Source organism: Nomascus leucogenys, chromosome 5, assembly GCF_006542625.1.
Source record: "Nomascus leucogenys isolate Asia chromosome 5, Asia_NLE_v1, whole genome shotgun sequence".
NCBI lineage: Eukaryota > Metazoa > Chordata > Mammalia > Primates > Hylobatidae > Nomascus > Nomascus leucogenys.
Window position 1 is genome coordinate 67,398,347 of NC_044385.1, and position 121,896 is coordinate 67,520,242.

A 121,896-nucleotide genomic window follows, 5' to 3' on the forward strand; every position below is an offset into this window, starting at 1 on the left:
TATGTGTCTGTTCCTTTGCCAGTACTACACTGGGTTGACTACCATAGCAATGAAATAAACCTTAAAATCAAACAGAGTAATTTTTCCCACTTTATTCTTCACTGTCAAGATTGTTTTAGCTATTAACTTAGGGAGAATTGAAATCTTTAATACATTGTCTTCCAATCTATGAGCACAGCATGTCCTTCCATTTAATTTTGGTTTTCTTTAATTCCTTTCATTACCATTTTGTACTTTTCAGCATAGTTAAAATATTTTGTTAAGCTTATACTTAAGTATTTTATTTTGTTTGGAGCGATTGTAAATGGCTTTGAAGCCATCCTCACAGGATTACCAAGAATTCTTTTTTTTTTTTTTTTTTTTTTGAGATGGAGTCTTATACTGTCACCCAGGCTGGAGTGCAGTGGTGCTATCTCGGATCACTGCAACCTCTGCCTCCTGGGTTCAAGCTATTCTCCTGCCTCAGCCTCCTGAGTAGCTGGGATTACAGGCGTGCATCACCACGCCCGGCTAATTTTTGTATTTTTAGTAGAGACGGGGTTTCACCATGTTGCCCAGGCTGGTCTCAAACTTCTGACCTCGTGATCCACCCACCTCGGCCTCCAAAAGTGTTGGGATTACAGGCGTGAGCCACTGCGCCTGGCCGGGATTACCAAGAATTCTGGATAGAAATATAGTTATAATTAAGCATTAATCACTCTGCACTTTGACCCACTTCCTTGTAACTGAAAGTCGCTAGACACTGACCATTTGCATCCCCATTGTTCCTATAGATAGGATTTCTGACCCTAGAATCATAAAGCTTTTAAGGGTTGTTTAAGATGTTTTTCACATTCTAAACTCCAGCAAAACAGCTGGTGCCAACCAGTTTGAAGACCCTCACAGAGGAAACTAATCAGCATGAAAACACAGTTTCTTCATCTCTCTGTCCCATGACCTCACCGTGCACTCTTCAATCTCCACACTTTGTCCCACTCTAAAACCCTTAGGAACCCTATCCCCATATGCCCCAGGGAGACGGATTTGAGATTTCCTCTCATCTTCTCATTTGGCAGCCCTAGGATTAAACCTCTTTCTCAGAAGCCACCTGGTGTCTTTGTGTATTGACTTGCTGTGTGCATCTTGCAATATACCTATTATTATTATTATTTTTTTTTGAGATGGAGTCTCGCTCTGTCACCCAGGCTGGTGTGCAGTGGTGCGATCTCGGCTCACTGCAAGCTCCACCTCCTGGGCTCACGCCATTCTCCTGCCTCAGCCTCTCTGAGTAGCTGGGACTACAGGCGCCTGCCACCACGCCCGGCTAATTTTTTGTATTTTTAGTAGAGACGGGGTTTCACCATGTTAGCCAGGATGGTCTCGATCTCCTGACTTCGTGATCTGCCTGCCTCGGTCTCCCAAAGTGCTAGGATTACAAGTGTGAGCCACCGCGCCTGGCCAATATACCTATTATGATAACAGTTTTGTGTTTTTTATTTTGTCCATTGTCAGTAGATAGAAATGTGGTTGATTTTTGTGTGTGACTTTGCTAAATTCATTTATTACTTCTAGGAAATTTTTAAAGATTCCTAGAGATTTTCTATGTAGATAATTATGTCATCTGGAAATAGTTTTATTTTCTGCACTTCAAACTTTATGCCTTATTTATTTTTCTTGATTTGTCACAGTAGTTAGAATTTCCAGTACTATGTTGAGGCAAGACCCCATCTCTACAAAAAATAAAAATTAAAAAAACTAGCCAGGTGTTTTGATGCACCCCTGTGGTCCCAGCTACTTGGGAGGCTGAGACAGAAGGATTGCTTGAGCCCAGGAGGTCATGAGGCAGGAAATTAAAGAAAGAAAAATAAGATTAAAAAGAGAAAAACAAGCTTTCTATATTAGGCTGACTCATCCTAAAGGCAGTAACAGGCAAAGCCTGGACCCAGGTGAAGTCTCAATAACATTATCTAATAACAGAGCTCCAAAGAATGTGATCTGGAGACTCTCTCAGCACTCTCTCAACATAAGGATAAGGAAAATACATTTTCCTCTCTCATTTAGTATAAGGAAACTTCCCCCTTGAATCCTACCCCCCTTCATGTGATTGTATCTTGCTCTGCAAGTTTTATAATGTTATTGATTCCTGTTTTCTGTAACTAATAACTTCAAGTGTTCTGTTTTTATCTGAGCAGCACATTGAAGGTTATAAGACATGCCTCAGCAGGCCTGGGCTGCAGCCATCTAGGCACCATAGTGAGAGTTATGAGATAAGCCTGTGCAAGGCACTAGAGCAAGTCTAGATAATAGCCATCTGGGCTGCATAGCAAGAGTCACATGTAATCCTGAGTTATGCACCTGTCACAATTTTATTAACTGCCTTTGTTCTGCCTCTGTATCCTTGCTTTCATGCCACTATGCTTCATGCCACTGTAAGCTTGTTTCAAGCTAGCCCACCCTCTTTTAGAAGTGTGTGTAAAAGTCAAGTGCTGTCTTTGTTCTGGGCCCCAATTTTGGATGTAAATCCACTGGGTCTGAGTGCACTAAAAAAAAAAAAAAATCCTCCTGTTCCACCTATCAGTCTCTTCAGTCTCCTGATTCCCACAATGGTCAAGGCTACAGTGTGTGGTGTTTTCACCACTGCACTCCAGCCTGGGCAATAGAGTGACACCCCATCTCAAAAAGAAAAAAGATGAAAGATAGTAAAGAGAACATCCCTTCCTTGTTCAGGATCATAGAGGAAAAGCATTCGGTCTTTTGTCATTGAGTCTAATGTTAGCTGTAGGATTTTGTTGTAGATGCTCTCTCTTTATCAAATTCATCTAGTTGAGATAATTCCCTTCTAGTCCTAGTTTGCTAAACATTTTCTTCTTTTTCTTTTGCGTTAAAAAAATTGAGTGTGGAGGGAAAAGCAGCTTCATCTTGGATGCTTTATCTGCCTTGTTGACTTCTAATTAAACCCACTCCCTGGCATGCTGCCATGATTTCTATTTTGTCTACTACTCCTTGTGTAACAGCATGTATTTACCATAAATCCTGCCATTAGATCAAAAGAATCTTGATATTATTGTACTTACTATAAGTCCTGCCCTTAAGCAATTGTCCTACACATCCCTTTTGAATCACATATACCCTTTGTGTATGATATATAACCTAGCAGTATGGGGGGTAATGGTTCAGGGGCCCACCATCTTGTCTTGCTGCTGCCTGAGGCACAGACATGACTTCTTTTCCTAAGTTCCTATTAAATGTTTCTGAGAAAATTGATATGTTAGCCTTTTTCTTCAGCCTCTCAGTATCCTTATACTATTGGGGGCAGGTTTATACAGACCTGCCCACCATGGAACATGTGGTGAACCAGGCCAGAGGCTGAGAGATCAATAAATGGGAAAAGGTATGTAGTATCCATGGGGGAAATCCCAGCATGGCCATCCACTCCATGTGGAGTGGTGTGGATCACCTTTGAGACATTTGTGGACCATTGCATGAGAATGAGGATGCCCTGAAAACGCTGGTGGGTTTAGAGCCATTGTTAACTGATAACCATCTATCATACTGCTGTAAGGAGGGGTGGTGAGTAGCCACTGCAGTAAGATGTCTGCTTCTACAGGCTGCCTGTTTGGTGATGGGAGCCCACCTAGCAGTGTTGCAGTCTTTTCATCTGAGGTATTACCCAGAGTTCCTTGTCTCATGATCAATAAAATTAAGGAGCGTGGACACCAATGGTGAGGTTGGAGTGAAAGTTTAAAAAGCCAAAGAAGAAAGCTCTCCACAGTGGAGAACAGGACCTGAGAGGGTTGCCAGCTATGAGACTGAGTCCCAGGTTTTTATGGACTGGAAGGGGAGGAATGTGCTGACTGATCTGTAGGCTGTCTTGGAGAACCAGTTGGAGGTAGAGGTGAAGGCTTGGCCCAGGACCAATCAGGGGCTGAAGTGATGATTCACTGTATGTAAATGAAGACTTGGCCTGTGGCCAATCACAGAAAGGTAGGCATACGTAAAGTAGATGAAAAGTCAGAGCAAAAAAACGAGTGGAATTTGTTCATCTTGTTTCACAGAGTAGACATTTCCATTCAAGGATGTGGGGCATGCATGATTTTCAGGCTGTTCTTTGAAGGGGTTTTACCAAGGAGCCACCCTAACTGTCTGCCTGACCAGTTTCTTCCTTCCTCCTCTCTCAGCAGCAGAAGCAAAATAAAACAGCTCGAGGAGGAATTACCATTAGGAGAGATATATTTTTTAAAAGACCTCTATAGTCAAAAGTCAAAGACTCTGTAGTCAAATTGGTTAAACCTGATATTTGGGCAATGTGTGTATGCATGTGTATTGTTTTAAGGCTTCTGCTCTCGCTTTGTAAAACAACTCAGTTGACTGATTTCTCAGTGTTTGTCCATTTACTTTGGTCTGTCCCTCCTTCTTGCCATCCTTGATGCCACATGAGTAGATCTTAAAAGGATTTCTAACAATCTGGGATCACTTAAGGAAAACAGAAAAGGTATCAAATACTTCTTTTTGGGGTTGAACCTCTGTTTTTTCTTATGGAACCCCAAGAATTGTAAGCAGACAGATTCCTCTCAGGTATAAAACCCTGTTCTCTTTTGTATTGCATTACTTGATCTCTTTGGATTTTGAGGATACAAGAAATTACTTTGTAAGTTTGAGGACTTGATCTTGCCACGTGTAATGACTGGTGAGTCACGGGTGAGAGTTACAGCATTAGAGGTAGCTAAGAGATAGTTCCTTACAGTAACTGGTTATTACTACAGGGGCCTACTCATTTCTTTGGGCATTTGAGAAAAGCAAGGTTTAGGCCCTAAAAACTGCATGCTTTCTTTGCCCTATTCATTAAAGGGCTCCAACCTCAAGTCAGTAATCTAGTTAAGAAACAAGCTAAGTTGAAAAGACACTTTCCCTCAAAATCTTGTCTTCAGATAATGGTGTTTAAGTCTAAGTTCTGGGTCTTTGATATGTAAATTTTCTACCTTGTTTCACCTGAGTCATGTCTTTAAGAATGATTGATAGTCTAAAAGTGGGAAAGAAACTATTTGAAAATTGATGAGTGAAGAATCTTACAAATCTGTAAGATCTGCCTCTGTGTGTCTTTATGTCTATATGTATATATCACTTGTATGAGATATTACACTACCAAAATATATGAAAGTGCTTTAATCAATTGGCTTATAGAAAAGTAAGTGCTTAAATAAAATACGTTGTCAGAAAAATAAAAGCTAGCTCATGTTGGGGCTCAGAAACAAATACCCAAAATATGGTGCATTGCTATGCTGAACTGAAGAAGCCTTGATCAAGGCCTCTCTGACCTCTCCACAACCCACAGTCTCTCTTAAAGAAGCTGAAGTTCCTTTATCTGCCTAAAGTCCAGACCCAGCAGAGAAAAAAATTGTTTTTACTTTACATTGACGTAAAGCATGATGGTAAAAAAAAAATTTTTTTCTTCCCTCCCTGTAAGACCAAGAATGCAACCACACCTGAACAGATCTTTTCACTGTCAAAAAGAACTATTTACAAGTAAATCATTCTCCCTAGTAATCCTCTCAACAGCATTTCTTTTCTCTCCCCTTCCATAACTTGTTTTTGCCGGGATGGTATATAAGCTTGTAAAACTCACTGGGGAGTTGGGCCTTCATTCTGAAGGATCCTGTGTATACATGTCAAATAAATGTATATGCCTTTTCTCCCATTCATCTACCTCATGTCAGTGATTTTTCAATGAACCTCCAAGGGGCCAAATGGCATTGGCCACTAGACTTAAATGACTTTTAGTTCACACGACTTTAGTAATCATTGATAAATAAAACTAGTTTTGTTACCATTTAACCAGGTTCTTGTCCACTGCCCAGATAGAGCCAAACACTGAGACAGCAGGGTGGTAGTAAAGAAAGACTTTAATTATCACAAGGGAACTGAGGAAGGAGAATGGGAGATTTCTCAGAGCTGCCTCCCTGAGAATTCAGAGGCTAGGGTTTTAAGGATAATTTGGTGGGAAGGGGGTTAAGGGATGGGTGTTGCTAATTGGTCTGGGAGGAAACTACAGGGGTGTCAGAGCTGTCTTCATGTGCTAAATCAGTTATTGGGCCATGGAGAAGTCACAATACAAGTCAAGTCAGTTCCTTAGTTACCCTCATGGGCCACAGGTACAGTTGGCATCAGTTGGTCCAGGCTGTTAGAGACAAAGTCTGAAAAATATCTCAAAGACCAGTCTTAGGTTTCACAATAATGTTTGTGACTGATGGTTACTGTGGAAAAGCAAGCAGGGAAACAATGGTGGGTTATTATTTAACCATGACTATAGCTTAGTAGAAAAGTTTGCATGAGGTGAAATCCCAGGTGGTCAAAGCTGCTCAGCCTTCTCTCTGGTCAGTCCAACTTCTGGAAGCCATAGGGAGGATCTGCATAATCTAAGGATCATTAGTCTTTGAAGAAAAAACTTTATTAATCTTGTGGGCAGCCTGCCTGGGGTAAGACAAGGAGGTAATAAATTATTAGTGTCTATTGAAATGACTATGTGCAAGCACTCATGCATGGAGGAGGAAGAGATCTGAGAGAAAGATAAATATCTTAACAAAATTCAGCCCCCTACCATAATTTTAATCTTGTGGCCTTTTAAAATTTCATAAAAGTGGTTTCAATTTCAAAATTCTCTTCAATAATTTAAAATCTTAAAGTCGTATTATGTTAAATTAAGTAATCCTAGGTTTTTCACTGAAATTAGTTACTAAGAGTTAGAATAGTGTTAATATATGTAATTAGAAACTACTATTAGCTGGGTATGGTGACTCATGCCTGTAGTTCCAGCTACTCAAGAGGCTGAGGTGGAAGGATTGCTTAAGTCTGGGAGATTGAGGTTGCAGTGAGCCATGGTTGCACCACTGCACTCCAGTCTAGGTGACAGAGTGAGACCCTGTTTTAAAAATGTAAATAAAAATAAAAAAATAAAACTACTAGATATAAGAAAAATAATTCTATATACAGAGTGTATAAAAAATATGTGGTTTTGGTCAGGAAGTTTATTTTAAAAAGACGTGAAGATACGGTTTTGGTAAAGGAGAACTAATTTTGTCTAATTTAGAGGTTAAATGTTTCAAAATGAAGGAAATAAATGATGTAGATAAAAGTTAATGCATAAAAAGGAAAAGGATAAACAGGTGAGGAATGAGGAACCTTTGATTCCCGGTTGCCCATGTGGTTACCCCACAGCATAGAGCTGCTGCACTGCATTCAGTTACCAGTGGAATTTAGAGATGAATTCAACTCCTAGAGAGTTGGGCCAATGGATACATAAGGAGGTGCAAACTAATAACCAAAATGTGAAATATTAAATCCTTTGGTTATTGTAAACCAAAAAGTGTCTGAGAAAAACCTCAATCAATTTAGAACTTTATTTTGCAAATGTTGAGGACACACAAGGGGAAAAAAAAGACACAAGTCACAGTAGGATCTGTGGCCTCTGCTTTTTCCAAAGAGAGTCTTGAGCACTTCAATATTTAAAGGAAAAAGAGCAAGCAGCAGAGGAAGGAGGGGAAAGGCGGGGAAGGGTGAACAAGGAGGTGAGTGGTTTGTGTCCTGTTACAAGAGAAAACAGATTCTCATTGAATTTATGCAAATAACTGCATTGCCACAAATTAAGAATATTCACAGATAGCTTCTAAATTTTTTTTAGAAATCAGGGAGAGAGAAAGAAATATGCTTCAAATTTTGCTTATAAGACTGTACTCAATTGTTAAAAGCTGTAAATAGCTCAAAAGAAAAAAAGTGTTCTTGATTCTGATAAAAAAAAAAGAATCAGCACGTTTCAAACAAAAAAATCATTGAAAAATTATTTCAGCCTTCCATTAGTTCAGTCCATGCAGTTAACCCTGATACTGAGTCAGCAATCCTCAGGAACACATTAGCTCTTTTTAATGAGAATCCTGGAAGTTTTTTATTCTTTAGTACAATGACACAGTTTCCAAGGTTATCTGAAACCTCCATTTAAGAGCACCCATCAGAGTCCTTTCCATGAATTCCCTTATAGAAGCAAGTTTTATGACTTTTTTTTTTTCTAAAACAGAGTCTTACTGTGTCACCCAGGCTGGAGTGCAGTGGCACAATCTTGACTCATGGCAACTTGTGCCACCTGAGTTCAAATGATTCTGGTGCCTCAGCCTCCCAAGTGTCTGGGACTACAGGTGCACGCCACTGTGCCTAATTTTTGTATTTTCAGTAGAGACAGGGTTTTGCCATGTTTGCCAGGCTGGTCACTAACTCCTGGCCTCAAGTGATCCACCTGCCTTGGCCTCCCAAAGTGCTAGGATTATAGGCATGAGTCACTACCCCAGGCCAAGAAGCAAATCTTAGATTGTTGCTTTGTAGAAACCACTTTCTGAGAAGAATCAAGGTAAAACAAATAATTGTGGATGACAGAAGTCTTAGAACAGCCATGGTTGAAGACACAACTGACCAAGATATTTGGTTAGTTCTGTGGCATAAAACAATTTCACATAATGATCATTATTATTATTGATAATATGTACTAAAACATATCAGAATTATAGGAATCTCATACACTTTGGGAACATATACTAATAACACATTTATATAAACATAACCCAAAGAAAATTAAACACTACTTTATATTTGACAATGGTTCTTCTATGATTGAACATATCAAATAAGCCAGATATGTCTCTTTTGGAATGCAGGAGACCTAATATCTAAAAAGATAATGAGGTTTAATGACTGAATTTGAAACTTGATTTTGGAAAGTTTGTCAAATATCAAAGGTTTAAAACACATGCTGTCAGGGCCGGGTGTGGTGGCTCACGCCTGTAATCCCAGCACTTTGGGAGGTCGAGGCAGGTGGATCACAAGGTCAGGAGTTCGAGACCAGCCTGGCCAATATGGTGAAACCCCACCTCTACTAAAAATACAAAAAAATTAGCCAGGCGTGGTGACACATGCCTGTAATCCCAGCTACTCGGGAGGCTGAGGCAGGAGAATTGCTTGAATCTGGGAGGTGGAGGTTGTAGTAAGCCGAGATCGCGCCACTGCACTCCAGCCTGGGTGACAGAGCAAGACTCCATCTCAAAAAACAAAACAAAAAAAACACATGATGTCACAAATCCGGATGTCAGGTTACTGTAAAATAAGTCATTCATTTAGCCAAAATGATAATTCAAAGATTTTTAAAAAGCAAAAACCTTTACTCTTTGATAGAGAGGAGACTCAGTTTCTCAAACAATAAGACCTAGTAAAGTCAGCATGAGGCCAACTGAATCTAGCTCTCCTCTCCCTCTCTTTTTTTTTCTTTTGCAGTTTATTCAAAAGGCAGACAAAAATATTTTACTGTATCTTTTTTTTTTTGTTTTTTATTTTTTGAGACAGAGTTTTGCTCTTGTTGCCCAGGCTGGAGTGCAATGGCACGATCTCGACTAACCACAACCTCCACCTCCCAGGTTCAAACTATTCTCCTGCCTCAGCTTCCCGAGTAGCTGGGATTACAGGCATGTGCCACCACATTCGGCTAATTTTGTATTTTTAGTAGAGAAGGGGTTTCTTCACGTTGGTCAGGCTGGTCTCGAACTCCTGACCTCAGGTGATCCGCCCTCGCCAGCCTTCCAAAGTGCTGGGATTACAGGTGTAAGCCACTGCACCCAGCCCATTATACCTTAATATTACATGAAAATCTTATTCAAAAGAGAAAACCAAATTTTACCTTTGCATACGATATTATTAATGCAAAAGCTACTTTTAATAAAATCTTATAAACAAATTCATCCTTAGAACTTCTAGACAAAAATTATGTTCCCTTAAAAAATCCACATTCCCATGCCTTCTTATAAACCATATTTTTAACTGAAACACATTCTACTTTTAAAATACACTTTGTATGTATCTAGTAGTTTTAATTAAATACATTAATTATAATGTTACCTCTTAGTAACTCTTATTTTTGGTGAAAAACCTAGGAGGTTCATACGTTTATAGACAAGTAGAAGCAAAGTTTTATGTCTTTAAGCATTTAGCACAGTATTTAACCTGCCTAACTAGTTTAGATCAAAAGTCTAAATTAAATTCTGGAGATGTTTTTATTTTATCAATAATTTAAAAACTAGTTTTATTTACCAAATATTGCTAAAGTTACATGAACTAAAAGGCATTTGAGTTAAAGTTTATTTTTCTGATGAAAAATTTTATTTAAGCACTTACTTTTTTCTTTAGGCCAATTAACTAGAGCTCTTTTATATATTTTGATAGTGAAACATCACATACACATGACTTCTGTAAACACATAGACATGCAGACATAGACAGAAGCAGATCTTATAGATTTATATGATTGTTCATTTGTCAGTTTTCAAAATATCTCTCCCCCACTTTAGACTATCAATTCTCTTGATAACCTGTTTCATTGCCCTGGGCAATTGTCAGCTAGACAGCTCAAAATTTGCATTTCTAAACAGACAACTCTTAGATGAAGCAAAATAGACAATTTGCATTTTAAATTAAGCACAGAGCTAACACAGTAGGCCTAAATATTGTAACATGATTTGCTCAAGCCAAGGGAAAAACAACGGTGTAAGTAAATTTTAGTTAAGATGGCCAGGAAAAGTACTTTAAACAAAGGTATGCTTGTGAATTTAAAGCAATGGGAAGAGTTTCTAACGTACATAGGGAGATACCATTACAAATACAAATTTCCTTGAAGATGTAAATTTATTTTATGAAAGAGTTTTCAGATAGCCAGCTACATGCCTGAAAGTTGTATTTTGGCTTTTTAAACTTAACTTGTTCTTAATTAGATTATTGGCTTTAGGGTGGAGCCCTTTAATGACTGTGAGAAGGAAAATAAGCAGTTTTTATGGCCTGATATTTAAATACGTGTGAAGCAAGCATAGCTGGAAGGCAGAACAGATCCTCCAAAACCAAGGATACCATTTTTACACTCCATCTGTGGTTGCCAAAGAGAGGGGAACACCATGGGACAAGATAGTTCAAAGCTTTTACAGTGCTCCTCGCTACAAGGATATTCTGTTCTCCCAAGGATGGTGGGCGACCCAATGCCAATCGGCCGACTCTGTGATCATCTCATCCCCCACAGGAGACCTATCTCTCAGTCAGGAGTGGGGATGTTTCCATAGCTTCTACATGCCCCAAAGCTCACTTTTCTCATATACATGCACAAGGAAATGAGTAAAACAAAGTGGTCATAACTACTCACTGTAAGCCTCTGCCATCAGCCATTTCTAAAAGTGTATTTCTTATCTACCTATTGTATACACCAAAGTTATTTTCTCATGATGCAAAGTAATTTTAGGTACCCCCAAAAGTAAAACAAAATCAGGTAACACAATGCAAAAGAGAATAGAGTTTTATTAGATATGAGTGAACTGGTCTGCTTACAACTCCTGGGATGACATGAAGAAAAACAGATTTCTTTCAAACAGAAGTCTTTGGTGCCTTTTCTGTTTCCTCAGTGGATCCCAGGCTGTCAGAAATTCCTCTTTTTCTTCTGTTTTTTTTTTTTTTTTTAGGTGCTTCATGTGGCATTGAGGGTGGCAAGAGAAAGGAGGGACAGGCAGAAGTAAACGGAGAAACGATTTAGCTGACGAAAAGTTTTTACAAAGAGAGAACAGAGGCTTAAAACTAGTGTGTGTGTGTGTGTGTGTGTGTGTGTGTGTACATATATACCCTAGATATCAGTTTTAGTTAAGTCTACTTTTGACTATTGAGCTCTTTTTAAAAAAACAACAACAACAAAAAAACAACTTTTAAACTCTCTTATCACCAGATTTTTGCCATAACAAACAGCTGGTATTTGAAAAGTCATACAAATATCAAACCAGAAAGGACTCATTCTCTGGCTGGAAAACAAACCCAGGTCACCAAGGTGAAAAGGGAAGAACCTTAGCTACTGAACTACAGCATGGGGTGGTGTCTATTCCTTTTCCTAGAGGGAATCTAGAGCAATTTTGAGCTTTTAAAGATTTTAAACTTTTTTTTATGTTAGATTTTGCTCAAGCGAATTCTCAAGACTAGCCATGACACTATTATGTGTCCTTTTTAAAATTTGGTTTTCCCATCAATTATTTAGAGTAAGAGATCTGTAAAACCTTTTTTATTTTTCTTTTGGCATTGACAATTAGGATTTTCAGTGGTGTACTTTATTCTGATAGCAACTCAATCCAAAAATCTCTCTGTGTAAAGCCCAGGTCATAATTTTCTAGGTTTAGAATAAATTTTTACATTCCTGGAGAGGGCAGAAAGGAGGCAGTCCCCATGATCCCTAAAAATTCACTCTTAGAAATAGATTTAAGAGAGCAAAAGATGGCAAAAACCCCATAGGGATGAGATCTTTTAAGAAAAAGATCCCTAAGAAATTGACACATTTGGAACAAAAAGTGTACTGCTTAAAATATTAGATGTCTTGGATTCCCAATCTTTGCAGACTGGCTTCCTGATGTGAACCTGAAAATTCCTGCCCTCCAGATAGTGGAGACTAAGAGAGTACCCCCACTTGGTGAGAAAGTCAAGCTTTCAAGGACATAAAACAAAATGAGAAGGAAGCCTCATCCAGTTTTTATTTCAGGGGCCCACAGCAAAGTTTGTCTTAACAGATACTTGGTATAGTCCGAACTGCAGAACTGACCAGTCTGCAGGGCCAGCTTGAACAGTGAGCATACAGGGGTTCTAGGCCCATGTTCTATCCTATGATACTTGATACTTTTTTTTTTTAGGTGCTTCGTGTGGCATTGAGGGTTTTAGGGTTAATTTATTGTTTTAGGGTTAATTTATTGAAGGGATATTTATTCTGAGAGATTTGGGGGCCCACAAGGAATTTCCTTGTGAGAAATTTGTGAGGGAGGCCACCTGGAGAGAGATGTGGCCTTCTATCATTGCAGCTTTCTGTTCAGGAACAAAAGGAAGGCCATTTTTGCATGAATCTGTTCCCAAGCTTTATGTCTACCTTTGGCATCGTGATTTGGGGGACTTAAGATTTTATTTTCCTTTTAGTTATTGTTATCTATAAAAGCTAAAATGAAAGTAAAAGAGAGTGCCCGGTTGGGCCTTGAGCCTGGACGAACCTCAGATATGGGTGTGTCTGAGCTCAGGTTCTTAGCCTCAAATCTACCCACAAGGGAGAAGAAGTATGCCAGCACAACAGAAAGTACCTTTGATACTTGTGGGTAGTCAGTGTGGCAGAAGGGCAAAAGCAAGCAGCAGTTGAAACCATAGGGTATAGTATGAAAGAATCATTCCATTTCGTACAACAGTATCAGCAGCTCCCTGAGGAACTTTTACCAAAATGGATTGTGAGAGTAACTAATTTGGAAGCAGTGGCTTTGATTTGAAATGCTGCACAGTGGAAAAACATGTTTGGGTGATGCAGGACCCACAGGTCACTATAGAACAATTGCAGATTCATATATATGATCCAGACACATAGGAGGTTATTCCTGAGAGAAGAACTGGGCTGGTGGACTGGATAAAAGCCACTGTAAGATCTTTTTACCCTGAAAAGGGGGTCTGTTCAACTCCCCCTATAAATGCCAAGTTGGGTAATTCAGATGAAGCATGTGCAAGCCATGTGGGATTGGCTTTATGAGGACCAGGAATTCACCCACTGAATATGCCTGTTACCCAGGTTATGGTAAATGCTGTGATTAAGGGGACCCCTTCTACATGGGTACCACATGTAATGACATCACTCCTGAAAAATGGAACAAGAGTCCTAGAAGCCTTATCAAACTTGTTGTCTCAGCTTTCCTTGATGGGTCTTACAGATATTAATTTTAAAAGTTAGGTTAATTAACAAGAACATGGTGAAGGTTAGAGGAGAGAGTCAAAGGACTCATCCCAGAAGGGTGTAAATTTTTAAATGTTTATTAAGAAATAAGATGAATAGCCCGGGCACAGTGGCTCACGCCTGTAATCTCAGCACTTTGGGAGGCTGAGGCAGGTGGATCACGAGGTCAGGAGTTAGAGACCAGCCTGGCCGACATGGCGAAACCGCGTCTCTACAAAAGTACAAAAATTAGCCGGGTGTGGTGACGGGCGCCTGTAATCCCAGCTACTCAGGAGGCTGAGGCAGGAGAATCGCTTGAACCCGGGCAGTGGAGGTTGCAGTGAGCCAAGATCATGTCATTGCACTCCAGCCTGGGCGACAAGAGCAAGACTCCATGTCAGAAAAAAAAAAAAAAAAGAATAAAGAGAGCATTGATAAGGGTGAAACTAAAAGGAAAAAGAAAGGGGAGAGTCATGGGACTCATCCCAGCAGGGTAAACATGTTTAAATAGTTATTAAAATGGGATAAATAAAACAGAAATTGATGGGATTAAAACAAAGGTCTTAATACAACACCATCAAAGATTGGGCAGACCAGAGGGAGCCCTGCCTGTCTACAAACATTATAGAGCCCAAATCAGTTTTCTGTATTTGCCCCAGATTTGTGAAATTTAAGAAAAAAATCAGAAGGTAAAGATTACAATGAGAAAGCTGACCAAAAATTGTCTGGGGCAATGTTGAGGCAGTTAATCAAGATAAGGATTGACCAATGAGCCCAAGTTCCTTGGCTCAACTCCCATAGCTACTGCTATGATTTCACAAGAAAGGGTAAAATGGTCTAGGGGTGGAGAAAAAGTTTCCCGGGACTACAACATAAAATGTAAGGGTCGATAGGATTTTAAGAGTTAAAATGTTTGAACAGGCTTTATGTAAGGTAGCTGTGTCTCCTTTACCTAAATGTTTTCTGGGAATGGACATTGTGTATTACTGGAGGATGATTCCGCTTCCTAGTACTGTGAAGCAGAAAGCATATAAATCTTCCCTTTGAGTAATATTAATTGGACATGCTCAGTGGGAACCAGTAAGACTGACCAAGCCCACAAAGTGTAGAGTAGAAGCTGAAGTGCTGGTAGGGAACAAATTATCCACTGGATAGCTCCTTGTAGAATTTTTACTGGGGCTTATGGCAAAAGTCTATGAGCACCTTCACTAGAGAATTTTCATTTGGGGGTATTTGCTGACTTGTAATTGGATGTTAGCTGAAGCTACTGCTATGATTGAAGGGCATAAAATGGCCTTGACACCCAAAATAATAATGTCTGAATATCAGAGAAACACTCTAATGAGGATAGCAGCACCCAAAAGGGTCCCACTAATAAAATGGGAATGGTTTGTGTAGGATCATGCTATTTGAAGAATGCAAGGAGGAGATACGAGCAGGGAGTCTCTTTTTCCCTAGGACTGACTCTGAAACTGTGTGAGGGGTTGCTTGATCTACAGTGCCCAATAAACAGCTCTCACCTGACTGACAAAGAGCTGCTTGGTTTGTGGATGGCAGTTCCAAGGTGAAAGGACAATATCCTGTTTGGAAGGCTGCTACTCTAATTGTAAAGTATACTATTGTGAACAAAATTTACCTGTCTCTCTACCTGATATCTCCAAAATTGGAAACTATTCATATATTCGTATGATATGGGAATACAGTTATTTGCATAAGTTCAGTAAGAATCTGTTTTCTTTTGTAACAGGACACAATTGGAGACACAGGTTCTTTTCAAGGCCTTGACTGGAATGGCATATTTTCAGATATGACCACATTGCTTTGAGGAAATGAGGTTGATGTTGTAGAGCTGATAAAACCCCCACGGAAAGGCCAGCCTACCTCTGGTAAGTAAAAAATGTCACTTTCTGGCAGGCCCAGGAACCTCGAGTTACTTTTGGGCCTCAAGAAGAGAGGAATACACCCATTCATACAGGTATGACAGGCACAATCGGATAGTGAATCCTTGACTTGGTTAGCCTCAGGGCTTATAGAAGTCTAATCTGAGATTCCTTATGAAAAGTGTACCAGTGAAGCCATCTTAAAAGGAGCCAATATGGCCAATCCCTTCACTTGATGCAAATAGTCAGGTCAAGTTAATGAGACTAAATTTATTTCACAAGTAAATTGGTCCTACCTTTGATTTATCCTTAGTAGAAATGGGAAAACTGTTGAGAAAAACTGTGTTTCAGAAGAAAACTATAGTATGCTAGTTATTAGACTGTAGCCTTAATCATTGTTTCTGAGTTTTATTATTTGCCTATAATTCAAACTGAATCCTGAATTATTTCCTGGCTACAAATTTCTAAAGAAAAACTGAGATTTAATTGTCTTCATGCCCTTTTTCATTATAATCCTTGTGTGCATTATATTTCTACTATTCAAATTATTAATGTTATCTATCTCTCCTTTTACTTCTTCCAAGAAAACCAAAGTCACGGTATTCCAATGACTAGAGATGACAAAACAAAGCCTGTGAATCTCCCTAATTTGGAATGCTACTGGGTCTGATCTGTTTTCCCTGCCAACCCACTGCTGCTAAAGTTGCACAATATCAAGCACTTTCCCTAAAGGCCCAGAAGAGGAGGTTGTGTGAGATTAAGAGGGATGGAGTGTAGGGGCTAAAGCAGCTCCACCTTGGATGTTGATCTGCCGTATTGAGTTCTGATTAACCCCATTTCCAAAAAGGCCTCTAAGGTTTTTTTTTTTTTTATTGTTTTGCTTACTGTTCCTTGTGTAAGATCATGTACTTACCTTAAGTCCTGCCCTTGAATAATTGTCCTACACATCACTTCTGTATCACATATACCCTTTCCCCATGGTATATAAGCCTTGGTTCTGGGTGTAATGGCGTGGGGATCCACCAACCTGTCTCCACACTACCTGAGACACAGACATGGTTTCTATTCATAAGTCACTATTAAATGTTTCTGTCAGGTGCAGTGGCTCACGCCTGTAATCCCAGCACTTTGGGAGGCAAAGCAGGAGGAACACTTGAGGCCAGGAGTTCAAGACCAGCCTGAGCAACATAGTGAGACCCCCCTCCTCCCTTTACAAAACACAAAAAAGTTAGCTGGGCATGGATACACATGTCTCTAGTCCTAGCTACAGAGGCTGAGGCATGAGGATTGCTTGAGCCAGGAGTTCAAGGGTACAGTGAGCTGTGATCATGCCACTGCACTCCAGCCTAGGTGACAGAGTGAGACCCTGTCTGTAAGGAAAGAGAGAAAGAAAGGAAAGAGAGAAAGAAAAAAAGAGAGAGGAAGGAAGGAGGGAAGGAAGGGAGGGAGGGAGGGAGGGAAAGAGAGAGAGAGAGAGAGAGAAGAGAAGAGAAGACAAGAGAAGAGGCTGAGCATGGTGGCTCACGCCTTTAATCCCAGCATTTTGGGAGGCCGAGGCGGGTGGATCATGAGGTCAGGAGATCGAGACCATTCTGGCCAACATGGTGCAACCCTGTCGCTACAAAAAATACAAAAATTAGCTGGGCGTGATGGCTCATGCCTGTAATCCCAGCTACTCAGGAGGCTGAGGCAGGAGAATTGCTTGAACTAGGGAATTGGAGGTTGCAGTGAGCTGAGATCATGCCACTGCACTCCAGCCTGGTGACCGAGTGAGACTCTGTCTCAAAAAACAAGAAAGAGAGAGAGAAGGAGAAGGAGAAGAAGGAGAAGGAGAAGGAGAAAAAGAAAAGGAAGGAAGGAAGGAAGGAAGGAAGGAAGGAAGGAAGGAAGGAAGGAAGGAAAGTTTCTTTCTGAGAAACTGGATATGTAAGCCTCTTTCTTTGAATTCTCAGCTTCCTTGGAATTTTAGTGGTTGGTTTGCATAGGCTTGCTCACTGTGAAATTCCACTGTGTGGAACTGGTGATTGAGGTGAATTTCACATAATGTAAAATTAACAATTTTGAAGTGAACATTTTATTTGCCTTTGAGGTTAATCCTTGTTATAGAGTGTATCAGTACTTCATTCCTTTTTATGGCTGAATAATATTCTATTGAATAAATATGCCACATTTTGTTTTTTTTCACTCATCAATTGATGGACACTTAGGATGTTTCCACCTCCTTTTGGCTATTGCAAATAGGACTGCTATGAACATTCATTTGTGTACAAGTATTTGTTAAAATACCTGTTGCCAATTCTTTGGGATTTATACTTAGAAGTGAAATTGCTGGGTTATGTGGTAATTCTATATGTAATTTACTGAGGAACTAACAAATTGTTTTCCTTAGAGGCTGAACCATTTTACATTCCCACCAGGAATGTACAAAGGTTTGAATTTCTCGACATCTTCACCAACACTTGCTATTTCCCCATCTCATCCTTTTTAATAGCCATAGTTGTATAATTATACCCATTTCTAGTGGGTATGAAGCTGTATTTCACTGTGGTTTTGATTTGCATTTCCCCAATGACTAATGATCTTGAGCATCTTTTTATGTACTTGTTGTCCATTTGTTTATCATCTTTGGAAAAATGTCTAAGTCCTTTGCCCATTTTTAAATTGGGTTGTCTTTTTGTTGTTGAGTTGTAAGAATTCTTTACATATTCTGGATGTTAGACCCTTATGAGATATATAATTTGCAAATATGTTCTTCCATTCCGTTGTTGTCTTTTCACTTTCTTGAGAATATCCTTTGACAAACGAAAGTTTTTAATTTTGAGAAAGTCCAATTTATTTTTATTTTGTTGCTTGTATTTTCAGTGTCACATCTAAGACTCCATGGCCAAATTCAAAGTTGTGAAGATTTACCCCTAACTATTCTGAGAGTTTATAGTTTTAGTTGTTATATTTAGGTCATTGGCCAATTATTGCAACTTAATTTTTGTATATGGTATGAGATGGGGGTCTAATTCCATTCTTTTGCATGTGCATATCCAGTTGTCCTGTACCTTTTATTGAAGAGACTGTTCTTTCTATCAGTTTTGTCCTTAGTTTACTCTTCTTTTTCCCCTGTTCTTTAAGGAATAGGGTTAGGTTATTGATTTGTGATCTTTCTTCTTTTTTAATGTAGGCAGTTACAACTATGATTTCCCTATGAGCACTGCTTTTGCTGTGTCCTGTAAGTTTTGGTAGGTTGTGTTTTGCATTTAATTTATATAGTACTTTCATATTTCCCTTGTTGATTTTTTTCTTTGATCCATTGGTTGTTTAAGAGTGTGTTGTTTAATTTCCATACATTTGTGAATTTTCCATTTTCCATTGGTTGTTGATTTCTAGCTTCACTTCATCGTGGTCAGAGAAGATACTTTCTATGATTTAAGTATTTTAAATGTATTTATAGTTATTTTGTGGCCTAAAGTATGATCTGTTCTGTAGAATGTTCCATGTGTGAGAACAGTGAGGACTCTGCTCTGCTGGTAGAGTGTTCTATATGTGTCTAGTAGGTCTAATTGATTTACAGTGTTCAAGTCCTCTATTTACTTATTCATGTGCTATTTTGATGTTCTTTTTATTTTTCTCTTTTTTTTTGTTTTGTTCTATCTATTATTGAAAGTGGGTTATTAAAATCTCCAATGATTATTGTAGAACTAATTCTCCTTTATTTCTATTAATGTTTTCTTCACATATTATGGGGCTCTGCTGTTTGGTGAATATATATTTATAATTGTTACATCTTGGTAGTGAATTGACCCTTTTATGAATATATAATAATATCCCTCATTTTAAAGTCTATTTGGACTGATATTAGCATAGCCACCCCAGTTCTCCTTTTGTTACCATTTGCATGGAATATCTTTTTCCATTATTTTACTTTCAATATATTTTATTTCAATATATTTTACTTTCAATATATTTGTCTCTTTGAACTCAAAATGTATTTTTTGAATCCATTCTGCCAATCTCTGCCTTTTAATGGTGAGTTTAATTTTTTAACATTTAAAGTGATGACTGATAAGAAAGCAGTTACTTCTATCATTTGATATTGTTTTCTACAAGTTTCATATACTTTTTGTTCCCCAAATACTGTCTTTTGTGTTTGTGTCTTTCGTGTTTTTTAAAGTGTACCATTCTCATTCCTTCCTCAGTGTCTTTTCTGTATATATTTTAATTTTTTTTTGTGAGTACTCTGGTGATTACAAAAAACACCCTAAGTATATAAAAATACAGTTTGAATTGGTATCAACTAAGTTTTAGTAGCATACACAAAATCTATTCCTATACAGCTTTGTTATTGTCACAAATTGCATCTTTTATACATTGTATGCCCATTAGCATACTTTATAATTACTGTTTTCTACATTTGTCTCTCAAATAACATAGGAAACAATAGGGTACAGACTGGGCTCACAACTGCAATCCCAGTAATTTGGAAGGCCAAAGCAGGAGGATCACTTGAGGCCAGGAGTTCAAGTCCAACCTGGGCAACATAGCAAGACCCCCATTTCTACAAAAAAAAAAACTAGCAGAACATGGTGGTGTGTACCTGTAGTCCCAGCTACTTGGGAGGCTGAGGTCAGAGGATCACTTGAGCCCAGGGGTTTGAGGCTGCAGTGAGCTGTGATTGTGCTACTGCACTCCAGCCTGGCTGACAGATTGAGAACCTGTCTTAAAAAAAAAAGAAGAAATTAGAAAATAAAGACATAGGAGGCCGGACTCAGTGGCTCACACCTGTAATCCCAGCATTTTGAGAGGCCGAGGCGGGTGGATCATGAGGTCAGGAGTTTGAGACCAGCCTGGCCAACATGGTGAAACCCCATCTCTACTAAAAATAAAAAAATTAGCTGGGTGTGGTGGCACATGCCTGTAATCCCAGCTACTCGGGAGGCTGAGGCAGGAGAATTGCTGAAACCCGGCAGTCAGAGGCTGCAGAGAGCCGAGATTGGGCCACTGCAGGCATGAGCCACCATTCCCACCCCCCACCACCCCCTTTTCTTTCTTTCTTTCTTTTTTTTTTTTTTTTTGACAAAGTCTCGCCCTGTTTCCCAGGCTGTAGTGCAGTGGTGTGATCTTGGCTCACTGCAACCTCTGCCTCCTGGGTTCAAGTGATTCTTCTGCCTCAACCTCCTGAGTAGCTGGGACTACAGGCATACACCACCATGCCCGGCTAATTTTTGTATTTTTAGTAGAGATGGGGTTTCGCCATGTTGGCCAGGCTGGTCTCAAACTCTTGACCTCAAGTGATCCACCTGCCTCGGCCTCCCAAAGTTCTGGGATTACAGGCGTGAGCCACTGTACCTGGCCAGCACCCTGCCCTTTTTTAAAAACCATGAATGTGTGTTGGAATTTGTCACATGCTTTATCTGTGTCAATTGATATGATCATATGCCTTTTTAACTTGTTGATCTGATGATTACATTGATTTCTCAACTGTTGAACTAGCCTTGGATGCCTGGAATAAATCCCTATTGGTCAAGGCTATGAACTGCATGTTTGTGTCCCCTCAAAATTTATATGCTGAAAATCTAACTCCCCAGTGTCAGGAGGTAGGACCTTTGGGAGGTCATGAGGGTGGAGCCCTCATGAATGGAAATAGTGCCCTTATAAGACAAAACATGAGAGAGTTTATATCTCTTTTAGCCATGAAAGGATACAGTGAGAAGAGGGTGATCTGTAAACCCAGAAGAGTGCTCTCCCCAGACACTGGAACTTCTAACACTTTGATCTTGAATTTCCCGACCTCCAGAACTATGAGAAATAAATGTTTGTTCTTTATGCCACCCAGCATTTGATATTCTTGTACAGCAGCCTGAATTAAGATAGTCACAGTGCATAATGTTTTGTTATTTTATTCAGTTTGCTAATATTTTGTGGAGGACCTTTGAATCTATGTTCATGAAAGCGATTGGTATGTAGTTTTTTGTTTTTTTGTTGTTGTTTTTATTTTTTTGTACTGGTTTTGATATTCGGGTGATACTAGCCTCACAATGAGTTGGGGACTGTTCTATCTTTCTGGAAAAGATTGTGAAAATGCATTGTTATCTCTTTAAATGTTTTGTAGAATTCTCCAGTGAAACCATCTGGGCCTGGGATTTTTTAGGAGATTTTTAAAAATAAATTCAGTTTCTTTAATGGTTAATATATGGCTACCTAAATTATCTGTTTCATCTTGGTTGTGTTTGGTAGTTTGTGGTTCCTCAAAAGGCTTCATTACTTCTAAGTTTTCAGTAAAAAACTATTTTAGAGTATAAAACTTTGTGTAATATTTTCTTATTATCTTAGTGGCTATAGGATATGAAGTGACATCCCCTGTTTTATTCCTCATATTGGTGATACCTGTTTTCTCTTAATTTTTGTGAGTCTTGAAAGAAGTTTATACATTTTATTGATTTAAAAAAGAAACAGGCCAGGTGTGGTGGCTCACGCCTGTAATCCCAGCACTTTGGGAGGCCGAGGCGGGCTGATCACGAAGTCAGGAGATCAAGACTATCCTGGCTAACACGGTGAAACCCCATCTCTACTAAAAATACAAAAAATTAGCCAGGCATGGTGGCGGGCGCCTGTAGTCCCAGCTACTCAGGAGGCTGAGGCAGGAGAATGGCGTGAACCTGGGAGGCGGAGCTTGCAGTGAGCCAAGATCATGCCACTCCATTCCAGTCTGGGCGACAGAGCGAGACTCTATCTCAAAAAAAAAAAAAGAAGAAAGAAAGAGTCTTATTTCATTAATTTTTTCTCCTCTGCTATTTCTTATTTCTAATTTTATTAATTATTGTTCTGATCTCTATATTATTTCCTTCCTTTTTTTTAAGAAAGAGAGGCTCTCACTGTGTCACCCAGGCTGGAGTGCAGTGGTGTGATCATAGCTCACTGCAGTCTTTAACTCCTGGGCTCAAGCAGTTCTCCTATCTCAGAGTAGCTGGGACTACAGGACACATCACCATGCCTAATTTTTAAAATGTTTTGTAGAAATGAGGTTTTGCTATGCTGCCCAAGCTGGTCTTGAAATCCTGGCTCAAGTGATCCTCCCTGCCTTGGCTTTCCTAAGTGCTGGGATAATAGGTGTGAGCCACCAAGCCTGACCTCCTTCTTCTTGATTGCTTTGGGTTTATTTTCCTCTGCTTTCTCTAGTGCCTTGTGGTAGGAGCTTAGATTGATTTGAGTCCTTTTCTCATGTTTGATGTAAACATTTAGTGCTACAGTTTTGCTCTCAAAAATCCTTTAGCTGTATCCAACATGTTTTGGTATGTTGTATTTTCATATTCCTTAAGGTTCATTTTTAACTTGAGATTTTCCTCTTTATCCCAGCAATGATTTAAAATTTATGTTGTTCAATTTCTGTGTGTTTAGAGAGTTTCCTGTTGTCTTTGTTATTGATTACCTGTTTGATTCCAATATTGTCAGAAAACATGCTACGTATACTTTCATTTATTTTGCACGTGTTGAAGTTGTTTTATGGCTCAGGACATGGTCTATCTTGGTGAATCTTCCATGAACAATTGAAAAAAAAAAGTGTACTCTGCTTATTGGGTGGAGTGATGTGTCACTCCGTGATTGGTTGATTATATTAGTCAGATCTTCTATATTCTCGCGAATTTACTGTCTAGTAGCTTTGTCACTTGCTGAGAGATTATGTTGCATTTTCCAATAATAATTGTGGAGTTGTCTGTTTTTCCATTTAAGTCTATCAGTTTTGCTTCATGTATTTTAAGGCTCTGTTTTTTGGTTTATACACATTTGAGATCATTATGTTTTCCTTGTCAATTGAACTTTTCATTAACATGTGTTATCTCTCTCTTTCATCTCTACTCTAGTAGGTTTTTTTTTTTGCTTTTATTTATTTATTTATTTATTTATCTATCTATTTAAAAAAAATTTTTTTTTTGAGATGGAGTCTTGCTCTGCTTCCTAGGCTGGAGTGCAGTGGCACAATCTCGGCTCACTGCAACCTCCGCCTCCTGGGTTCAAGCGATTCTCCTGTCTCAGCCTCCTGAGTACCTGGGACTACAGGTGCCCACTACCATGCCTGGCTAGTTTTTGTATTTTTAGTAGAGATGGGCTTTCACCATATTGGCCAGGCTGGTCTCGAATTCCTGACCTCGTGATCCGCCCACCTCGGCCTCCCAAAGTGCTGGGATTACAGGCATGAGCCACCGAGCCCCACCACATGCATATTTTTTAACAGTAGGGAGAAACCTTTTACAGATAAGTTACAAACAAAGAAAAGGAAAATAAACAATTTTGTACAAGAAATTTAACACATTCTGTATAAGTTGTTCACTTTGCTGTTATCATTTGTACAAACTCTTCATAGATCACTTGACCATCACCATCAATATCTGGTTACCTGATCATTTCATCAACCTCATCATCTGTTAAATTGTCTCCAAGGTTTTTCATCACATGGTGAAGTTCTATTGCACTAATATAGCCATTGCCATCCTTACCAAACACACAGAATGCATCTCTAATTTCTTCTTCACTGTCTGTGTCTTTCATTTTTCTTGCCATCATTGTCAGAAATTCAGGGAAGTCAACTGTGCCATTACCATCAGCATCTACTTCATTAATCATGTCCTGTAACTCTGCTTCTGTGGGATTCTGCCTAAGAGACCTCATTACAGTTCCTGATTCCTTGTTGTTATAGTTCCATCACCATCTTTGTCAAATAGTGAACAAGCTTCTTTGAATTCTGCAATCTGCCTTTCAGTCAGTTGGTCAGCCATGCTGCAAGTGCTACCGGTTTCTGAGATGTGACCATGCAGCCACTCAGCTCTCTCGCTTGCTCCACTCGGACTAATTCCTATAAATTTTTTTTTTTTTTTTGAGTCGGAGTTTTGCTCTTGTTGCACAGGCTGGAGTGCAGTGGTGCAATCACAGCTCACTGCAATCTGTGCTTCTCAGGTTCAAGCAATTCTCCTGCTTCAGCCTCCTCAAGTAGCTGGGATTACAGGCATGTGCCATCATGCCAGGCTAATTTTGTATTTTTTTAGTAGAGATGGGGTTTCACCAGGTTGGTCAGGTTGGTCTCGAACCCTGATCTCAGGTAATCCACCTGCCTCAGCCTCCCGAAGTGCTGGGATTATAGGCGTGAGCCACCGTGCCTGGCCTATAATTTTTGTTTCAATAATCAAATATGATTTATAAAATTCATGGTTTATGAAACATACCATTGTATGATTTATAAAACATGCTTTTGTATATGTTTGTATTTCTGCTCTTTCTGTTGTTCCTTTTTCCTTCCTAATCCTCTGAGATATTTGATCATTTATTTTCTATTTAAAGAACTTTCTGTAGCCAATCTTTAAGGATAAGTCTGCAAGCAACAAATTATTTTATTTTTCATTCATCTGAGAATTCATTCCAGAGAATAATTTTGGTAAATGTGAACTTTTCAGTAGAAAGTTATTTTCTTTTAGCAATTAAAAAATGCTGTACCAGCTGGGTGAGGTGGCTCAGGCCTGTAATCCCAGTGACTCCACAGTCCAAGGTGGGAAAATCATTTAAGGCCAGGAGTTTGAGGCCAGCCTGTGCAACATAGCAAGATCCCATCTCAGGGAGGGGGAGAAGGAAACTTAGTTGGGCATGGGTGCTCACCTGTAGTCCCAGCTACTCAGGAAGCTGAGGTGGGAGGATCACTTGAGCCCAGAAGTTGAAGGCTGCAGTGAGGCATGATTGAGCCACTTCACTCCAGCCTGAGTGACAGAGTGAGACCCACTTTGTTTAAAAAAAAAAAATAGCTGTGCTACTTCCTTCTGGTCTCCATGGTTTCAGATGAGAAATTGTCATTCAAATAGATATTACCCTACAGATAATGTGTCATTTTTCTTTGGTTTTTAAGATCTTTTCTTTAAAAAGTAATTTTTTTTTTTTTTTTTGAGGCGGAGTCTCGCTCTGTCGCCAAGGCTGGAGTGCGGTGGCGGGATCTCGGCTCACTGCAAGCTCCGCCTCCTGGGTTCACGCCATTCTCCTGCCTCAGCCTCCCGAGGAGCTGGGACTACAGGCACCCGCCACCATGCCTGACTAATTTTTTGTATTTTTAGTAGAGACGGGGTTTCACCGTGTTAGCCAGGATGGTCTTGATCTCCTGAACTCGTGATCTGCCCGCCTTGGCCTCCCAAAGTGCTGGGATTACAGGTGTGAGCCACTGCGCCCGGCCAAGAAGTTAATTTTGATGTGTCTTGGAGTGGATTTCTTTGGGTTTAACCTGTTGGGATTTGCTCAGATTCTTGAATCTGTAGTTTTCTGTTTTTCAACAAATTTGGGAAGTTTCAGCAAATATTTTTTCAAGTACTCCTTCAGTTTCACTCTCTTCCACCACCACTCTCATGGAACTTTGGTGATGCAAATGTTGGCCATTTTGTTATTATCCTACAAGTCTCTGAGCCTCTGTTCATTTTTTCCTCTATTTTTCCCTCTGTTGTTCAATTTAAGTGAATTCCACTGATTGTCCTGAAAGACTGATGCTATCCTCTGTTTTGTCCATTCTACTATTGCTGTTTTATTTCTGTTAGTTTATCTTTTGGTTTTGGTTTTGTTTTAGAGATGAGGTCTCACTATGTTGCCCAGGCTGGAGTGCGGTGGCTATTCACAGGCATGATTATAGTACACTACAGTTTCAAACTCCTGGGTTAAAATGATCCTCCTGCATCAGCCCCCTGAATAGCTAGGACACAGGGGCATGCCACCACACCTAGTTCTGTTTTTCAGCGTTATAGGTTGCACTTAGTTCTTTTTTATTACTTCAATTTATTTGCTGAGATTTTTCACTTTTTTTTCCCATCGTTTTTAGAGAATTTTTAATAGGCTATTAAAGCATTTTTATGAAGGCTGTTTTGAAGTGCTTGTCAAATAATTCCAATACCTGATTCATCTGTATTGGTATCAGTTGATTGTCTTTTTCTCATTCAAGTTGTGACTTTCTTGGTTCTTGGTATGACTGATGCTTTTTATTATATGTTGGACATTTTCTTTGTAATATTAGGAGACAGTAATATTTTTTGATCATCTAGTTTATGCTAAACATTGTATTATGTGCTATCTTACATTATTTTAATGAAACTAAGATCTCTGAAAATATATTTTGCTGAGATTTGCACAATTACTGCATTTCTACAAAAATAATAATTTTTGGTTTACACTTTTCTACCAACAGTGTGTTTTAGGATTTCCATTTAATATAGAGCTGAGCATATTAGTTAATCATTCAATAATTACATGTTCCAAGCATGAGAAGTATAGGACAGAATCCATTACTGAATTGTTCGACTTGGTGCAATGCCTCACATATCTGTTTTCCTTGAGTTCTTTTTTTAAATAAAATATCCTCATCTGAAACTTAAGAGTCTTTGAGAAATACTGAGCAAAATGAAATCTGGAAAGTAATATATGATATTATAGTAGAAATTATGTTCAATATTTCATTACATTTATAATAAAAATAACATAGTTGATCATCCGCAAATCTATGAAATTCATCATAAACACATCATAAATGTCTTTTCCTGTGCTCTCTGCACATTGTCATTTCATAAAAATGAACAATACTTAGACGTCCACACCAGTGATACATAGTTAATGATACGCTGACAGTTTAAAGACACAGTAAGGCTGGGCGTGGTGGCTCACGCCTATAATCCCAGCACTTTGGAAGGCTGAGGTGAGAGGATCACCTGAGGTCGGGAGTTCGAGATCAGCCTGACCAACATGGAGAAAACCTGTTTCTACTAAAAATACAAAATTAGCCGGGCATGGTGGTGCATGCCTATAATCCCAGCTACTCGGGAGGCTCAGGCAGGAGAATTGCTTGAACCCAGGAGGCAGACGTTGCGGTGAGCTGAGATCACCCCATTGCACACCAGCCTGGGCAACAAGAGTGAAACTCTGTCTCAAAATAAATAAATAAATAAATAAATAAAGACACAGTAGTACATGGAGGCCAGAGGCACATGCAGATCCCCACCAAATACACACAAAATTAAACATTGGAATATGTATGACAGCCTTTAAAAAATTCATTTCCAAAGAAAATAAATACAAATCAGAGCAGATATGTAATCTTTTTTTTCTTCTAGAGACAGGGTCTTGCTCTGTTGCCCAAACTGGAGAGCAGTGATGGAATCATAGCTCAGTGTAATCTGTACTTCCTGGGATCAAGAGATTCTTCCACCTCAGCCTCCAGACTAGTTGGGACTACAGGCATGCATCACCATGCCCGGCTAATTTTAAGTTTTGTTATAGACATGTAGTCTTGCTGTATTGCCCAGGCTGGTCTTGCACTCCTACCCTCATGTGATCCTCCTGCCTTAGACTCCTAAAATGCTGGGATTGCAAGCATGAGCCACTGTGCCTAGCTGAGATATGTAATCTTGAAAAGGAAAAATGGGTTCCACTTTATATTAATCTGATTGAAGAAATGATATAACCACAGAAATAATGCAAAGAAAAAAAAAGGGTACAAGAAAGTATGTAGCAACGAGAGGAGGATAGGAGGAGCTCCAGCACAGAAGCCTAGGAAAGACTTGGCCATGCAATTATGGACCTTTAGATCTGGCTCTGTCCAGAAAAACTGTCCATTTGGGTCTCCCCCTACAGTGAAGACAAATGAACCTGCTTCTCACACCACCTTGACAATGGTCATTAAGATCATCCAAATTGCTCTGTGAATTCTATGTCCATGTCCACCAAGCAAGCTTCTGACAGTAATTCATCTCTCATGAAAATTAGGCCACAGGAATATGTGCTAATCAAGGATCACCAGTATCTAGCTAATTGATGTGAAAGTTATATTTTATAATTATAAATTAATATATCAGTATCATATTTTTTGTATATTTGATTCTTATTGATTCAGTTAATATTGGGGGAACCAACCCCTGGTAATTCAACGTAGGCTCTTTTCTATTTTCCCTAAGTGTCAGCCAGTCTGAGAAATAAAGGGAAAGAGTACAACAGAGAGAAATTTTAAAGCAGGGTGTCCGGGGGAGACATCACATGTTGGCAGGTTCCGTGATGCCCCTCAAGCCACAAAACCAGCAAGTTTTTATTAGTGATTTTCAAAGAGGAGGGAGTGTATGAATAGGGTATGGGTCACAGAGATCACATGCTTCACAAGGCAATAAAATATCACAAGGCAAATGGGGGCAGAGCGAGATCACAGGACCGGGGCAAAATTAAAATGGCTAATGAAGTTTCGAGCATGCATTGTCATTGATAACATCTTACCAGGAAACAGGGTTTGAGAGCAGACAACCAGTCTGACTAAAATTTACTAGGCACGAATTTCCTTGTCCTAATAGGCCTGGGAGGGCTACGGGAGACCGGGGCTTATTTCATCCCTTATCTTCAACTGTATAAGACAGACACTCCCAGAGTGGCCATTTTAGAGACCTATCCCTGGGAATGCATTCTCTTTCTCAGGGCTGTTCCTTGCTGAGACAAATAATTCAGCGATATTTCTCCTATTCGCTTTTGTAAGAAGAGAAATATGGCTCTGTTCCATCCAGCTCTCAGGTAGTCAGACCTAATGGATTCTGAACATCGCTGTTATCCTGTTCTTTTTTCAAGGTGCCCACATTTCATATTGTTTAAACACACATGCCTTACGAACAATTTGTGCAGTTAACGCAGTCATCACAGGGTCCTAAGGAGACATACATCCTCAGCTTATGAAGATGATGGGATTAAGAGATTAAAGTAAAGACAGGCGTAGGAAATCATAAGAGTATTGATTAGGGAAGTGATAAATGTCCATGAAATTTTCACAATTTATGTTCAGATATTGCAGTAAAGACAGGCGTTAAGAAATTATAAAAGTATTAATTTGGGGAACTAAAAAATGTCCATGAAATCTTCACAATTTATATTCTTCTGCCATGGCTTCAGCCTGTCCCTCCATTCGGAGTCCCTGACTTCCTACAACAGGTTAACCTGATTCAGTACCCAAACCCCATCACATCAAGGGTAGCAATACCTGAATATCTAAACTTCTAAAGCAGAGAAATAAACCTGGAACATGGTCACTCTACCAAGAAATTGTTACCAGACCTGTGTGGCTGGACATCTGATTCTCCCCTGGCAAATCTTCTATTTCATTGAGTCATCATCAATATTTTTTTTCATTTTCAATTTTTAACAGTAGGCAGATATCTAGGTTTAACTGTCTGAAAGGTTTGATATATGACTTAGGGTTGTATATTATTCAGTGTTTATTTGAAAGAATAGAAAAGTCCAAAGACAGGTTCACAATAAGCAAAAGTACATACATACATAAATAAGCTTGGAGACTTTTATATGATTAAAATGAAGTTCTTACAAATACATAAATCAAAATACAGCAGGAGTTATGACACCAAAATCTTCAATCTTATTTTTAGAAACAGGATCTCGCTATGTTGCCCAGACTGGACTTGAACTTCTGGGCTCATGTGATCCTCCCACCTCAGCCTCTTGAGTAGCTGGAATTATGGATGCACACCACCATGCCCATCTGAAAATCTGCAGTATTGACACTGCACTCTATAATGCCCTTCCTTATTGTTCTCTTGACAGTGTCCCCACTGTATATTTGTGAAGATGGCTGAATGTATTGAAGTAGATACTGCTTTTATAATGTCAAAGCCATTATAATGTCAAAGCCATAACCATAAGGTCATGGGACTGTTAACTGGTGGGTATCACAACCCTGTTTATGAGAAAAGCATTCAGAACTGCATAGGGGAAGGTGTAGTGAAATATTTATTATAGGATATATCTTGGAGCTGGCATATTCCAGGATAGGCCGTGGAACATGACTTTTTTTTTTTTTGAGACGGAGTCTCACTCTGTCACCCAGGCTGGAATGGAGTGGCGTGATGTCGGCTCACTGCAACTTCCACCTCCCACGTTCAAGCACTTTTCTGCCTCAGCCTACCGAGTAGCTGGGATTACAGGCACCTGCCACCACGCCTGGCTAATTTTTGTATTTTTAGTAGAGACGGGGTTTCACCATCTTGGCCAGGCTGGTCTTGAACTCCTGACCTCGTGATCCACCCTCCTCAGCCTCCCAAAGTGTTGGAATTACAGGTGTGAGCCACCACGCCTGGCCAGGAACGTGACTCTTAGTAGTGCTTGTGACCAAAACCTACAGAAGAGAAAATGCAGTGTAATATACAAGTAACCCTTAGAATGACTAATCCAGTTGGATAAAACTCTTCTCAGTTTCTGTACCTACAATGTGAGGGGATAGGAGGTGGGAAAAGTTGGGAAAGTACCTTATACTGGACCTTTTCTGTAGAAATCTTAATTTTTATACTATTATCATTTGCTAATTTGACATGAAATTTAAGCAACCAGCAATGAGGAAAAATAGAGGAAATACTTAGACTGTAACAGAGCTCTTCAGAGTTCTTTGTTTTGTAACAATCACCTTTCAAAACTTCCCTAACAACTTGGACAGACAAACCCAGTCGAATTTACAGATGCTTGTGGAAAGGTTAGAGAATTTGAAAGAAATAAAACAGAGTTGGGAGTGAATATGTGTGTCCTACTGTTTTGGTTTTGTTTCCTAGCATTTATGGGTTCAAATAGATTTGTTGCTTTGCTGATTCTCTGCCATCTTCATAAAAGATAAGAAAACCTCTCAGCGTCCCTCAATAGTGTGAGAAACATGATTTATAATAACATTATTTCATAATTGAAAATACTGTTTTGTTGTCTGGGAAAATGAGCGCATCAGAATTAACTTGTAGTTTTAGAGGCCAGTGGGTTGCTATAACAACCAGAAAAACAATGGTGTAATAACAGCTCTCCCTGAAAGCTGGAGAACTCACTAAATGACGAGAGCTACAGATGCAAGTGTTTGTCATATGAATTCAAACAAGAACCAAATACATTCATTTATTTCTTTCATGAGCACTGACTCCATGCCTGGCACCATGCTAGGAACTGGTGAAATAGACGTGGTCCCTCCTGTGATGGAGTGAACAATCTAATGGAGAAGACCGATAATAAACAGTTTTAAAAAAAAAAGATAAACGGAATAATTTCAGCATGTTTAAGGCCCTTCGGTAGAGAAAGCATTGTTCTCTGATACTGAACAAGCAGAGAAGGGTTGCTCCAGTATGGGACATGGAGAAGCACCTGGTCATATCATAAATCTTGCCTTTAAGGCTATATGAGCTCTAGTAAAGTGAAGGAAAAAAAGAATGGAGTCTTACAGTCTTTATTAGTAAAAATAATTTAAGGGAAGAAACTGCTAACTGAAGCATGATCATTTTTTACTAGAAGGGTTTAACACGTAAATTCCCAGAATTCTTGAATTAGGAGGATTCAACATTAAAATAAGAGTTATTTGTGTGTTTTAAAACAGTATTGTTTTGGGCTGGGTGTGGTGGCTCACACCTGTAATCCCAACACTTTGGGAGGCCGGGAGGCCAAGGCAAGCGGATCACCTGAGGTCAGGAGTTCGAGACCAGCCTGGCCAACATGGTGAAACCCTGTCTCTACTAAAAATACAAAAATTAGTCGAGCGTGGTGGCACATGACTGTAGTCCCAGCTACTCGGGGGGCTGAGGCAGGGCAATCGCTGTAACCCAGGAGGCAGAGGTTGCAGTGAGCCGAGATTGCGTCACTGCACTCCAGCCTGGGCGACAGAAAAAAAAAAAAAGTATTGTTTTATTTCAGCTTTATTCATAATAGCCAAAAACTGGAAACAAGCAAATAAAACCAAATGTCCTTCAGTGGATGAATGATTAAACAAACTGTGTTATATACATACCATGGAATACTCTGGCAATAAAAAGGAAATGAACTTTTTTTTAAGAATAAAAGCTTTATTGAGATATAATTCACATACCATAAAGTTCATCTTTTTAAAGCTTACAGTTCAGTTGTTTTTAGAACACTGACAATACAAACACTCCTTAGATAATTGTGCAAAAATCACCAGTAATTCCAAAACACTGTCATTACTCCCAAAAGAATCTCCATATCTATTAGCAGTTACTCCCCATTTCCACCTTATTGTCCATATGTTCACACCCCAGACCTAAGCAACCCTTAATCTATTCTCTGTCTCTATGGATTTGCTGATTCTGGATCTCTCATATAAATGGAATCATACAATATATTTCCTTCTGTTTCTGGCTTCTTTAGCTTAATATGCTCAAGAGTCATCTCTGTTATAGCATGCATCAGAACTCTATTTTTTTATGGATAAATAAGATTCCATTGCGCTGATATTGACCTTTTGCTCATCGATTTGTCAGTTGATGAGCATTCGGGTTTTTTCTCCTTTTTGTTGGTTATGAATAATGCTGCTATGAACATTAGTGTACCAGTTTTTTCTGTACATATGTTTCCAGTTCTCCTGGTTATGTACCTAGGAGTGGAATTGCTGGGTCATATGGTATCTCTGTTAACTTTCTGAGGAACAGAAAACTGTTTTCCAAAGCCATTGTACCATTTTACACTCCTACCAGTAGGTATGAGGATTTCAGTTTTTCCACATCCTTGCCATACTTGCTTTTGTCTTTTTTTGAATTTTCATGTCAAAGGGGTAATGTTCCAATGAGGTCATAACAAGGCTTGGGGAAGGCACATTTCACACATGCACGTGAAACCCCGGTCATCACGCTTATAAACTACAAAAGGATCCGCTTTTGTTTTTTATTATAGCCATCCAAGTAGTTGTAAAGTGGTATTTCGTTGTGGTTTCATTCGCATTTCCCTAATGTGTTGAGTATCTTTTCATGTGCTTGTTGGTCATTTGTCTATCTTGTTTGAAGCAATGTCTGTTCAAATCTTTTCTCAATTTTTCAGTTGGGTCATTTGTCTTTTTATTATTGAATTGTATCAGTTCTTTACATATTCTAGACACATGTCACTTCTCAGATATATGATTTGCAAATATTTTCTCCCAGTGTGAGTTGTTTTTTTACTTTTTTTCACTCACATTATGTATGTTGATGTTATAATTTGAAGCACAAAAGTTTAATTTTGGTTAAGTCTAATTTCTTTTGTTGAACTACTGATTGTTTTTCAAAAAATAAATGCCCTGTACATCAAGCTGTATGCAGAGTGTACTCTGAAATAGGTCAAATTAAAAGAAGTCCTGATTATGGAGATTTTCAGTGAGCTGTTAGGTCAACTCGTGGTAATTCTCTGGGAATGAGCCTTTTTGGGCTTCAAATCTGTGCTTTTCTCTCCAGTGGCTGCTAAGCTGTACTTTCCACAACTACTATAAATGTGAAGCTGTCGAGTTTCAAGGCTTCCATGGAGCTGGGGAGAGGTATATAGGATTAGAGCAAGTTAAAACACCATAGGCTTTCTGTTCTTACTGAGATTCAGCTGTTTTTCTTAGGTAAACATTCCTTGGAATGTGGCAAGCCTTTAGTTAATTTCCACAATTCTAATAAGTTTATGTCAACAGCTTTTGCTAATGTCCTCATTGCTTTTATGGAGGAGCAGATTTTCGGTGCGACATTACTGTACCATTCGGAATGTCTACTGATATACACGATAACTTGGATAAATCTCAAGAGAATTATGCTGAGTGAAAACATGATCTCGAAAGGTTAAATACAGTATGATTCCATTTATATAACTTTTTTTTCTTTGAGACAGGGTCTTGCTCTGTCGCCCAGGCTGGAGTGCAGCAGCACAATCATAGCTCACTGTAACCTCAAACTCCTGGGCTCAAGTGATCCTTCTGTCTCAACCTGCCGAGTAGCTAGAACTACAGCCACCACACCTGGCTAATTTTAAAATTTTTTTGTAGAGATGGGGTCTTGCTATGTTACCCAGGCTGGTTTGAAACTCCTGACCACACATGATCCTCCTGCCTCAACCTTCCAAAGCACTGGGATTACAGGCATAAGTCACCATGCCCACCCTATATAACAAATTTAAAATGACAAAATTACAGAGATGAATTACAGATGAGGGGTTGACTAGGGAGATGAGGAGGGAAAGCCTGTGGCTATAAAAGCAAGGCACTGGCTGGTCACAGTGGCTCACGCCTATAATCTCAGCACTTTGGGAGGCCAAGGCGGGCGGATCACCTGAGGTCGGAAGTTTGAGACCAGCCTGACCAACACGGAGAAACTCTGTCTCTACTGAAAATACAAAATTAGCCGGGTGTGGTGGAGCATGCCTGTAATCCCAGCTACTCGGGAGGCTGAGGCAGGAGAATTACTTGAACCCAGGAGGTGGAGGTTGCGGTGAGCCGAGATCGCCCCATTGCACTCCAGCCTGGGCAACAAGAGTGAAACTCCGTCTAAAAAAAAAAAAAAAAAAAACATGGCACAAGGGATATTTGTAATAGAACTATTTTATATCTTGACTGTGTCGAAGTTCTCATGAATCTACATGTTAATAAACTTCATAGATTTAAATATACACACACCAAATGCATGCATGTAAAAGTGGTAGAATGTGAATTTTAATGATTTGTATCAATGTCATTTTCTTGGTTGTGATATTTTACTATAGTTGTGCAAAGTGTTACCATTGGGAAAAACAAGTGAAGGATATACAGGATCTCTCTGTATTATTTCTTACAACTGCATGTGAATTTACAATAATCTCAAATTTTTGTTTATAAAACAGAAAAAGGAGTATCATAGCTCATAATAGAAATTATATAAGGAAAATTATATTACATAGTTGAGAGAAGCAATTCAAAATATTCTCTGGCAGCTGTTTTGAGGTTTTTATAAACACATAAAATGATACTGTAAATATATCTTGAATATATTAATACTAGGATACGCTGATTAAGACAGCACAAGAGGCTGGGCGCGGTGGCTCACGCCTGTAATCCCAGCACTTTGGGAGGCTGAGGCGCGTGGATCACGAGGTCAAGAGATCGAGACCATCCTGGCCAACATGGTGAAACCCCATCTCTACTAAAAATGCAAAAAATTAGCTGGGCGTGGTAGTGGGCGCCTGTAGTCCCAGCTACTCGGGAGGCTGAGGCAGGAGAATGGCGTGAACCCGGGAGGCAGAGCTTGCAGTGAGCCAAGATCACGCCACTGCACTCCAGCCTGGGCGACAGAGCGAGACTCTGTCTCAAAAAAAAAGGACAGCACAAGAACTGAGTGAGCAACTAAGTTCTGAATAGATTATTATGGCTAATGAGGTGGGCTTTAATAGAAGGGCAGATAAGTAGATTACTCCATATACCACTGCAAAAATGATTCAGGCACAGAAAATGCTCTGTAGCCTAACTTTTGTGAGGTACCCCTTCCTAAAACATTCATATATGTGATTCATTTAAAATAGAATTGCAGAATCATAGGTGTTTCAACAAGTATAGGCATGAATGATTCTGTAATAAGCTAAACAAGACAAAGCTCCACCAAGATGGTTGGAACATGCTAGAACTGAGTTAAAACTGAATATGGTATATTTCTTATCCCTCATATAACTAAAAAAAATTCATAAATATATATATATAGATATAGATATTTTAGAGACAGGGTCTCACTCTGTCACTCAGGTGGGAATGCAATGGCATGATCGTAGCTCATTGCAACCTCAAACTCATGGGCTCAAGTGATCATCTCTCCTTAGCCTCCCAAGTAGCTAGGACAACAGGCATGCACAACCACACCTAATTTTTTTTAATTTTTATTTTGTAGAGGCAGGGTCTCACTATTTTGCCGAGGCTTATCGTGAATGCCTGGCCTCAAGCAATCCTGCCTAGGCCTCCCAAAGTTGCTGGGATTACAGGCATAAGCCACCGTGCTCAGCCTAAAAGTGGCATATTCTGGTGTCTAATATCTAATCTGAAGAAATTTCAAGGTACTGCTCATAAAATGTGTCCCCAGCATGCTATTCCAAAGACTTCAACTTAATTTTGTCATATTTACTTTCAAGGCAAAATGGAACCCTTCTATGTTGATAAAATGTTTTATCTATGGTAAGATTTCAGGACTTTACATATTTAGAGGAATTCTTGTTTTAGATATATTATTAGTATGTCTTCATCAAAAAGACATGAAATCCATTAAAGCCTCACCTCCACAGATCTCATTTTAAACACTAGGGTATGCCTCCCCTTTCTCCAAATCTTCTGGGTTTCCTGACAAGTTGTACAGTTGGCTGATTCTAGTTTTCTGTCATTTCTCCCTTCTTTTTTTTTGGAGATGGAGTCTCACTGTCACCCAGGCTGGAGTGCAGTGGCGTGATCTTGGCACACTGCAACGTCCTCCTCCTGGGTTCAAGCAATTCTCCTGTCTCAGCCTCCCGAGTAGCAAGGACTACAGGCGCACGCCACCACACCCGGCTAATTTTTTGTATTTTAGTAGAGACGGGGTTTCATCATGTTGCCCAGGCTAGTCTCGAACTCCTGACCTCAGGCAATCCACCCACCTTGGCCTCCCAACATTTCTCCCTTCTTTAACATTAACAAACAGAGCTGACGTGAGAAAAAGAGAGGACTTAAGTTCTTAGAAAATTGTGAACTGGCTACACAGGTATTAAGAGTCCTTGTTATTTCAGAGATCTCAAGCGTTATTATTAGCATGGTAACTTTAAGGTTGATTCCAGCTATAAGTAAATATCTCATGATACTAAATGCACAAAGGCTTTTGAAAAATTTAGATTGCATTTTGAAATAAATATGATGTGATATCTTTAAATTTTTACTGTCATACTGTGCAAATTGTTTAGATTTAGAAATGATTTTATTGCTCCTTAAGCATTCATTCAATTCTTATTCAGTGAATACACAGAACATAGGTAGTATTTGGGAAGGTACATCTTATTATTACCTTGATATAATTATATCATAATTGTGAATTTAAATATAAAAATAATTTAATATTTATTAAATTAGCTATATGCTGTCATTGAGATTATCTGAACTGACATGGTCAAAATAAAATATTAAAAAAATACTAAATAGAATACCAAAATATAAGCATAATATAATACTAAAAATAATACTGTGTTTTAATACTTTAAAACTTATCATCACTAAAGGGTTTGGTTGGGTTTTGTTTTCAATTAAAGCCAATTTTTCACACTCTTTCTCCATTGTTCAAACATGACTTTTAGTTGGGCCCTCTCTTGATTCAGAGTTCTGAGTAAGGAGTCAGAAATTCCAGACCACGTGCCCTAAGGTGCATCAGGACTAGACTGGAGGACCAAATAAATCTCAAGCAGGACAACAGTCCAGGCGTGGTGGCTCACGCCCACAATCCCAGCACTTTGGAAGGCCAAGGCAGGCTGATCCCTTGAGCTTAGGAGTTCAAGACTAGCCTGAGCAACATGGTAAAATCCTGTCTCTACAAAAAATACAAAAAAAAAAAAAAAGAAGAACAATAGTGATTTTACTTTCTGAGTCCTGTTTGAGGTAGTGCTACTCAGCAGGCAAGAGTGTGTACTAGAAAGTGCTTTAAGAGATAGGAAACACAGTTCTAATTCCAGTTTTATGAATAGCTAGCAGTACAAGCCTTGGTAAATTATTTAAAGTTCCTTGGGTTTATATAAGAAAACTGGGCTCTACCAGGGAGGTTGAGGCTTCAGTGAGCTGTGATCGCACCACTAGACACCAGCCTGGGCAACAGAGTGAGACTCTGTCTCAATTAAAAAAAAAAAAAAAAAGAAAATTGGGCTGTAATATTCATGATTCTAACTGACAAAAAATTAAGAATCAATTTATGATGAAGAACAATATGCAGAAATTCAAGCCACTAAAGGATTATGTAAAAACATAAATTTATATTATATGTATCTTATATTGTTAAGATCTAGAATATGAGCAGTTCTATTTTACAGTAACACTTCCAATATTAAATGTTTTTTCAACTCTGTTCAAGGCTCTTTGATTAGTGTTATGAGGGCTATAAAGAAGAAATAAACCTTATCCCCTGATCTCAGGAAGCTTACCAGTTAGTAGGTTCACCCTCTCTTCAAGCATCCTTGCCCATGCGGCTCCCCTTTCAGCAGAAATTCTTGCATTCTAATTCAAAGAAAGAAAACATTAGAGGTATAAGCTACCTGAAGTCCAAAGCCATACCCAGAAATTCATCTCCATCTATATCAACCTTTCCCTGCTGCCATAGCTGCAGCTTAAATCAGAGGTGGGCCAAAGGCCTGTGATATGGGACACCAAATACATCTACTAATGTCTCCAAATCAAGACTCCCGTGTTCCCAAATCCATTAAACAGCAGCACCATCCATTTAGTCAACTGTGACGGAGATTGCTAATTGTGCCCTCATCCATTCTCCTTCCTTTTAGTAATAGAGCTTTTGGGATATAGGATAAGTGAGAAGGCTAAGCCAGTAAATTCCCAGAGGAGAAGGCAAGGGGATTGGAAAAAGTTTAGGGATTAAGGGAGAGAACTCTGGGCACCTTGGAGGCTTAATTTCTGCCACTCCTAGGAATACTAGACCTAATAGCAAAAATATGAGGCATGTTTGTGTCTCTCCGTGTTAAAGGTATGCAGGGGCCCATTTGTTTATTAAAAAATCATTATTCGGCATGATATGAAATTTAACTTTTGGCTGTGAATTTATTGTGGAAGGATAATTGTAGGGATCTCTGAAATGACCAGGATAATAATAACGCCTGCATGACATTGTGAACCACCTGCATTTGAATACAGAAAACTGAACATGTTTATATTAAAATATATTCATTTATTAACACTATTTATTAATAGAGATCTGTGAGTTTTAGCGAGGCACATCCATTTAGTGACAATATTTCCCAGTTCATCTTGCAACTGGGCATGGCGATATGATTAAGTTCTCCCCAATAAAAAAAATAGCAAAAGTGATGTAAAAGTCCTTTAAAATGAAAAGATTTTTTGCCTTCCATTTCCTCTTTCCCCTTTTTCATAGGCTGAAAACACAGATACAATTCTGGTGAATGTGCTTTGCTCACGAGGACAGACAACTCACTGGGGGTTGGGAGGATAAACCATAAAAGAACTTGGGCCTGTGAACAACCCCATGGGGCAGAACTAGTCTGCAACACTTGGCTGTTCACTTCTGGACTGAATGTGTACAAAAAGGTTTCTACCTTACATTCCAGGGCCTCTTTGATATGGAAGTTTGGCCTGTACTCTAACACAACATCCAAGCAAGAAACGGGAAATCGCTTTAGTCATACTCCCTACAGCTCCCTCATCTCCAAACATACAATTATAGGTCCAGATCAATTTAACTGACTTATCTGTTTCTTCCTCATCAATTCCATAACTACTCCCCCTGTTGAGAACCACATTCTATCACTGTCTGGACTACAACAACACATCCCTTTAAATGTTCTTGCTGCCACAATCTTGCACTGTCAGTACATCCAGAAGGGTCTCAATAAAACAAATCCAATTTTGTCAAATCCCTATTTTAAAATTCTCAATGAATTCACATTGTATGTAAAAAAAAAAAATCAAAAAGTCCAAACTCCTTGACGGCATATAAGACCTTCAAGAGCTGATGCCTACCAACTTTTCCAGCTTGTTCTTATGCCAAGCTTCCCCTTCCATCCTAGGATCAGGTTACATCAAAATACATGCTGTACTCTGCACATTCCCACCTTTGCAACTCTGCAGTCTCTGTAGAATCTGCCACAATAGGAACTATAACCTTTATTGAGGTTATTTGCTTACCTATTGGTTTTCCTCAACATTTCCCAACTTTATCTCTTACAAGTGATCAGAGTCCTAGAACCCACAGGGAATTTACTGCCAGAGAATACATAAAATATTGCCACTTTCCACTGGGTTTTTAAAAAAATTATTACTATCTAAATTACTAATATAAAGAGAGAAGCATACCAATGGGGTTTCTAAGTTGGTGCACTGCAGTTCTTGGGACTCCTGGCAGTCATTTTAGCTGTCAGGTGATAAAATCTAGCCTGACAGATGATGTAGCAGAGATTGCTGTTCGTATCCCAGTGTTCTTTTGCAGCATTCTTCAAGAAGGAACCACTGAATTTTAACTGGATACATGTTGACAGAATAAAGACTACCTTTTCCTTGCAGCTAGGTGTGGCCATGTAGTTAAGATCTGGCCAATGTCATGTGACCAGAAGTGATATGTACAATTTCCCTTACAGAACAGGGTCATGCCCTTCAAACACTCCCATCCTGATGGCTGGAATATGGACATGCAGGTGAACCATCTTGGACCATGTGAAACAGGGTAACACCCCAAGGGCAGTAGAACAGGAAGACAACAAGCCTGGGTCTCAGATAATTGTAGATCAGGATCCACATAAAAGATTGGACTTTTATATGAGAAATCCTTTTAAAGATCTGTAAGGTCTCTCTTGCATACAACCAACTTATGTGCTAACTAATGTATAAAGTGAGAGAAAATCTCGTCCTATGACATATTCTCTGTACTAATAAAGCCTTGAAGACATTGACACTCTGGATTAGGCTGTGCCTTGAGGTGAGAACCATTGCTATTTGCTAGGTTCCCCAAAATTAACAAATAATTTGTCCCTAAAAGAATATTCTTGATTAAGATATGGTGGGTCTGGCCGGGTGCGGTGGTTCACGCCTGTAATCCCAGCACTTTGGGAGGCCGATGTGGGTGGATCACGAGGTGAGGAGTTCGAGACCAGCCTGGCCAATATGGTGAAACCCCATCTCTACTTAAAAAATTAGCCAGGCATGGTGGCACACGCCTGTAGTCCCAGCTACTCGGGAGGCTGAGGCAGGAGAATTGCTTGAACCTGGGAGGCAGAGGTTGCAGTGAGCCGAGATTATGCCACTGCACTCCAGCCTGGGCGACAGAGTAAGGCTCCGTCTCAAAAAAAAAAAAAAATATGGTGGGTCCAAGTAGCCAAAATTGCTTTGGCAGTGACAGTGTGAAAGATCTCCATTGAAGAGACTCCCCACAGAGTAAGAGAAAATGTCTCAGATATGGAGAGAATAATATGCAACAATATCTGTTCCCTGCCTGCCCTGTGCCTTGGACCATGTTGAGTCCACAAGGGTAAAGTGAGAAACAGAAGCTGTTGGCAAAGGTCTAGGTGACAAAATAGCCCAGAGTTAAGAAAAGGACATAAAACCTATTGCCTATAAGGTACTCCTCTAAAATTTGGCAACTTCTCTGAACGGTACCTTTTTGTTGTTGTTTTTCATTTAAAAACTGTCTTGTATATACTTAATCAACTCTATGGTTCTCAAATAGATTATCAATTAATTCTCTTGGGATTGCTAGTCACCTTTTCTATAATTTTGCCTTCTAATACTTTCTGCTTTATTATATTTGCTATAACAAATATTCTTTTAAAATTAGTTGTAAAGATGAAACAGTGTTGAAGTTTCAAATAGATATGGGAAGTAGAGATTTGATGAAAGGATATTTACATTCTGGTTATCAAATTTTTGGATTTCAAAGACCAGTCAATTTTCTTTTAGTGTTTAGGGGACTGATATAAGGCTGAAAAATTTTTACATTTCCAATTTATGAACAATAAAACAAATATAATAGAATAATTTTTATCTTACAACTCATTCATTGTTTTTTATAGTTTTTCACTTCAACACAAATTGGTAAAAATAACATCAGGCAAAGCACTGGTTCCTGGTTTAATGAGCAGAGTTTAACAAATTGATTATATTTTTTGACTACATTTACTATAGATCCCTTTCAGGTAGATGCACTTTTCCAACCACTTGTTTTCCTATTTATGAAGAGACAATGAACTTTTGCTACTAAAATATATTTCTAGTAATGAGCCATGGTGCCAGTAGTTTGAAACATCTGAACCATGTATTTTGCTTTAAATCCTTATACATAGCCTTCTTGAACAATAATCGTATCACTTACATTTGTATAACACTTGTTTCAAAGCTTTCATATACACTAGTGCACTTTATCCTTCGAATAGTTTACATTTTGTTACTCATTCTTGCATTGCTTATCATGAGGAAATTAGAATTTCAGAAATGTCAACTTTGCCTTCATTCTGAGGTACTAATTTTCACATTTCTTTCAGATGGTGAATGTATATTATTTCTTTTTTTATTTGTTTTTTTTTTTTTTTTGGAGATGGAGTCTCACTCTATCGCCAGGCTGGAGTGCAGTGGCGTGATCTCAGCTCACTGCAACCTCTGCCTCCTGGGTTCAAGCAATTCTCCTGCCTCAGCCTCCCGAGTAGCTGGGACTACGGGCGCACGCCACCACGCCCTCCTAATTTTTGTATTTTTAGTAGAGACGGGGTTTCACCATGTTGGCCAGGATGGTCTCGATCTCTTGATCTCGTGATCTGCCCACCTTGGCCTCCCAAAGTGCTGGGATTACAGGCGTGAGCCACCACACCTGGACGTATATTATTTCTTTCGCCCTATTTTGGGAATTACTCTTTCACACTACAAACATTTGAGCTATGTGTCTTGTGAAAAATGCAAATTTCTTTTTGTAGATATGTTCTTGAGACCTTGTCACAAGAGTTTTTACCCTGGGTGTGTGGATGAACTTCAGAAATGTCATTATACCCTTAAAATTATGAAATTATGAACATATGCATTTTCCTGAAGAATGGGTCAAAAGTTTTCATCATATTCTCTATTAAGATCCAGGCACCAAAACAGAACAACACTGCTCAACTAGAGGAGATATGAGGGGCTATTATAACTTAATCCTAAAACTAAATTTAAACAAGTTATTTGCTAAATTAGTCTTCTATTTTACCTTTTTGAAAACACCAGTACTACTCAATGTTTGAATTTAAAAACATATGAAATAAAACTAAATCTTACCAATGGCAGTCCTACAAGTGACATTATAGGAAGCATTTGTTAAATGATGTGCTGATTAATTGGAAAACTTAGAAAAGGGTTCTTGTCATGAAGATATTTCAACACTGCTAGTTCACTGCACAGCAAGAATTTTGTACATTTAGCAGAACCATTGAATTAGAAAGTCAGGAAACCTGGGTTCTAGTACCAGTTTTATTTATAACTAACCATGTACAAATCACTTATCTATAAAATAATGGTTAACATCTACTCCTTAATTCACAAATAGATCACAAAACCAAGATTCCCAAGAAAACCTTACTGTAAACCAAGACATTCCCACGATTTAGACTAGGTTTTAACTCAAAGGTTAAGAACTCAAAGGTTGAGAAAGACAAACTGGAGCATTTGTCTTTTATTTACCAGTTGCATACCTTAATTCTGCAGATGGATAATCTGGTTGAGATAAGCATTGCCATCTCTCAATTTTTACAAAACAAAAAGCTACCAACAAGAAGTTAATGGTGAAGAAGAATTTGGCTCAAAAATAACACAATTGAGAAACAGCTTTGTATTAAGTGCAGTACTTATAACATCGCTGATGTCAAATGAACAAAATTTAGCTTTAGGTCACTAAAGCATGTTTACCCTTTTGAAGAAACATGTATTGCTGGGGCAGGCATCTTCATTAGAAATAACGTTAAACTTGTAGACTGTTCAAATGGCCAATCAAAATGACTAAGAAACATTATCGTGCATTTTTTTTTGTTTGTTTCTTTATCCTTTCTCTTTCCTTTTCGTTCAAAAATTCAGTTCCCCATCCTAGACCAGACTCCTCTGTCCTCTGCCAGGGTATAAGAAAAGTTAGCATTCTGTCAGAACATAGAAGAGGAATTAGCATGTTATTGAATAAAGAATCAGGAAGATAATTCTAATTGGGTATAGAAAAATTTATACACCATAAACATCTGTATATGTACATCATTTATCATATATACGTATTGTGACAACCATATGTATTAATAAACCTTCAAAAGGTAAGCACCTATATTTTCTTGTAATTAACAATTTTAGTTTTGTGCAATTTAGTCTATATTTATGGACTTTCCCTTACATATGGTGACAGAGAGACTGAAACATGGTTCACAGAGAAACACAGAACATATACAAATCTCATAATAAAATAACCACGTATACCACTGTTTAGGGAAATATTTTAGAGGAAACATACTTTCACTAGTGGCCCCAAATCCCATCATCCACTTAGGTTCTTCAATGTCAACTTTTAATACAAAAATACCTTCAAGCTGATAATTAAGAACATTCACAGTGACTTACAAAATGGACAATATTCCAATGCTACACAAAACGGTTCTATAATACACAGCTTAAAGTTTTAAAGTTCTTGGCTGGCACTTGATTTTTTTTTTTTTTATAGCGGATAGACACGATAACTACTGATCTGAGTAAAATACTGTTTTTAGCTTATACATATGTTCTAAACCATATTACCTCACAAAACAGTAAAGAATAAATCACTTTCTGTTGAAGAATCCTCTAGGACAAACACCAAACCTATACAGCCAAAATATTTTAGGGAGGCAAGTAAACATTTTAAGACAAGTCATGACCAGTGGATAAAAATTTGCATTACCCAATTGTATGTCCAGGAATTGTTCCTCTGAGTCAATAAAGCATGTATTGGGCATAAATTAAAAACACAAACGTAAAAACCAAGTTACTTTTTTTTTTTGGCTTAGAAGGGTGTTTAATTCATGACATTACTAAGAATGGGTGTTTTTTGGGATAGAAAATTGGTCACATATACCAAATACACATTTTATATTCCAGAATAAAAACTGAGATTTCTTTTAAAACAGTGGAATCCTGATTTTTTTTTTTTTTTACTTTCTGTGAGCTTCTGAGGCCATTCTGCACATTATCAAAATGAAATCATTATTCAGTAACCTTATATATATAAATCCAATTTTTTCCTTTGTAGAAGAAAACCAAAATAATTTTACAAACTATGTTTAACTTAGAATATAAAGAACTGACTAGTGTAAAATTTTGAAAATCTACCACTTTATTTTGAAGGAAGTACACATCCTTCAAAACCCCGCCAACAATTCCTAGTTCAGTTTTCTATTATACAAATTAAAAAGTTAAATTCCTTGTGGCACTAACCAAAACTTAAAAATTAATAGAAGACTGAATTAATAAAAAAAAGCATACTAACTAATCAAAACAATGCACTGTGCAATGAATATTTGAACAATGAAAAAAACCTACCAAGCATCCCAATCAATTATATAGTTCTTGCTTCCATATTTTAATTCTGGACTTTCAGCATGGTAAATTATTAAACAGGTCGATTTCATGGACTGTTTAAACCTTGTAGTATTTCAAAATATTACCCTTTCTAAACCAAATCTGTGGTCCTAATCAACTTTTTTTTTTCCAAGAAAAAGAAAGGATATGTGTTTAAAATACATTCCATAGCAGTAGAAACATCTTAAAGTGTCTCAAAATACTATTTACAAAGAACCCTGCTGATCCTGTGCATTTCGCTGAGGTGCTACTTGCACCCAGACTTCATCATCTGAAAAAGAACTTGAACTTCCTGACTCAGAGTCCAGCTCACTGAATCCATCTAAGTCCCATTCAGTACTAGACTCACTCCGTGCATCATCTTCCTCAGTAATAAAACTCTGACCAGGTTCAAGGCAGGAAGGATAAACACGAGCACAAAGGCAAATAAAGCCAGAGTCAAACTGCAAAAGGCCTAACATGGTACCTATATTAATCCACTGATCTTCCCTAGTATCATATTCATACACTGTCACTCGGTTCTTTTTCCATTGTGGGGTTGTAGAAGTGATGAGAAGCAACTTTTGGTCATGATTGACAATCTGGTAGTTGTGGGTCTCTGAATCCAAAGGAATATTACTAATCCGCCTCCATTCTCCCCTAGCTGGGTTGTAGACCTTCATGACTGGGATGTCACAGATACAATAGATTTCATCATTGAAGACACATGCTTCCTGAAAGTCACTACGTTTAAGAGAAGCACAGTTCAGCCACATATTGTGGCTAGGATCATAGCAAAGCATGCGCTTACTGTTGACAGCATAAAGATAGTTCTGAACCACTATTAGTTCAAAGGAATAGAAGGAATGAGGGACAGGAGCCACCAATGCCCACTGGTTTCTCTGAACACTGTAGCATTCCACTTCCTTCAACTTAACTCCAGTAATAGGGTCTCGCCCCCCCAAAATGTAGATGTAGCCATTGAGATATGCCACATCCATGCCTTCACGACACAGCAAGCGATCTGCAAGTTGCTGCCAACTATTCTGAGCTGGTTTATACACCCAGAGGTCTTTCCTGGGCTGAGCAGCTAGATAGATGTCATGGTCTGGGGAGACACAGACAGCTGAGGAAGTGACAGTCTTAGTGTGAGCAAAGCTGGTCAAAGGTGATGGCATTGTGTAAATGTCCCCTGAGTAAGGGTCATAGCAGAGAAAGGGATCTCTAGGGTGTCCAAAGAAGATCACCATCTCCTTGGCGCACATACCCAGTCTCTGGGGTGGATTTTCTGCTGCAGATACAAGAGAGTTGCTGCTGCTACTGCTGCTGCTGCTGTTTGGCACTGGCACCAGAGACTTGTACAACAGGTCACCATAGCGCATCTGCAGGGCCCCTTCAATAACGTCCAGGCAGTACTTCTTGACGATGGGCTTGGTCAGCAGCCCTTCTAAGTAGTCCTGATCTTCTTCAGTGAAGTGCATCCAGCGCACGCACTTGAAGACTTCTGCAGCACTGGGACCCCGCTCTTTGGGAGCAGCCTCCAGCCACTGCACAGCTACATGGCATACAGTCCGCTCACTCTCTATGTCCAGACTATCCAGGCGCAGGACAGCCAGCAGCTGGGCCAGGGTTAGATCTGCTAGTGTCTCCTCCCGAATTGAACCCATTCGGCTGAGCTGCTTGAAGTTGTGAGCTATATAGGACTGGGCCTGAGATCGAAGCTTGTGATGGTCGAAGGCGTCTGCAAACTTGAGGATGGCGGTGCAGTTGGTCAGGTCAAGACGTCGGGCTAAGAAGGAGGCACAGGCTTCCCGCACATATTCCAGCTGTAGCATGTCGGAGGCCGCGTACAGGCGCTGCACATTGGTCTCACTGAGAGACACACGACCCGTGTAGCAGTAGTCGACCAACACCTCGAAGGACTCAGCGTCCACATCGTGCATGGTCACGCTGGCCTGCTGGCTCTCGTACATGCCACCTGTGAACATGCTCTTGAAGTAGGGACACGCAGCTGCTAGCACGTTGCGATTGCAGGAAAAGAGGCGACCCGTGCCAGGCCCGCTGCCAGGCGTCACCACCTCGATGGTCACATCACACAGCAGCCGCGCGTCGTAGAAGGACTTGAGCTGTGCCAGCAGGGCTGCAGAATGGGCCGTGTCCTTTAACTCCTCTGGACCCGTGAAAAAGGCCGAAACCGAGGGCTTGGAAATCCTCTTGGGCCGCCTCCCTCCGCGGGGACTGGTGAGGCGGCGAGAGCGCGGGGCGTCTTCCCGGGACTGCATGGTGGAGATGGCGACGGGCGCTGACGGCGAGAAAGGCTGCAGGACCAGGCTCTGGCTCCTCCTCAACCTTCCCTCGCTGACGCTAAGACAAGCCGCGTCCTGGAACAGACTGCAGCACGGGCCGCACTTCTGAATTCAGCCCTATCCCCCGGTGAGGCCTCCCTTTATTGCGTAGACAGTGGCTGACTCACCCTCTCTCACTCCCGCGCCCTTTCTCCGCCTCCGCTCGCCCTCACAGGACCCGCTGGCTTGGAGCCGCGGAAGCCCCCACTGCCGCGCTGGCGATCCCGCTAGGCGCCCAGGAGAACTACTGCTCCCAGGTTGCCTTTCGCACCCCGAGGCCTGCTGGGGCTCTCGGACGGCCAGGCAAGGACAGAGGGAAAGAAGCCGCTTTGCATGTTGGGAGTAGTAGTTTGTGTAATATCGCGAGCTGTCCTTTCGTTGACTGCTCTAACCGTAGAAATTAATTCTGGATTTGATGGTGAAGAGACGAGGTCTCACTATTGTTGCCCAGGCTGGTCTTGAACTCCTGAGGGCTCAAATTATCCTCCTGCCTCGGCCTCTCAATGTGCTGGGATTACAGGCGTGAGCCACCGCGCCCTGCCAGTATTTCATAGGATTTTGTGCGGTTGAATGATGCCTTACATAGGATACTTAGATACATGTATGTTTTTGGTTAGAAGAATAATAAAGCGTTACCCCGTGCCTGGAATGTAGCCAGTAATTATTAGATTCTCTTTTATAATTTATGATAAATGAGGCACCCACTAATTTGAAACCAAGTATTATTTTAAACCGCAAAATTTTACAAAGAACTTCTAGTTTTTAATGTTTATTCCTTCGAAAGATTTTGAAGGGCATTAACAATATTTTCAATATTAAATGATATCTATTGGTCTCGTTTAATAAGGATGTCTTAGACGACTAGGTTGAGGTCCTAAGGAACAGTATTAATAGATGGCCTCAAATATGCAAATCGGGCATATAAAAATAGATTATTTGCTGCTCTTCCTAACATTTCATCTCTGGGGAGCAGGAGTATTTTCATTAAGCTCCAAATATGAGTGTTTTCAAGTCGTCTAATACAGCCTTTTTCACTGCCGTTCCACAAATCAATTAACAGATTATGTAATTCCCTTTATTAAGGAGTTTTAGGGAGTATTTTAACTCAAAATATTTCAACAGACTTTGTTCTGTACAAAAGCACATGATTCTCAGAATTCAGCATCAGTACATGCCCTGACATTCCTTGAATTAATATATAGTATAGTCTATGCTTTACAAAGTCTTTTATGTTTGCATTGGGATCAACAGTTAAATCATCAAAATCAAGTATTAGAGATTTGAGGCAGGAAAATAGGGTCTGGAGGCAGAGAACATAAGGCTGATTCACACTTTAGCTATAACAGGAAATATCCTCTCCATAGGGTGTATGCTGAGTAAATGAGTTTGTAACTTTACTTCATTCTCTTCATTTACATAGGGTGTGCACCAAGTAACCAGTGGAATCCTCTAGAGGGTATTTAAACCTCCAGAAATTCTGTAACAGGGCCCTTGAGCCCCTATGCTCAGGCCCGCTCCCACACTGTGGAGTGTACTTTCATTTTCAATAAATCTCTGCTTTTGTTATTTCATTGTTTCCTTGCTTTATGTGTTTTGTCCAATTTTTTGTCCAAAACGCCAAGAACCTGGACACCCTCCACCAGTAACAGACTTTTTCAGATAACTTTTATTACAAACCAGTGACTGCTCCTGCTGCTAGTTTGTTATGTCACCATAACCTAATAAAGAAAATCATCAGTATTACATGCATATATGGATAACACATTACAAGAGAATAACTTTCAAATTGTTTTTCTTTTATCAGCTGAAGATAACTTCAACTTATCAGCTGAAGTCCACTGGAAATACTCTAGGGTAGACACATTAAATTAAGTCAGCCTCTGGGCTCCAATAACTCCTCTGAAAATAAAAAGAGATGTTAGATATCCCTCAGATACACGAGAGAGAATTAAGTCAGTCATTATCAGTAACAATGATTGTTTCCTGACTTGCAGTGAATACCAGCTGGGGAAAAAAGCCTTTTTTTTTTTCTTTTTTTTTTTTTTTTTTTTGAGATGGGGTCTTGCCCTGTCACCCAGGTTGGAGTGCAGTGGCACCATAATAGCTCACTGCAGCCTCAAACTCCAGTGCTCAAGCAATACTTCGGCCTCAGCCTCCCAAATAACTAGGGCTATAGATGCATGCCACCACACCCAGTTAATTAAAAAAAAAAATTATAGACAGGGTCTCACTGTGTTGCCAGCCTGGTCTGGAAATCTTGGTGTCAAGCACTCTTCCTGCCTGAGCCTCTGAGTTGCTGTAATTACAGGCATGAGCCACATGCCCAGCGCAGGAATGGCCATTTTAAAAAACTTCTTAAACTATTGGTAAAATACACATAACACTAAATTTACCATTTAAACATTTTCAGTGTATAGTTCTTTAGCATTAAATATATCCACATGGTTTTGCCACTATCACAAAACTGAAGCTCTGTACCCGTTAAACAATAACTCTCTAGTCCCCCACTTCTTGCAACTGCCATTCTACTCTTTGTCTCTATGACTTTTGACTACTCTAGGTACCTCATATAGGCAATGACTGATTTTTACTTCTCTTATATCTGCTCTTACTGTGTTATTTGGTTTAGGTTACCTGTCACACAATTGAAGATATCTATTAGGCACTATTCCCTAAGGTCTAGAGCTATGTGCTGTCCCATAAAACTTGGGAATATTTTATATTTGTGCTGGCTGATACAGTAACCAGAAGCCACATGTAGCTCTTGGGTACGTGAAATGTGGCTAGTGCAACTGAGGAATTAAATTTAAAATTTTAGAAATACAGCATGATACCAGTGCAATTCAATGAAGAAAGAAAATTCTTTTCAACAAATGTTATTGGAACAACTGGATCAAGAATGTAAGACAGAAAGTTGCCCTTGCCCCTACCTTACACCATAAGCAAAAAATTAATTCAAAATTTCTCTTAATACTAAATGGAAAAGTGGAAACTATAAAGCTTCAAAAAGAAAACATAGGGCTGGGCACGGTGGCTCACACCTGTAATCCCAGCACTTTGGGAGGCTGAGGCGAGTGAATCATGAGGTCAGGAGATTGAGACCATCCTGGCTAACATGGTGAAACCTGTCTCTACTAAAAATACAAAAAATTAGCTGGGCGTGGTGGTGGATGCCTGTAGTCCCAGCTACTTGGGAGGCTGAGGCAGGAGAATGGCATGAGTCCAGGAGGCGGAGCTTGCAGTGAGCCAAGATTGCACCACTGCACTCCAGCCTGGGCGACAGAGCGAGACTCCATCTCAAAAAAAAAAAAAAAAAAGAAAAAAGAAAAGAAAACATGGAAGACTATAGCTTTGTGGTTGGCAAAGTTTTCTTGGGACACCAAAAACACAGATCATAAAAAAAAGACAAAGTGAATTTTAACAAAATTACAAGCTGCTGCCTATGGAAAGGCAGTGAAAACAACAAAAGATAAACCATAGACTGGGAAAAAATATTGGTAACATGTATACCCGGTGGCCAACGCACATTAAATTCACAATAAGAAAACACTGAATACCCACTAGAATGGCTAAACTTAAAAACATCAATGATACTATATATTGGTGGAGATACTGAGCCATCGGAACTCTCATATGCTAATAATAGGAATATAAATTGGTATAACCACATTAGAAAACTCTTTTGTAGTTTCTTTTAATGTTAAATGCCCTGTAATTTCACTCCCAGGCAGTTGCCTCAGGGAAATGAAAACATATATCCACAAAAACACTTGTATAAGTATGTTCATAATAGTGTTAATGACAAAGCTGGTCCTGTGAACATGAAATTTTTCCCTGTTCTATGTCATGAAGCCAAGACGCGAAACTGAAAGTGAGCATCAAGCAGTGCAGGTTTTATTCCATGGCCATGGATATAAGAAGCAGGAGCATGGCTCACAAATCAATTTCTCAGCTTCTGAGAGCCGGGAAGTCACAGATATAGGGCATCTTTAATGAAGGGGATGGGTATTAAAAGCGAGGGGTGGGGCTGGGCACAGTGGCTCACACCTGTAATACTAGCACTTTGGGAGGCCGAGGCAGGCAGATCACTTGTGCCCAGGAGTTCCAGATCAGCCTAGGGAACATGGTGAAACCCCATCTCTACTAAAATACAAAAATTAGCAGGATGTGGTGACGGACACCTGTAATCCCAGCTACTCAGGAGGCTGAGGCAGGAGAATCACTTGAATCTGGGAGGTGGAGATTGCAGTGAGCCCAGATCACACCACTGGACTCCAGCCTGGGCAACAGAGCGAGACTCCGTCTCAAAAAAGAAAAAGCAAGGGGAGGAATATTCGTGTTTTTTTCTCGGCATGTGTGAAGAACTCAGAAACCAGAGTGCCACATTACTTTCTGTCCTTTTATGGTTTCTTCTGATCATTGTCACGCTGATTGTCAACTGTCATGCAGCTGGCAGGAGTGTCATTTAACATAGAGATTAGATCATAATGAAGTTAGAAGTTCTTCAGAGGTCAAGTGAGCTGACATCTTGGATCCCACCAGTCTTTGCCAGTTAGGTCACAATGGGGAACTTCTGATCTCAGGCATAAGCAGAGTTAAGGTAGAGTAGAAATTCACTTCGTTCACTAAGCATTATGCTGGGTAACAGTAGCTTTACCCATAGTATCCAAAAGTAGAAACAATCCAAATATACATCAACAGGAGAATGAAAAAAATTGTAGTATATGTATTAGTTTGTTTTCATGCAGCTGATAAAGACATACCCAAGACTGGGTAATTTATAGAGAAAAAGAGGTTTAATGGACTCACAGTTCCACGTGGCTAGGGAGGTCTCACAATCATGGCAGAAGTTGAAAGGCATATCTTACATGGCAGCCGGCAAGAGAGAATGAGAAAAAATATTGGGCCAAGCAAAAAGGGAAAACCCCTTATAAAACCATCAGATCTCATGAAACTTATTCACTACCCCAAGAACAGTATGGAGGAAACTGCCCCATGATTCAATTATCTCCCACCGGGTACCTCCTATAACACATGGGAATTATGGGAGCTACAATTCAAGATGAGATTTGGGTGAGGACACAGCCAAACCATATCAGCATATTCCTACAGTGTAAAAGTACTCAGAAATAAGAAAGACACAACCTCTGATATATAATAATGTGAATGGTTCTCAAAAATTTTATGTTGAGCAAAAGAAGCCAGATACACAAGAGTACACACTGTATGACCATTTGTGTGAAGTTCCAGAATACTGAAAATAAGCTTTGATGAATAAAAATCATAATAGAGGCTTCCTCTCTTGGGTAAGGGGTAGTGGGGAGGTGGCAAATTGCTAGACTGACTAGAAAGGAACATGAGGAAATGTCTAGGGCTGATGCAAATGTTTTCTTCTAGACTGGGCTGGTGGTTACATGGGTGAATGCAATTGCTTAACTCAATAAACTATACTCTTCAGATCTGTGCATTTTGTGTACTGTAATTATCCTCTCAGGAACAGCCACTTCATAATTGTTGGCATTAAATGAAATTGCAGAATTCTTTACCAGGAAGTTATTATGAAGATAGTTCAGTCATAAAGCAAGGTTCTTCTCCTCTAGAGGTGTTTGGGCCAACATTGGTCCAATTCATACAAATTATATCAACAGATGTGGTCTTCCATACACCTGGAACTTGAGTACCTCTGGGTAATCTTCAAGGATTTCAGCATGCTGCAGTCTTTCAAATTTGTAACATTATGTTCAAGCATTTTCCATTGTTGCCACAACTGTATTAATAACATACTCCTTATTATCTGTGGTCCCTCAAGTTTTCTTTAATTTACATAATCCTCTACAATAGAATCCACATTTTTCCTGGCAGGAAGATAAAGCTGTTTTTGTTTGGTCATTATGTCTCACTCTTCAACAAAACATGGTTTTAATTCTTCAGACATCTTTAACTTCAACTCTCTTCATGAATGTTTTCAACAGCGGCATCTACCGGGGCTCTTCTGAGGAGGCTGAGGTATCTCGTTGGTACTGCTCCATTTCCATTTCCACATGATTTCAACATTTTTCCCTTGCAGACCAGATGTCTTCTTTGCTGGGGCAGGCCATCTCCTCTTCCCCTGTGAATTTTGTTCCGATTTGCTTCTCGAAGTTCTCCCTGTTTCTACAATTGGTGTTCATGTACCTGAGTACTCTACTTTTTGGAGCCCATTCATTCCAATTTTCATCCCAACCACCATAATGTATAGAGTATTTCACTTGTTTGTCCTCGATAGCAACTTTTACATACTTTGCTTCATAAAGAGGCCCATGAAAGCACAGCACCTACTCACTTCAGAGTTTAGGCTTCAGTGCCATTTGTAAGTTATAACCCTGACTCCCTTCCCCTACCTCACCCAGCTACTGCTCCCTATGCTGTACGCCACCCAACTCAGCGTCAGGTAGGTTGTCAGGCACTGCCAGCTGTACAGCCTGGGCCCATCAGTATTGTTTTTACTTTGATTTTTAAGTAGAGTCTACAAACTGTTCACGCCTTTATTTCTGTATTCAAAATGATTTCTGCTGTGGTTTGACTGTCCCCTCCAAAACTGATGTTGAAACATAATCCCCAATGTGGCAGTATTGAGAGGTGGGTCCTTTAGTAGGTGATTGAATCACAGGGCTCTGCCCTCATGAATGGATTAATCCACTCATGGATTAATGGGTTGACAGGTTAATGGATTAATGGAATAATGGGTTAATGGATTAATGAGTTATCGTGGGAAAGGAACTGGTGGCTTTGTAAGAAGAGAGACCTGAGCTAGCAGGCTCAACTCCCCCTCTCATGTGATACTTTGTACTGCCTCAGAACTTTGCAAATTACCCACTGGCAAGAAGGCCCTCACCAAACATGGCCCCTTGACCTTGGATTTCTCAGCTTCCAGAACTGTAAGAAATAAATTCCTTTTCTTCTTGTTGTTGTTACTGTTTTGAGGCAACCTTGCTCTGTCACCCAGGCTGGAGTGTAGTGGTGTGATCTTGGCTCACTGCAACCTCCACCTCAAGGGTTCAAGTAATTGTCCTGCCTCAGCCTCCTGAGTAGCTGGGATTAAAGGGGTGCACCACCATGCCCGGCTAATTTTTTGTATTTTTAGTAGAGATGTCACAATATTGACCAGTCTGGTCTCGAACTCCTGGCCTCAAGTGATCTGTCCGTCTCGGCCTCCCAAAGTACTGGGATTACAGGTATGAGCCACCGCGCCTGGCCAAATTCCTTTTCTTTATAAGTTACCCAGTTACAGGTATTCTGGTATGTGCAAGAGAAAATGGACTAATACAACTCCACACTGCCTTTAGTCATTGGCTGCCATGAGAGTTTTTATGGGTCCACCCTCCCCTACCTCAGTTGGAAAGTACCTAGTAAGCAGGCTGCCTTAGGGAGTGACTTCTGTTCCACATTATTTCATAGCAGCTAACTTGTTTCAAACCTGTTATACACCATTTTTGTTTGTTTGTTTTTTGAGACGGAGTTTCGCTCTGTCACCCAGGCTGGAGTGCAGTGGCGCTATCTTGGCTCACTGCAAGCTCCACCTCCCAGGTTCACGCCATTCTCCTGCCTCAGCCTTCTGAGTAGCTGGGACTACAGGCGCCCACCACCATGCCCAGCTCGTTTTTTTTTTTTTTTTTTTTTGTATTTTTAGTAGAGATGGCGTTTCACTGTGTTAGCCAGGATGGTCTCGATCTCCTGACCTCGTAATCCACCCGCCTTGGCCTCCCAAAGTGTTGGGATTACAGGCGTGAGCCACTGCACCTGGCCTTTTTTTTTTTTTTTCCAAGAGATAGGGTCTCATTATGTTCCCCAGGCTGGTCTCAAATTCCTGAACTCAAGCGATTATCCCACCTCAGCCTCTTAACTTTAAATTTTATTATTTAAAAACTTGTATTGAAGTATAGCATACACTATCTGGACATGGTGGCGCAGGCCTCTAGTCCCAGCTACTCAGGAGGCTGAGGTGGGAGGATTGCTTGAGCCTGAGAGATGGAGGTTGCAGTGAGCTGAGATCATGCCACTGCACTTCAGCCTGGGTAACAAAGCGAGACCCTGTCTCAAAAAAAAAAAAAAAAGAAGTATAGCATACGTATATACACAGAAAATGGGACAAATAAAAATTGTAAATACAATGAATTATCACAAAATAAATACACCTGTGTAACCTCCGCTCAGGTCAAGAAATAGAACACTATCAGCATCCCAGAGGCTCCACTTCCCCAACTCCAACCCAAGTGCCCCTAATTGCCATTGTGCATCACAAAATGAGAGTCACGCTTTAAAAAATAATTTAAGTTTTTGACTGTCAGTAGTAGTTTGTTGATCCTAAGTTGCTTGACTCAATTTCAAATTCAATTTAAAATATATCTAAAGTATACTTTGATATAAAGTTTGTTATTCCTTGATATTCTAAAGATGTTATGCATATGAAACAATAAATTTTGGCTTTTCAGATTTTTAACAAGAATCCTGACATAGTTTTGGCTTCTATCTTCATTTCTTAACATTTTTCTATTAACATTTAAAAGATGTCAAGTTGATTTCCATACTTTGGGAGACTAATAGGCCTATCTTAGTGAAGCAGGATTACGTGTTTAATTAAATTTCACTGTATGAAAATCATGTGTAGAACAATTAAAAATACTAATTGAGCAATAGATGTCCTGGATTCTTGCTACTCCACGTGTTGTTTGTCAGCAGTATCCACTCTTATCTGGGAGCTTGTTAGAAATGCAGAATCACAGGCCCCAGCCAGGCCCTAGATCTCTTTCTCACTCTGCTTCTTTCTTTCTTTTTTTTTTTTTTTGAAACAGAGTCTCGCTCTGTCACCCAGAGTGGAGTGCTGCAATGGCATGATCTCAGCTCACTGCAACCTCTGCCTCCCGGGTTTGAGCGAGTCTCCTGCCTCAGCCTCCTGAGTAGCTAGGATTACAAGCACGTGCCACCACGCCTGGCTAATTTTTGTGTTTTTAGTAGAGATGGAGTTTCACCATGTTGGCCAGGCTGGTCTTGAACTCCTGACCTCGTGATCCACCCGCCTCAGCCTCCCAAAGTGTTGGGATTACGGGCATGTGCCACTGCGCCCGGCCCTTTTTTTTTTATATGGAGTCCTGCTTTGTCACTCAAGCTGGAGTGCAGTGGTGCCATCATAGCTCACTGAAGCCTCAACCTTCTAGGCTCAAGTGGTCTTCCCACCTCAGCCTCTCAAGTAGCTGGGACACACCATCACGCGCAGCTGGTTTTTAAATTTTTTTGTGGAGATGGAGTCTCACTATGTTGCCCAGACTGGCCTCAAACTCCTGATCTCAGGTGATTCACCCGACTTGGCCTCCCAAAGTGTTGGGATTGTAGGCGTGAGCCACCACGCCAAGAACATCACCATTTTGTAACTCCCAATACAATAACTGACTCAGGCAAAGCAAGAATCATTAATTGATGTTAAATCCATGATATAAAAGGTCATTAGGTGTAACAGTTATATATTGTGGCCTATTTAGCAGCTGGAAACAACAAACATTAATCAACTCATAGTTTCCAAGGGCCCAGGTTATCGTGGAGCAGCTTAGGGAGTTACTGCTGGCTCAAGGTCTCTCCCCACGAAATTATAGTTAAACTGTTGGCCGGGGCCAAAGTCGCTGCAAAACATGACTAGGGCGGAGTGATTTGCTTCCAAGTTCACTTGTGCTTCTTGGCAGGCCTCGGTTCTCTGAGGGCTTTTGGACTAAGGGCCTCAGATTTGCCACCCTATGTAGGCCGCTCCATAGAGGTACATCAATCTTGCTTCCACCAGCACAAGTGTGAGAAGGAGAAACACAGGCCGAGCCAGAAACAACAGTATTTTTATAACCTAATATTGGAGGTGACAATCCCACCACTTCTGTTGTATTCTACTTGTTAGAAGAGTTGATAGATCCAGTCCACATTCAAGGGGAGATTACAGCAGCAGATGAATGCCAACAGTGGGCATCACTGGGGTCCTCTCAGAAGCTGCCTAGCCCAATGAGGAACCAATGTTTATATGATGCCAAAGTATTACCCTACAGATTTCATACTAATTATTAAGGAGAACATGTACTAGTACCATTATATTAGTGACCATACTGTCAAATAAACACAGCTGGACATTAGTTAAAGTGGTGAAAACACTTTTATTTTATTTAGTGATCCGACAGATTTTATTTAGTGATCCGACAGTAGCGGAAAGAGCATAGCTCCTTTCTGATTTTTACAGAGGTGATTTGGGTGTTTTAAAGGGAGGACGAGAGAGGGGAGAGTGCAGGGACTCAGCAGAGTCAGAGAAGTGATATAGTACAAAGGGTTGGTCAGTGTAATGTGCTTAGGCCAGCTGAGTCTACTAGCTGCTAGTTATCTAAGATAGGATTCCCAGAGACGGGGAGATAGAGGGCCTATCCTTCCTGGTGATTGTATTTCAAAGGACTAACTTTCAGGTCCTTGAGAGACATGCTTCTGAGTTGCAAGAGATACACAATAACAATTGCAAACCCTTTATAACAAATCCTCTAAGAAAGGGAGGTCATGGGCCTATTGTCAAATGTGTGTTGGCTAGAACAAATAGTACACTTTCCTGGCAACGTTGAGCTTTCTCAGGCAGGCATTTTACCAAGGGGCTGGGGGTCATCCTAGGGACACAGCCTCATGCTGCTAGGTTCCGTGCTAGAGTGTGGTCAAGTCTCTTAGTGCAGAGGTTTGTATGCAGTTGTCATGTGCCAAGAGTTCTGCAGTTCTCACAACTTAGTATTGCTAATAGTGGAACTTCTTCATGTGATGCAATTTGAATTTCACATCACCTAAAAGTCTTGCCAGGTGTGTTTAATCTGAATTTTATTAGTCTTAAACTTAATTTTACTTTATAGTACTGATGTAGTTTGGATATTTGTCCCCACAAATCTCATGTTGAAATGTAATCTCCAGTGTTAAAGGTGGAGCCTGGTGGGAGGTGCTTGGGTCAGGGGGCAAATCCCGCATGGCTTGGTGCTTTTTTTTTTTTTTTTTTGAGATGGAGTTTTGCTCTTGTTGCCCAGGCTGGAGTGCAATGGCACAATCTCGGCTCACCACAATGTCTGCCGCCCAGGTTCAAGCGATTCTCCTGCCTCAGCCTCCCAAGTCGCTGGGATTACAGGTATGTGCCACCACACCTGGCTAATTTTGTATTTTTAGTAGAGACGGGGTTTCGCCATGTTGGTCAGGGTGGTCTTGAACTCCTGACCTCAGTAGTGATCCACTCGCCTCGGCCTCTCAAAGTGCTGGGATTACAGGTGTGAGCTACCACACCCAGCCAACTTGGTGCTGTCTTTGCGACAGTGAGTTCTCAGGAGATCTAGTTGTTTAAAACTATGTGGCACCCCTTCCCCTGCCTCTTGCTCTTCAGATGTCCCTGTTTCTGCTTCACCTCTGCCATGAGTGAAAAGCTCCTTGAGGCCTCCCAAGAAGAAAAGCAGATGCCAGTGGCATCCTTTTACAGCCTGCAGATCTGTGAACTAGTTAAACATCTTTTCTTTATAAATTACTCAGCCTCAGGCATTTCCTTATAGCAATGCAAAAACAGCCTAATACAAGTATATTGATTTAACCAAATACATTAAATTAAGTGGATGGATGAAAGTTACCAATATCATAAGGAAATAGCCAGACAAATCCAGAATATAGGTCATTCTACAAAACAACTTTGTTGGATTCCAAAAGTCAACGTCACGTGGGAAAAAAAGGTACGGGGATGTTATGCTTCGAATGTGTCCCCCAAATTTCATGTGTTGGAAATCTAATTCCCAAATTCATCTGTTGATTGCATTTGGAGGTAGGGTGTTTGAGGGGTAATTGGGATTAGATAAGGTTGGGATCCCCATGATAGGACTGGTGGCTTTATATGAAGAGGAAGAGAGACCTGAGCTACACACTCTTGTTCTCTATGTGATGCCTTCCACCATGTTGTGACACAGCAGGAAGGCCCTCACCAGATGCCAGTGCCATTCCCTGCAACTTTCCAGCCTGCAGAACTATGAGAAATAATGTGTTTTCATAAATTACTCATTCTCAGATAGTCTGTTATAGTAATAGAAAACAGACTAAGACAGGGTATTAATCTAGAATCTAAACAGACATTCAAATGCAATGTGTGAATCTTAGTTGGATCCTGAATTAGACAAAACAAAAACAGCTGAAAAAGACATATTGGGGGAAAACTGAAGAAATTTTAATATATAAGAGCTATTAGGTCTATTATATGATTGTTAATTTTATTAGGTGTGATAATGGAGTTTGTTTTGTAGGAGAATGTCCTTATTCATAGGAAATGCATTCTGAAATATTTTGCTGAGGTCTGCAATTAACTCTTCAGTCATCGAACCACCACCACAGAAGTGTGTGTGTGTGCAGACAGAAAAAAGCCAAATGCAGCAAAATGGGAATAGTAGTTGAATCTAGAGTATACAGTGTTGATTGAAATATTAATTTTTAATTTTTGTGGGTACATAGTAGGTATATATATTTATGGGGCACATGACATATTTTGATACACACACGCAATGCGTAATAATCACATCAGGGTAAATGGGATATCCATCGCCTCAAGCACTTATCCTTCATGTTAAAATTCAATTATACTATTGTAGTTATTTTTAAATTTACAATTATTACTGACTAGAGTCACTCTGTTTTGCTATCAAATACTTTTTCTTATTCATTCTCTCTATTTTTTGTATCCATTAACCACCCCCACTCCCCTCACCTAACCCCCAATACCCTTCCCAGGTAATTATCCTTCTTCTATCTCCATGAGTTCAATTGTTTTAATTTTTAGCTCCCATAAGTAAGTGAGAATATGTTAAGTTTGTCTCTGTGCCTGGCTTATTTCACTTAAAATAATGATCTCCAGTTCCATCCATGTCATTGCAAATGACTGAACCTCATTTTTTTTATGGGTGAATACACCATTGTGTATATGTACCACATTTTCTTTGTCCATTCAGCTGTTGATGGACACTTTGGACACTGTTCTCCATAGTGGTTGTACTAATTTACATTCCCACCAACAGTGTGCAAGGGTTTTTTCTCCACACTCTCACCAGCACTTGTTATTGCCTGTCTTTTGGATAAAAGCCATTTTAACTGGGGTGAGATATTTCACTGTGGTTTTGTTTTGTATTTCTCTGATGATCAATGATGTTGAGCACTTTGTCATATACCCGTTTGCCATTTATATGTCTTCTTTTGAGAAAAGTCTATTCAGATCTTTTGCCCATTTTTAAATTAGACTATTCATTTTTTTCCTATAGAGTTGTTTGAGCTCCTTATATATTCTGGTTATTAATCCCTTGTCAGATGGGTATTTTGCAAATATTTTCTCCCATTCTGTGGGTTGTCTCTTCACTTTGTTGATTGTTTCCTTTGCTTTGCAGAAGCTTTTTAACTTGATATAATCCCATTTATCAGTTTTTGCTTTGGTTGCCTGTGCTTATGGGGTATTACTCAATAAATCTTTGCCCACTCCTATGTCCTGGAGAGTTTCCCCAAAGTTTTCTTTTTCTAGTTTCATAGCTTGAGGTCTGAGGTTTAAGCCTTTAATCCATTTTGATCTGACTTTTGTACATGATGAGAGGTAGGAGTCTAGTTTCATTCTTCTGCATATGGATATCCAGTTTTCCCAGCACTGTTTATCGAAGAGACTGTCTTTTCCCCAGTGCATGTTCTTAGCACCACTGCCAAAAATAAGTTCACTATAGATGTATGCATTTGTTTCTGGGTTCTCTATTCTGTTCCATTGGTCTATGTGTCTGCTTTTATGCCAGTACCATGCTGTTTTGGTTACTGTAGCTCTATAATATAATTTGAAGCCAGGTAATGTGATTCCTCCAGTCTTGTTCATTTGGCTCAGGATAGCTTTGGGTATTATGGGTCTTTCGTAGTTCTATATAATGTTTAGAATTGCTTTCTCTATTTCTGTGAAGAATGTCACTGGTTTTGTGATAGGGATTGCATTGAATCTGTAGATTGCTTTGGGTAGTATGGCCATTTTAACAATATTCATTCTTTCAATCTATGAACATGGAATATGTTTCCATTTTTTTGGTGTCCTCTTCAATTTCTTTCATCAGTGTTTTATAGTTCTCATTATAGAGATCTTTTACTGCTTTGGTTAATTCCAAGATATTTTATTTGTAGACATTATAAATTGGATTACTTTCTTGATTCCTTTTTCAGATTGTTCACTGATGGTATTCTTCACAGAAATAGAAAAAACAAATGCTACTGATTTTGTATCCTGCAACTTTACAGAATTTTTTTTTATCAGTTCTAATAGTTTTTTGGTGGAGTCTTTACATTTTTCCATATATAAAATCGTATCTGCAAACAAGGACAATTTGAGATCTCCCTTTCTAATTTGGATGCCCTTTATTTCTTTCTCTTGTCTGATTGCTCTAGCCAGGACTTCCAGTACTATGTTGAATAACAGTGGTGACAGTGGACATCCTTGTTGTGCTCCAGATCTCAGAGGAAAGACTTTCAGTTTTTCCCCATTGAGTATGATACTAGCTGTGGGTCTGTCATACATGGCTTTTAATATGTTGAGGTATATTCCTTCTGTACCCAGTTTTCTGAGGGATTTTTTTAACATGAAGGGATGTTGAATTTTATTAACTTTATTAATGCTTTTTCAGCACTAATTGAAATGACCATATGGTTTTTGTCCTCCATTCTGTTAATATGATGTATCACATTGATTGATTTGCATATGTTGAACTATCGTTGAATCTTTGGGACAAATCTCACTTGGTCATGATGAATGATGTTTTAAAAGGTGTTGCTGAATCCAGTTTGTTAGTATTTTGTTGAGGATGCTTGCATCAATATTCATCAGGGATATTGGCCTGTAGTTTTTTTTTTTTAATGTGTCTTTGTCTGATTTTGTTATCAGGGTAATACTGGCCCCACAGAATGAGTTTGGAAGTATTTCCTCCTCCTCTGTTTTTCAGAATTGTTTGAATAGGATTGGTGTCCATTCTTTAAATGTTTGGTAGAATTCAGCAGTGAAGCCATCAGGCCCCAGGCTTTTCTTTACTGGGAGACTTTTTTTTTTTTTTTACAGCTTTGATCTTGTTATTGGTCTGTTCAGGTTTTGGATTTCTTCATGGTTCAATCTTGGTAGGTTGTATGTGTTTAAGAATTTATCCATTTCCTCTAAATTTTCCAACTTACTGGCATATAGTTGCTTATAGTAGCCAGTAGTGATCCTTTGAATTTCTGCAGTATCAGTTGTAATGTGACCGTTTTAATCTCTGATTGTATTTATCTGGGTCTTCTCTCTTTTGTCTTAGTTAGTCTGGCTAAGGGTTTGTCAATTTTATCTTTTCAAGAAACCAACATTTCATTTCATTGATCTTTTGTATTGTTTTCTTCATTTCAATTTCATTTATTTGTGCTCTAATTTTTATTATTTCTTTTCTTCTACTGATTTTGGGTTTGGTTTGCTCTTGCTTTTCTAGTTCTTTAAGATGCCCCACTAGGTTATTTATTTGAAGTTTTTCTTTTTTTATGGCATAGGTACTTGTAGTTATAAATTTCCCTCTTAGTATTGTTTTCACTGAATCCCATAGGATTTGGCATGCTGTGTTTCCATTATCATCTGTTTCAAGAAATTTTTCAATTACTTTCTTAATTTCTTCATTGACTCACTGGTCATTCAGGAGCATATTAATTTCCATGCATTTGTATAGTTTCCAAAATTCCTCATTATTGATTTCCAGTTTTATTCCATTGAGGTAAGATGCTTGATTTTATTTCACTTCTTTTTTTGAATGTTTTAAGACTTGTTTTGTGACCTAACATATATGGCCTATCCTTGAGAATGATCCATGTGCTGAGGAAAAGAATGTCTATTCTTCAGCCATTATATGAAAGGCTCTGTAAATATCTATTAGCTCCATTTATTTTTAAATGAATCAAGCAGAAATTCTAGATTTGAAAAATGCAACTGACATACTGAAGCATTATGTCTAATGTTTGTTGGTTTTCTGTCTGGAAGATTTGTCTAATGCTTAAAGTGGAGTGTTAAAGTCTCCAGCTATTATTGTATTGATGTCTGTCTCTCTTAAAATTTTCTTTTTTCTTTGTAGAGACAGGGTCTTGCTATATTGCCCAGGCTGTTCTTGAAATCCTGGGCTCAAGTGATCCTCCTGCCTTGGTCTCCCAAAGTGCTAGGATTACAGGTGTGAGCCACCATGTCCAGCCTCTATCTCTTGTTTTAGCTCTAATAATATTTGCTTTATATGTCTGGGTGCTTTAGTGTTGGATGCATATAGATTTACAATCATCATGTCCTCTTGCTGAATTGACCCCTTTCTTTATCATTATATAACCTTATCTCTCGTATAGTTTTTTTCTTGAAATCTATTTTGTCTGATATAACTATTCATGCTGGGTTTTTTTGTTTTGTTTTTTTTTTTGAGATGGAATCTCACTCTGTCGCCCAGGCTGGAGTGCAGTGGCACGATCTTGGCTCACTGCAAGCTCTGCCTCCTGGGTTCACACCATTCTCCTGACTTAGCCTCCTGAGTAGCTGGGACTACAGGCACCCGCCATCATGCCCAGCTAATTTTTTGTTATTTTTAGTAGAGATGAGGTTTCACCGTGTTAGCTAAGATGGTCTCAATCCCCTGGCCTTGTGATCTGCCTGCCTTGGCCTCCCAAAGTGCTGGGATTACAGGCGTGAGCCACCGTGCCTGGGCTATTCATGCTCTTTTTTGTTTCAATTGGTATGAAATATCTTTTTCCATCCATTTATTTTCAGTCTATATTTATCTTTATAGGTGAAAAGTGCTTCTTGTAGGCAACAGATCATTGGGTCTTATTTTTTCATACATTTAGCCACTCTACGTCTTTTTGTTGGAGGGTTTAGGCCATTTACATTTAATGTTGTTATTAATAAGTAAGGACTTACTTCTGCCATTTTGTGATTTGTTTTCTGGTTGTTTTGTGGTCTTCCCTTCTTTCTTCCCTTCCTTCCTGTCTTCCTTCACTTTTTAACTTTTTTTTTATTCTTTTTATGTCTTATTGCACTGTGTCTTGAAATGTTGTTGTAGTTATTATTTTTGACTGCTTCATCATTTAGTCTTTCTACTTAAGAGTAATTTACACCCCACAAATACAGTGTTATAATATTCTGTGTTTTCTGATGTGTTTACTATTGCCAGTGAGATTTATACCTTCAGATGTTTTTTTTTTTTTTTTTTGAGATGAAGTTTCATTCTTGTTGCCCAGGCTTGTTGCCCATTGCAATGGCGCAATCTTGGCTCACCACAACCTCTGCTTCCTGGGTTCAAGCGATTCTCCTGCCTCAGCCTCCCGAATAGCTGGGATTATAGGCATGTGCTACCACACCTGGCTAATTTTGTATTTTTTCAGTAGAGACAGGGTTTCTCCATGTTGATCAGGCTGGTCTTGAACTTCTGACCTCAGGTGATCCACCCACCTTGGCCTCCCAAAGTTCTGGGATTACAGGTATGAGCCACTGTGCCTGGCCCCAGATGATTTCTTATTGCTCATTAACTTCCTTTTCTTTCAGATTGAAAGACTCCCTTTAGCTTTTTTTTTTTTAGGACAGGTCTGGTGTTAATGAAATTTCTTGGCTTTTGTTTTTCTGTCTTTATTTTTCCTTCATGTTTGAAGGATATTTTTGCTGGACATACTATTCTAGAATAAAAGTTTTTTCCTTCAGCACTTTATATATGTCATGCCACTCTCTCTCTGGTCTGTAAAGTTTCCACTGAAGAGTTTTCTGCCAGACATACTGGAGCTCCATTGTATGTTGTTTCTTTTCTCTTGCTGCTTTTAAGATCCTTTCTTTATCTTTGAGCTTTGGAAGTTTGGTTATTAAATGCTTTGAGGTAGTCATCTTTGGGTTAGATTGGCGTGGTGTTCTATAGCCTTTTTGTATTGAATATAAGTATCTTCCTCTAGGTTTGGGAAGTTCTGTGATATTATTGCTTTGAAGAAACTTTCTACCCCCATCTCTTTCTCTACCTCCTCCTTAAGGCCACTCTTAGATTTGCCCTTTTCAGGCTGTTTTCTGGATCTTGTAGTTGTGCTTCATTCTTTCTGATTCTTTTTTCCTCTCCTCTGTGTATTGTGTGTGTGTGTGTGTGTGTGTGTGTGTGTGTGTGTGTGTGTGAGACAGAGTTTCGCTCTTGTTGCCCAGGCTGGAGTGCAGTGGTGTGATCTTGGCTCACTGCAACCTCCGCCTCCCAGGTTCAAGTGATTCTCCTGCCTCAGCCTCCCAAGTAGCTGGGATTACAGGCATGCGCCACTACACTCGGCTGATTTTTGTATTTTTAGGACAGACAGGGTTCCACCAATTTGGTCAGTCTGGTCTTGAACTCCTGACTGCAGGTGACCCACCCACCTCGGCCTCCCAAAGTGCTGGGATTACAGGCATGAGCTACAGTGCCTGGCCTCCTCTGTGTATTTTCAAATAGACTGTTATCAATCTCACTAATTCGTCTGTTTGTTCAATTCTGCTATTAAGGGACTGGACTCTGATACATTATTCGGTATGTCAGTTGCATTTTTGACTCTAGAATTTCTGCTTGATTCTTTTTAATTATTTCAATCTCTTTGTTAAGTTTATCTCATGGAATTCTGAAATCCTTCTCTGTGTTATCTCAAATTTCTTTGAGTTTCCTCAAAACAGCTATTTTGAATTCTCTGTCTGAAAGGTCACATCTCTGTTTCTTTGGGATTGGTCCCTGGTGCCTTATTTAGTTCATTTGGTGAGATCATGTTTTCCTGGCTGGTGCTGATGCTTGTAGATGTGTGTCTGGGCAATAAAGAGTTAGGAATTTATTATAATCTTTGCAATCTGGGTTTTGCAATCTGTGCCTGCCTTTCTTGAGAAGGCTTTCCAGGTATACAGAGGGACTAGGGCCCCAAGCTCAGTAATGCTATGGTTCTTGCAGACTCATAGAAGTCCCACCTTGGTGGTCTTGGATAAGATTATGAAGAATTCTCTGGATTACCAGGCAGAAACTCTTGTTTTCTTCCTTATTTTCTCCCAAACAGAGTCTCTCTGTGCTGAGCCGCCTGGAACTGGGGGTGAGGTGATGCAAATACCCATGTGGCCACCACCAGTGGAACTGCCCTGAGGCAGACCTGAAACCAGCATAGCACTGGGTCTTGCCCAAAACCCATTGTAACCACCACCTGGCTATTGCCTATGTTTGCATAGGCCGTAAGGCTCTACAATAAGCAGGTGGTGAAGCCAGCCAGGCTTGTGTCCTTCTCTTCAGGATGGTGAGTTCTCCCAGGCCCCAGGCAGGTCCAGAGATGCTGTCTGGGAGCCAGGGATTGCAGTAAAAACCTTACAAATCTACCTTGTGTTTTATTCTACTGTGACTAGGCTGGCACCCAAACCACAAGACAAAATCCTTCACACTCTTCCCTCCCCTTTCCACAAGCAGAGGGGCCTCTCCCTATGGCCTTCGCCACCACTGACCCATGGCGAGTTCTGTCAGACCACCACCAATGTTCACTTCAGGCCCAAGGGCTCTTCAGTCAGTTGTGACAAATGTTGCCAGGCCTGGAACTCACCCCTCAGGGTAGTGAACTCCCCTCTGACACAGTGCAGGTCCAGAAATGCTATCCAAGAACCTGGACCTGGGGACCCCAGGAGCCCGTTGGTGCTCTACACCACTATGGCCAAGCTGATACCTGAAGCTGGCATGTCTGAGTCTCACTCAAGGCCCACAGCATACTGCCTGTGCATTGCTGTTGGTTACTCAGGGGCCATGGGCTCTTTAGTCAGCAGGTGACAAAACCTGCAAGACTGAGTACTTCCCTTCTGGCCCAGGGTGTGTCTAGAAATGTTGTCTGGGAGCTAGGGCCTAGGATGGGGGCCTCACAATTCTGCCAGGTGCCCTGTCCTATTGTGGTTGAGCTGGTATCCAAGATGCAAGATAAAGTCCTTACTCTTCCCTCTCCTCTCCTCAAGCAGAAGGAAGGAGTCACTTTTGTTGCTGTGAGCTGCACTGCCTGGGGCTGGGGGAGGGGTGGCACAAGCTCCTCCTTAGCCACCCAACTGGTGTCCCATGTCCACCGGCTCTGCACTCAGCACAGAACAAGGATTTACCTAGGAACTACAGTCCTTGTGGCCTAGACTGCCTTTCAAGTTTATTTAGGACCTTAGAACACTTTAGCCCACAGTATTGAGGCTTGCTGAAACTCAAGTTCTGACCGCTGGGATGGGCAATTCCCCTCTGGCTAGGGCTGGTCTAGATGATCCACAGCATCTGCTGAGTTTAACTCAGTTTTGCTTTTTGCTGTGACCAGGCAGCACTGAGTTCAACGCAGGGTCCCGCAATTGCTCTGCTTTCCCTCTCTCAAGGGCACAGCACCTGCTGCTGCTAGGGGAACGGGGGAAGAGCAGCGTTACCAATTCAAGACTATCTTTCCTACCTTCTTGCAGTGATATGAAGTTAAAATCAGGTACTGTGATTGCTCATCTGATTTTTGGTTCTTATGAAGGTGCTTTTTGTGTGTGTAAATAGTTGTTAAATCAGTGTTGCTGCATTGGGGGACAACTGGTAAAGGCTTCTACATTCAGCCATCTTGCTCAGGCCTCTTCTGATTGAATTATTTCTTAAAAATTATTGTGGCTGGGCACAAAGGCTCACATGTGTAATCCCAGCACTTTGAAAGGCTGAAGCAGGATGATCACTTAAGGCCAGGAGTTCAAGACCAGCCTGCGTAACATAGCAAGACCCCATCTCTACAACAATAAAAAAATTATCTGGGCATGGTGATGCATGCCTGTAGTCCCAGCTACTTGGGAGGCTAAGGTGGGAGGATTGCTTGAGCTCAGGAGTTCAAGGTTGCAGTGAGCTACCTTGAAAATTTATTTATTTTAGACTTTTCATTATGCTTGAATATTTTCAAAATAAAAATTAGGGAAAACATTCCTCTCTAATGTTTACATCCAAACAATTCCATTGGCCTTAAAACTCCAACTAGTCTTTCTTGGCATATAAATTCTTCTCTGAGGAGTATCTAAGATAATAATTCCTCTCTTTTTATTTTTGTTTTTTAATTTTTTGAGATGGAGTCTTGGTCTGTCGCCCAGGCTGGAGTGCAGTGGCGCGATTTCAGCTCACTGTAACCTCCGCTTCCTGGGTTCAAGCGATTCTCCTGCTTCAGCCTCCTGAGTAGCTGGGATTGCAGGCACCCACCATCATGCCTGGCTAGTTTTTGTATTTTTGTAGAGATGGGGTTTCACCATGTTGACCAGGCTGGTCTTGAACTCCTGACCTCAGGTGATCTGCCTCTCTCGGCCTCCCAAAGTGCTGGGATTACAGGCATGAGCCATCGTGCCCAGCCATTCCTCTCTTTTTAACCTGAAACTTCTTCGGAACAATTACTAAATACATCATGCCACTTTGTATTAGTTGGTGATTTACATGTTTAAATCCTTCAGTCAACTGCAAGCTCTTTAAGGTAAGGACTGGGTTTTATATAATGCTGCACAAAACTGATCTCAGTGTATTGCTCATATTACACCACGTCTGTTGATGCTCATTAAGTTAAGCCAGCAAACAATAACTTTTTTACTCCAGCTTGCCAGGCGAAAAAAAAAAAGGAAACAGAAGTCAAGCAGAGAGTCTATTTAAAATATCAGCTTATTGTTTATATAGTGTGGAATTCATACAGCAATCAAAGAGCTTTACAGTCTGTACCTAGATGCTCATTGTTATTGAATGACTCATATTCTTCATAATTTTTATTTAAAAGTTGCAGTCTAAGTCTTAAGTTTAACATGATTAACAGTATTATGTTTTTTCTTTATGTTTTGAGTTTTTTTGTAGACATGGGGTCTATTTTGCCCAGGCTGGTCTCGAATTCTTGCCTCAAGAGATCTTCCCCCTTTGGCCCTTCAAAGCACTGGGATTACAGGCATAAGCATCCACTATAGGCCAAAGTACTTTGTCTTTAAATAAAAGGTTTATAAGTAAGTCTATAATTCGTATTTCATTAAATTTTACCATATTTTCCTGAAGTAGTAGATTAAAAATACATTTAAATTAATTGATAGATGGCTGGGGAAAAAAGGCATATAAAGAGAACAAGTGACCTGTCCTAAATCACACAATCAATTCTCAATACTTTCTCTTTTCAATGATGCATGCTTATTTTCTACTTGATGAGTTGGATTGTACTTTACAGGAAACCTAAGATAAATCCTTAGGTCAAGAAATGTGACTTCGATTAATTAAAAAACATATTTATGTGTAATGTGTTCTTAAAGCTGTAATTTACAAATATTCATAAAGATTTCCAAGCTGCAGTCTGCCTCTTGATATAGGTCCATTTCATTTATATAATCATAAATAATAATCAGTTAGTATTTATTTTGCTGATTTAAGGTGTTCATCCAAAAGTTCAACAATGGCTTCTTCATCTGCTGATTGAAGCAGTCTCTGAATTAGCTGATCCAGGCCCTTCCCACCACATAAAAATTCCTGGTAAAAGAGAGAGCTATTATGAAACCTGATGATTAGAAATGTAAGCAAAGACTTTAGTGTTTATTTAATTTCTTTGCAGTCATTATTTAATAACAATAAAGGATTACTAATGTTCTATAATACAATGAACACAATTGCTAACTTGGGAAGATCCCCACTCTGTAGAAGAATTCAGTTAGCATTTTATTTTAAAATAAATCTTCTGAGATTTGGATTTTCCTAACAACTCCAGAGAAACAAAACAAAGAGATCTAGATGGACTTTTGAAATTGACCACCTCCCTCCCTTTAAAATTCCATTGATTGGCTTTTATGACAACACCATTCTAGGCTCTCAAACCATCTTTAGGAGAATAGGTTTGCTGAATTTTCTCTTACTGTACCCTAAAAAAAATTGCTTTTATTCTTGTCCTGAAAATTCTACCCCTTTCACTCACATTATGTTATTTCCCAGAGGAAAAAGACTGAAAGGTCTCAATTCCTCAAGCATTTTGTTCCACAAGCATTTTGTGCATTAACGCGCATACTGCTCCTTGCCAACTCCTCTGGATCTGGCTGAGAGGAAGCCTCCCCCGACCATTCAAGCTCACCCTTCTGTTAATCCTCCAAGTTTAGATTACTTCATCTGTAAGTGGTTTGTGACAGTTTTTTACTTTTAAACCGAAAACATGATGATCTAGAAGTCCTGTGTAACTGAAAAATATTTTTGTTGAAATACTTAGGGGTGAAGTGTCTTTGAGGTCTGCAATTTGCTTTCAAATGGTTCAAGAGCAACATAGGTTTATAGAGAGACAGAGGAAATGGTGGCGGAAAGAGAAGGAAAATACAGTAAAATATTAACAACTGTTGAATCTAGGTATAGTCTATATTGTGCTGATTGACCTAATCTTTTTTTTTTGAGACGGGCTCTTGCTCTGTCGCCCAGGCTGGAGTGTAGTGGTGTGATCTCGGCTCACTGCAACCTCTGCCTCCTGGGCTCAAGCAATCCTTCCACCTTAGCTTCCCGAGTAGCTGGGACTACAGGCACATGCTACACACCCAGCTAATTTTTTTTTGTGTGTGTATTTTTTGTAGAGAGAGGATTTTGCCATGTTGCCCAGGATGGTCTCCTGACCTCAAGTGATCCTCCCACCTCTGCCTGTCAAAGTGCTGGGATTACAGGCGTGAGCCACTGTGCCCAGCCGACCCAATCTTTAAACATTATGTAAACTTGAAAAATTTTGAAACAAAAAGTTGAGAAAAAAAATTTTCATGTTTACCACTAAATAACTCCACTGGGTGAAAACTGTTTTCAGTTGACTTCCCTGAAGTCTTGTCTACAGTTCTCTGAAAAATGACTAAATTAATGACTTCAAGAACTTTTCCTGTATAACAGAAATTCTGTGTAGTAAAGTTGTTGGGATTAATGAATTTGTACATTGCCATTTTAGAAATGCTTGAAATTTAGACACTGGCTTAATGAAAATACTTTAATGTTGGCATCTGGAACACAAAACATTTAAAGTTTTGATATAGTTATGAACTAATCTTACAGTTAAGTCTTTCTTGAATGGTCTTAAAGTTGAACTTTAGGAAGTGTACACACATATCTCTCAAATTAAGGTAAAGGATATATCTTACTATTTCTGTATTCCCCAAGGTAACAGCACATAGTAAAACCTCAAACTCTGAAATTAAACAGAAAGCAAAAGCACTATGATATAACTTTAAAATTAAGGTTTATATCACTTTGAGCATAATATGAAATTGCTTTTAAAATCAGTGTGACTAGGCCAGGAGCAGTGGCTCATGCCTATAATCCCAGCACTTTGCGAGGCCGACATGAGCAGATCACCTGAGGTCGGAGATTGAGACCAGCCTGGCCAACATGGTGAAACCCCGTCTCTACTAAAAATACAAAAATTAGCCAGGTGTGGTAGTGTGTGCCTATAGTCCCAGCTACTCAGGAGGCTGAGGCCGGAGAATTGCTTGAACCTGAATTGCTTGAACCCGGGAGGCGGACGTTGCAGTGAGCCGAGATCGTGCCACTGCACTCCAGCCTGGGTGACAGAGCAAGACTTTGTCTAAAAAAAAAAAAAAAAGTGTACCTGGTGCTCAAATTATTATAGTATTGCCAAGGTAATCATCTTTGGAACTGATGTAAAAAGGATTATCCCTCTACTGGGAGTCAAACATAATAGATTCAACTGGATTAACCAGAGTGCAAGAGATACAAAGGTCAAAGATGAATGAGTCATAGTTCCTAACTTTCAGAGGCTAACAATCTAAGTAGAACAGCTAGACAAATACATAAGCATCACAAAACAATATAATAAATTTAAAAATGAAGGAGAAGAAAGGAAGGATGGTAAGGAGCCAAGAATTTTGAAGAAAGATCGCATCAGGGAAAGATTCAGGAAGCCAGAAAGTTTTGAATTTGGTTTTACAAAGAGGAACAGTATTTTCCTGAATAGAAATGAGCAGGGCATTTCCGTCAAAAGAATGAGTATTAGAGGCTGGGCGTGGTGGCTAACGCCTGTAATCCCAGCACTTTGGGAGGCAGAGGCAGGCAGATCACCTGAGGTCGGGAATTTGAGAACAGCCTGACCAACATGGAGAAACCCCGTTTCTACTAAAAATACAAAATTAGCCGGGCATGGTGGTGCATGCCTGTAATCCCAGCTATTCGGGAGGCTGAGGCAGGAGAATTGCTTGAACCTGGCAGGTGGAGGTTGTAGTGAGTTGAGATCACACCATTGCACTCCAGCCTGGGCAACAAGAGCGAAACTCTGTCTCCAAAAAAAAAAAAAAAAAAAGGAAAAAAAGAATGAGTATTAGGACAGGAAAACTGCTGGGTGCGGTGGCTCAGCCTGTAAACCCAGCACTTTGGGAGGCCAAGGTGGGTGGATCACTTGAGGCCAGGAGTTCGAGACTAGCCTGGCCAACACGGTGAAACTCCTTCTCTACTAAAAACAGAAAAATTAGCCAGGCATAGTGGTACACACCTGTAATCCCAGCTACTCAGGAGGCTGAGGCAGGAGAATCGCTTGAACCCAGGAAGCAGAGGCTGCAGAGATTGCACCACTGCACTCCAGCCTGGGCAACAGAGTAAGAATCTGTCTCAAAACACACACACACACACACACACACACACACACACACACACACACACGAAAACACGCAAAGTACATTTAAATCTCTAAGGCCAGGGGAAATTTCCAATGTAACTGGAATATAGAGCAGGAGATAAGGCTGATGTGAAGAAATCTGCATAAGGACATTGAGAAACAGAATAAAAATGTGAAACAATACATTATATGCTAGTCTGTGCTTATTAGCTAGCTAAATAAAAGTAAGAAAGTTACCTACAGAAGAAGTAATAATGAGAATACCAGGTGATCTCACAGAACCCAAGGATAGGAATGTGGAATGTGCAGGGTCACGACTACCACCCGTGGAATGAGACTGAGCCTTGGGAATACATAAATGTAGGGACTCATATCATCAGGGTTCTGTCTATTTCTCATTTTTGCTTTTCTCTGTCTATCAATTTCATTCTTTTCTCACTGAAGATGCTTTCTCTTGGTGGCTGAAAATGTGGCTTCTAACCTCTTATATGCTTTATATATTGCAGTTTCAGCCACCAAGACAGAGAATAATCCTCTCCATCTCTGATTTTAAAATCCTGAGAAGAAACTCACTGACTGGGACTTATTTGGGTGTCCACTCCAAACAAATCCACTTTTGTCCTGGGTCAGGATCATGATCATGTAAGAATGCAGCAGCTCCGTCAGAAACTGTGGATGTGGTACAAAGGGCAAGTTCTAGAATAAGAGAGGAGAGCTAAGCAAAAGGTTCCAAAAACGCTCATATTCTTTCTTATCAATCCCTTCCATTTGTCCAACAGCTGTTACCCTAGAGTTAAGATCCTTATCACTTTTCCAGCTTTATCTATGATTTGGTTCCTAAATTATTCACTCTTTTTTTTTTTTTTTTTTTTTTCCTGAGACAGAGTCTTGCTCTGTCGCCCAGGCTGGAGTGCAGTGGTGCCATCTCGGCTCACTATAAGTTCCGCCTCCCGGGTTCACGCCATTCTCCTGCCTCAGCCTCCCCAGTAGCTGGGACTACAGGTGCCCGCCACCACACCCGGCTAATTTTTTTTGTATTTTTAGTAGAGATGGAGTTTCACCGTGTTAGCCAGGATGGTCTCGATCTCCTGACCTCATGATCTGCCTGCCTCGGCCTCCCAAAGTGCTGGGATTACAGGCGTGAGCCACCGCACCCAGCTAATTATTCACTCTTACTAGTCTCTTTACTGTCCTTCACACAGATTTTAATGTTTTACTACAGCTACCTTTTTTCATGCTGTTTTCAAACTTTGTTCCTTTCACTACTATGGAATGTCTTCTTTCCTTCCAGTAGACTAGTTAGTGATTATTAGAGCTTACCAATGTTATTTTCCTTATTACTTCTGAGTCTGGCATGCTAGTTTGGTTAGTGATATATCATTATTTAGGCCAAAGTCAGATATTTTATAACTACAGAAGCCAGTTAATTATCTTCCCTTTGTTTCACAACCGAATACTATACTATGCACCTATGGACCCATCTAAAAGATATTACTGGTCATAAGAATGTGGCTGTCTCCAAAAAAATTGTCACCACTACCAGAAAAACAACTAAAGAACATGGTGTAATTAGAACAATACGGCCAAACATGTTTGGTTAATACTGTGTGTTTCCGGAGGAAAGGGAAATTAGCAAATATTTTCCTCCTTTTCAACATGGCTACTATGTTCCTATGCAAGATAGCCTTATCCTGCTGAGGAGACAGAGGATGTGGCATAAGACATACGGAAATTGACAAACAAAACGTATTAGCCTTGTAAAACTAGGACTTTTTTACAAGGTATATTTCCCTTGTAAAACTAGGACTTTAATTTTGAGAATAGAATGGGACAGAGTCAAGTGAAAGAAGCCTTAGGTATCACATGGCACCAAGGAGAAAGATCAAACTTTCTGTCTGCTGCCTTTTCCACATAGTCCTTTATGGGACCGGTTCACTTTCTCCTTCAGTGGCAACAAAACAGACATTTTTCTGTGCTTCATCATTAATATATTTATTATATTTATGTCAGTGGTCTTTGCTAGATGCGACTTAGATAGGTTAACGATCGAACAATCTTGACCGAGTCTTTTCCCCAACGGCCTAACTGTAACACCTCAATCTAATGAAGACACATTGTGGTAGGGAGAATTCTAAGATGCCCCCTGGTGTACACACTGTGAATAACTCCCTCTTAGCGCAGACAGGACCTGTGAAAATGACGGAGTATCATTTTAGTGCCTAGGTGACTAAGCAGTTGACTTTGAGTTAATCAAAAGGAACATTATCCAGGTGAGCTTGACCTAAACAGGTGAGCCCTTAAAAAGGCCCGAGTCATTCCTGCAAGAAGAGATTCAAAGTGGGAGAGAGTCTCTGGAGGGAGCCACTGGGAAACAACTTCCAACAGTATTTAGGCGCTGAAAAGCAGCCTCCAGCTGACTGCCAGCAAGGGAATGGGGGCTTCAGTCCTACAATCCAAGGCAATGGCATTCTGCTGGCAACCACGTAAACTTGTAAGAGGACCCCAAACTCCAGAAGAGTATGGAGCCAGGCCATGCCTTGATTTCAGCTTTGTGAGATCCTGAGAAGATAACTAAGCTCAGTTGTTCCTGGATTTCTGACCTACAGAAATCATGAGATAATACTTTAATCATGGGTACTGCTTTAAGTTGCTATATTTGTGGTAATTTGTTACCTGGCAATAGAAAACCAATACCCATGTATATATGCAGACCGAATATATGTTCATGCATTGTGGTTGCATAACGAAGAATTTGGAATTTAGAAAAGATCATTGTTTCAAAATGGCATAAAGATCATTATTTTTTTAACCAGCAAACTAATAAAAGTGTTTGTAAATTTTAGGGTGGCTTAATGATTTAAATTACTTGGTAATATCTACATATAGGTTCTAGAATTTGACTATGTTTTCTTCTGAAATCAAAGGTACTCAAAGCATACTCAGTAGTATTACCTTAATATCACGAACTTCATATGCTATCCTGTGGTCACTGACTCTATCCTGGGTGAAATTATATGTCCGAATTCGCTCTGACTGGGCTCTTGTTCCCACCTGTGCCATAACAAAAAGCAATTTATATTTTACCTTTATAAATGTCTTCATTACAATGGAAAAAGCACTTGGCAAATGACTATTTCAACAATTTAGATATTTTCTAAAAGTCATATGTACAAAATGACAAAGAAAAAGAGTGGGCAGAACTTAATGTTTAATACTACAGGTTTGTAGAGCTCAGTTATAGAATAAGAAGGAATGTTTCTTTGATATTTCAAACTCCAAATACTTAAAATCAAATTAATCATCGTTCCACTCCAATCAGTTCCTCTTCCTGGTTTCTATAAATGACAGCACCATGTATTCCCTTTTATCCAAGTAGAAAATTCTGACATTTTGCAATTTATCAAACATTTTGTGGGTTTGAGTTTACTATGCCAGGCTCTGATACAGATGCATTCAGGGGGAGAGACCATCTTCAATTCATCCCATTCTCCAAATGCCCATTTCCAATTGGTTTCATGGGTCTCTTATTATATCCTGCCCTTTCCATTTCTACTATCACTTATGGACTCATTACTTTCACCTACAATTCTGCAAAAATCTCCTGATTAATCTCCCATTTTTCTGCTCACATTGTGCTGCCCTGCTTACTCTTCCTACAGTACAGTTTTCTGATAAATTTTCTTTGGTTCCTTCTTGTCTACTGAGCAGACACAACTCAACTCAGCATTCAAGGTACTTTGTAACGTAGCCAATCTTCCCAATGTTATTTCTGAAAATTCTGTGAATCTCCATAATGCCACTAATAATACTACGTCATTATTATGTGTGGTCTGTTATCTCTGCTATAAAACATCATCTCAAGGGATGCCCTTCCCTAACACTCTCCTACCATTTCTGCCTTTCTGGCCCCAGCAATTGAAATACGTTCTCTTCTTCCCTGAAACCCCTTGTACTTGGAATGTTCTTCATGGCACACCACAGTTTGTCTCATGCTACAGTTATCTGCATTCTTCTTAGTCTGCTCATCTCCTCCACCTCCCCAACACCTGATATACACAACACCCTGTCTCAATTGCTGTCACATTTTAAAATAAGATATTTCTATAACTTATTGTCTTAAACCCTAAGGCAAGCGATATGAAACTAAACTCCTGACCATTGGAAGAATTTTTTTAAATTATGGATTCTGAAGCCCAACCTCAGATATAATGGATCAGAATTATGTATTTTGAGAACATTCCCAGATCATCTCTTCTGACAATCAGCCAAGTTTGGAAACCACTGTCCCAAAGCACCATATTAATGGCCAGGACCTCACTCCAGATCAGTTACATCAGAATCTCTGGGGTAGGGCCTGGGCATCTACGAAAGCTTGTTAGGTGATTAGTGGAACCAGGATTGGGAATGTGGCATAATGCCTTCTGTATAAAAGCCAAGTGTATATCTTGGTTGAAGAAAAAACTTCTAAGCCTTAGAAATCCCTATTAAAACATTTCACGTAGGTGGATAAGTTATTCAAGAGGCAGTGATGTCTTTTTTGGCTCGTCAATCAGACTACTGAAGAAGACACACATGAACAATTTGCATAAAGCCAATCTTGAATACCTATTTTAAAAATTACTTTGTGGGCTGGGCGCAGTGGCTCACACCTGTAATCCAGCACTTTAGGAGGCTCAGGTGGGCAGATCACATGAGGCCAGGAGTTTGACACCAGCCTGGCCAACATGACAAAAACCCATCTCTATAAAAAATACAAGAATGGGCCAGGCATGGTGATGCACGTCTGTAATCCCAGCCACTCAGGAAGCTGAGGCACAAGAATCGCTTGAACCCGGGAGGCAGAGGTTGCAGTGAGCCAGGATCGTGCCACTGCACTCTAGCCTGGGTGAGAGAGAATCTGTCTCAAAAAAAAAAAAAAAAAAAAAAAATTACTTTGTGGAACATCTGGTGCCAAAATGTTAAACAGCAAGTAAATCCAAATGTCTTTTTAAAATTCAAATGTGGCAGAGTTTATAGTGTTTGTGTTATCACTTATTTGCCAAGAAGTAATGGTGTGTACTCAGGGTATATTGTTTGCTTGTTAAAAACAAAAATAAGTTATGGTTTGTAAATGAGCATTCCTATCTGCAAGTGTATACACTGATGATGCGCTACAATCTGGGATTACCACTAATAGTGTTAATATTATTTATCCTGTCACTTTTATTACCTGCAAGTTAGCATGTAGGTAAAGAAAGCTAGAAATGCAAAAGTGTGAAAAAGCTAGGACACATCTAGATGAAAAGTATAACTAATGTTTAGGTTTAGACAATTCATTATCCTAAAAGGCCACAAAATCTTCCAAATTTAAATCACTGTAGCATAGCCAGGTATAGTGGCACGTGCCTGTAATCCCAGCTACTCAGGAGGCTGAGGCAGGAGAATCCCTTGAACCCGGGAGGTAGAGGCTGCAGTGAGCCAAGATTACGCCACTGCACTCCAGCCTGGTGACAGAGCAAGACTCCGTCACACAAAAAAAAAAAAATTTAAATTATATATTAGGTTTACTTAAAATAATGACATTCATTTTGCTTAGAATTCATCTATCTATTTGAATAAGTAACACTATACCATATATATTGTAAAAAATTCAAAAAGTACCAAATGATATATAATGAAAAATAAATTTCCTTTCTACCCCTTGTCCCTAGTCTCCATCAGTAGGATTCACTGTTCCCAGTTTTTTGCAATGCCATTTGTATTTGATCTCACATAGAGTTATAATACAAGCATAGGTTTTAATTTTTAAAAATCAAAAACGTTCTTAATTCTCAAAGAATTATTTGTCTTTTAAACCATTTTCTTCTGAAGACAGTAATGATATAAACACAAGAGGGAAACAACTAGGAAATAATTTTTAGTTTATACATCTTACATTTACTAACTTGCAAACTGGTATGCCCAAGTTTAGCCATAACCCATCAGTTCATTTGCACTAAGCAATGAACTGATGGGTTATGAATGAATTAGTTGCATAAGCACTAATAAATACTGCTTATTTACAAAGGAGCACATTTCTCTATGCTCTAAAACATTCCCATTTAAGCAAGAACAAACACTGCATTCTCTACAGAAAATGACTTTTCTTTAAACAGTCACTAAATTATTGTACCAAGTAAATCTTACCTGCAGTTTTCTAGCACTTTGTTGCTGACGCCTGTCTTTCTCAATAATCTGCTGGTAGAGTCTAGCTCTCAACACACGAAAAGCTATTTCTTTATTTTTTATCTGTGATCTTTCTTGTTGGCATTCTACTACTAGCCCTGAAAAATAACAGGGATCAGAAGGTAAACTGTAGCTTCCACCAAATTAAGATAGAACCAAGGAACAGTTAAATGAGACAGGTTAATCAGGAAAAGATCACAAAAGATACAAACATTTTAGGTTTAGCACACTTCAGAAACTAGCTGGGTTATGATTATAGCTGTAGTTGGCTCTTTAGATTCTGATATGTAAATGAGAACTCCGTATGAGCACCCAGAAAGCAGCAGCATCCATAGATGGTTACCTATCCTTTCAGTCCCCGAGCTTGGCCTCTTCCTCCTAGCTCATCCAGGTATTTCTGCAGCTCAACAAACAGCAAACTACTGCCACTCCCTATACTGCGCTGCTCCATTCTCTGTCCAACTCAAGAAGAACTAGCCTTTTCTCCTTTCAGTCACAAATATACACAGAGCTGAGGTTTTAAAAATACCTTTATAATGGCCGGATGTGGTGGCTCACACCTGTAATCCGAGGATTTGGGGAAGCCGAGGCAGGTGGATCATGAGGTCCAGAGATCAAGACCATCCTGGCTAAAACAGTGAAACCCCATCTCTAAAAATACAAAAAATTAGCCAGGCGTGGTGGCACACAACTGTAGTCCCAGCTACTTGGGAGGCTGAGGCAGGAGAATCGCTTGAACCTGGGAGGCAGAGGTTGCAGTGAGCGGAGATTATGCCTGGCGACACAGCGAGACTCTGTTAAAACCAAAACCAAAAACAACAACAGAAAAAACAAAAAAAAAAACCTTTACAGAAAAAAGCCAATGAAAAGACGCTATTCAGAGTCTTTAAAAAGAATTTATAGTGAATGTTTCTGAGTTTTCTGAGTTCTAAATTTCTTTTTTTTTTTTTTTTTGAGATGGAGTCTCGCTCTGTCGCCCAGGCTGGAGTGCAGTGGCGCAATCTCGGCTCACTGCAAGCTCCGCCTCCCGGGTTCATGCCATTCTCCTGCCTCAGCCTCTCCGAGTAGCTGGGACTACAGGTGTGTGCCACCACGCCTGGCTAATTTTTTGTATTTTTAGTAGAGACGGGGTTTCATCGTGGTCTCAATCTCCTGACCTCGTGATCCGTCCGCCTCGGCCTCCCAAAGTGCTGGGATTACAAGCGTGAGCCACCACGCCCGGCTCTGAGTTCTAAATTTCTAAGTTCTTCTGCGTAGTCTGAGTTAGCTGGGGTCCAGCTAATCAATACATCTAACCACACACAAGTTTTGGCTGGCCAGCTTCTGCATTTGGGTGGGTTTGGCCCACTGTGTAGTCCAGTTTCTGGCCCAAATCCAGCCCTGAAACGATCACTTCTTGAGGCTGTGTTGTTCTTAACTTTGCAGATAACACTCTGAGGTCCGTGTCTAATCCTGCTCCTCAGTACATTAGAGGAGAAAGGGATTTTCTTTCTGAATCACAAAAACTAAAAACCAAAAGCCCCATTAGCTTAGCGTATCTGCACCGATACAGTGGTAAATATTTTGCTAGAGATGTAAAGAATTTCTATAAAATTCTATTCTCTGAAGTATATTTTCTCCCTGTCTAAATAAGCTACAGTCACTACCTGCTAATACTTTTAGTAGGGCACTGAGGTTTCACCTCTACTAGTTTAATCACTTCCTGAGTGCTTTACTGCGGCCATCTGGTTGGACTGGGGGCACTGACTGGCCCCCATCTTCCAGGTATTTGTCTGGAGTTTCCTTGACTCTCATATCCTTTTTGTACTACCCAAAAGAATATGATCATTTCCATTTTAAGACGGCCAGGCTTTCATGAGCTCTCCTCCACATTCCTCTTCTTGTCAGCTGATCTGTACTGATTTTTGCCTAAGCACCTGTATTATTCCTATCGACTCACTCAGGTTAGAACTTTTAGATCAAAACTATTACTTTCCAGCTCAGTAATTCCTAAGGGAATCACTTTATTATGTATTTTATTATAATGTACTTTCTATAGAGGAGTATTTAATAATGAGTACTCCCTTAAGAATAGAAGATGTAGACGGAGGGAAGGTATATTGAATAATAGAAGGGGGCTGGGCATGGTGGCTCACACCCGCAATCCCAGCACTTTGGGAGGCAAAGACAGGTGGATTATTTGAGGCCAGAAGTTCTGAGACCAGCCTGGGCAACATAGCAAGATTTCGTCTCTACTGAAAATACAAAAAGTAGCCAGCGTGGTATCTGCACCTATAGTCCCAGCTATTCAGGGGGCTGAGGTAGGAGGATGGCTTGAGCCAAGAGTTCGAGGTTATAGTCAGTGAGCTATGATCATGCCACTGCACTCTAGCCTGGGCAACAGAGCAAGACCCAGTCTCAAAAAAAAAGAAAAAAGAAAAGAAAAGAAAGAAGGAAAGAAGGAAAGAAAGAAAGGAAGGAAGGAAGAAAGAGAATTACAGAGGGCATCTTTTACTCACCAACTGGTAATAAACTAAAAAGCCCACTTTAATGCACAGAATATTCGTCTTCATCCTTATCTTGGGATAAATTTTCCCAAGAAAGGTAATATTCCCCTGTATAGACATTTAACCATACCCCTATGAATAACTCTTCCAATGGTGGAAAATGGAGATATCTAGAAGCAGTGGTTAGAAAAAAATATGATTCTTCAGAGTCCATGGCATGGAGAAAATAGAAGAATGAGCTATAGTTCTTACTTTGAATTCCAGCAGGGACAGTTCCTAGTCTAAGGTCTTAGTATGGAAGAAAGAATGGGAGAAATGGAAGAAAGGCTGAGTTTTCCTTGAGGCAGATGCTGAAACCATGGCAATCCTCAAAATATGGAAGAAGTAGGCTGAAAAAATCACTTGGTCATAACTGCATGGCTTCATAAGGATTTGGTCTTGACATGCCTTGCTTGCCTAAAGGGAAGGTTTGAGGGTAGGCCTTCAGGCCTCTTTGAAACCAAAGACTCAGATCTAAGTGGCTAAAAAATAATTGGCCCAAGGTAAGTCTGGCAGCACAATGATAAAGTCACTTTCTTTTCCTTTTATTGTTAGTTGACATGTAATAATTGTACATATTTATGGGATATAGAGTGGTATTTCGATACAATGTGGAATGATCAAATCAGGGTAATTAGCACATCCATCACCTCAAAATTTATTTGTCATTTATTTGTGTTGTGAACATTCAAAATCTTCTAGCTTTCTGAAAATATGCAATAAATAAATCAATATTAACCATATTCATGCTGTAGTGCTGCAGAACACCAGAACTAATTCCTCCTATCCAGCTGTAATTCTGTATCCCTTACCCAGCCTCTCTCTGTCCTCCCCTCCCTCTTACCCTTCCTAGTCTCTAATAACCACAGTTCTACTTTCTGTAAGTCACTTTTTGTAAAGTCAGCAATTTATGGCTAGAGTGGTTTTACAACCTTTAAGTTTTAAAGTATTCTGGTTTATTTTGTCAGTTTTGATCACCTTTTACCCAATTTTTTACCCATTTTAATTTTTAATTCATCTTAAGCTAATTATTACTGTTCTGGACTGTGTATAATATAGAATGATATCCAACAATACAGGGTTTAGGTGAAACACATTAAGTATCCAACAATTTATGTATTGTTGAAATAAATTATGGCAAATTACAGAAAGTATAACCTCAGGACAGGCACAGTGGCTCATGCCTGTAATCCCAGCACTTTGGGAGGACGAAGTGGGCAGATCCTTGATGTCAGGAGTTCGAGACCAGCCTGGCCAACATGGTGAAACTACGTCTCTACTAAAAATACAAAAATTAGCCAGGTGTGGTGGTGCACGCCTGTAGTCCCAGCTACCTGGGAGGCTGATGCAGGAGAATAGCTTGAACACTGGAGGCAGAGGTTGCAGTGAACCAAGATTCACTGGCCACTGCATGCCAGCCTGAGTGACAGAGCTACACTCCATCTAAGAAAAAAAAAAGTATAACTTCATTTTTGGGGAAAAAATGGCGTATTTTTATATGTACAGAAAAGAATTTGAAAGGATGTATACCAAAGATATATGCCAACAATAGTTATTGGGTTATTATTACGGATGTTTTATGTTCTTTTGCTCATGCATATATTCTTTTCTTTTCTTTTTTTTTGAGATGGAGTTGCCTAGGCTGGAATGCAATGGTGTGATCTCGGTTCACTGCAACCTCCGCCTCCCGGGTTCAAACATTCTCCTGCCTCAGCCTCCCGAGGAGCTGGGATTACAGGCATGCGCCACCATGCCTGGCTAATTTTGTATTTTTAGTAGAGACGGGATTTCTCCATGTTGGTCAGGCTGGTCTTGAACTCCCGACCTCAGGTGATCTGTCTGCCTTGGCCTCCCAAAGTGCTGGGCTTACAGGCGTGAGCCACTGCACCGGGCCTTTTTTTTTTTTTTTTAACAGTTTCCTATGGAATAAAAATCAATAAAGGAAAGTTAAGAGAAAGTATGAAATTATCCTATTGTTGGACATTTAGGTTGTTTTAGCTTTTCATACAACAAACAATACAAGCAATCATAATGATGTCTGACTTTAAGATGGTTTCCTTTTTTTTTTTTTTTTGAGACTGAGTTTTGCTCTTGTTGCCCAGGCTGAAGTGCAATGGCATGATCTCGGCTCACTGCAACCTCTGCTTCCTGGGTTCAACTCATTCTTCTGCCTCAGCCTCCCCAGTAGCTGAGACTACAGGCATACACTACTACACCCAGCTAATTTTTTTGTATTTTTAGTAGAGACGGGGTTTCACCATTTTGGCCAGGCTAGTCTCGAACCCCTGACCTCAGGGGATCCGCCTGCCTCAGCCTCCCAAAGTGCTGGGATTACAGGCATGAGCCACTGCACCTGGCCCCCCGCCTTTTTTTTTTAATCACACTACAACAAGAACAAAGAACAGAAACACAAACTCCATCTGAAATAAAACTAGGTGATGTGTATAATCCCCAAACATGATCTATTAAAGACAGAAAGTGGATGGAAGAATGGTAAATGACTTAGCAGCTGCAAGGAAGATGAGACTTAATTCCCTGTAGAGGGAGATGCTGACCAGAAACTGGCCACTTTGCCCTGCTAAGTGCCAGAAAGGCTCAGAAATAGAGACACCAGGTATTTCAGAAGTCAGGCTTGAGGAGCTAGGGCTAAATACAGAAAGTCTGTAATAACAAATAGATCCTCAAGTCTCCTTCCTCAATATGCAGAAGGCAGGAGGTATATTTCTGGATAATTAAATCAGGAAAATTCTAGACCTGGGACTAGTTACAAGGGAGGGCAAGTGTGGAGCATGGGTGGGAAGACAAGAGGATTAAGTAAACAACTGCTATTGAACAGTGAGACCTTGACCTTACTCTCAGCTGTATCCTGGAAGATCCTTCTCAGGAGAAAACAAACTCACAAGAGAAAAAGGTCTACAGACATAGACATCTGGGGGTCCCTAATAAAAAAGCTGATTAATCCTCTAACTGCTCTACAGTGGAACTCACTAATGGGTATGTGGATAAGTACACTCAGAGCTTCAGAACCTGACTCTTACATATGTACAGACAGCCAAGAATTCCTAGAAATTTCCAACACGAAAGTAAGAATGGGCTGAGTGTACTGGCTCATGTCTGTTATCCCAACACTTTGGGATGCTGAGGCAGGCAGATCACTTGAGCCGAGGAGTTGGAGACCAGCTTGGGCAATGTGGAGAAACCTGGTGTCTACCAAAAAAAAAAAAAAAAAAAAAAGCAAAAATTAGCCAGGCACGGTGGCAAGCGCCTGTAGTTCCAGCTACCAGGAAGGGGGGGCAGGGGAGTGGTGCTGAGGTGGGAGGGTCACCTGAGCCTGGGAAAGTCACAGCTGCAGTGAGCTGTGATCACACCACTGTACTCCAGCCTGGGCAACAGGCCAAGGCCTTGTCTCAAAAAGAAAAAAAAGTAAAGCAAGAATGAAACAAAAATAAACTCAGAAGAAACAGAGACACTGCAGAAAGCAGAAGAGAACTTCAGAGAAACTAAAATTAATATCCTTCAGTAATAAAAAAAGAAATAAATATCAACAAAATAAGAAATGGATGCTATGAGAAAACAATTCTGAGAACAAGAAAGAGCTCTCAAAAGTTAAAAAAAAATAAATTTTTTACAATCAGAAAAAGGGTAGGAAAAAGAACTAAAAAACAAAGTGACAGACAATATGAGGAAGAAAAAAATTCAAGAGGTCTAACATCTAACTAATAGAAATCCCAGGAAGAATAAATAAAATGTTACACAAGAAATTATTGAAGAAAGTATTTCAGAGCTGAAAGGCATGAGTCTCTAAACTGAAAGCAACAAATACAAGGAATGAAAGACTTTCAATGTTCTAAGGGGAAATTATTTTCATGAAATGATCAATGAAGTGTGAAGTTAGAATAAAGCTATTTTCAGATCTACAAAGCCTTGAAATATTTACATGTCACAAATCTTTTCTCAGGAAGCCACTTAAAGATGAGCTTTGTTAAAATGACAGAGTAACAAAGAGAAAAGACGATATGGAACCCAAGAAACGGGAGGATCCAACACAGAACAGAGATGAAAGGAACTCCCCAACTGCTGATGACCAGGACAACCCCTGTGCAATGTCCTGGGGAGCAGCTGGTCCACACTGAAGCAAGATGATGGAGTGCTCTGTCATGGAGTCTCCAGAGAGCACTGGAGTGACTTCATTTTACACAACTTTTGGAAGATGTAGGCAGACTCAGAGTCAAAGAAAAGTAGACAGATGAAAAATCAGTGAGGTAATTATTAACTCTAGGAAATGAAATCACAGGACTGTATATTAATGGGCTCAGTGTCAAACACTATCTGTTCATTATATCAACACCGTGAAAATTAATTTTGCCAAAAGATAAATATTTGGAAGAAGAAAAGGTATATAAGAAGGGCAAAATTCTCATCTACCACATTAAGACGTAAATATATAATCTTTATAGTTGGTCAGAGAGCAATACTTGCCTATTATTTAGAAATAGTGAGGTAATTACCAGAAGAAATAGCTAAAAGAGGTTTATTTGTTTTTTGCAGCTAGAGAAGTGAGCTAAAAGAATTTAAAGTGGTTATCTTTAGGAAATGGGAACTGAGGGTAGAGGAAGTAGGAAGAGGGTGGGAACAAGTCCAGAGAGCTGTTGGTTTTTTTGTTATAGGACTTTGCCATTAGACTTTTAAAACCATATACATGAAATGTAAAAATTAATTTAAAAAAATTAAGGAGTTAAATAAAATTTTAATTTGAAAAACGGTAGGAATATTTAAAATCACATTATGCACCGCAAAACCACCTCAGAGTATACCAAAATTACCAATATTCAAAATAAAAGCGTTAGTGCAGCAAAGCCTAATGGAGTTAGCCGTCATGCTACAAGGTGACAGAATATCCATGGTGGTGGCCCGTGCAAGGCTGCTTCTGTATTTCATCTGTATTTAGGCTGGGGCACCTCTGTTTGCTCACTCCTGTCCAGCATACCTGGAAAGCTTCCCTGAATAGGTCTGCTCACTGTCTGCATCTTTTCAGAAAGGAATCTTTCCAAACAGAAGGGTAATATGAACACAATAGCCATCCTGATCCACAACCCCAGTGACATTTTTAAAGAGCTGTGCAAGGAACTAGACACTCACATTGGACTATTTCCTTCCAAATGCTGAGTAAGATGGAAAAATGGTTAAAAGTACAAAGCTAAGGGGCTTGCTTACCTGTGGGGATGTGGACAAGTCTGACAGCACTATCAGTTGTATTAACATGCTGCCCTCCTGCTCCTTTGGCTCGAAATGTATCTATTCGCAAATCCTTAGGGTTCAATTTCACATCCACCTAGAACAGAAGGCATGACGTAATTCTACACTCCATGAATACTTTAATATGAAATTGATTCCAAGATTTTTCAAATAAACTGTATTGTTTTAAGATAAATTATAGCCTTTAGACTAAGAGAAGTAACTTATACCAAAGAAAGAGCAGTAAACTCCCCATTCCAATAGGATGCTATTTTTTGTTTGTTTGAGGCAGGGTCTCCCTCTGTTGCCTAGGCTGGAGTGTAGTGGCACAATCATAGCTCACTGTAACCTCAAACTCCTGGGCTTAAGTGATCCTCCTGCCTCAGCCTCCTGAGTAGCTAGGACTACAGGTGCGCACCACCATGCCATGTTAATTTTAAAAATTTCTTGTACAGATGGGGTCTTGCTATTTTGCCCAGGCTGGTCTTGAACTCCTGGCCTCAAGCAATCGTCCCACCTTGGACTTCCTGAATGTTGAGATTACAGACATGAGCCACCACACCTGGCCCTGGGATTCCATTTTTAAGCACTGATTTAGGATGTTATGAGATCACTGAGTTTTCAATCTTTCAAAAGTTTCATCATTCATCATCCCAAAGTTACATGTAAGAAAACCCCAAAAATATATAAAATATACACATATATACTATATATTGTTGATTCTCATTATTGTCAGAATGTCTATTTGCAAATTTGCCTACTCACTAAAATTTATTTGTATCCACAAATCAACACCGGAGGCACTTCCACAGTCATTTGCAGGCATGCATAGGGCAGTGAAAAATATGAGTTGCTCCACATTTGCCCATTGCCAGCTGAAGTAGGACAAGGTAACACTCTGCCTTCTTGTGGCAGCTCTCCTACAGAGATGACCAGAGAATGGAGGTATAGGGGACACAGCAGAGCAGTGCTCTGGCTCTGGGACCAATTTGGACTGGGTTTGAAGCTGAACTCCAGCACCTTTTAGTGAAGCAGCATCAGGCAAGTCACTTGACACTCCTAAGCCTCGTTTTTCTCTTTTGTAAAGTACAGAGAATCTACCAGGATGGGTTATTTTTAGAATTTAAGATTATAATCTACGTGAGCTCAGTGTGTGTGTGTGTGTGTGTGTGTATGAATTGAGCTAATTTTTTTTTTTTGAGACAGGGTCTCACTCTGTTGCCCAGGCTGGAGTGCAATGGTGCAATCATAGCTCACTGCCACCTTGAACTCCTGGACTTAAGCAATCTTCCTGCCTCAACCTCCTGAGTAGCTGGGACCACAGGTGTGTGCCACCACGCTCAGCTGGATTTACCTAATATTGAACCATTGTTCCTAACACTGATTTAACAAATACTGAACTATTACTCCCAAGTGGTTCAGTATCTACTAAATTAGTGTTTGCTGCAACTTTACAGAACATAACTACTGGGAATAATGAAAAACAACTTCATTCGTGTATGTGTGTGTTTATTAGTGGATTGAAAGGTGGCTCCCAAAAAGATATGTTCATGTTCTAATTCATGGAACCTTATTCGGAAAAAGGTTCTTTGCAGATGTAATTAAGATGAGATTATCCTGGATTATCAGGATAGGCCCTAAATCCAATGACAAGTGTCCTTATAAGAAACAACTAGAGGAGGCAGTAAAGGAGAAGACCATGTGAATTTGAAGAGTGGTATCATTTCAAGCCGAGGAACACCTGGAGCAACCAGACGCTGGAAGATGCAAGGGAGGATTCTCCCCAGAGCCTTCAGAGAGGCACAACTCTGCTGACACCTTGATTTTGGACTTCTGGCTGCTAGAATTGTGAAATAATAAGTTACTGCTATTTGAAGCCACTAAGTTTGTGATAATTTGTTACAGCAGCCTTTGGAAACTTATACACAGACACACACACACACACACACACACAGTTAACAAATATTTTTTGTTTTTTGGGTTTTTTTTTTGAGACAGAGTCTTGCTTTGTTGCCCAGGCTGGAGTGCAGTGGCGTGATCTCAGAATTCACTGCAACCTCTGACTCCCAGGTTCAAGAGTTTGGAAACTTATACACAGACACAGACAGACAGACAGACAGACAGATACACACACACACACAGACACACACACACAGTTAACAAATTGTTTTGTTTTGTTTTTGTTTTTGTTTTTGTTTTTGAGACAGAGTTGCTTTATTGCCCAGGCTGGAATGCAGTGGCGTGACCTCAGAATTCACTGCAAACTCTGACTCCCAGGTTCAAGAGATTCTCCTGCCTCAGCCTCCCGAGTAGCTGGGATTATAGGTGTGTGTCATCACTACCAGCTAGTTTTTGTATTTTTAGTAGAGATGGGGTTTCACCGTGTTGGCCAGGCTGGTCTCGAACTCCTGATCTCGTGATCCACCCACCTTGGCCTCCCAAAGTGCTGGATTACAGGCATGAGCCACTGCGGCCGGCCTACAACAAATATGCTATTTTTAAGGGGAGAGCTAACATTTTGTTCCACATTCATCGTTCATTAGTATGAATGACAGAAGACAAATGTGACTTTCCTCTTTGAACAGTAACTAGTAACTGGGTCAAGGCTGGAATCTAATATACTGTTTAGCTGATTGTTCTTTCGTATGTTTCTTCTCAAATGACAGCAACACAGTGAAGAAAAAGATTATATGGCTTTTGCTAATATATGTTAGAGTTGGCTGCCTTAAGACTTCAATAAATACTGAAGAGATAAGAGTGACTTACCATTTCATGTGGCTATAGTATATTAAGTAGTTATGTAGAAAATGTGTGGATATCATATGTCACATTCTCCCAAATGTTACAGAAATGATCTAATGACTTTTGGGGAACTCTGGATACAGAAATGGTGACTTAGGGCAGATAAAGCATTTCAAATGTCAGTTAAGAGAACATAACCTTGTACTTTTAGAATAGTGAAATGCCACTAAATGAGTTTCATTTTCAAGAATATGAAAACAGGCCTGGTGCTGTGGCTCATGCCTGTAATCTCAGCACTTTGGGAGGCCAAGGCAGGCAGATCACTTGAGCTCAGGAGGTTCAAGACTGGCCTGAGCAACATGGCGAAACCTCGTTTCTACAAAAAATATAAAAATTAGCCAGGCATTGTGGCACACACCTGTAGTCCCAGCTATTCAAAAGGCTGAGGTGGTAGAATCACTTAAGCCTGGGAGGCAGAGGTTGCAGTAAGCCAAGATGGGCCACTGCACTCTAGCCTGGGTGACAGAGTGAGAATCTGTCTCAAAAAAAAAAAAAAGAATATGACAATAAAAACAGGGTAAGTGGGAATGGGGTAGAAGAAATAAGGATTGAAGCAAGATAACTCTATGGTTTTGATTTTTTAACCATGTAAATGTTTAATATATAAAAATAAAATTAAGTAAAAGAGAAAAGAAAAATCAAATCCTAAAATGAAATAAAAACAGAAATAAATGAATCAAAATATTTATCATAATAATATAACCACACAGAAAAAAATTATTTCAGATGATCTCTGAGCATAGTGGTCTCACTATGCATTCTTTTTTTTTGGAAACAGTCTCACTCTGTCACCCAGGCTGGAGTGCAGTGGCATGATCTCAGCTCACTGTAACCTCCGCCTCACGGGCTCAAGCAATTCTCCTGCCTCAGCCTCCTGAGTAGCTGGGACTACAGGCACGAGGCACCACGCCTGGCTAATTTTTTTGTATTTTTAGTAGAGACAGGGTTTCACCATGTTGGCCAAGCTAGTCTCGAATTCCTGACCTCAAATGATCCCGTCTGCTTTGGCCTCCCAAAGTGCTGGGATTACAGGCGTGAGCCACCACACCCAGCCTGACTATACATTCTTGGTAGAATATATTCTAAGGGAAAAAATTTTAAACATTACTCAGTAGTTTACTATTAGTAATGTTGATATTGTAATTTTGAAAGTATTTTATATATAGTATATAATAAACCAAATAAACATATTAAAGTGATTATGAAACAAGATTTTTTATATTAATGGAGAGATGTAAATACAAAACGCAAGAAGTTGAGGGGTGACAAAAATTTCTGTAATGTTAAATTTGAATTGGTAGTAATAATATGAAATTGTGATTTCAAAACATGTATTTCCTGGCTATAGCCACTTAAAGAGTCTAGAAGTAACGACACTAACGATAATGAACAGACCTGCTATCTAGATCTTGATTTCTGGATACATTCCCCACTAAAATTAACCAGGCTGACTCTAAGTCTGAGCAGGATAGTACAAAATGGGCCTGGGAATCTAACTGTGTCAGAAAGCATAGATGCACTCAAATGATGGTATCATTTCAAAAGGACAAAAGGGGTACCCTAAAAGGCTACTATAGACCAAATCTGGGACTATTTGAACATAAGGAATTATAAATAAGTGAATTAAAACATGAATCCACGAGTCTATAATGAGGTTAATACGTGAAACTTGATATGAGTTTATAATGAAATCATATACTAGAAAAAGAACACAAGAAAGTGTGGGCTAGGAGGTGAGAAGGTAGTAGGGAGGAAAGTTCTTTACAGAAGAATGCCAATTAATAAATGTGTAAGGAATGACAGAATTAGAAAATCACCGTCTTGCAACTCCAAAGTAAAGAACTGATTCAGGCAAGGACACCAATGGATGTTAAAACTATGGATGAAAGGTAATTGGGAACAGGATATATGTACCCTAGAAATTACTTAGTAATTGCAAAGGGAGAAATACACTTTTACAATGGAGATATTTCTGTGGTCACCATCTTCACTACTAAAACTAAGGCATACTAAAAGTGAGACAATCTAGCATTATGTGTCTTCTGATAAGATGCAACATGACTATAACTTTACCTATGAAGTATTCTCGCTTAAAATGCGTAAACTGCACAGAATGGAACATGTAGATATAACTTTCAACATAATACAGAGGATAAAGGAACCAGTTAAAGAGTACCACAAGGAACAGTCAGAGGAATCCAGAATGTGGGACATTCTTCAAGACAAATGGTCTGGACTTTTCAAAAAGTCATTATCATTAAAAAAAAAAGTTGGGAGACTGTTCCAAACTAAAGAAATACAACAACTAATTGCAATGTGTGAAACTTGACAGGATCTTGGTTAAAAAAAAATCACTATACCCAGGTATAGTGGCATGCCTGTAGTCCTAGCTACTCAGGAGGTTAAGGCAGGAGGATCACCTTGAGCCCAGGAGTTCAAGTTCAGCCCGAACAACACAGCAAGACCTTGCCTCCAAAAATAGACAAATAAATAGCTATAAAAAATTTTGGGCTGATTAGGGAAACTGTTAAATGTACTAGATATTAGATACTACACAATTATGGTTAGTTTTCATAGGTAATGGTAGTGTGCTTATATAGGAGAATGCCCTAGGAGATGTATGTGAAAGATTTGGAAGGTAAGGTCTCATGGTATCTGCTGTATCCTTTATAGTTCATTTAAATAAACGTATACACATATATATAGGAATCAAGCAAATGTGAGAAAATGTAAACAACCGACCTCAGGTGAAGGTTACAAAATTTTCATTGTGGTATCCTTTAAATTTTCTGTATGTTTAAAAAAAAGGTTAGGGAAAAGAAAAATATAGAGCAGATGGCTGTATTCAACTAAAAAGACAGATATATGGTCCCCATACTGGTATTATCCCACTGACCTTGAAATATTATCTCTGGAATTCATTTTCTTTCTTAAGATAAAATTTAGGCAGCAACATTAAACGAACATTTTTTCTGAAAATAAGTGACTTCTACTTAAAAGCAAACAAATATCTTGGTCAGTGATAAGAGGGGCAACTTTGCCTGGGGGGGAGTTAAAGATTTCCCATTAGAGACTATAAAGTCCAATCTGTAGCCATGAAAAGAACAGGTTTCAGCCGGGTGCGGTGGCTCACACCTGTAATCCCACCGCTTTGGAAGGCCGAGACAGGCGGATTGCCCGAGGTCAGGAGTTCGAGACCAGTCTGGCCAACATGGTGAAATCCTGTCTCTACTAAAAATACAAAAACATTAGCCAGGCGTGGTGCCGTGCACCTGTAATACCAGCTACTCAGGAGGCTGAGGCAGGAGAATTGCTTGAACCAGGGAGGTGGAGGTTGCAGTGAGCAGAGATCACGCCACTGTACCCCAGCCTGGGTGACAGAGTGAGACTCCATCTCCAAAAAAAAAAAGGACAGATTTTCCTAGAAGCTAAGGCTTCCAGCTCAATATCCGTTGACATGGAGTGAGTTTCCCATGCCTTCTGCTGAGGTTACCTCATCTGGCTGAGGAAGGACAATAACTGACATCGTTCCTGTGTGAATACGCTGCATCCTTGAGGACAGGCCCACCTCGGGGATGCGCTGAACTCGGTGAATCCCACCCTCATACTTCAAATGCTTATAGACACTGTCACCAGAAATTCGGGCGGCTGCATGATGTAGTCCACCTAGGGGAACAACAATCCAGAAATAGTAATGAATTCTCCTTTGAAACAGATCAGGATCCTAAATGTCCTTAATCTAAGGCCTGAATGTGAGTACAGAGCCTAAGATGAGAACATAAAGCATGGGAGAACAAGGGCCTCTGAAGAAGAAGAAAAGAGGACATAAAGTATGCACAAAACTACAGTTTCCCAATGTAAATGTATTAAAATACAAAAGGAAACATACCAAAATTTAATTAATTATAGGAGCTAGTGATGCAACAATAGGAAACATACCAAAATATTATTTGGTTATGTCTCGGGAACAGAATAATAGACTTTTTTTATTTCCAAATTTTCTATAATGAACAAGTTTTATTTTTATAATAAGGGAAAAATACTATTAGAACAAAAAATAATACTGGGATGTTTTCTGCACTGAACTACCCTGTGTAGTCTTAGGCTAATATGGTATCATACATAAAAGAAAGCTCAATAGTAGAATAATTTCATAATGTTGAATAACTCTACAGATCCTCCCAAGTTTTCAAGAATTTATTGAAAGTCAGCTCTTGCTTATCTATGGAGTGGGAAGAGTATCACAAAAGAATCTTAACACCTAGGCTAGCTTGTTTTTTTTTTGTTTTTTTGAGACAGAGTCTTGCACTGTCGCCGGGGCTGCTGTGCAGTGGTGCAATCTTGGCTCGCTGCAACCTCTGCCTCCTGGGTTCAAGCGATTCTCCTGCCTCAGTCTCTTGAGTGGCTAGGATTACAGGCGCCCGCCACCATGTCCGGCTAATTTTTTGTATTTTTAGTAGAGATGGGGTTTCACTATGTTGGCCAGGATGGTCTTGAACTCTTGACCTCATGATCTGCCTGCGTCGGGGTCCCAAAAGTGCTGGGATTACAGGCGTGAGCCACCACGCTCGGCTGCTTGTTCATCTAATGTTTTTTTAAAAATCTTTTTTATGATACAATAATATATGAAAGACAGAAAAACACACAAATCAAATATATGGTTTAGTGTCCATCACCCAGGTCAAGAAAAAGAACTATGCTGGTCACTTCATAAGCCCTCCCAAATGCCATTTCCAGACATAATCCTCTCTTCCCTATGAGCAATCATTATCCTGACTTTTATTCCTTTCTTTATCATAACTTCATTACCTAAACGTGTAGCCCTAGGCACTACAGTTTAGTCCTGCCCATTTAAAAATGTTTGATGTATCTTTTTAGTCTATTAGTCCACATGCTCATCATCCATTGCTTTCATTGCCTACAAATGATCTGTTGAAGAACTTGGGCTGCTGACCTGTAGAATTTCCAACAGTCTGTTTTTTTTTTGTTGTTTTTTTTTTTTGAGACGGAGTCTCGCTCTGTCGCCCAGGCTGGAGTGCAGTGGCACAATCTCGGCTCACTGCAAGCTCCGCCTCCCGGGTTCATGCCATTCTCCTGCCTCAGCCTCTCCGAGTAGCTGGGACTACAGGCGCCCGCCACCACGCCCGGCTAATTTTTTTGTATTTTTAGTAGAGACGGGGTTTCATCGTGGTCTTGATCTCCTGACCTCGTGATCCGCCCGCCTCGGCCTCCCAAAGTGCTGGGATTACAAGCGTAAGCCACCGCGCCCAGCCCCCAACAGTCTGTTTTTGCAGACTGCATATTCTTGGTGCAAGTCACCCTGTTCTGCTGCCCTCTGTATAAGGCAGCAATTAGGCAGCTGGATGCAGACACTGGATCAGACACCAGCTCGAGCCCTTTGGCAAGATGACAGGAGATATACGGTGTCTGGATGTCTCTCTTTTTACAGTCTTGACAGCCTTTGACACTGAATGCATCACTGGGGTTACAAAATGGTGATAGTCTAATTCTATCATTCCTTACTTACTTATTAGCTAAAATACCCTAATGAAGAGACACTTCCCCTTGTCTACCATTTGATTACCTGGTGATACAATTACATAGGAAAAGTAAGATAAGTGTTTGATTCTGTCCCTTTTACCAGCTCTACCAAGATATCAACATTTTTTTTTTTTGTAATACACTGAACTGGTTCATTTTAATCCTCTGAAGATGACCAATTAAAAGTTTAAATTATCATTGTGAACTCAAGGATTGAAACACATCTAGCATGTTTAAATCAAGTACAATTATTATTAAAGCTCAACTAGTCCCATCTTTGGCCCATAGAGCCTCTTCAAATTGACTTCTGAATTCTTTTGACATGCCCCATTTGTATGGCAAAACAAGATATTCCAGGATTATCTTGAACATTTTTTGCCCTAGACCTGGAATCAGCCATGTCTCCAAGAAGCCCTGGTTCAAGAGAAAAATAGTATTTCAAAATCACAATTTGGGGGCTAGGGTTGTCCACTACACTGGATTTGGTTGTAATTTCTAAGCCTTTTCAGTGGCCAGAGATAGGAAATACCTCATGAGTTCATGTGATGTTGAGACCCAATTTTCCATGGGTCTCTTGTGTTCCTGCACATCTTACAAATGAAGCATTGCTGGCTATTTCGTTCTAAAATATCTTTTAAAGGTGGTTTGTGTAGTGAACAGCCTTGGAAATAATGTGTCCCTCCAGAGCAAAGGATAGGTTTCCACAGCCTTGGAAGACAGAGAGAGTGTCTCTTTCTACAGCAATGTGCAGGCATGCTTACTGCGCATTAAAAAAAATGGCTGGGTGCAGTGGTTCATGCCTGTAATCCTGGCACTTTGCAAAGCTGAGGCGCGCAGACAGCGGGAGCCCAGGAGTTCAAGACCATCCTGGGCAACATGGTCAAACTTCATCTCTACAAAAAAATACAAAAATTATGGCCGGGTGCTGTGGCTCATGGCCGAGGCGGACAGATCACGAGGTCAAGAGTTCAAGACCAGCCTGATCAATATGATGAAACCCCGTCTCTACTAAAAATACAATAATTAGCTGGGCGTGGTAGCACACGCCTGTAGTCCCAGCTACTCGGGATGCTGAGGCAGAAGAATCGCTCGAACCTTAGAGGTGGAGGTTGCAGTGAGCCGAGATCGTGCCACCGCACTCCAGCCTGGGTGACAGAGCAAGACTCTATCTCAAAATAAATAAAAAAATAAAATTTAAAAAAAATAAAAATAAAAAAATTAGCCAGGCGTGGTAGCGCGTGCCTGTAGTCCCAGCTACTTGGCAGGCTGACATGGGAAGATGGCTTGAGCCCAGTTGAGGCTGCAGCAAGCTGTGATGGTGCCATTGCCTTCCAGCCTGGGAGACAGAGTGAGACCCTGCCTCAAAAAAAAAAAAAAAGACTCCATTTCCTTAAGTTCAGTGCTCTTCTCCTATAATGCAACCTACCGTGTGGGCAGGTATCATCTGGTCTTCTTAGTTGTTGCCCTGTGGGACTCTGGGCTCAGGGAACTGGCACAAAAATACTGATATTCTGGTTACTGCTATAACCCTGAGTAATAAACTGTCCTTCACTGCTGACCCATGAAACAGCAGCAGGCTAACTTGTTAGCTTGCAAGTAGGGTAAAATCTCAGACCTTTCAGAGTTTTTACAACTGACACTTCCAATTTAAATTCAACTTCAACCTCTTTTCTACTACACTTTTATTGTGTTTCTTCTCATACGAAGAATCTTGGTTCTCAAAGAGAGGGCATTAGAATTAAAATATCCCACAATTTCTCATCTGTTTTTATATTACACTACACACCTACCTAACAGTCTCAGAATACTAATACTAGTTCTACCAATACAATTACTAAAAACATTAAAACTTTTTTGCATATGGTCTTGCCATTTGCCTCCCATTTTTCAAATGATTGTACTATATCCACACTGTCAGATCATACAGTCCTTATGTAACAAATTGATTCCCCTTAGCCCTCAATTAGTCCCAGTTCTTCAGGTAACTGCATATTTAATGTTCACCCCACTCCTTATTTTGCTATCTCTCATTTTAGTTGTCTGAAGCTTGTTTTCTAGTAGATTTCTCAGAAAGGGATCATGGGAAGAGTATTTCCTGAATTCTTGCATAATGATAACAATTTGTTCCCTTCACATTTATAAGTCAGTTTTGCTGATTATAAAATCCTTAACTCAATTTTCTTTCTTTCAGTGAACTCTGTCTCTCTCTGGCACAAAGTGTTGTTACTGAAAAGTCTGAATGAAATCTAATCCTTTCCTTATAAGTCTCAAGGTCTTTGTTTCTACTGCCTAATGGATCTTTTCCCTTTTTTGTAAGTCCAAACATTTTATTATCCTATGTCTTAGTGTTGGTCGCTCTAGCTGGATATTTTCAGATATGCACATGGTTTCAAATCTTTTATTTCTATTTCAGAGGAGTTCTCTGGAAATATAGATGTTAGTATTTGTCACAGGCAGCCTCAAGGGTAGCCCCCCAGGATCCCTGCCTGCTGGTATTCATACCCTTACAGTTCCTTCCCAGCTGGTCTGTATGATCAATAGCATATGGCATGGCAGAGGTGATAATATGTCACCTTCTGAGGTTAGATTATAAAGAACCATGGCCTCCATCTTGCATCACTCACTCGGGAGAAACAGGTTGCTATGTTAGGAATAGCCCTGTGGAGAGGCCCTCGTGGTGAAAAGCTGGTATCTGCTTACAACTACGTGAGTAAGCTTGGAAGCAGGCCCTGACACCCCAGTCATGTGTTGAAATGACAACAACCCCACCCAACAGCTTAACTGCAACCTCATGAGACACCCTGTGCCACTCAAAAAAGCAGCTGATTCCTGACCCTCATAAATTTTGAGATAAAAAATGTTTGTTGCTTTAAAGTTGCTAAGCTTTGGGTAATTTGTTACACAGCAATAAATAACAAATATAGTATCTGCTCTGACTTTTATCATCTAATCAATCTTTTTGCCTACCAACAATATTTGTCATTTTCTTCACTCCTTTATTATCTTTCTTCATTTCTTCTTGATTTCAAAAAAATTTTCCTTTTTAACTGCTACTTTCTTAAGGCATTAAATGTTGTTTATCTGCTCATATGTTCCTTCTGATTTATTCATTTCTAAAATAATTTTTCTTTGCTTTCTAATTATTTCCTGAGTCTGTTATTTCATTTCTAATCCTGATTTATCAGATTATTGGACACTTCATATTGCTTTTTTTTTTTTTTGAAGACATGGTCTCACTCTGTCGTCTGGGCTGGAGTGCAGTGGCACAATCTTGGCTCACTTCAGCCTTGACCTCCTGGGCTCAAGCCATCCCACCTCAGCCACTGGAGCAGCTGGGACTACAGACGTATGCCACCATGCTCAGCTAATTTTTGAAATTTTTTATAGAGACAAGATCTCACCATGTGGGACCCAGGCTGGTCTCAAACTCCTGGGCTCAAGCGATCCTCCCACCTTGGCCTCCCAAAGTGCTGGGGAATATAGGTGTAAGCCACCATGCTCAGCCTCTTAATTACTTATTTTGAAATAGCAGATGATAGTTTTGACCTATTTTGTAGTCATATCTTTCTAATGTGCTTTCATTGTCTGTAGGGATCTTATTCTACTCCTTATTCTCTTGTTTCTCATAGAACTTTGTATGGAATTTAACCTTAATACTTTTCTATGGTTTATTTTTCTGTGAGATTGCTTTTCCATATGTTTTAGAATGAGTCCAGGAAGGTTTTTCTAACTTCACAGAGCTCTCTTTTCTGTGGCTTTGTGTAATGTTCAAATAAACAGCAACCTGCTTTCTGGGACTTCCTGGCTGTTCTCCCTGACTTCGGATTAGATCTTCTTTTCCCTTCCTCTGTCTTTATCCCTGTCCTGCTCAACTTTGATTCTCCTCCCAGCAGTCCTTCCGCAGTGTGGGGGCCTGTTTTGCAAGGGCGCCCTAGTGGATCTGTTTTGAGAGGTCATGCGGGCTAGATGCTCTGGCCTCTTTAAATCTCCTTACCTAAAGTCTGAATGCTCACTCATTATTGGAGAACGTAAAACTCCTCCCAGCTCCAGCTCATGTTCATAACTGGCTCCCAAATTCCAGAGAATAACCACGAGTTATGAGGGGGTTCTCCAGTTTTTAGATCCGGCAGATGTCACCCCGTTGCTTCCTTCTTCCTCCTGCACAGATGCTTAGACCATGCAGGTTCTATGGCAATTGGTGGTTTGTTTTGGGGTTTTGTGGGTATACCCTGCAACTGAATGCTGTCAATGCTATCCATGGGTTTTTGGTTTTGCTATCTAGTTGCTATATGTGTTTTTGCATGGGGATTCAGAGAGACTGAAAACTATGCTGCTACTGCAGCTGCCATCTTCCTAATGCACTTCTAATGAAGATATAACCGTTTGGTTTCTAAAGTCAGCATGTTAGACAAAAATTGAGTATAGTTTTAGATTACCCTTGAAAATGCCTTAGGAAGGTGTCTTATGAGAGACTGGCGTACCGTCTCTTAATAAGTCCAAGATAGCTGATCTTCCTCCAGCAATAAGACATATTACTGGATAATAATCTCCATACCAAATAAAGAAGCTGACATGCCTTTAGGGGACAGATGATATGAAAAATCAAATGGTTTAACATTCATACTCAGTGTGGTAAGATGGACATACTATGAAAGATTATTCAGGAACTAAAACAGAGTGACGCCACAACAAATTTAAATTCCCCATCTCATACTCACACTGTACTTTAAAATTACTCCTCCATCCCCTTTATTTCATGTCATGTGCAAATACTTGAATATTATAAGAAAAGACTGTGACTTATTTGGTATAGATTAAAACAGCCAGTCTTAGGCTACCTGAGTTCAAAATTCAAGCTTCTCTTCTTCCTAGCTGTCTGCCCACAGGCAAGTTAGTTCCAGGCTCTGGTTTCCTTATGTGTAAATAATAATAGTATATAACTAGGGCTACAGCACCACACACCTGAAGGGAGAAACATTCACACTGAAGAGTGTATGAGTAGTGCCTCAAAGCATATGCACACATACAACACAGCCTTGAAATTCAATCTACTCTCCAAGGGTTTTTGTGAGGAATAACTGAGATAAATACATGCAGAACATTTAGTACAGTGTTGACATTTAGCTGTCGAGAGGTATCAGTAGTAACTGGAACTATGTCATTGGCTTTCCTGGAGCAGTGTGAAATCTTGTGGAAGAGAAAGCCTGTCAAGCTCCCTATGAGCTAAACCGTGACAAAGGGCTAGAGAGCTGATATACCCTAACGGAGGACAATGAAGGTGTATTGTGGCCTTACCGGATGAAAGCAAACTGCTTCTGGTGGCTTTTATTGACAGGGATGGAGAAAAAGATATTTGCCACATCAACAGCTGTATACCAGGTACCAAGGATTATGTTAATTTGCTCAACTGATGAAACCACATCTGGCATAGCAGCTGCAATTGGATTCACTGCCTGGTTAAGCTTTCGATAATCCATCATTTCTCCAGGATCCACCTGTCTTCTGTACAGGCCAAATAGGAGAGCTAAATGGGGGATGTGGCGGGAATCACCACCCCTGCATTTTTCAGGTCCTTGGTGGTAGCACTAATCTCCACAATCCCTCCAGAACTGCAGTATTGCTTTTAGTTTGCTATTTTCCTAGAGGCAGTTCTGGTGGCTTCCGCTTGGTCTTTCCCACCATAATAGCCTTTGCTCCATAGGTCAGGGAACCAGTGTGAGGATGCTACCAGCTGCTGAGTATGTCTATTCCAATTTTGCATTCTGGAACCAGGAAAAAAACACACAAAATAACCACAGAATTGGTTATTTTCACATTGGGCCCACTGTGAGATGGACATGAGCTAAAACTCATCGATCACCTGACCTCCACACAAGCCCCTATCCTGACTAGTAGATCACAGTGACATTTTTGAATGTCCAGAATTAGTGTTGGCTTACAGACAGTGACTAGAAGTCCTCAAAAGTTCTGATTATTTTCTTTTCTCCAAAGCATAGTTACCATATTAAAAGGCTGTAAGTCCCTTTGGGGAGGCTGGGGAAAAGTTCTGGCAGTATCCTGGGGCGTTTCCTCAAGGGGACCTATACACTCCCCTTCACTCAAGGTATTTTGCATCTGGAAATTGGCTCAAGTCTGGAAACTGGTGTGATCTTGGCTAACTGCAACCTCCACCTCCTGGGTTCAAGTGATTCTCCTGCCTCAGCCTCCTGAGTAGCTGAGATTACAGCCATGCGCCACCGCACTCGGCGAATTTTTGTATTTTTAGTAGAGATGGAGTTTTGCCATGTTGGCCAGGATGGTCTCAAACTCCTGACCTCAGGTGATCCACCCACCTTAGTCTCCCAAAGTGCTGTGATTACAGGCATGAGCCACTGCGCCCAGCCTCTGCTTTCTATTTTGACTCTGCTGTCTGACATGGTAACTATGCCTACTACTTGGTGTTTGGCAGTGGGGTACCACCAGTTGGCCCCTGCCACCCTGGGATCGAATTACTCCTACTACATGTAGGTTTCCCAATTCAGTGACCAAAGTTCCCACTGTATGGTCTGACCTACAGAGAAGAGTGATCACAGAGCTCTTGAAGGATGCTGGGGCTCCCCCCACAAATATGTTTCTCACAGTTGTGGTGAAAGGTGAGTCATCTGGACACATAAAATTCACAATTACATTACGGTAAGTCACCCCTCCCCAAATTCAATTCGTGAGCAGAGAGTAACAAAACATAATTATAAACATTCATCAGTCGAGGGCTGGGGAGATAATGCAATGTATTTCATAGAATCCCTTTAATGTGGAAAATATTTCAATGCATTAGATACCAGGTTTACAGATCAATAGTGTCAGACTTACACTACATATCTAGAGCCATTACCCTCCACTGCTTCCATAGAGTATCTTGTAATCATTTAGTTTGAACTATTTCTGAAATGGTTAAATATTGTCTCTATCTGTACCTATTGCCACAAAATGATATGACTTTCAAAGTCACTTAACGTATGAATTTGTACATGAAACTGTTTCTTTTCAACTTTAGCTTTTAGTGCTATGTGAATCTCCGTGGTTATCTATGAGTTCCTCTCCATTTCAATTAAACATTAAAAAAAATATTTGTATGCACATATATGTAATTTAACATGTATATATTGTAAGATAGGTGCTTTTTGCCCTTTCTTTATCTACATTCTTTTCTTCTCCTAACTGCTTCTAATAAAGAAATCAATGTTTTAGGCCTGGCGCGGTGGCTCATGCCTGTAATCCCAGCACTTTGGGAGGCTGAGGTGGGTAGATCACGAGGTCAGGAGATGGAGACCATCCTGGCTAACACAGTGAAACCCCGTCTCTACTAAAAATACAAAAAGTTAGCCAGGCGTAGTGGCGGGCGCCTGTAGTCCCAGCTACTTGGGAGGCTGAGGCAGGAGAATGGCGTGAACCTGGGAGGCGGAGCTTGCAGTGAGCTGAGATCGCGCCACTGCACTCCAGCCTGGGTGACAGAGCAAGACTCTGCCTCAAAAAAAAAAAAAAAAAATCAATTTTTTAGCAATTATCTTATAATTTCAATGAATAAAGGTTTATTCTTAGTCTTTAATTTTTTTTTCTTTCTTCTTTTTTTTTTTTTTTTGGAGACAGGAGTCATTCTGTCGCCCAGGCTGGAGTGCAGTGGCACGATCTCGGCCCACTGCAACCTCTGCCTCCTGGGTTCAAGTGATTCCCATGCCTCAGCCTCCCAAGAAGCTTGGATTACAAGTATGCACTGCCATGCCCAGCTAATTTTTGTATTTGTAGTAGACATGGGGTTTCAACATGGTGGCCAGGCTGGCCTCAAACTCCTGGCCTCAAATGATCCACCCACCTTGGCCTCCCAAAGTGCTGAGATTACAGGCATGAGCCACCACACCCAGCCCTTAGTCTTTAATTTTAAAGGTATATGAGTAAAATATTTGTAATGCTTCTTTTTTTTTTAAAGATGGCTTTTAACTTTTCAAAATATTTTTATTTTATTTTGCCAGTGAGTTAGTGTGTCTAAAGGAAAGTTTTCCCAATCATTGTTTAGGCTGCTCTACAAACCCGGAACAGAATCTCTCTTCCTGTTATTGAGGTCATCTCCCTTTTATTCTTGAAAGTCTCATTCAAAATACACCTATCAGAGTTCACTCAGGATATTTTCCACTACTCTCCTTTTCATAATGCTGCTGTTTCTTCTTATATTCTCCTTGAAACTCTCTCCTCTTTTGCTTCCATAATATTTTACTGTCCTCATCCTTTTTCTGGTTATCTTGAATCCTCTTTTTATTTTGCTAACTGGTCTATCCTTCTAAACATGGCCATTCTCCAAAGCTTGTTGCCCTGAATGCTCTCTCTCTATAGACTCTCCCTCACTTATTCTCTCAGTATTAGACATTATCTCTGAGCTAACAGGTATCAAATAGCTTGCCTGAGTTCTGTTATCTCACCAAAGATCTGGTTACTCAACTTCAATATTTACTCCAAATACATATTTTTTTGAGACTGAGTCTCACTCTATCGCCCAGGTTGGAGTGCAGTGGTGCGATCTCAACTCACTGCAACCTGTGCCTCCTGGGTTCAAATGATTCTCGTGCCTCAGCCTCCCGAGTAGCTGAGATTACAGGTGCGCACCACCACACCCAGCTAATTTTTGTATTTTTAATAGAGACGGGGTTTTACCACGTTGGTCAGGCTGGTCTCAAACTCAGTCTCCCAAAGTGCTGGGATTATAGGCGTGAGCCACTGTGTCCAGCCTATTTACTGACTGTTTCTAAGTGGATGCTCACTATAACCTCAAACTTAATAATTCAAAAACCATTCATCATTATTCTTTCTAAATGGTTTCTGCCTTCCAACTTCTATTCCATTAAATGGCATGAATGAGTATGACAGTATTCTCAGCTAGAAAGATTAGACTCCCTGTGGCTCATCTCCTTTGTGTCAGAATAGAATAATGGGATGTAGTGCAGCTCTGGATCAAACAGACTAAAATGTAATCCCAGGATTGCCATTACTTATTGTGTGGTCTTGAATTAGTTACTCTCTGAGCCTAGATCCTCATCTGTAAAATGAGATTAGTAATACCTATTTCACAAGGGTGTGAAGCTGTGCACACAGGACATACTGGATAAGCAACAGCCCCTCTCACATCTAGTTACTTAGCAAATTATGCCTATTCATCCTTTGAAGGTCTCTGACAGATAATTCTACTCCCCCTTCTAACTCTTAGTCATAGCTGGATTACTCTAATAACCTCTCTGCAGTCTGCACTAAATCTAGCCTTTCCATCCATCCATCCATCCATCCATCCATCCATCCATCCATCCATCCGTCCGTCCATCCATCCATCACTATTGTCAAAATAATCTCCTTAAAATATGTGTTTTATCAAATCACATTCTTATTAATACAATTTTCAACAGCTTCCTATTGCCCATCAATCAAACCTGTTCAAAATCTATCCACTCCAACCTACTTCAGAGATTACTACCCTGACAAGCTATGGGTAAACTGGCCTCCCCACCCCCTTCCCCACACAACAAGACCTCTCCCACCAGCATGCTGCTGCTCAGGTTGTTTCTTCCCTCTGCACTCACGGATAATTCCCTTTCTTGACCACTGGTTGTATCTGAAATCTACCAAGTACAACTTCCTTATGCTGTATGCTGGTTCTCATTTCCCTTTACTGCTCAACTTACATGAATCCTCTCTCCCTACTTTGATAGTTTGTGGTTTATTATTGATGACTCCTCTGTCTACTACAATGTATCACTGTGTAACCAAGCAGAGGAAAACTTTCAGAATGAGACAAATGAGAGAATTATTACCATGTTTTGAGACAAATGAGAGAATTATTATCATGTTTTGAATCAATATACTTGAGTATTTAAAGGTAAAGAACTGCACTGTTTGTCTATGTTGTGTGTGTGTGTGTGTGTGTGTGTATATATATATATATATATATATGTTTTTTTTTTTTTTTTTTTTTTTTTTTTGAGACGGTCTTGCTCTGTTGCCCAGGCTGGAGTGCACTGGCGTGACCTCGGCTCACTACAACCTCCCCACCCCAGGTTCAAGCGATTCTCCTGCCTCAGCCTCTCAAGTAGTTGGGACTACAGGCACGTGCCACCATGCCCAGTTAATTTTTGTATTTTTAGTAGAGTCAGGGTTTTGCCATGTTGGCCAGGCTGGTCTCAAACTCCTGACCTCAGGTGATCCACCCACCTCGGCCTCCCAGAGTGCTGGGATTATAGGCGTGAACCATAGTGCCCAGCCGTTATATAAATTTTTATCAGCCAAAAGAGAAGTTTCTTGAAAATAAAGACAAATGATTAACTTTTTCTGCATTCTCATTAAAAATCAAACACATTAGCCATTTAGTCTAATTAGTGATACTTATTTTATAAATAAAGTTATTTAAAGTAAAAACCTTAATATACCTTTGCTTTCAATAACAGAGTAAAATGATTTTGAGGCAAGATACATATCTAAGTTCCTCAGGGGAATTTTCTCTAACTCACATATTTCTCCCTAAGCAAATGCTTCCCTCCTTTCTACTCTCTTCTCCTAGCTAACAACTCTACTATAATAGTAAGCCACTGTGATTGATGAGCCTATGCCACAGTGTTTAGTAGATATACACCAAAAGTTTCAAAAAAAATGGGACAATATGGTTCTAATCAAGATCAGAGGTAAAATAATTTTCAGTATCTCCTACGGGCAAATTCCTCAATATGCCTACCATAATCCGCTGGTGTATAATTCAGAAGTTCAAATTGCCAGTGTTTATAGCACGAATAATTCTGGTACATGTCAAATATTTCTCGGGTAAATTGTTGGCAGATGTCACCTAAAACAAAATACGAAAAATATTTAGTCAGAACAAATTTCAGAAAGCCATCCTTAAAACTAAGTCCTTTAGGAAATAAAGAATAACTATTTCCAAATTTAAATACATTTAATGGACTTTTAAAGTTAGTGTTATCAAATGAGGTAAAATTCAAGGACTTTTTAGATCATTTAAATAATAAGTTTACTGACCTCCAGTAGTTCTTCCAGCTGTCACCTCTAAAATAACATCATTTTTGTCATATTTTTCCTTTGGCACAAGGCTCTGGAAAAGCTGGAATAAAAATCAGCATTTGTGTGTATGTTTTCCCTGGTACACTATTACTGAATTTAAATAAAGGCCCAAAAAACATTGAAAAAATCAATAATTGGCAAAATCATATAGTATCCCAAACAGGGTATTCCAAAAATGCTATAATAAGTAGAACTAATTAGACCTAAAATAGGTGATCAATTCATGTTAACAATGGAGTTACTTGTCAGTATATTTTCTGCACTGTTATCAGATTATCTTAATTTTCTAGAATGCAGAAGTTCAGATTAAAGTCCAGGGTGTTCCATTCAATTTTCTTCAGATTTTGGCTCTTATAATTAGTTCTGAACAGTAGCTTCTTTCATCTAATGAATGAAGCAAGTCTTTGAAAGTCTTCACTTTGAGAAATGATTTCATATTCTCTCCTGCTGTAACTGACGGCAGACACCAGCCATGCTGTGCCTTCTCGGCAGTCGCTCTAATTAAAGACTATGTTGAGGGCTCCCAAGATAAGGCTCAAAATGAGTTTCTCAGCTGTGACCAGAAAAAAAAAGGGCTTCCTAATAAAGAACGTAACCAACTTTCCTCTGAGGAAGAAAAGGGAAGTAATTTCATTATTACTAAAAGGTTTTTCAAATCAAACTAAAAGTACCTATGTGTCATGACTCTCCCTACTGCCAATTTCTGAAATACTCCATCTCTGCTAGAAATGATATAGTCTATGGGAGAGAATATCAGACTAAGAGTCAGACATCTTCTGCTTTTGATAACTGGTTCAATTTGTAATAAAAATAACTGATATCCCATGTAACCTCCCCCTTAACTTTTCAAAAAGCCCCTCTCTTGGATTCCCAGAGTAAGAAAGACTGAAGGTAGGAGGATAGCAAATGTGATAGAGGGAAACATGGTATACAGTAGTGTGTTCTTCATTGTCTTTGTAGACAAACCATCCATTAAGCAAGAAGGAAAAGAGACCACTATGGAAGGGAAATCTTCCATTTCCATGTCTAGGAGATATCAGCTGATGCTGATATAGTATCATGAACCCTGAGAGGCTTCAGTATGCCACACCCTTACTAGACCTAACTAAAGATGTGTATTAACCAACTATTTCTACACCTTTGGATTCATTCCATTCTATCCAGGGTGCAAATTTCCAATCCTTAATTAACAGCCACCATGAACTCCTCCTCCTCTTCTCACTCTTAAAATCCTCTGACTCTTCCCTGTGGTGAACTAAATTTCTGTACCAGCATGTATTCTCTTTTTTTTTTTTTTTTTTTTTATTATACTTTAGGGTTTTAGGGTACATGTGCACAATGTGCAGGTTTGTTACATATGTATCCATGTGCCATGTTGATTTCCTGCACCCATTAACTCGTCATTTAGCATTAGGTGTATCTCCTAATGCTGTCCCTCCCCCCTCCCCCCACCCCACAACAGTCCCCGGAGTGTGATGTTCCCCTTCCTGTGTCCATGAGTTCTCATTGTTCAATTCCCACCTATGAGAGAGAACATGCGGTGTTTGGTTTTTTGTCCTTGCGATAGTTTACTGAGAATGATGTTTTCCAGTTTCATCCATGTCCCTACAAAGGACACGAACTCATCATTTTTTATGGCTGCATAGTATTCCATGGTGTATATGTGCCACATTTTCTTAATCCAGTCTATCGTTGTTGGACATTTGGGTTGGTTCCAACTCTTTGCTATTGTGAATAGTGCCGCAATAAACATACGTGTGCATGTGTCTTTATAGCAGCATGATTTATAGTCCTTTGGGTATATACCCAGTAATGGGATGGCTGGGTCAAATGGTATTTCTAGTTCGAGATCCCTGAGGAATCGCCACACTGACTTCCACAATGGTTGAACTAGTTTACAGTCCCACCAACAGTGTAAAAGTGTTCCTATTTCTCCACATCCTCTCCAGCACCTGTTGTTTCCTGATTTTTTAATGATGGCCATTCTAACTGGTGTGAGATGGTATCTCACTGTGGTTTTGATTTGCATTTCTCTGATGGCCAGTGATGATGAGCATTTCTTCATGTGTTTTCTGGCTGTATAAATGTCTTCTTTTGAGAAGTGTCTGTTCATGTCCTCTGCCCACTTTTTGATGGGGTTGTTTGTTTTTTTCTTGTAAATTTGTTGGAGTTCATTGTAGATTCTGGATATTAGCCCTTTGTCAGATGAGTAGGTTGCAAAAATTTTCTCCCATTCTGTAGGTTGCCTGTTCATTCTGATGATAGTTTCTTTTGCTGTGCAGAAGCTCTTTAGTTTAATGAGATCCCATTTGTCGATTTTGGCTTTTGTTGCCATTGCTTTTGGTGTTTTAGACATGAAGTCCTTGCCCACGCCTATGTCCTGAATGGTATTGCCTAGGTTTTCTTGTAGGATTTTAATGGTTTTAGGTCTAACATTTAAGTCTTTAATCCATCTTGAATTAATTTTTGTATAAGGTGTAAGGAAGGGATCCAGTTGCAGCTTTCTACATATGGCTAGCCAGTTTTCCCAGCACCATTTATTAAATAGGGAATCCTTTCCCCATTTCTTGTTTTTGTCAGGTTTGTCAAAGATCAGATAGTTGTAGCTATGCGGCATCATTTCTGAGGGCTCTGTTCTGTTCCATTGATCTATGTCTCTGTTGTGGTACCAGTACCATGCTGTTTTGGTTACTGTAGCCTTGTAGTATAGTTTAAAGTCAGGTAGCGTGATGCCTCCAGCTTTGTTCTTTTGGCTTAGGATTGACTTGGCGATGCGGGCTCTTTTTTGGTTCCATATGAACTTTAAAGTAGTTTTTTCCAATTCTGTGAAGAAAGTCATTGGTAGCTTGATGGGGATGGCATTGAATCTATAAATTACCTTGGGCAGTATGGCCATTTTCACGATATTGATTCTTCCAACCCATGAGCATGGAATGTTCTTCCACTTGTTTGTATCCTCTTTTATTTCATTGAGCAGTGGTTTGTAGTTCTCCTTGAAGAGGTCCTTCACATCCCTTGTAAGTTGGATTCCTAGGTATTTTATTCTCTTTGAAGCAATTGTGAATGGGAGTTCACTCATGATTTGGCTCTCTGTTTGTCTGTTATTGGTGTACAAGAAACCAGCATGTATTCTCTTGCTTAACAAGTTAACAGACTCAACTTTGAATTTTTTTTTTTTTTTTTTTACCCTGGGAGTCTTTGTTTTATTATTTGACACCGTAATTTCTTCATTCTCATTCTGCAGCAAATTATAGGAGACCAGCTTGATCACTTATCATAAGAGAACACTTAAAACAGTGTTTGGAAACCACTTTGAGCACCAAAGCAGAGTCTAGCAAAAACAGCATTCCTTTATACAGCACTACTGAAACTAGTCGACCTCTGAAAACCTACCTCATTGTACAACATGTTGATTTTTTGATCAATGGTTTGCCTTTCTTCCAGTGCAAGTTCTTGTAACTGCTTTTCATCTTGTTTATTTAGGCCTAAAAGCAAGAAACAGAAATAATGATAAAGTTTTTAAATACTTACAGAGAAACTCCTAAGTAGCCATGTTCCTCTTTGGCTACTAAGTTTTATTTCAGTTGCAAAGGCAAGGGATTATACAAAGGAACATTTAGAATATTTGGAGAAAGTCAATTAGCAAGTATTTGCTAAGCATTTCCAAAAAACTCAATGTGAAAAGCAATATAATCATGCCTCCCAAAACCTTGTGTGTTTTTTTTAAGGTAAAATAGCTTAAAACATTTCATCTCTAAACAAATCAATCTATTAACAGTAGTAACAAAAATAAGCTTAATATAGAAACCCACATTTACAAAGCTCGTTATTTGAATGTCTATAATTATATAAATTGGTGATTAATCAAACAGGTTTAAAAAGCTACTAGCTAATTAAATATAAACCCAAATAAGGTAAGTTTTGGAGCAAACTGGAGTGAGCATTTCCTGTCCAAAGGCAGCCGCTGTAACTCAGCACACTGTGACATGGTCCAGCACAGCTACAACTTCCATATTATCCAAGAGAAGTCAGAAATAAGAATTATTAAAATCTCTTGATACATTCATACTCAGTTCACATTGTTTTTTTTTTTTAAGAGAGATGAGGACTCACTATGTTGCCCAGGCTGGAGTGCCAGTAGCTATTCTCAGATGTGATCATGGCACACTACAGCCTCAAACCCCTGGACTCAAGCGATCTTCCTGCTTCAGCCTCCCAGGTAGCTGAGATTACAGGTGCGTGCCACTGTGCCTGGCTTAGTACAGTACTTTAAAATACGTATCATGGCCAGGTGCGGTGGCTCACGCCTGTAATCCCAGCACTTTGGGAGGCCAAGACAGGTGGATCACTTGAGGTCAGAAGTTCGAGACCAGCCTGGCCAACGTGGTGAAACCCCATCTCTACTAAAAACACAAAAATTATACAGGCATGGTGGTGCACACGTGTACCCCTAGCTACTCGGGAGGCTGAGGCAGGAGAATCGCTTGAACCCAGGAGGTGGAGGTTGTGGTGAGCCAAGGTCATGCCACTGCACTCCAGCCTGGGTGACAGAGAAAGACTCTGTCTTAAAAAAAATAAAATACATATCATGTGTGTCAGACAAAACATACATTTTTGTAACCTGTCCTGTATGGAGAAAATGGGCCTTTCTCTGTTATTTCCAAAGCAGAAAGTTAAATCATGGAACTCTAGCAAAACAAGATAACAATGATCTAGTTATTGACCAAAGATGGTAGACCTCATGACCTTTGACTCCACTGCTTTAGAGGCCTGGAGACTTTATTTGTCAGTGGCCATTGCTGCAAATTGAGGTAAAAAATTCTGACCCTTAATAATAATTATAATGAAAATAGAAATGAAGAATCACAAGTATAAAGAAGAGAAGACTCTTTTAAATTATTCTCTAGTCATGGAAGTGATTAGGGTCTGGTGGGATTCTGTGCCTCATTCAAGCTTTCAACATTTAACATTTTGCTAGACACTCTGCTAGTTGCTGGGGAGACAAGGAAGAAAAAGACATGGCTTCAGGCCTCAAGTGGCCTAGTCTGGTGGCAAACACATACACATGATTACAATATGTGATGGGGGAGTGCCAGTGTGCCACGGGGGCATAAATGAAGGGGATTAACCAGACTTTAGCAGTTAATGAGGGCTTCCTGGCTAAGGTGTCGTCAGAACTAATTCTAATTATGGATCATCTGTTGTAGAATTTTTTTGTTTTTTGAGATGGAGTCTCGCTCTGTTGCCCAGGCTGGAGTGCAGTGGCGAGATCTCGACTCACTGCAACCTCTGCCTCCTGGGTTCAAGTGATTCTCCTGCGTCAGCCTCCCGAGTAGTTGAGATTACAGGTGCGCACCACCACACCCAGCTAATTTTTGTATTTTTAGTAGAGACGGGATTTCACCATGTTGGCCAGGCTGGTCTTGATCTTCTGACCTCCTGATCCACCCGCCTTGGCCTCCCAAAGTACTGGGATTATAGGCATGAGCCACCACACCTGGCCTGTTGTAGAATTTTAATGTCACCACTAGTACCACATTGTGCACATATGCCACAAATGGAAACCAGGCTGACATTATTTAATAGATACCTGCTGGTTCAAAGGTATCAGAAAAACCTCCTGATTTGCAATCATATAAAATTATTTTTGTGTTCTCATTACTTGCTGTACACCTGTAGAATCCGTCTAATTCAATTTCATTATATCAACAAAGACTCGAGAACCTATTATGTCCCATGTTTCCTGCTGCAGAAGATACATAAATGAGTAAGACACAAGACCTGACCTTGAAGAACAGACAATGGGGTTAGGGGCTTAGGTTAAGACAATTACATAAAGGATTATAATACAAAACAGAGAAAGGTAACCACACTTGTTTTGTAAAGGGTACTGAAGACAAAGTATGACATCTCAGTCAAGCTTTGTAAGAGTACTGGCTTTTAACAAGGTGAAACAGGTATGTTAACAATGTGGGCAAAGATACAGACATGGGACAGCATGAATATATCCAGAGAATGGCAAATTGTCTATTTTGGTTGGAAAGCAGAATATGCAAAGAGAATTAACATAGTACACGGAGGGGCTGGGGTTACTCTGTAGGGGCTTTTAAATGCCAAACCAAGAAATCTCTACTTATAGACAATGGGAACAGGTGAGTAACATGAATAAGATTATACTTGAACTGGAACGCCTAGGGGTAGGGCTACAAGTTAGGAACTGATTGCAATCAGCTAAGTCAGAGATGTAATGAAGATATAAATTAGTGGAAGGAACAGAAGGGGACTCATGCAAGATACATCACAGAGGTAGACCCTACTGGACTTTGAATCATCCATCAAGCAGTGGATAAGAGCAGACGCTTTGGAATCTCATTGCTTGGGTTCAAATCCTTGCTTCTCCCCTCGCTGGCTGAGTGATCTTTGCAAATTTAACCTTTCAATTTCCTCATCTATAAAATGTATAAAATGAGAGAAAACACAGGCTGGGCAATACACTGAGACCTCGTCTTTACCAAAAATAAAAAATAGCTGGGAATGGTTGCACACACCCATAGTCCCAGCTACTTGGGAGGCTGAGGTTGGAGGATTGCTTGAGTCCAGGAGTTCAAGGTTAAAGTGAGCTATGATTACACTACTGCATTCCAGCCTGGGCCACAGAGAAAGACCCTGTCTCTTTAAAAAAACAAAAAGGGGGAGGGGAAGTAATCATATATCCTACCTTGTAAGGTTACCTGAGCATTCAAATGAGATAATATTTGTAAAGCACTGAGCTTAGTGCCTAGCACATAAGAGGACTTTGTAAATGTAGCTATTATTACTATTATTACAGAAAAATTGTAGAGGTAGTAGAGCCTTTAGAAATGATGTAATCCAATCTAATATTATACATGATACAACCAAGGCTGAAAGAAGTTATGCCAATTTAATTAGAATGCATTTCGTAAACTTCTACTACATACAAGCAACCTTCTCAAAACTAATGAATTACAAATCTGTGTGGCATTATGCAAAAGAGTAAAAAATATCTCCATTAAACCTACATGAGAGACTTGTGGTACCATCAATAGAAGGCAGAAAAATGGAAGGCTCCAAAAATCCAGGACTTTACAGGTATAACAGTGACTGGCCTGTATATCACATAATACTGCTAAGGCTAAATGAAACAAGATGAAGCACAGAAGAAAATCTAGAAACTAAAAGTTAATAGCCAAATCTGGATAAATGTTGAATCATAGGTTAGTTCATTAAACTTTTCTCTCAACTTCTGTATAAAAATTTTGGAAAATTTTCATAAGAGAAAAAATGTAGAGGCAATAGCGCATTGAGAAATTCTAAAATAAAAAAACTAAGATAAAAAGTAGCTGGTAGTCCCAGCTACTCAGAAGGCTGAGGCAGGAGGATTGTTTGAGCCCCGGAGTTTGAGTACAATCTGGGCAACATGGTGAGGACCCATCCCTTAAAAAAAAAAAAAAGATAAAAAATAAATACGCCATATATAAAAATAACTAAAATAGATCAAAGACCTAAATGCATGGGATAAAAATAAAAAATACGTCACTCTTGTAAGAAAACACAGATGTAAACCTTTGTGACCTTAGATTAGGCGATTTTCTTAGATATGACTTCCAAAACTCATGCAACAAGAGACAAAAAGATAAATTGGACATCATCAAAATTTAAAAATATCATGCTTCAAAAGACAGTATCAAAAAAGTGAAGAGAAAAACCACAGAATGGGAAATTTTTGCAAATCATATATCTGATCATGGACTTTTATCTAGAATATAAAGACCACTTACAACTCAATAATGAAAAGACAATTAAATTTAAAAACTGGCAAAGGATCTGAACAGTCATTTCTCCCAAGATGATACACAAATGGCCAAATAAGCACCAGAAAAGATGCTCAACCTCATTAATCTTCAGGAAAATGCAAACCAAAACCACAATAAGATACCACTTCACACTTATAGGATGGCAATAATTGAAAGGGCGGATAATAAGTGTTGACAAGTACGTGGGGAAATATGAACCCTCATACACTGTGTGTAGAGCTATAAAATCGTTATAGTCACTTTGGAAAACAGTCTGGCAGTTCCTCAAAAGGTTAAACATAGTTACCACATGAACCAGCAATCTATGTCCACAAAACAACTTGTACACAAAAGTTCACAGTATAATTATTTATAATAACCAAAAAGTGGAAACAACTCAATGTTCATCAACTGATGAATGGATAAATAAAATGTGGTATATCCATACAATGGAATATAATTCAGTAATGAAAAGAAATAAAGTACTGGCTCGGCACAGTGGCTCATGCCTGTAATCCCAGCACTTTGGGAGGCCAAGGTGGGTGGATCACTTGATGTCAGGAGTTTGAGACCAGCCTGGCCAACATGGTGAAACCTCATCTCTACTAAAATACAAAAAAAATTAGCTGAGCATGGTGGCAGGCGCCTGTAGTCCCAGCTACTCGGGAGGCTGAGGTGGGAGAATTGCTTGAACCTAGGAGGCAGAGGTTGCAGTGAGCTGAGATTGCACCACTGCACTCCAGCCTGGGTGACAGAGCAAGACTCTGTCTCAAAAAAAAAAAAAAAAAAAAAAAATATATATATATATATATATATATATATGTATAAAGCTTCCTTCTTGGCTCCACTAACACATGGTCCCCTCCAGGAAGCTTTACCCAATCAATCCAGGCTACTTTGAGTGCCCTTTCCTCTTTGCTCCCGTGAAACTGTGCCTTCCTCTAGTAAAGTAGGTCTCACATTATAAACAATACTTAAATAAGTTTCTCTCACTGGACCATAGAAGCCCACTGATGGGGTAGGAACTGTATGTGTAGCCCTTGTATGTAGGTACAGTGTTCAATAAAGGTCTGCTCAATAAAATAAAGCTTCTGAAAAGACCAACATTTTGTCTCCCAGACCTTGAGACCATGGCAAGTACCACGAGGAGCCTGGTTACTTAGTAGAGTTGATCTTTAGCAGCTGAAGTGTGTCAAACACTCTGTACAGAGCCCTGTTCTTTACAAGTGTTGAGCTTATTACTTGTAGGTTTTTAAAAAGACGGAGTTCAGGCCAGCCTCAGTGGCTCAGTGGCTATAATCACATCGCTTTGGAAAGCCCTGGCACAGTAGTCCTAGCTACTCAGGATGCTGAAGTGGGAGGCCAGGACTTACAGGTTACAGTGAGCTACGACTGAGTCACTGCACTCCTGCCTGGGCAACAAGTGAGACCCTGCTTCTGTGGAAAAAAAAAAAACAAAACAAAGACTAAGTTCAATAAAGTTTTAACTTAGAAAATCAAATCTGTACTTATACACACGCATATAAGTGTGTGGGTTTTTTTTTTTTTTCAAAGCCCTTATGCAGGACACATAAGTATCTTTTACCTACTTTTACACATTGATTCTAATTCTTCAATTGCTTGTTCGGTCTCCTGAATTTCTTGGTAAATGGCTGCAAGAGGTGCCAACTCAGCATGCCTTCTGTTCAAGGACCTTCGGTTCTCTTCATTCACAGGGATATGCTGCAGACACTGCTCAAGTGTTTGGTACTCCTTACTCAGGTTCTCCATGTATTTCTGTAGTGCTTTATGCTTCCAGAGCATCTTGGTGTCTTGATGGCAATATCTCCTGGACCAATTCTTACTTAACAGATGAAGAATGCAATTCCTGTTTTGTCTAAAACCTTGCAGCCTTGTATCAGGATGTATCTGTCTAAACTGATGAGAATGGAGCTGGATGTGACACTGGAGGTAACCATTAAGAGATGGATGTCTAAAAAGCCAAACACACAGGTGACGATTCATCTCAGCATCTGAAATACAATAAACACAGTCTTTAAAAAAAAAAAATCAGCTCTAAAGATACATGCATAATAAAGCTGGAAGGAACATCAAGAAATCTTGTTTCATTTACTGCCTCAGCCAGCTCCAAACACAGTCTTAAAATTCAACTGCCAGCCGGCCGCGGTGGCTCACACCTGTAATCCCAGCACTTTGGGAGGCTGAGGCGGGCGGATCACCTGAGGGCAGGAGTTCGAGACCAGCCCAGCCAACATGGTGAAATGCTGTCTCTACTAAAAATACAAAAATTATCCAGGCGTGGTGGCAGGTGCCTGTAATCCCAGCTACTCGGGAGTCTGAGGCAGGAGAATTACCTGAACCCAGAAGGCAGAGGTTGCAGTGAGCCGAGATCATGCCATTGCACTCCAGCCTGGGGGACAAGAGCAAGACTTCGTCTCAAAAAAAAAAATAAAATAAAATAAAATTCAGCTGTCTACAGAAAGAACATAATTCTTCAAATGTATGAATAACATATTAAAATAAATAAAAACAGCACTGCTTCCTACCTGTTCAACATATATAATTAACTGAAGCATATGAATAGGAGTACAACTAACAAATATATCAATTGAATGAGTTAAGTCAGTTTTCTAGAAAGTATCTAGAATCTAGAATTGAGTGTGTAAACAAGCTCTTGAAAGCTATGAAAGTATACAAACAAGGCGGTTCATAAAGTCATTTTCTAAAGTCTGAAGAAAATATTATTATTATCTTGTATAATTCTTTAAGGATCTAGATATCCAAGGAAGTCAAGTAACTTAATCATGACTATTCAGTTGGCTGGATAGAAACAGAGCTGGAATTAGAATGTAAGTTGCCTGTTCAGGACTCAGTAATTTTCACTCTCAATTCTGCAATCACTTTTCAAAAATGCTTCCCTTTTAGCTGAGCTCCTAAAGGAAGAAAAATTCAAGTATTAATAGACCAAGAAAGTAGGGCTGGTGAAAAGCTCTACAATTATATTAAATGGTGACAATTATATTAAGCAAGAAAAGCAAGGAACAAAATAGAATCTCAATTACATTTAAAAAATATTCTACAATATATGGTATACATGTAAAAAAAAAAGCACACAGAGTATTTTTTAAAAAGAAAGTTAAATAAGAAACATACCAAAATGTGCCGAGCGCAGTGGCTCACGCCTGTAATCCTACCACTTTGGGAGGCCAAGGTGGGCAGATCATCTGAGGTCAGGAGTTCGAGACCAGCCTGGCCAACATGGGAAAACCCCATCTCTACTAAAAATACCAAAAAAATTAGCTGAGCGTGATGGCACACACCTGTAGTCCTAGCTGCTCCGGAAGCTGAGGCAGGAGAATCGCTTGAACCTGGCAGGCGGAGGTTGCAGTGAACTGAGATCGTGCCACTGCACTCCAGTGTGGGCGACAAAGCAACACGCCGTCTCGAAAAAAAAAAAAAAAAAACATACCAAAATGTTAATAAAATGATCTCTAGTTGTGAGATTATGAATACCTTTTGCTTGCTATTTTTTCTACTTTCCAGTGTTTTCCAAGTTTCTTGCATATATAGCATGGAATACATTCATAATCATAAAAAAAGATTAGTTCAAAAAATTACAGGTTAGGTGAAATTGGCTGTGTACAATAATTTTCTGTTCTCCTCCCCTCCAACAGAGATAATCAAGAGCTAACAAAAGTACACAATGGTCTTACTGAGTAAGAAAGGGAAAATATAAAGTGTTCTAAGAAAAATACTTTGCCCCTAAAACTCTGAGGTTCAAAGTTGAAATAATGGTCAAGCCACGCACAGTAGCATGCACCTATTGTCCCAGCTACCCAGGAGACTGAGGCAGGAGGATCACTTGAGCCAAGGAGTTCAAGGCCAGCCTGGGCAACATAGTCAGACTCCACTCAAAAAAAGAAGGATCAACATTTATCAAAATCAACCTTTACTGTCTCCAGTGATCCTACTATGCTAGGAGGTGCATTGATACATTAGCTCATTTGTTCACTATAAGTCTGTTAACTTAGCATTATCATCTAGGAAATAAAACATTCAGAATGGTCTTTAAAATATTCAGTTTCCGGAGTTCTAATGATAGATTTTAGGATACTGCATCACATTATTAAAAGAACTGTTGAAGAAAGCACCAATGGACAGCTGTCACGTTACATTCCACCACCCCCTTTTTTCAAACACGTTAGAGAAAGTGTATCCATTTGCTAACAGACAGAATAAAAGGATGACAAATACATGTTTGTACGAATACCTATTGCTAAAATTTCCATTTTAGGAACAGTAGTAGAATGCATAATTTTCAAGGTCATGAATCTCAACATTAGGGAAAACAAAACAAAACAAGATGTTTACTCTCCAAGGTTAACTACACCTGAGAACAGCACGACTTCTCCATTACCCATCACATTAACAGTATTACTCTGATGCTTTGGGGAAAGTTCTGAGTGTAGGCAGGTCAGAAACGACAGCCCGCGGGGCAGCAGCACGGGCAAACCATGCTGTGTAACTCAGTATATGGAGTGATTCCATAAAGAGGCAATACAGGAGGCGGCGGGGATGATCAAGAAAGAACTGTGAGTACCTAAGAAAAAGAAGAATACACGTTAGCTCTCTTTACTGAGGTCGGAACCTTTCGAGACCCGCCACATTTCAGCCCAACAAACCCGAGATCATGTTCACTTCCTGGTTCACTTCTTCCGGGTTAACGCACGCTCCCGGCCCCTCCTCCGCCACGACCGCTCTACGGAGGAGTCATCCTCGAGCATGCTTAACGATGGACTAAAATGACAAAAATGAGCTAAATGAGAAAAATGACAAAACGAGAATGAAATTGTCGTCAGACAACCGCCCCCACGCCATCCTTATCCAGAGCGTGAGCCCAGAGAGGGAGTGGAGATGGTGGGAGGGAGGGGCCAAGGCGGGACTAAACTACATCCCCCAGAGCGCGCACCAAAGAATCCTGGGAGTTGTAGTTTACCTTGCGGCAGCCTGCAACCCCCTCCACTGACTATCCAGCCAAATGTGAAGTTTTTGGTTTTCGCCGTTAACTGCAAACCTAGAAGAGAGATTCTTTACGATTCTGATTAAGAGATCAAGATTTAGAACATATTGCATGTGAAATTACAATAATTTCCTTATATATTAGAAGCCCCTAAAGCACTGCTTTCTGATTTTTTAAAAAATAAAGACTCCTTTTACATCATCCACAAATGTGGAAGATTCTGCGTGTAGTTTTTATACTTTCAGCTTCCATTGCTTCAGAAAATACCTAATGACTAAAGGATAATACAGATAAATTTGTATTTTAAAAGTAGTAACAGCCCCAAAAGTTAGGAGACCGTGTATTTCCACGTTAGTGATTTTATAATGTTCTTTGCACATGGGAATGTAGGGGCTCAACCTAGATTCATAGCTTATGAACCACTGATTAAGTGAAGAATGAAAACTCAAGTTAATAAACAATTGCAGGAAAATGCAAGCATATTGTCCTACTTTGACTAATCCAGTGGGATCTAGCCCTTGGCTATCACATTTACAGTCTTTCTATCTCCATGCCTCAATTTTTCTTCGTGAAAGAAAAGGCAAAAAATGTACCATATTACTGACTTTACAGAGTATTTTCTTAGATTATAATCACATACATAGAAAGGAGAATTAGCTATATATGCGAAATAGTATCTAACGTTTATAACCAACTTCAAGATACCTACTTCTATGTACTATGTACTAAATACTGTTCTAAATGGTTTTACCCTATTAATTCATTTAATTTTTACAACCTTAAAATACTCATTTTGCAGAGGAGAAAATTAAGGCACACAGAGGTAAAGTAACTACTCCAAGGTAAAGAACAGTAAGTGATAAAGCCAAGACTCAATTAAGGCAATCTGCTTTAATCTGTGGCTCCTAAGCTCTGATACAGGGCCTCCCTGCTCCAAAAAAGAAAAAACCTTCAATCATGTATTCAATAAATACTGAACACGAGTTATGTGCTATTCACTATTCTAGTCACGAGGATTTAGCAATGAACAGAAAAGACGAAAACCTTTGCCCACATGGAGCTTATGTTCCAGTAGGGGAAAAGTTCCAAAGGATCTACATAAAGTCATTCTCCTAAGTTATCCAAAAAGTTCTTTAATTATTTATTCTGATTTGTGCTTTCAGCTATATAACTTGAGTATTATATATAAAGCTTTATTCTCCTTAAAAAGTTAGTCTTAGTTGGACGTGGTGGTTCACGCCTGTAATCCTAGCAGTTTGGGCGGCCGAGCCAGGCAGATCACCTGAGGTCAGGAGTTCAAGACCAGACTGACCAACATGGAGAAACCCCATCTCTACTAAAAATACAAAATTAGCTGGGCGTGGTGGCGCATGCCTGTAATCCCAGCTACTCGAAGACTGAGGCAGGAGAATTGCTTGAATCCGAGAGACAGAGGTGGTAGTGAGCCAAGATTGCAGCATTGCACTCAAGCCTGGGCAACAAGAGTGAAACTCCATCTCAAAAAAAAAAAAAAAAGTAGTCTTACTGCTACGGACTGAATTGTTTATATTCATAATCATGTTCATATTACTAATATTTATTTTTAAAATTCATATATTGAAGCCCTAACCCCTCCAATACATGTGACTGTATTGGAGATAGGGCCTTTAAGGTGATTAAGGTTAGATGAGGTCATAAGCGTAGAGCCCTGACATAATAGGATTAGTGCCTTCCTAAAAAGACACCAGAGATCTTGCTCACTCTCCCTGCCCAAACAAAGAAGACGTTATGTGAATACACTGTGAGATGGTGGCCACCTACAAGCCTTGAGAAGAGGTATCAGACTGAAACCTACCTTGCTGCCACCTTGATCTTAGACTTCCCAGTCTCGAAAGAGGCTAAGAAACAAATTTCTGTTGTTTAGGCCACCCAGTTGGTGGTTTTGTGTGTGCGTTGTTTTTTTTTTTGTTTTTTTTTTTTCGAGGCAGAATCTGGTTCTGTCACCAGGCTGGAGTACAGTGGCC

At 39.8% G+C, this 121,896-nt stretch overlaps 2 protein-coding genes, 1 non-coding gene and 1 pseudogene across 7 annotated transcripts; all 4 read right to left on the bottom strand.

The window, feature by feature from the left end:
• Window positions 1-23,855: 23,855 nt before the first annotated feature.
• Window positions 23,856-24,400, bottom strand: LOC100596543 (annotated as a pseudogene).
• An 8,800-nt stretch (window positions 24,401-33,200) lies between these two features.
• Window positions 33,201-33,307, bottom strand: LOC115835322. The gene has a single exon (XR_004030309.1). It is a non-coding gene; the product is annotated as a small nucleolar RNA U13 (small nucleolar RNA).
• A 10,253-nt stretch (window positions 33,308-43,560) lies between these two features.
• LOC100596879 (kelch repeat and BTB domain-containing protein 7) lies at window positions 43,561-48,269 on the bottom strand. The gene has a single exon (XM_030813316.1). The coding sequence runs from the start codon at window positions 47,955-47,957 to the stop codon at window positions 45,903-45,905; it is 2,055 nt and encodes a 684-aa protein (XP_030669176.1). The 5' UTR covers window positions 47,958-48,269; the 3' UTR covers window positions 43,561-45,902.
• Window positions 48,270-69,699: 21,430 nt separating this feature from the next.
• On the bottom strand, window positions 69,700-119,781 carry MTRF1 (mitochondrial translation release factor 1). Of its 5 annotated transcripts, none has more exons than XM_030813319.1 (11): window positions 119,474-119,781; window positions 116,463-116,885; window positions 110,453-110,544; window positions 107,018-107,099; window positions 106,719-106,826; window positions 93,927-94,099; window positions 87,611-87,728; window positions 79,833-79,969; window positions 76,620-76,718; window positions 74,241-74,336; window positions 69,700-70,558 (listed from the first exon to the last, which is right to left on the bottom strand). In XM_030813319.1, exons 2-11 carry the CDS (start codon window positions 116,875-116,877, stop codon window positions 70,445-70,447), a joined length of 1,434 nt encoding a protein of 477 aa, XP_030669179.1. In that variant the 5' UTR covers window positions 116,878-116,885; window positions 119,474-119,781; the 3' UTR covers window positions 69,700-70,444. The 5 variants fall into 5 exon arrangements, with proteins under 5 accessions (XP_030669179.1, XP_030669177.1, XP_030669178.1 ...); XM_030813317.1 differs by having other exon boundaries at window positions 74,241-74,363; XM_030813318.1 differs by lacking the exon at window positions 119,474-119,781 and adding an exon at window positions 118,194-118,220 and having other exon boundaries at window positions 74,241-74,363.
• Between the last annotated feature and the right edge of the window lie 2,115 nt (window positions 119,782-121,896).

Coding starts and splice junctions, on each gene's coding strand:
- LOC100596879 (XM_030813316.1), bottom strand. CDS start 47,957: ATGCAGTCCCGGGAAGACGCCCCGCGCTCTCGCCGCCTCACCAGTCCC.
- MTRF1 (XM_030813317.1), bottom strand. CDS start 116,877: ATGAATCGTCACCTGTGTGTTTGGCTTTTTAGACATCCATCTCTTAAT. Junction 87,729..93,926: donor TCCTTCCTCAGCCAGATGAG/GTAACCTCAGCA, acceptor CTTCTGTTCTAG/GTGGATGTGAAATTGAACCC. Junction 79,970..87,610: donor ACTTGTCCACATCCCCACAG/GTAAGCAAGCCC, acceptor GTTATTTTTCAG/GGCTAGTAGTAGAATGCCAA.